Genomic DNA, 120294 nt, shown 5'->3' with positions numbered 1-120294 from the left:
ACACTACTTGCAACAGTGGGTTGCCCTAAATTATAAAACCCAGCTTTCATCCAATGCTGCATACAGCTGGTGCACACCAAAGGAAAAGGTTACAACATTCAAAACACTGATATCATATCTACATACCTCAGTACACATTCATAGAGCCAAAGGGACAGCAGGGAAATAAGCATGTCAGGAATGCCATTATAGCAGGGCAGAGAAAAGGGTTGGACAGATAGGAGTAATTCATCTGCAAATCTGCACCAGGGCCAGATACAGCTTACTGTGATTTGCTTTAGGCTTTTCTCATGTAAATTAAACATAAAATTCTACTCAGTGTGTCTGTATACTTTTGACTGTATTCAAGTATTCAACAAGCAGCTAATGGTTATGGACCTAAGCAGGTTTTTCAACTATGTTTCTAAATTACCGTGGGCCAGGAAATTCAAGACTGGTTCCGACGTTAGTAAGTTCCTTATTGTCCATCTTATAAAGGGAAAACAGAGAGGGAAAAAAACCCTATAGCCAGACAGTACACTTGAAAATACAGACTAAAGACAGCATGCTGCTTTCCAGCTACATTAAAGAAAGACTGAGCAGTCCCCAGTGACCAAAATCCAACACACCCACTTTAAACCTGACAAGGTAAGGTTTAAGGAGGTACAGTAAGCTCAATGTTCATCCATATTTTAGCTCTAAGGCCAGGTTCACAAGGTGCTAATATATTCAGTGCAAGACCAAGGCAAGCATGGCCACAGTGCACAAGCACACTTTTGTATACTTTGTCCATAAGGCATCTGCTACTGTAAGCCTCCAAGCAGTTTTATATACTGAACTGCAGCAGCAGTGTGCTTTCAAACACCAGTTGGCAGTGGCACATTGGGTTGTGAAGTCTCTAAAGTGTGATTCCACAAAAGACATTGGATGTTGCTGCTGCTTAGGAACTATTAAAAGTACTAGAACAGATGGAGAATTAAGTTTACCATTTAGCTGCCTAGTTCATGGACCGTTTTCCTTTCCCCCCACCAAACATCTTCGAAATTAAAAATTTTTATCTTTTAACTGGCCTTTCTCTTTTGTGTGGTGTTTTTAATAAGCCATTTCTTCTTTCACTTTGTGGTGTGACATCTTTGTAATATCCTGCTTTATGGTATATGGAAACTGACAGTTTTAACGTATAGTATTCTGCACTGATAATCAGATAATTAGTCACCTTAGGAACAACAACCGGTTTCTTTCTTCACAGATACACTACATTTTCAAAACTTAAAAAATTCTTAATTACAAAACTAAAAACTGTTTGGCTACCTGACTTTTTCTACCATTTATTATGTGGCTGATTTGAGGCAATCAAAAAAGCAAAATAATTCTTTTCCTGTACCATGGGGGATACTCTTAAAAGAGGTGCAGATGGCCCTAGATCTAGAGGAAACAGTCTTGCAGCAAAGAAAACCCCAAACAAACAAAAGCCTCCACCACACAGTAGAAAGGGCTTTAAGAGGGCACCTAGCTCACTCCTCCTATTTGCAGAGCAGTGGCCTAGGCAGTAATTCCCCATTTGTGTTTGTGCACAAGGTTTCTCCTGTGCTAATGCCTTTCCCTAACAGGCATCAGCACTCCATGCCCATACTTGGCAAGTGTCCCAGTGAGGGGGAGACCAAGGACCAGAGGAAGAAGAGCTGGGTAGGTTATATACTTGCAAGAATTCGTCTTGTCTTTTTTAAATTTAGTAATGCCAACTTTGGAGAGATTTCTCTCTCCTGAGCCAGTTCAAGACAGCAGACATAACAGCACTTGAGCTCTGTAGCTGGCTAAATGCAAGCACACTTCAAGATAAGGACAATTTTACAGTCCTGCTTCATTTATCAAACCTGACATGTAGTGCACATTATGATTTCCATGTAATGGTTTGACTGTAAATTTACCCTCAGCAAGATCCTTTTATATGCGTTCAAACTAATTTACCTCTTGCTGATGGAGTCCTAAGTTGTAATTTGCTTAAATGCAGAGCCTAAATTGACTAAATCAAATGCATTTGCGCAAACTCAATAAACAGAACCATTATCCACTGAAATAAGCAAGTCTCCTAAGAGCATCAAATGCTTCCTTATAGTAGAAGAGTTGGCTCAGGAGCCAACCACTACTCCATCTAATGACCATGTTTCTTCCTCTATTTCATTTAGCCAGTCTGAGGGCTCTAATTTTTTTTCCCTCTAAACGGAAGGGCAAGAGGCATACATAGCCTTATCAAGTATTACAAATAAAGCAACTAAAGCTCATTTTCCAGTGTAATGAAAAGGAACCAGTGGAGAAAGATACATTTGAATATCCCTGTTAATGCATACATTAGCTAGGCCATAGCCAACCTTAGAGACCTCAACCACCTAGCACACAGTATCCATTTGTGGAAAAGCTCATACAATTATTGTGTCAGCACGTTTTATATAGCAGTGCAGATACGTTCTGAGTCATACTGATCTGCCTTTGACTCAGTGGTTAGAAAAGAACATTGATTTGCAGTTGCAAAGCAACAATTTAAAAACTGGCATCAGTCAAGAGGGCATTCAGCCTCTTTATGAAGGATGCCCAAACCAGGATCCTTCTGAAAGGGATGGAAGAAAGACTCTGATCTACTGCACCACAAACTACCTCCAGTCTTTCACCAGTATAAATTTATTTCACTGGCTTTGCAACTTAAATGTAATGGTGGTGATCACAGTGGAAGTTGACATCTAGTACTTTACACCAGTTTAAGAAAACCTGTGTTGGATTAAAAGTATTTAAAGCTTCATGCTTATTGAGAATAATAACTAAATGGCAGGTGGTACACCCTACATACCAATGGCTGTTCTAATATGGAGAATTTTTACTGCCTGGCAGTACTGCTACACTAGATATTCTCACTAGAAGTTGCTGCTGTTGTTACGTCTTCAAGCTATGATGCAAGGAGACTTGAACAGCCAAGTTCATTCTGAGTTAAAGTTTAAACTTCGCATATCTAGTTGCCATGAAGAAAAAAAAGTCTTACCAAAATTAAAAAGACAGTAAAATATTTTTTGCTAATTTGTATAAAATACATATATAACCAGAACTGAAAGTCTTCAACTTGCAGACTAATTTTGGTAACAACTGCCAAGTTTTTAATACAAACTGGTAACAAAACATAGTATTTATTAAGTACTTGTCTTTAGGATGTTTTAGGAATATTAACTCATCCATTTTTCTATTAATAATCAGATGTCATGATCTAGGCTTACAACAAACAGCATACCCATGGCAAATCCATTAAACACAGGAAATTAAGTTACCAGTAAAAACTGCACCATTCTATTTTATTTGTTTGCCCTTTGAAACTTCTGCCTTCAGTTCCGTGTCTGCTAATTTCCATCAAAAATCAATAAGCAAGACTCTCCAGTGGTTTCCAAGATAATATGTCAAAGAATTATGCACAGATCTACCAAAGGCAGATCTTCCTCAGACATGCCTGAGTAGCTCAGATGCAGTTTCAAATAGATTGGCCTTGAACAGCAATGGTAATAATGAAGGAAGGATGTCTTGTGACAGAAAGGATTCCATGCTGTGTGGGTTCTCAGCTATCCCTAGTGCAGGTGACAAGAACATAAAAGGTCTAGGAATTACTAGTGCTTTGCACTAATTATTGCTTTTTTAACATTTCTATTAAATCCAATCTATTAAGGATTAAGGTATATCCTTCACTGGTAGTGGAAAAAATTGCAAAAAGTCAACGTTTCTTTTAAAAATTTGTGTATGGGGCCACCATTTTGTGTGATAGGTTCTCTCACAACAACTGAAATTAAAAAAAAGAGGAAAAGGACACTGCAAAGGCAGGCAGGTGAGGGAACAGGAAGTAGGGGGTAGGCAACTTTGAGTGACAGCAGAGGGGACTTCAAGAAAGTATTTCTTCAAACAGCAGCCACTGAGGGAATTATGTCTGCTGGACTGAAATTGTAGATATCTAAACACTAAAAGTAGGAAGTTTGAACACATTTTCTTGTTTGTTTACTAAGTTTACAGTTAATATTTGCTATGTCTTCTCTGCCTATAAATGGCACATAAATCAAAATCACACTACTCAGCAAGGTTCTTCCCCTTGGAAGAGTGGGAAGAGGGAGAAGAGTATTTCTGAACACTGTGAATACATTCAAGTTCCCGTGTTTAGTCCTGTTATCTTTAGTCATTTGAGACTTCTTAGAAAATGTACTACTTTTCTGTACTGAGCCTTCATTTTATTTTGTCTTTGTATGGAAATTGTAGTCCAGTAAATAGCATACTAGAATATACGCACTAGAGTAGATCCAGGATTAATCACATCTTTCACAGCCCTCAGTCTCAAAGACTTTCAATTCTGGGTATATGCAGGTTACAATTAGGATAGCTTGGGCAGTAGAGGAATTTCATGTATTAATTTGCTGTATCCTGAGGAAATAAGTGATGTAAAGAACCAGCAAAGCCATAAAGAAAGCCACAGCAGTGTTACTGCTTTAATTTCAGTGCAGGCAGAGTTTTATTGAAAGCCATCAGCAGTTGTTCCAGCCTTTATGGAAAAACAATTACCACTCTCAGAAGACCCCTGTCCAAAAGCAACTCGCCTGGAGCACAAGAGGTGCTATAGATCTAGAAACCAAAAATGAGCTGTAGTGTTCTAATCACTTTTCTACTTGAGAGTGTATGCCACTGGTATTACCTTGTCCATTAGATGCTAAAGAAAAGTGCTATGTGATCTATGACTACCTTGTGAAGCTGGAAATTGCTAAGGGTGCACATGCTGTAGCTGTGATGCATCTAACATACTCAAGTACATCTTCAAAAATCACCATCTCATCGAAGAGATGATATAGCTGGATATTTTCAGGAGGTTATTAAAACCAGGGAGGGGGGATGTGTGTGGGGGTGGGAGTGTGTACTGTTTCTTTCTTCTGGACTGCTGCCAACACTGTGATTACTATACCATCATCAGCTGCACAGGCTCTTCAAGCACATGACATCTCAAAAAGGTAACCTCATATGACATAAAAATTAAATATAACCTCACATTCCCCTCTTCAGTTGTGGGAAGACAGCTGCCAACCATGTGTCTCTAAAGAAGGCCTATATATACTGAAAACCTTCTTGCACTTGCACAGTACATGCACAGTGATGTCAGCTTAAAAAACAAAATAAATTAAATCCAATTCAACCCCTCTCTTTCCCCATGTGCCTTCCCTCAAAACCAGACATCCATGTCTACAGCAACAAACAAGAACAAACTTATTTAGCAATGGTGCATGTTCTTCATTTTTCACAGCAGTTAGACATACACACATTGTCAGCCTGCCTCTTGCTGATCTGCTTATGGTTAGTGCTATTTCAAAGTAATAAACAGAATAAATATTCATCACTCACTCCTTTGCCTTGAAGCCCATTTAATGTGACAAGGGTATGCAGTATTCAACCATTGCAGCAATACAGCTAAAATCATTCTCTTCATGGGTAATGAGTAATGCGTTAAGGAACTGGTGTTTTTTTCTAGTTGGCTTCTTTCACTGTAAGGGAAACAATATTTTGTCACATGGTCTTCAGACTGAATTTGAATGAGCTGATGAAGAACTACTGTCCCTCTAAGGCAATGATGCAATTAGAGGAAACACTATAGAATCGGAAGAGACAAATATATTGGAATTTATTCACTGATGGAAAGACTCCAGTCAGTAGCAACCATTGTATTACTGCCTTTCTAAATTGTCCTCTTGCAGTTCACTATCAGACACCCTATTCAATCCCCCTTATTTAGTTCTAAGAGCTTGTTTAAAGTAATGCCAACTGACTAAAGCGTAATTATTGCATGTACAGCCCATGTTAAAATTGTCACAGCTCTTCTTTCTCAGGAAGCGTCAGAGGCTGGATTAGGATGGAACTGTGCAGTCAAGGCACTGCATGGCTTGGGTCTTGCCCACCTGCAAGAAGTGCAGTCAGGTTTCTTCTCCCCTGACAGGGAGGTTGCAAGACCATTCTCCCTCTCTTATTAACAAAAGGCAAACATTATTTATCCCTTTCAGAAGGAGAACGTAATTTATCTTATGTCTGATATACAGAATGTAAGAATTATCTATCTGCCTCTCTCAAGTTGCTCAAACTTGGAGCAAGCGAACAGGCAAAATGCTGGCACTTCCACAAGCGCACTGCTACAAAGACGAGGCCACAACAAACAAGATGTGATTGAAACTTCATTTTGTCCCTTCCACGGATGCTCAGGACCAAACTATTGGCTTCTAGTTTGTAACTGAGTGGTACCAGTGTGAGGGGAAGAAAGGCAACAGGTCCCTCCACTGACCTGCCCTCTGGAGAGCCTGTACTGGTGCCACCACTGGCACACTTCTGTCCTTTCCCACAGGCTGCGACTCCAGAAAAGTCTCCTGGATTGATTGCTTGGAAAGCTGTCTTGCCTGGTTAGGAACTGGGGGGACATAAAGGTGGCTAGGTGTTTTGGGTGCATTAAACCTCTCTATTCCAGCATATTATGGAGAAGATTCATCTTTCAGCATCAAAACCATTGACATTTCTGCTGTTTCCACCTCCTCTGTCACAAAAGAAACACAGTGCAGCACATCTACACTGGTTTTATTCATGGATCCAAGACTGGGTAAAGCTTTTCATAAACAGCTAATGATTGTGACTGTCCCTAGATGCCCAGCTTGCAGCACAGCAAGAAGTGCAAACTAATAAACAGCAAACAAAACACAGTCATCTGAGCCCTGCTCTCCTAAAAGGCCAAGGTCCTTCTGAGGTGCCCTGTTTTGAGGACCAAGTCAGCCAACTGTAATCACAACTCACACTTTGCAAATTCAGCCAAAGTTGGAAAGATGGATTTGCTTGCCATATAACCCCACAGCAAGGTCCCCTGTTTAATTTTTCTGACGTAAATTTCTGTGCATGTCAGTTTGCATTAATATCATCATATTAGCTATATTTCTCCAATATTTCTGCAAACAGACTGCCAAAATATACTCACAAGCCCAGTGGAAGGGCTACTAATATATGTGCAGGACTGAAAGTTTTGAGCAATTCATTAGTCCTCACATGCAGTTATTTTAAGTAAAAGAGAACTAAATTATTTTCTAATGAGGAAGAAAATTGTTCTGCTTGACTAGGTAGTAACAAGCAGTGGCTTTTTTTATTGCTGCTGCTAAGAGTGATATAAATGCATTTTCAAAAAACAAGTAAGATCCATTTCTTGCAACAGCAGAAAACAAACTAGGAAGTAATCTGTAAGCAGTATCTTCTCAATGCTTCTTATATATATTTTAATACTTTTTGATCTATAAATTACTTTGAGCAAGTGAAAATAATTTTCTTTTTAATACATTGAAAATGTCATTTGAATGGCACTTAGAAGACAAAATTTCATGCCATCTATAAGTGCCTGCTATCTCATAACAGGGAGAGGAGACAAACGCTAAGTAAGAAAAAACACAGTGGTCAGACATTACTGAAATAAAACTCACTTCAGTATAATTCATATTTCTAGCTATAGAAATAGCTATGTGACACGTGAAGAAAGACAGGAACACTTTTGTGGAGCAAAAAAAGATTAAATGCTCCAGATGTACAAATAATTTGATTATACTCTTCTCCAACTGTTTCCCTACCCAATTTTTCGAAACTGCCAGATGCTACTAGAAGTCTTTATATATCGCATTTTTCATTGCTAAAATAGAATTAACACATAAAGCAGCAAATAGGGTTATCTGCTTCACTTCAGTGTTGTAGCATAAGCATACCAGATCATTAGCTGAAAGCAAGGGTTTTTATGTTCTCTATGGGTCCACACCCATAGAGAATAACAGCATCAACTTCATCGAGAAGAAAAGGCAAGCAATTTGAATGCTGTAGGACCTCCTCAATGGCTTTGACTTACAGTATGCTTTTAAATCCACTTAATATCATATCAGAAATATCCTTTACTGACACTCCTTATTTAAGATGTTTCATGGTTGATTTTCAGTCTGGTGCTCCGTGGCATCAGGTCGGAACATCCATATTAACAAAAAATCGGAACTCTACAGCTTCTCTGTTCCCTGCTGCAAGTCAGGGCATCTCAGATGCAGAACTAAAGGCTAGCACAGTTTTCATCTCTCTAAAGAAACAGCAAATCCTTGTGTGGGTGAGTTCCAAATACATGAATAGCATTTTTTTCTTACTTCCCACCTTTTCTTTTGTAAGGAGCTGAAAGGGCCATGAAAGGTACAGAGTTGGCATACATTGGCAGATATTGTATTCATGAGGGAAATTTTAAAAGTCTGAATAAATGTAGCGTGCTAACTCTTTGTATTCATTTCTAAGCAAGCTAATGTCTGGGAATCTTTGAAGAAAGAGGTTTTGGGTATCAATCTGCATTTCAGCTCTTTTTCATGACAAGAAATCTTCAATTTAATCCACCCTGAAGTGCAATTGCAGCAAGACCATGTGTTGTAGTTTTGGTTAAATGGAAAAGATTTTTAGTGAATTTTTTCATACCAACAAGTAATTTGGAGTGTGGGGAACCACCTCCACCCCTGTCTGAGCTGTACTGGGGAAAGACTGTCCCCAGCATCTCAGAACCTGATGGAAAGGTGGGTCCCTGAAGGGAAGCATCCCAAGAACTTGGGAGACAGGAAATAAAAACAGCCACAGACCAGAACTCTCGTTTCTTGGTACCTGGTTTCCTTTGCTCACTGGAGCACTGAGGGCTTTTGAAGCCTCTTGCCTGGGGACCGACCTGCCTCAGGTGCAGCTGTTTTGCTGCCTCAGCTGCAGCCATCTTTTGCATCAGATTGAGACCACTTGGCCCCAGCTGAGTCATTCTGGCACAAGGAGTCACCACCGATACCTTGGGAATTTCTCTTTCTGAAGCTGCACAAAGCAACAAAGCACTGCCACCACGTGGTCCAGGTCATCCATTGTCTCTCCATATGGTTTTGCTACGTCAGAACCCACACTACTTGGAAGCCACATTACAGTCTCAGTGGCATAGGACTCTCCTTTGGATGAAATATCCTATCAGGTTTTGTTTTAACCTAGGGGGCGGGGGGAGGGGTCATGGGTAGCTAGGTAATATTTTCTGCTATTGTTGGGGATTTTTGTTGTTGTTTCTTTCCACTTTTATTAAAATTATTATTTTTCCTTCTTCATTCAGACTCCTCATAATTTTTTACCCTGTCTGTATTGGGAAAGGGAAATAAAAGAAAAAAAAAAAAAAGAAGGTTCATCTCATCAGAGGTCTCACCTGCCAAACATGTTGCCATTAAACCAAGACACCATGTTACTGGTAGAAAGGATGTTAACGATGGCATCCTCTGTATTATTGCTGCTTGATCCAGTCTAATGATGAAAATCTGGAAAGTGTTACTAATATGCAACAAAGCTCTATACAGTGTGTATTTCATAAATCTCCCTTCTTTCATGTATATTGCTGCTATTGTCTGCAGAAGAACAGACTGATCATGTTGTTACAAGGTACTTTCTTTTTTTTTTTTTTTGAGAGCTTGAATGATTTTTCCTCTAAGTCACGCTGATAATAACAGTGCTCCACCATTCGTGGGGGAAGGGAGTTGAGAGCAAAATGTTTTTCCCTAAGCTGCAAGTCCTACAATGTACTGAGTGATATATGCCAGTTCTCTCCCTACCATAACCTTGAGAGTTTGGTAGCAAACAGCTCAAGAGCCCTACAAGGACCGCGACTGTACCTAGGTCACGTTACTCTAATGGGTCTAGTCTTCTCCTGACATCACTGCCAATATAGTTTATAAATTTCTATCAGCCTCTTGGACTGTGAGGCATCAGCAGCTCATTAGGACACAGGAACTGTCACTTTCAATCAGGCTTCATCTACAGACAGACACAGGAGGCAGCCACTGATATACCCATGGTAGGTTTAAGGATAGTGCAAAAGGCTGACAAGGGACTCATGTGTCCTCATGGATGACCCGACTCAGTAGTGCCTCTGGCAACTACAGAATGGTCCTGTTGGGAGGAAATGGAAGATTTGGCAAGGAGGCAGTAGATTTCACTCAAGAGACTTTTGCAACTGAGAATGTTAGGCCTGGAAAAGATCAGTGTGGGAAAATCCCATTTTTCACACATACTGATGTTTATCCTCTGCCTGTTTTGAGAAGTAGGATTCCTGTGCAGAGATAACACTTTCTTACAGACATTCTTGAGGCCCCTGCTGGGAGAGAGGGAGACCATAAAAGCACAGGGGAGAACACGAGCTTGAGGTAATGTGCATGTGCCATGGCTGTTGTTACCTAGAGCCCAGGAACGGCTGCCACACATGTTGTTCAGCCTGCTGCTACCTTGCAGGGTAATGTCCCTGTCTGCCAGCAAATAGTGGAATAAAACTTTCTTTCACACTGTAGCTATGGTTTGTGGCCATCTTGGTTAACCTGCATCTATCAATTCTTGCAGGCCCATACTGGCTGAGTAAGCAGAAGGAGCTCTCTTCTGAAGCTTCAACACAGCACACACAGCAGACTCTCCCATAGACTGGCCTCACTTCCACTTTTTCCTAAGTTATGGAAATTATGTATAAAGGTCTTAGTCTCCCAGGAAAAGGATTATTCCCACTGAGGCATACGTATAACACAGGAGAGTTTATAAAAACAGATGAAAAAGTATACCCACTTTCGCAGCTGTTTTAATTACCCCCAAAGCTTTTATTCAAAACCACTTCTTTCTTAGTTTTTTCTGCCAGTCTGGGTCACCCTATATGTCTGCGAGGCTCAGAGGGACCTAGAAGGACCTCTTCTCAACAGAACAAAGTACACCAACCTCCAATTTCTACATGTCTCTCTGAAGAGGCAATCTCATTCAGCTTGAAGAAAACAAGATGCAATGTCAGGCTGTCACTTTTAGCTGAACAAACCAACATTTAGACCAAACCATGTAATAAGCTAGTTTAAATTTGCCCTCATTTGCTACATCAGTGCCTTATTATTTATATAAATATTCAAATTCTGATTTTGATTGATATTGATTTCGCAGTGTTTACTTTCACTGAACGTTCCTTTCTGCCCATATAATAAAACACGGAACAGGTATGCTCCATTTTGAACTACATTTCACAGTATAAATCTTTTTCAGGTCTACAAAACTGAGACATAATCTCATTTTCTACTATGCCAAGCAAAGAAAACAAGAAACTCACTCTGCGATGCAGGCTATTCAAAGTGCACACTTCTGGACTGCAGGGTACTGATGATATTTGATCAATACAGGTGGGTGGGTTGTTTTTGATTTGCTTTTAATAGATTTTGCTAGAATGTGAACTCCAAACATGAAAAGGCAGCTTTAGAGATAAGGACAGAGAAATTTGGAAAAAGTAACCATTTAAAAATGTACTCAAGTGTCTATGTTCGGAAATTGCTTGACCAGTTAGTTTCCTGCAGCTCCCAAAGACACTCCAATGCAACACAAAACAGAAATATTTTCCATGAGCCAACTATAAAAGCAAATGAATATAAAATTTAAAGTTTTTTGGTGAAAATTTTATAGCAAATTATGCCAAATAATTTACTAAATGCAAGGAGAGAGAAACTACCCCCAAAGCTGCCATTACTATAAGTTCATTTCTACAAAGAATAATTAATTGACTACTCACCCACTGGTCTCTCACTGTTTAGGTGTCACTGTTCAGTGAGCATGAGGAATCATGCTTTTGGGGAAAACAGGAATGAACCACACACTCAGAACCAAGTTTCCAGAGTGGTATATCCAGTATACAGAAGACAGCTCATAATATACTAAATTCTCAAGAAAATCTGGCCCATAAAAGTTGGAACTGACCTTTCTGTTCCTTAATAAACTTCACTGAGACCCCAGAAACAATTAGGTTGAAAAATTCTGCTCACTTCATGTTTTCTGTTCTTCTAATAGAAGATTAGTCAGCTTTTTCTGGTTTGTTTTTTTTTTCAGAGACAGCTAGCTACACTCTAAGGACAGTCTGAAGGGGAGTAAAAGCAATTTATTCCTGGTAGAGGAGACACTAGGAATTCTGATATTAGGGTAAATTTGCAGAGATTTCTAGTTTAGAAATAGATTTAACAGTTCTCTTCGAACTTTGCGTCAAATTGCCCTCAGTCTTCTGAAATTACTGCACATCTCCCAGCTAAACCAGAGCTCTACATTAAACCAGAGGGGGGAATTAGGGGTCAATATTGGAGACCTGGCCATTACCATAACTTCCGAGAGCAGGATTTGTACCCAACTCTAAAAACTACCATTTCCTTGTTGTCATATGCCCTTGCCAGAGGGTAGACAGGCGGTGCATTAATAGGGGACCAATTAAAGTAAATGAAGCCAAAAGCAGATAAAAGCTGCACTAAAGTGAGGTGAGCCAAGGCATTCCTGGCACGGTACCACTTAAAAGTGGTACAGAAGGTCAGAGGAAAAATAAATTAGTAGCTCAAGAACAGATCATTTGTACCTATGCTGTTTCATTCAGAAATGAATGGCATTTGTGGGAAATGTGACACAGATTAAAAAAGATTTAAGAAGACTATGTAATTACAGCAGTTGTTTAACATTTCTAAGCAGGTCTTTGAATGACCATTTATTTAGGAGAATGAAGAGACAAAGCTTAAAGGTAGAGGACTGATGGTGTTTTGCAGTCTCTGAATCCACAGAATATTTGCAGCAGCTTAGCTGTGGAGACAAAACAGCTGCCCCTCTTCTTTTCACATGATGTGGCTGCCATGCCACTGGAATGCTGGAACAGCATGGATGAACTGGAAGACAACAAAAGGGATGGAAGGAGGAGAAAGAGAGAAAACAGAATCAGGTGGGAAAGAAAATAAGCTGTTTCTAAATTGGAGGGACATAAAGAAATACAACATTAGATTTCAAACAGTCCAAGCAGAGAAAATGTTGCATTCCATCAAGATTAACTCTTTTTTTTTTTTAAGTACTAATTGATAATTAAATTATGAAGAAGCAGCAGACCAATGTCAGAGCAAAACCTTGACAAGAAAGAGAACAGTCCAATGAGACTCAGTTTCTGAAATGTTGCTCTGAAGTACTCCACCAAAACACACGTGCCCTGGAGGGACACAGTCCAGGCCCTCCTGGGCACAATACTGACACTCCAAAGACACTCGCTTTTCTTAAAAAGTAGCCAGGAAACAGGTGTTCACTTCAGTCTTGCTCATTTGGTTCTTAAGCAGGAGCCCTTGGGGCAAGCTCTTGGTAGGGGGAGGGATGGTGGAAAGGTTTTCTGTGCTTTCAAATGTGACCTACAGTTCTGAATGAGAAATGAAGAGAAAGGAACGAGCGCTTCAAAACTTGCACTGGCACTCCCAATACAGACTTTAAAGGAGAAAAACCTCCACCTCTAGAGTCACCATAACTGTTTGCACAACTTGGGGAAGCAGAAGAAAACAAAAAAAAAAGTACTTTGCTAGCCATTATAAATGGTTATAAAATGCTATCCACAAAGCACAGATCTTGCCTTGGTTTACCAAAGCACATTGTGACATTAAACTGTCAGGCTGTTACGGTGCCAGAGCCCCAGACACCTTCTCTATACCTGAATTCCATGAGAGAATTAATGTGCTTTTGTGAAGTGGGAGCTACTCCAGCAAGGATCCCAACAGACTGGCAGTAAAGCCTAAAAGAAAAATAGTTAAAAGGCAAGAAAAGCAGAGCTACCCACATGTGGCAATCCAATCCTTTTGAGTAGCACAGTACAGGGAAGGTGTATAGAAGGGTCTTAGAGTTGCAGTGATGTGGCTGAAGCAAAATTTACACATATATATTTTCAGTAGTAGTAGAAGCATTTGCATTCCAAGGCAAACTTCACAGGGATCTGGACCCTCTTTAACTCCCTTTACTGTGTTCTATGTACTATAACAGTGCAAAGGAATAGGTCAACACTGCTGATCCTATAAACAATATCCAAAATGCCAATCACAGCAGCAGCCTCAAAACACATACCCTGTACACTGCAGAAGAGCGAAAAGCAGCTGAGGCACAGCTCGGAGGCAAAAAGTAACAGTGATTCCTCAAGGGCCTCAGTACTCTGCTGAGGCTGGGCTAGGCACAAAGCTTGACTCCAGGGCAACCCAACACTGTCAACACCAGCAACTTCCCTGGCTCAACTTGCCCAGGACCAAAAAATTTAGGCAGGCAGCAGCTTGTGTGTCACAGCAGCTCTGTGCCTACCCAGGTGCTAGAAACTGAGAGTCCACTTGAGGTGCTTGGATAGTGTTCTTCAGCTGAATGCTAACAACAATACACGAAGCCAACACAATTGCAGCCACTCCCACCATGAATAAGCCACAGACGCGATATGGTGAAGGAAAGGAAGAAACTGAATAGATCTGCTGGACATCACATAAAAGGAAATAATGATGGAAGTCTATCGAGAGACAAAATGTTTCCCAGATATTTGCATGACTGCCACACATGTAATTGTCCACCCTGTGGCCAAGTGACATGTGCACACAGACAAAAAAACCAATCTCTTTGACCAAGATGAGAGAAACCCGGGGATAAAAGAGATGCACTCTATAAAGATGACTAGAAGATGACTATTCATGTGCACGCACATATTCATTGATTTGATTCAGAATATTACTATGACGGGTATATTGAATACCTGGAAGCATGGAGCGATAGGCTGCAGAACAATAATAGATAAAAATTCCATACACAAGGGAGTGAGACATGCATGCACAAAGAAATAACAGATTCCCTATGAGAAACACAGGTGCCCATTGGGTGCAAGTTCTAGGCAGAGAGAAAGAATGTGGTACTAGGGACCAGCCATGAGTTCAACAGCGAGAGACATATACTGAAAGAGGCTTGGAGGTCAGAGAGGCTGCAAGCTGAACAATGAAGAATGCCAACTATCCCTATGTGTATATGCTGCATAAGATATGAAGCTACACATTTAAACACACAAATAATTGCCTTGCAAAGCAATTACTCAGAAAATGCACAAGAGGCAAAGCAATTCCTGACTTCGTTCTGAGGAATGTGCAGGATCTTGTTACAAACGCTGGAAAGATTCATTCTGCCATGCCCCTGATACACTAAGCTGCAGGAGCAGCAGTACCATCTCCTATTGCATACAACTGAATTTTCTTTAGCAAGACTAAAAAAAAAAAAAAGTAGCTTTTAAAAAAAAATAAACTCCAAAGATATAAGTCAACAGTTAAAGTGTTTACAGGTGGCAAGAACACTATAGTGAAGGCTCACTAAATTAATATTTAACATTTTGTTATTCAATCATTCTAACAAAGAACGAACTAATTCTTTGACAAAGACATATCCATCTAGGAAATATATTTAAAAAAAAAAAATCAAACCAACTCCACCCCCCCCCCCCAGATCCCCCACTGTCATATTTTATGTAAGATTATAGTGAGCAGCAAAAAGGGCTTTTGAGGAACAACCTGCTAAACAGGCATAAAAGCAGTTACTCTTTTCTCAGGAGTAGGTGGCAGGGCTATTAATTAATGCATAAATGGAGTGACCAAAGAAGAGATCACAACAGAAAAACTAAATTCTCTGCATCTATATTTCACACTGTTACATCACCTGCAACACTGTGTGCTCACAGATCAGAAGGCCAACCACATCCTGGGCTGCATCAAAAGCAGCATGCCCAGCAGGTCAAGGGAGTGATTCTGCCCCTTCACCCTGTTCTTGTGACACCCCACTTGGAGTGCTGCATCCAGCTCTAGGGTCCTCAGCATAAGAAGGACACAGACTTGTCAGAGTGAGGTCCAGAGGAGGGTCAGCAAGATAATCAAAGGGTTGGAGCCCTTACGAAGAAAGGCTGAGACAGCTGGAGTTGTTCCACCTGAAGAAGAGAAGGCTCTGGGGAGACCTTATAGCAGCCTTCCAGTACCTTAAGGGGGCTTATAAAAACAACGGAGAGGAACTCTTTACATGCACAGATACTGTGATAGGACAAGGGCTAACAGTTTTACATGGAAAGTGGGCAGGTTTAGAATAGATGTTAGGAAGAAATTCTTTACTCAGAGGGTAGTAAAGCCTGGAACAAGTTGACCAGAGAAGCTGTAGATGCCTCATCCCTGGAAGTGTTTAAGATCAGGTTGGATTGTGGTCTGAGCAACCTCGTCTAAAGAATGGTATCCCTGCCCTTGGCAGGAGGGTTGGAACTAGATGATCTTTAAGGTCCCTTCCAACTCAAGCCATTCTATGATTCTGTATTATCTCTTTAGAATTTACAGGAATAACTCCAGAGGAATTATCTCAAAATGAATTTCGGTAAAATTTTGTAATACAAAATTAACACAGAGAAAATTAATACTGGCTAGTTACCAGCACCAGATGGTCTTTACCCACAAATTAAACAGAGCTCAAGTATGACACAGCCAAATTGCTAACTGTAGTAACCCCTTACTGAAAATAACACCATTCTTTTACAAAGTCATGACTCTTGAACCTACTGGATTTTTTGAGGAAGTTTATAAGCATGTGCATAATGAAGACCCATAAAAAAAAATAAACATCACATTTCTTGATTAAGTTGCAAGGGGGAAAAAAGGAAAAAAACGGTACTCAAATGGATAAAAAAGTTTAAAACATAAGAAAGAAAAGCTAGGAACTGCCTCACTGCAGGCAGGTCATAGTGTTGCATTTGAGCTCATGCTGTTCAACATACACTTGATCTCAAAGAACTGATAAGGTAGGTTACTGATACTGAATTATTGAAGGCTTTAAAGAAACAAACTGCAGAGAGCTCCAGACAGACCTCATGATACTGGTGACCTCACGACTGACTACTGAAAAAGTGGAAGATGAAATTCAGTGTTGAGTATACAGCAGCTGAGAAAATAAGAAAAAGTCCCATACTGCATTCACAGTGATTGAACTGTCTACCACTAGAAATGAAAGATCACTGCATTAAAAACTATGAAAATGTTAACTCAGTGATTTAAAATAGCCTAAAACCCCAAACAAGTACCAGACATTATCAAGGTTGTGCTGGTTTTGGCTGCAGTAGAATTAATTTTCTTCTTAGTGCCTAGTATGGGGCTATGTTTTGGATTTGTACTGCACACAGGGTTGATGATACAGAGATGTTTTTGTTATTGCTGAGCACTGTTTACACAGAGCCAAGGCCTTTTCTACTTCTCATACTGCCGCACTGGCAAAGAAACTGGGAGTGCAATTGGAAGCTGGGAGGAGACACAGCCAGGACAGGTGACCCAAACTGACCAAAGGGATATCCCATACTATATGACATCATGCTCAGTATGTAAAGTGAGAGGAAGAAGGAAGGAGGAGGGGACATTTGGAGTGATGGTGTTTCTCTTCCCAAATAACCCTTACACGTGATGAGGCCCTGCTCTCCTGGGGAGGGCTGAACACCTGCCCGCCCATGGGAAGAAGTGAATTATATCCTTGATTTGCTTTGCTTGTGAATTATATCCTTGATTTGCTTTGCTTGTTTGTGTGGCTTTTGCTTTCCCTGTTAAACTGCCTTTATCTCAAACCATGAGTTTTCCAGCTGTTCCCCTTGGCAATTCTCTACCAGATTCTGCTGGTGGGGAAGTGAGTGGGTGGCTGCCTGGGGCTTGGCTGCTGGCTGGGGTTAAACCATGGCAAAGCTACAGAGAACAACAAAATTACTCTACCACCATACAGATCATTGCACCTCCTGGTAAGATAGGAGTGCAAAGTATGTTTCTGATTTCCTCTAATCTGAGAAGAATAACAGAGCAGAATAGGTTCAAGAAGGGCAACAAAGATGACCAGTGTTCTGCAATGGCTTCCACACACAAGACAGTCTCTTTGACCAGAGGAGGGGACAACCTGAAAGTACACCATAAATAGCATGGCAAAGGTAAACATGTAGGGTTGTTAACTCGGCAAAGTTCCTTCCAAAGGGACAACACACAGTTACGCTGTGAAACTTACTCCCATAGGATGTAGTGAATGCCATGAGTTTATAGGAGTTCAAAAGTAGTTATGAAAAACAGAGGAAGTAAACCTCATTAAACCTCATTACCTCAGTAAACCTCAGGCACATGGTGTGATTCCTGAGGCTGTCCCATGCAGGGCCAGGAGTTGGACTTTGATGATTCTAGTGAGTGCCTTCCAACTCAGGATATTCTGTGATTCTGTAATGGCTACTGAACGCAAGGACGCCACATGTAAATGACAAGCTTACTGGGAAAGCATACTAGGGAACTACAACTATGTGCTTGTTCTGTGCTTTGATACTTCCTTAAGCATCTACCATTGACTACCATCAGAAATAGGCAGGCAATAAAACTAAAGAGACCTTCAATCTAGCCAAATGCAGTTGTTCTTACTGCCTGCACATTTTGTTGAAAACTTCCAACTTTGATTCAAAGACCAGTGGTGAGAGGCTGAGATGGCAAGTCAAAGTGCATGTGTACACACAAGCTGAGATGGTAGATACAAACTTCATCAAAGCTTTCCAAGTCCAATGACATCATGCTGAAGCAGACAGTGCTAATAACTCTGTCAATTCTGCTAATGGCATGGATGAGGTCATTTCACTCCAAAAATAGGCAAACACTTCACACTCACTGAACAACGCCTGAGAAGCATCATCCTTCAACACAGCATACATGCACACTTCTAACAGCAACCACTCCCACACATATGTAGAGACTCCCTGTGCTCAGGAATCCCTTTTGGAACATCCCTTGAGAACACTAGCTCCTCTTTAAAACATATTTGTTTGGAACGGCTAAGCCTTCTGGAGTTACATAGATGAATATTATTTCTGGCCTTTTCCTCCAAACATAATGTAGATGAAGCACACTGGCACAGACAGAAACACCCTATAGGGTAGACCTCTTTTTACCAACTGCTTTCTAAAAGAGTAAGAGGGGTAAAATTACCTAAAAGTAAGGGTGGAGACAAATGAAGAATAGGCACACTAAACAGAATTGCTCACACTCAGCATGTCTTAAAGGAATTTTCAGGAAGTTATTTTGTAACCTTAAGTCTGTGTAGTCTCACCACTACACAGACTTGATACAGTGCCTAATAGGCAGACCTGAGATAGCAGTCCTGTCATCATCAGCATATCTAATTATGCAGTTTAGTTATACAACTTATGCACTAATTATTTTTTCCTAGAATCGAGTAAGTGTTTTTAGATGTTACTGTGCCACAGCCACAAGTGTATTGGGAGAAAAATATATATATTGTTCCCAGGTTTACCAATGGTGTATCACTGGTTTAGCAAGTATTTCTGTACTAGCTCAATTCCTCTTTATAATGATCCAAGAGAATTTGATATAAGCAACTTAGAAATTATTTGGAAAAAATCCAGAGCAGAATATTGCAATCCCATGTATTCTATTCATACCCCCAAAACACCCACATTGTGGTTGCATAGAAAAAAATCTAATTATGCTGAGCTTTCACAATATTTTCATTATTCCCAACAGCAACAGCATTCAAAGAGAAAAATTAGCCAATTTAAAAAGAAAAAAGAAAAAGAAAAAAACCCTCTCAAACTCACACAATTCCCATGCCTGTCCTTGAGTGCCAGTAACACTACCTACAGGAGAACATCTTCTAATTCCTGCGGCTGGGAATGTGGGTATTTCCTTCTGATTCTTCCTAGAAGACCTGTGGTGAAACAGTTCTGCATGGATGACAGAAATACATGGTCTACAGACTTGGCTGTCACATTTTCTCAACTTGGAGAGAACTGGAATAAATAAAAATCCTCTTCTCAAGTACTCCATTTCATGTTCACATACTGGCCTATCATTAACAATACTTTTAACAATAAGATTTTTATTAACCAAAAAAACCCAAAATAAGAACAGAGTAATTCTCTCACGATTCCCTCTACCACCTAGTTAAGACAAAAATGTAAGAAAAATCACCATCACCTCCCAGCAGAGATCTACAAAAAGTAAAAATACATCATCTTTGTAGAAAAAAACCTGAACAATTAAAGAAGATTTTGCATAGTATGTTTTCTGAGATACTTTTTGCAAAAACACAACTGAATTCCTAACTGTGTCAGAATTGTCTGCTCTCTCATTGCTAAACACGAGAAGAAAAATCTTTTTTTTTTCTGTTCAGAATGGTATATTAAAAGCACCAGCAGATATTTTTGCCAGTACTCCAAGATTGCACAATAAAGTTTCAGTTTTACCATAGCCCACAAAAAAAATGCTTATTTCAAGATCAAGTGTTTTAAACAAAAACAGCATTCCAGATGCGTGTCACCTGGCTGCATCCTAAGATTTTGCAGTCACAAAAGTAAAAGGATGCACTGAATGAGGCCCATAGCAGGCAGACTGGAATACTGAAGTGGGCACCTCTCAGCTCTATATTTCACAGACATGCAAAGCCTTAAAAGAGTCTCAGCACTACTTCACCTACTCAGGCTCTAGTTCCTGCTGGAAGAAACTCCATTTGCAGATGCTTAATGAGAGTTATGAATAAAGACAGCTTCTGGCAGACTGTAGCAGAGGAGGAACATCCAGAATAAGGGCTCAGAAGTTCATTTGCCTTACAATTTACAGAGCACAAGGTGGGAACATACTAGAATATAATCAAAACAACCAAATTAGGTTAGACACACTGTAAATTTCAACTAATCCAAAAATCAGAAAGCAAGATTTAAAACAAACAATTCTTCTCATGTCAGGGGGGAAAGTGAATAAGCAAGAAACCAGATTCCAGTTGCTAATCCAACACAGCTCAGGATCTGGAACCTAGACACTTCCAAGTAATTACAAAAGTAATCCCTTGTTTATTCTGGATCATTTGGAGTGTGTTGTACATCTGCATGTTGATAATCAGCAAGGGATACTCCAGTAATCCATGCAAGCTTGTGATTCTCTGCTAATGCAAAGCTTTCTATCCTCACAGTTCCACTGTGTCCAGAGATACATCAGGTACATATTGCATGTCCAGCCATAGGCATGAGAAAAACACATCAATTTAAATGCATGACTTCAGGAAGTGGAAGAGCTCTTAGTGCAGCTGACAGGATGGACGGCATGAAAGCAGACAGGAATGCATGGATGACCACTAGTATAGATGAGGTATATGTAGTTAGAGTGCTGTACAGTATCATAGAATAGTTTAGGTTGGAAAAGATCTCTAAGATCATTGAGTGAAATCCTTAACCCAGCACTGCCATGTTCACCACTAAACTCTGCTCCCAACTGCTACATGTTTTTTGAGCACTTCCAGAGATGGTGATTCTACCCCTTGCCTGGGCAGCCTGTTCCAATGCCTAAGCACTCTTTAAAGTAAAGGAATTTCTCCCGATGTCCAATCTAAACCTTCCCTGGACATTTCCCCTTGTCCTGTTGCTTGTTATCTGGGAGAAGAGACCGACCCTCACCTTCCTTCATTCATGTAATCATAGAAACTGATAAGGTCTCCCCTGGGGAGTACCAAAGGTAGTGTTTTACTACTTTTTATACTGGGGAAAAAAAGAAAAAAAAAAAAGAGTGCCAAGAGATGATCAGACAGTACATACTCCGTTTCGCGGCCCGACGGTTCAGCAAGCCCGAATTTTGCGGGGGAGGCGATCTCGCCTCGCAGCCAGGGGCGCGGGCTCGGAGCCGAGCAGAGCACGGCCCGGCACCGCCACCTGCCGCCGCCCCGCCGTGGCCAAGGGAGAAAAAACAGGGATTAAGCGCGGCTGCGGCAGGCCGGGGTCAGGCCAGGACACCGAGGTACAGCCGCCCGTGGCAGCTTCCAGGGATTTCTCCCCCCGAGGGTGGCCCTCGGACGCGGAATAGAGAGGCGCGTGCTGCAGGACTGACCCTCCGCCTCTCCCCGACAGGCAGCGAATGACACCGGACAGCAAATACATGCCCACATAATAGCCAGGTGGGAGTTTCACCTCTCTGAAGGCACAGGGAATCCCCTCGGGAAAGAAGCACAGAACTGACTGACCTGCAGGACCTGATCTAGTGACACAGCATGTGAGCAGACTGCTCACGGGAACGGAGCCAATGCATTTTCAAGAGTAACCGCATTACAGAGGCATAATGGTAACACAGAGGGCAAAGCTCATTTGGCAGAGAGGCCAAAACAGAGAGGCTGAGGCTCTCTTGCCAATGGGCATTGGCTATTGGTTTTACAGTGCCACAGGGAGAATGAGGGGTCCTTTCAGTAATCCCAAAAGGTACTATCACAGAGTGGTAATATCTGCAGGGCTTTTGAACCACCACCTCCTCCTCCGTATGATTTAGAACAGTTCTGAATCGCAACTTATATTCCCACAACAGTTTAAAACCTGCATGTGAATGCTGTCCTTTGATACTGTCTAGTTTTAGATCTGATTATTCTCCAGGATGAAGGTAATTCCCAACAGCCCTACAAGCAGAGAGAAGAGAGGTACTTCCACCCACTTCTTCACCTGTGCCAATGCCATCAGCTGCGGGTACAGCTCAGGCTGGTAAGGTGCTCAGTTAGTTGCTCAGTCCATAAGGAGGGGATGGAGATGAGTTGTACTAACCAGAAATTACAGAGAAGCTGCACCACAAAAGCCAGCCCAGGAGGACAACTGTAGCTTCAGCAACAATCACCCACGTCATGTCAGCAAAGAAAATTCAAAAAGCAGAAGGCAACACAAGCATTTCCTCAGGCCTCCAAATACCCAATGCCACTTCCCACTGGCTGGCTGCGAGCTCTGAGCACAGTCTTCCTCCACGGCCAGAGCATGTGTATGTCTCTCCCCCTTCTGTTCCGGTACCTAAATAAAAGTGGAGCTTATGCTGTCATCTTCCCATTGAACAAAGGACTCATAGTACCTAGTTTTATGAAGCTCATAGAAGCTTATTTTTTGAGACATTCCCTCCCTCCCATTCCATTTGCCAAAAATGACTGCAGTCTGCCAACAGACTCAAAAGTAATTAGAGGAAGATGCACAAAGCAGCAAGATTACCCCAGATAAATTTCCTTTGGAAACCAAGCTAAAAATTACAGCACTGTATTTATTAAAAGAGTCCCCTGTAGTCATATTCATCATTGCCATACAGATGTTCTTGGTAATATAGCAGATTTTTAAAACCAGTTTTGGACGATGATATTTGGTTTCTACAAATCAGGTTGACTTCACCCCTTGTAGCTGCAGCTCAGTCATTTATGAACACTTTTCCCGTTTGTTAAATAGGGACGATAAGTACTTACCTGCCTCAGATGTGGTCTGTGTGAAAACACAAACAGTGGTCTGAAGATCTTTAAAGCATTGCTCTACATAAAAAAATATTATTATAAATATTTCTGTAAGATTAGCAATTAGGTTCTGAATGGCAACCTTCCAAAAACAGAAGTGCATGTTTGACACAAAGGAAATCGTTCATTTAGCAATCTTTTGCCAAGTTAACTTGCTGCTGCAATTTATCTCAATACTTAGGAAAAGAGTGTATTTTACTGGACCGTTCCATTGCTTTTAAGAATGTTTGACAAAGAAATAATGGTCTGGAAAAAGTTTCAAGCAAGCCTTTCTCAAATATTTCCTTCTTTGTTGGTGGTCACTGCATAAAAGTGCATCTCCTTACCCCTGAATTCATCTCAGTCATGCCACTGCATAGTAAAAGCCCAATGGAAACTCAGCCACTGTTTCCAACACATCCAGACACATTCATCTTCCTGCTCCCTACTGCCTTCTTGATGTCTCACAGGTACACTCACAGATGCTGCTTGTTGAGTTGTGAGATAAACCTGCCATGCTGCCTCCTGCCTTGCTGCTGCTCACAGAGGGGGCAGGTGGTTGGGATGACACCTTTCTTCCTTGCATCCATGAACAGCCAGGGACATGCCTGTGCTTCACACAAGGTGGGGAAGTACAGGAAGCTACGGAAAATGAGTGCAAACTCTGCAGTCTTTGAAGTCAAACAGGAAGTGCAAGAAAGGGATCTACATCCCATACAAGCATTGTGGACCTTTCCCCTCCCTCTCCCCTCCTCCAATATACATCAGAAGATGATTTTTTGAGCACAAAACCATCCTTACGTGTTCCACCACGTTCAGGCAGCGGTAAGAGGGGCCACTGCCTGCTTCTCTGCTCCTTCCTTTCCCCCATCCCTGCTGCTCTGCAGGCACAGAGTTGTACACTTAGTGTGAAAATTATTAATCCATCAGCTGGGTGAAAAAAACCCTGTAGTACATGTTTTCCAAGTCAGCAGTCAAAAAATAATGGGCTGCCAAATTACCCCAATAAGTGACCCATGCAGCACAGTCTTTTTAATTATAAAAGATTCTTATCAACCTACCTGAATGTGATTTGGACTTCTCCCTTGTGCCTGTCCTAGTTAGAGCAGCCTAGAGCAGTTCATCACTGTGTGGGTGTAACCCAAACTGTGTATTCTACACCCTCCATGTAATTTCTCAGAAACTGTTAACAATAGACCATTTGCAGCAGCTGCCCAGAGCACACCTGGCCCTGCAGGCTATACGCAGGGTGTTAAGAGGCCTGTGAGATAGGAAGATGTTCCTGTCCTCACACCCACGGCTCACAATCACCCACTGTGGAGCTCCCCACCCTGGGGGAGATAACTGGTCATTCCTGCCTGAACCTGAGGGTATATAATCTCGGGGTCTTGGGACTTCTGATACCATTCCTTGAATCAAGAGGAGGACCAGAACCTTGACCGGACTGCAACCACCACTCTCGATCGGACTGCGATCACCACCCTCAACCAGACTGCGACCAGCACTCTCACCAACAGGTTTTTCCCTCTCCTCTTGCTCTGGACTCAGGGGGACCATGTGGGGCTCAGCACAGGGGCCAATGAACACCATTCTGTTCATGCCCTAGGGTGCTGGATTACACATCCGGGTTTTGTGGGTTAAAACCAATTGTTTGTCCATATAATTGTATTTATTATATTATTTTTATTAAATTGTAACTCTGATTTATAATCTCTTTGGAGTTGGGTTCATTTCTCCTGCTGGTTTATCTTTAAACCAGCACAGTGTCCTAATTTAATTCTTAAATTATAAAGAATTACGAGCCAGTATTTTTGATAAATGCTGAGAAGGCTGCTGTTCCCTCACATATACTCAGTAATTGTTATATTATGTATTTAGCTAAGGTGTTGTGTGATTGCACCAAAGTTCAAAACTTCTAGCTAGTTATCTCCTTTTCCAGCAGACATTCATGTTGCAGGACTCCTTCTAACTTATCAGTGTTGCTTGTCATTCACAAAGCTACAAGCTATCTACAAAGATGTAAAGTGTGAAATTAAAAAACAACCATTGCTTAGTGTTAATTGGATATGTTTCACATACAAATATAAGAATTCAAACGAGAAAAGAAGTCAGAAAAAACAACATTTAATTATAAAAGAGCTTTTTAAATTAAAAAAAAAAGATAATGGCACTAAACAAGAAACAAAGTTATTTAAAAGATCATAGCCACAGGGCAGTTACAATTTTATACTGAAACTGTACAGCTGTTCCTATCATCTGCACTTTGCTCCTGATTAAAATAACATCTAGAGTTCCAGTAACAAGTAATCTTTTACAGAACTATAATGTACTATGAAAACACGCTTCATTTTTGTATTACCTGACAAAAACCCTTATATTTATTACATTAGATTTATAAAGGTTTACCTAAGCACTGTACAGTTTTTCTACTCTACTTAGTCCTTACATTTGAAGAACAGGGAGTGTGGTTTGTTCTTTTGACAAAAGTGATTTGTCTTGATGGATTTGCCCATAGTGGCACAGCACTATAACATGCAGGAGTACCCAACTAGATGGAGCATTGAGGGCAGTACAGTCATATTAAAACAATTTTCTATTCTACTCATCCTGCTTTTCAGAATCAGTCAGTGCTTCTTTTTCATATGAAGACAGACTTTGGCTTTAAAAAAAAATAAATACTCATGCCCCCAAAATTGTTCATATGCTGTGGATAGCTAATCAGCAGATGTTTAATTTTTCTATGACCTTTCAGAGTTCTGTTTCACTGCTTGTATATGTAAGGGAGAATTCCAGTAGTTACTTTGTCAACACAGTCAGGGCCCATATCTAAAGCTCAGCAGAAAGGTCCTTTATTCCTTTAATCATCTTTGATCACGAAAAAAATGTAATTCAGTCCTTGATTGTATGTAGAATATTCCCTATGAGGTCAATATAAATTCTGTGTGTGCATTGAAAGAACACATTTAATTCCAAGGATATAATTTCACAGTAGTTATTTCAGGTAGTCAGCACGCAGGTGTAAGCACTTAAGCACAGCTGAGCTAGTTTACAAATAAATTGTAAAGCAGTACACAAGCTCGTGAGCCCAAAGTACTGCTGGGGGAGTGGGGCTCTGGAGCTCCAGGGCACAGCTCTTTGTGCTGCAACAAGCCACATCAGACTATAACTCATTATCACTAAATTCCATGGGGAGCTTTCAGTCTTTTCCTGCAAAGCGATGGATTTGCAATAGTTCTCCATTGGACTATTAATTTTGGAAGTGGTTTAGACAGCATCTATCAGCATCAGGGAAATCAGAATTCGATTTCTATCCTCATCCAGGATAGACCAGACATACAGCTGATGGTAGGTAATATCCAAAAAGCTTATGTGAACTCCACAGTAGAACCTTACACTGGTTTTGAGAGAAAGGTATGGTGTTTCCTACCTATGAAATTTAGACTACAGTTTCCTTCCACACTTATTTTATTCTTCCTGAAAGTTTTTATTGTGCTAGTAATTGAAAAGTTTTGGCAGTTCACAAAATTCAATCTATCAGATGCCCAAAAAATCTGAAACCAGTGTATGTAACATGGCTGCACATCACTACTGAAAAACCTAAAGGTCTTTCTAGTGCATGACAATATGCCAGAATGGACAATGCCAAGAGTGGTGAGCTTTAAAAATTACTCACCTTGTCAAATGATTCTTTCTTTCTTTCTTTTTCCTTTTTCTAATAATCTCAAGAGTATAATCAACCAGAATAACAATAAAATTATTTTAAAGATCTAGCAAAAAAAAAGCTGCACAGAAAGCATTTTCACAGTTGTTTTTAAATAGTTTTCATCAAACTTTAAAATTAGGACTTCCAAAGACAAAATATATTGCGTTGTAGTTGTCTCCTGTGAAATTCACACTTATTTGGGAAATTCATATGACTGGGTTTAGGTATTTTTAATACTGTACCATTCAGAAGTGCTGATAACAATTTGGTCCTCTATTGTACTAGCACTGAAAAACCGTACATGAATGGAAAAGTCTACACAGATTGTAAATCTCTAATATAAACAGGTTAAACATCTGTTTGAAAAATAAATTCTTCTGCAATAAGAACTACCAGATGGGAGGTAGATTAGTGCCATTAAAATATTTAAGGTACTTATGCTTGTTTCAAATATGAATGGAAAAACTAAGCTATCTCCAAAATTTTGCTGCAAGTAAAACTAAATATTTACTGGTTATTACTGCGGAGTTTCCATCTTTTTTTTTTTTTTTTAAACTGGATAAGGTTCTATTAATATAAATAACAGTTGAATGCTGAAAGGACACACTATCCCTTTGAAACATTCAGCCTTACAGTGTAAGTCCACAGGTTGTTTTTTTGCTGTTAGTTGTGAGCTTAGTTCTGCTTAGGTTTTATAACCCACTCAGCATTTGGGTTGAGCTGGTATAGGTCCTTCATGTAGGTATCATCATCAAGGCAGCGTTCCCCTAAAAATATAAGAGATATGTGGTTACATCAGTCCCAAAAAAGAAAGGAATCAACTTTTAAAGGTCCTGTCACTGTTTTATTTCATTTAGGTTTTCAAGGTCTCTCTGTGGTATTACACAAAGGACAATGCACCTAAAAGCTAGAAGTAATCTTATCCTGTCCATCTGCCTTGAGGAAGAAGGGGGACAGGAGGAAAAAGGAAGGAGAGTAGAGGCTGTGCCACCTCTGTGGCACATTCTAGGTCAGATTCTTCACGCAGACCATACAGATGGAAGCCCCCCTCTGTGAAGATTTAGGAAAAAAGGAGCAATGCCCTGGTCCTCTCATGGGCAAACACAAGGTTCACGTTTGCATAGAAGCCCATTAAAATTTCAAGTTCCCCTCTTTAAGTGCTAGCTTTGTGCAAGGTTTGTCCTTGCTACGAAGGTGTTACTCCCTATCCTGATCCTGCTATGCTGTTCTGCACGGTACTTGCAATAGTTTCTGTCCTAGAAGGGAAAAGTAATACACTGTTCTTGGTGCGTTACAAGCAATTAATTTATGCATAGTAGCTATGACGAAAATAGCATATGCTGATCCATCAAGATCTGCATGTTCTTCCCATTCCCCTACAGGCAAAGCATTATCTCATGCATCTGCAGCTCTACATCACAGCCCTTCTTCTACTCCACTGTGCAGACAGTTGGGGTAGATGGCCCACGTGCCAGACAGATGTTTCCGATATGTGTACTCCTGATACAGAAGGCAAGCAGAGGTGCAATGCTGCAACTGAGTTTCTCTGCCAGCTCTTCGGATTCCCTGAGCAGGGCACGCAAAAAGGCAAAACTTCCTGCTCAACAAGGCTCAGTCTCACTGATCCCTCTAGGATTTTAATACCAACCTACGTGACCTGTACCACCCACACTACTGAACTGGGTTCTCTTCTCTACACAGTGCAGCATGTTCAGGCAGTGAGAGCACAAAGATAGTGCTTTGCCACATCCCTGTCCAGCCAGTCCCAGTCACAAAGCAGTGGTAGAAGTCCTGTTCAGTACCCTGAAGCCCTACAGTGTACTGAGTACTCAAAAAATGTCTGGAGACTTCAGTGGCTCCATCTGCTAGGGGACAGGATCACAGCGCTGTGCACATTACAATTACGAGCCCAAGTGTACGGATGTGAGCGCATCACAAGCCCATTGAGTCTTCTCACTTTGGGCTTCCTCTGCATGAGTCAGTCACATCGAGCAGAGAGACACAAATGGCAAAGGTCAGGACAGCTGGTTTACTTAAGCCTGTACAGCAAGCTAAAGTCTGGAAGTTTCTCTTCTCTCAACTGAGAGTATTAATAAGGACTAGGATTTGTAAGGGTTGATTAAAGTTTAAATTGTCTGGAAGTAAACCATTCAGACAGAGAAAACATCTAAGCTTTCTAACCTATTTCATAACAAAACAAATCTGCAACTAGTCATGTATTTTCTCTAAGAGAAATACAATTTCTGTCATGTTTAAAGTAATAGTATGTTGTTTCAGTTTCACTGGAATTCTGTTACAAAATCTTTCTTTCTGCAATGATTACACTTATGTACAATAAACAAGATATTCCTCTGCTTTAAAAAACTCTTACGTCTGGGATCACAACCTGCTTTAAAAGGCATAGAAAATGTACATATATACTGGATATGCAAGAGAACATATAATACATTAATCTGGCCTCCAGCTATCTCAGTAACCTCTTTTTCACCATCTAACTTAGTAAAAACACTGAAACATATTTGTTGCAGGAAAATACAGAAGTGCTGTTTTTAATTAAATCTTTTGGTTAAGACACACACACAAAAACTTGATTTATAACAGTGATTAGGTAAAAAGGAAAAATGCTAGAAGTAGCAATTTACATACAGGATTTAAACCTGCAGAGCACAGAAGTACTGCATGGAATTTTATAACTTCAAATAAAGTTTAGCAGTCACAGTTAACAAGAAGAAAGTAAATGTAAGTCCAATCCAATACTGGTTTTTTATGGTTTTTTTTCCTGAGCATATGAAAAATACTGTGATTAGAAACTGATTCCTAATGAAAAAATCCTCTTGCATTTGTCAAAGAAAATTTCAGAACTGTGTTCAGAATTATCCTTGGCATTAACCTTGCTGATCTCCTACTTACTTACATCAAGAGAGCTGGGAATAGACAGAGCAGGAAAGACTAACTGTTGGAAAATTTTATCACTAGGTCATCTTTCTGGTTGAGCATTTTTTCCCCCAAAGGAACCTGCAAGCAGTGCTCAAATGCAGAGCACGAAGGACTGTAAGTTCACTTATTATCCCTCAATACAAAGGGATGAATAAAATGAACTTCAAGTACCTTTCTATCCAACATTTTTGTGCTTCTTCACTGTACATACATATCAGGAACATCTGTTTCAGCTGCCATCTTTCTCTGGGACAGACAATAAGCTACTACTAATATAATGATCACACCAACATCTCTGCTGCCTTCTCCACAAGGTTAACTGTCTGCTTTAGTGTCAGAGAGAACTAGGGACATGAATAAAAATGCAACCACAGTGAAGCCCATGGACAGTGTGCCAAGGAATCCTGTTCTAGCAAAATAAGTTGTTCAGAAGCCATTCTTACCAATATTTCCTCCTATTTCATAAAGGAAGACCTCTTCTTTGTTGAGTGTTTGAACGTTTCCACTGTAAGGAACAAAGCACAGTGAGTGATGATACTGCAGAAGAGCTTGTAGATCAGCCACTTAGACGTGTCTGGGAAAAATTATGCTAATTAACATCAGCAGTGTACCTGTCACAAATCATTTGTGTGTATACTTACTGATAGTCAGTGAACAAGAATACCTTGCATGCTAAGGCAAATGAATAGTCCTGCAAGTGAGTAATACACTATAGAAAAGGTAAAATAGGATAAATGTGAAGAAACTGCAGGGTTTAGAAAAGAATGTCATTTTTATCAGTGAGTAGCCTGATATTTACCCTCTGATTTTTTTTTCCACTGCTGTTGCAAAAATAAGTATTTCCCTCAAACACTCCATATTTCAGAAAAAGTCTTATGGTTGGGTGGGAGAAACCACATTCTTGCTTGTTTTAATTGTACTGCAACTAAAAGAAGTAAAAAACAGATAGTGGAAGAATAAAGTGATTATATTACAAAAGGATTCTACTGTTCTCACTGTTTAATAGTAATAATATATGCTAAGGTACAGCCAGAAAATAACTTTCTGACAAAAATGCAAACCTCAAAACAGCATTTAGGAAAAAGCAGCTTCTTATTCTCATCTAGTGCACCATACTATTGCTTTAGCTAAATAGTTATATATGATGAACATGTGTGTTTTTTATTTTTAATTAAAACTCCCCTTCTAAATGGATTGGGATGACTAAAATGCAGCTTTCCTTTTAAATCATTGCATGTGCATGACATTTGCACATTATTATACCCCAATGCCTACTATATTGCTATATATCAATGCATTATTTTACAAAATATTTACTTTCTCCTTTCCTCATCTCTTTGTTTCCTAGACTTATTTTCTTGGAGTTCCCTTCTGTCTTGTCCCCAGAAAATTACAAAACTATTCCTGACCCATCAGATTCAACTGCAATCTTTTACTAACAGCACTCATGTATTCCTTAAGGTTTCATGAGCTTTAATGACATTAGAAGCATTAAGTTAATTCCTCAAGCATGTATTTTGATGGCTACATTCAGCCAAAAAATTTATCAACTGACCAGGACTTGAAGTACTTTGAAACTTTTTTCTTGATATAATAAATGAACTTGAAACAAAACAAAAATGTGTTTATACCTTTTTTGGCTGAGAAACCTGGCTACTATATCACCGGCTTTCAGTTCTTCTGTCAGCTGTATTGCCATGGAAACTTTCGAAAGATGAGGCGCTTGCACCCGTATCACTCCCTGAGGAACATCAGTCTGCAAAGCAATAACGGTGTTGGAACAAAGCTGCTAGCAGCTGGCTTTGATGAGCTCCTCAAAATACAGTATGGAATAAGTAACTAAGTACAGTGCTCTGTACTCCACTATCTATTACACTTCACTACAAAAATATGATAACTACACAGTAATTCAGTAAATTACATCAGACCTTCAAAGCTCTTTTTAACAACGGGGAGAACTTCAGAACAAAAGAACAGTAGTGTTTAATTATTTTTCAAAGACATTATGAATAACAGTAACAAGTATGCTATATTAAGAACACACTCTGGTATGATAAGAAGCATGTGAGATTGATATGGAAAAGTCTTGCTGTAGGCATGAAAGCAGGCAACGGCCCTGCACCAACCCTCTGCTAAAACTTCCAGAAGAAACCTTTCCAGTTTCATTTAACCTGAACTTCATGCCAAAAAAAAAAAAAAAAAATCACAAAGTACTCATGGGTCAGTATACTTTAAATGATTCCTCCTTCCTCTTTGTAAATTTCATTTTTTTAAAAATAGATATTCACTACTGCAGCTTCTTCTCTCTGTTTTTTTTTCTCTAGAATATATTCAGCTAGCCAACCTGCAGGTCTGACTATATAATGGATTTGTATTTTATTTCAATCCACAAGTCCTGGATGATGAATATCAATCGTATCAGCTACAGAGAAGGAGGGCTCCAAAGAACAGTTTTTCTGTTCAAGTTGCAGGTACATGACACTTGAAGTTACAAAAGGCATAATTTATTTGTGAATAAGGTCCTAATTTCTATTCCTGGAAATCTCAAGGTAATTTTTCTATTCATATTACATTATCATTTACCCAAATGTACTCATTTTGATAGGAAAAGAAAGTAAGAGTCTCAGTACTCAAGGTTGATTATGAGAGTTCATTCTCTTCTCCCCCCCACCTCCATTTACTCAATTGCAAAGCTGAACATTTCTTCTTCCATAATCAGTGAACAACTCTGGGCACCTGTGAATCTAGAATAGCTTCTCTGAAGCCATCAGTGTTAAATGAATACAGAACAAGCATAAACGTGAGCAGAATCAGGAGGACAGCTTCCTGAGAAAGCTGAAGGCTCATTACTACACAAATGAGGAGTTATGGCAAGTAATTTTAACCAAACAATCCTTCTATATCTAGTCTTATTATTTATTGATTTTAAAATATTAGACATAACACCCATTTCTGTCTAAAGCATTAAGAAACGTCACATTGAGAATTTGCTATGTAGTAATCGTGGAATCAAAGGTTCATAAGATTGCAAGAGATCTCCATGAGACCTCCCCAAGATTTATCCCTAAATTTGTCAAATCTGTTCTTTAGGGCCTTCATTGATGGAAAAAGTGTCTCTAGTCATCTGCTAGGAAGCTAACTCTCACTTAAAAATTTTTTGCCTCTTTCCAAACTTCTGAGATCCTGGCAAAATGAAATTTTTATGGCTGAACAGACATCACAGACATCCCTAGCTGGTCTTTCACCAAACTCAGCACAGTAAATTTAAATTAGCTTTCATTTTTTATACAGATCTTTAACATTTTGTCTCAGTTGATTTTAATAGGGTTTTTCCAACTTTCAGCTGGATAACTTCTTTTTTTAATATATACAGCAGGCATATTATAAATTATTTAAAAAATAACCTGCTTTGAGTATATGAGAGAAAGACTAAAAAATGTCCACAGAGCTCTAACATTATAGTCACAGATCAAACAGAATAATTACTTTGTTTATGCAGATAAAATCATTATTAGCTCAGCTAATGAATGCATTTTGCCACTTTCACCACCCTCGTTTACAGAAGAAATCATGCCAAACTAGAGAGAGAACAGAACCAGACCATCCCCTACCCCATTCACTGTGCTAGTTGTCTGTAAAAAAACTGTGGCCTAAAACATCTAGGACCAGAATCACAGAAGGGCCTATTCTCTGCACAGCACAGCTCAAAACATCCAAGTTAGGGGCTCCACATCACAATACATAAGCCATGTACCTATTAGATGATTGACAATACACTAAAGAGTGGTCACCTACACTCGCAAGTTCCCTCTGCTGCCCCACAGGCTCTTTCAGGACGAGATTTAAAACACTGCAGCCTCTGGTCAAATTAGAAAACCTCTTAAGAAAAAACATGAAGAAGGTACATACTTAATTGATGGAAAATACTGGCCTACAATGCTTAGTCTGCAGCAGGCAGAGCAGTCACCTGGGAGGCACTCATCTTCTTTCAAACCCTTCTTGTCAGAGGGACTTGAATCTATATATCACAAAAGAACAGCATCTCCCTGGCTATAGGATCTGGGGTAGGTCTCCTCCAGATTCTCCTATTCCATTTGGCATGACACACTTAAATATTTATCAGGCTAGATGAAGAGAGAAATTAAGTGACTATGCAGTATCTTCAGTAATGATGGAATATTATATATAATTATTAAATGTGCAAATTATACCAAGCAGGAACGGGACATGAGCATTATGAAGAACAAAACTGATTTTAAAAAGGATCTTGCTACATGGGAAGCAAAGTCTGAAAAATACGCAAAACAGGTGTTCTCTTTGAGTTGCAAAATGTTGTACCTATTTTGGGACAAAAAACTGCAAAACTATGCAAAGAGAAATGATTTAGCAGGTAGCAATTTTTTTTAGTAAATAATTTGGCACTGCAGCGAGCAACAAATTTAGCAAGAGTCAGAAACTCTTTCTGTGTAAATTCAAACAGGTTATACAAACTTGTTTGTATAGAAGGGCTATAGGATACAATGGTTTTTCTAACCTGGAGCAGCTAAGTCTACTAGAATTGCATTGTGCTCTTAACATGACTGCTCATTTCTTTGGAACAATTGCAACATACAGAGGAATACAATGACAGATGGTATAAATCAGGGTAAAGCTAGTGGGTAAATTTCCAGTCCTGAGGGCATCTTTTTTTGAGCATTATGCAGCCCAGTAACACCAGAAAAAATCCCCAACACTGACTTGGAGCCATAGGTATGCACAGGTATCTCAAAATGCAATTAACCCTCACAAGCCCTCTAATATTAACCACTCTCAGCACTGTACAGAGATCTCACCTGCAGTTTGCAGTAAATGCTATTTAACCTCTGTCTTAAAGAGGGAAATGTGATTGATAGAGAGGCCTCATCAGAGATAAGATGAAATTCTATCCAAATGAGCTGCTATTAAGAATGCAGATACTGAGTTATTTATGGAGAGTATGGAAGTGACTCAAGCTCTGTCCATCTATGTTTAATCATGTGGGGTGCCACAGCAAGTGGTAGAAAATAGCAACTTTTCCTTAGCTTTTATTCAGCTGCACACAAGATAATTAGCTTTCAAAAGTTGCCAAGTTTTCACTGGAGCAGCAATTCACCCCAAGTCTGGGTGCCTCACTTGCCATCTAACAGTGAAATGCAGTTCAGGAACTGCACAGGAAAAATCACCTCAATTTTAAATTAAAGCAGTATAAATTGAAAATTGGAGTGGGGGGGAAAACCCCATAAATTCTCCTTAAAGAATGAATGTATAAAATTGTCATTCACAATGAAGCCTTATCAATTTGTTAATATGATTTTAAGAGTAATATCTTCCCAGGCACCCAAAATTACTGAATGCTTCAAATAAGCATGAAGGATTTTTGAAAAATTGTACCATTTAATTTTGAACCAAAGCCCCACAGAATTCTACAGCTTAAAGAAAATTATTGAATAGTAACTTTACATTTATATTTGAGCAAGAATGTATTACATGAGGCTTAAGTTCTAACTCTCCAGTGGATTGAAAAGGCATAATTTACTCTAAAAGACCTCAGCACTAACTCCCCAGTGGATTAAAAAGGCATATCTTAGTCTAGAAGACCAACAGTGCTGAATTACAAAAAAATCCAATATCTGAACTTGCAACAGCATTTGCCTACTTTGCTGTATTTGCTGTTATTTCTACAGTGAACACAGGATGGCAGCATTAAGTGTCATCTCATCATAACTCAACTGAACTGAATTCAAAGAATTCTCTTCTTATTACACTGAGAAAAACAAATACCAGTGTTTAATGAGCTTTATGTAAGTCTTCATTCTGCATACAGATTCCTTCATATAGACAGATATGAAAGTAAGGCAAAGTGATGCCTGGGGAATTAATTAATGTTGGACATTAAGATATGTGTCAAATATTGCATACAAAATGAGGTCAGAACACTGAAATGTAAGTCTCCAGTAAATTCTGGACATAGTTGTTCAAAGAATCTAGCTATTTACACATTCCAAAAAAAAAAAAAAAAGGTAGCATACCAGATTTGAGAGATAATATAGCATATTCATTTCCATTCTTTTTTTCTTTTTTGGCTTAAAAGCTTAAAAAAATGCCTTTATGAGCATATGACAACCCTTTTTTTCTAACAGTCTGTCATACATGCACTTGATAAGAAAGCTGTGGACTGCTCATAGCGCTGAATTTCTACCAGTGACCACAAGATGTCTCTACCTCACCAGAATCTTCACTGTGACTCCAACCCTCAAGGGGGTATTTTCATACCACCCAAATCTGATACGTGTTCATTATGTTATCAGGATACATGTATTTTGTGTTACCTGTTTGTGTATTTAAACTAACTTTGGAATAACGTATAGGCTAATAAGTTTCAAAAAACCGTAAATACTAACCCCATTGAAATCATAAATAATTTCAATGTACATGATATGTATTTTTTAAGCTTTTGATGTCAGTGGGAACAGTCCAACTAAAATCTTTCTGAACCACAGGAGAAATTAACACTATAATGCCACAGGATTTTTTTTTATTTTAAAGAATACGTGAAGTGTGTTGTGCTGAAACTTATGCCTTGAGATCACTGATGGGTCTGGCAGAAGTTAATTACCTAATGGAGAGATTCTGAACTGTAGATCATATACACTGGGGTAAGTTGGCAGTAGACACTTGGACAATAGCTGCATAAGAGGCAGTTAATCAGCTTTTTACATTTGTTTCATCCTTTGGGGTTTCTTAGGTTGGGCAGGTTGTGTGTGTTCTAGCTAAAGATTGAGACAAAGAGTTCAGTGGTTGGGGAACTTCTGTAGATGGAAGGATAATTAAAAGTTAGATTTGTTTCCAAATACTATTAAATATAGTGAAATCTAGATATTTAGTTTTTAAGTAAAAACATGATCTGCTGTGACTTTTATTGGGCAGCACGGAACCTAAACATGTACAGAGTAATACTGTCTTGTCACAACACAACTTCCTCTGCAGATACAGAACTAATATATTTTTCTTTCAGATGCTCAAATTGAAACAACCTGTGAGATACAATTTTTCAGAATAGAAATATTTTGAAAAATCTGAGAAAACAAACAAAAAACCAGTACAGTCCTCTAAATGTGTCATGTTGGTAACCCACAAACCATGAAAGCTACATTAACTTGCTATCTATTGAAATTCTCAGTTAAATAAATGTAGATATCCTCTCTGTCATATGCACTTTTTCACTATAAATTATGGTCTTATTAATAAAGTATTTCAGATGCATGCTTCCTTACATCATTAGGAGTCTTCTCCTGTTTCTCATGCTTTTCCCGGTCATATGCCATCTTTTTCAGAAGTTTCTTCATAGCTTTGTCCTTTTTCTCCTTCTTCTGTCTTTCAGTGTTTTGTTTTCTCACTTGATTAACAATAAACTTAGGAATCTAGGTGAATATAGATAGTAAGTAGGAACAGCTATGTAATTTTCTTAAGTAACTAAGCATATTAACTTAAGTATCAAAACTTTGTAAATGGACAAATTATCAGGTAGAACTCAAAAAATAGTATTTATTTCCAGTAATAATTACGGATTCAAATACTATAAAACTGTGAAATGATTTTAAAACCACTCTATTTGTGTGGAGGGTAAGAGAGATGGAATCATACAGTGTTTTTACTTTCCTCAGCCAACAAAATTTAGTTGACACTTAGTGTGCACAATGATGATAATTATTTTTTCCTCACATGCAGCAAAGGTCAAAATTGTTTCAAATTGCTAATGGACAACAAATCTTCAGCTTCTCCAGTCTATCTAAGTTAGAGCTTTGCCTGAGACCATGATACAACTTCATGTTTTATCAAAACGTGTTTTATATAATATTAAGTTTGGCCCAAAACGCAAATGAATTAAAATATTTCCTGCTAATATCTTCAAGCTCAAAAGAAGTGCCCACAACACTGTATACTGGTAGACCAAATATAAATATCTCCCAGGGACTTATTTTTGAGTTCACATACAGTACATACTGTATTAAAACTGTGACCATCAGAGCTTAACATCAGATGTAACGATTTTGTTTTGCTCCCGTAAGAGTTACCTATAAGCAAGAACCCAGCTGGATGGGGCTGATCTTTCTCTAAATCATGTATGTAATTCCATATTACTTCTTTGTTCAAATAACTTGTTTGTGAAATTCATCATTCCCCGCCCCGCCTAAAAATGTACTTACTGTCCAGAGAAGTTTTTGGTACTGAATCATAAAACGCATGACATTTGCTGTTCCAGCTGCCATAACAAACTCGCTTTGTTCAATAGTCTTTGAGCCAAACCCATGAAATGTGAAAAGGTTTGGGGCCATCACCATTGCAACATTCTTTAACGTCATTTTATTTTTGTCTCGATGATCAATTACCCTTTGGAGGAATTCAAGCAGTACCTGAAATAACAGCAGAACTTACAGCTTCAACTCTGCACATGAAAAGTGAAAAGTGCAGAACTGAACATGAACATAGAAGTGAAACGTGATGTTACGTATTTTTTGAAAAAGCTCTTAATTCCTAACACACATTAAAAACAATCAATAATATGAGTGTGTATATCTTTATTCACAGGTTTTGTTTCCTTCAAGTAATGAAGTAAAACATTCTCGTTATTATGGTAGATAACATTTTCAAAAGCAATTCATGTGACTTCGAAGCACTGCACAGTAAGATTTTTTTTCAAAACCCTTGTTGTATAGGTGCATAAGTAGTATCCCACAGATGCTTGTGAAGACATTACTGTTGGCTTTTCTTAAATTGCCAGCTGTCATGGTTATGGAAACATGGAGTGGCTAGTTCTGTAAGGTAAACAATTTGTGAGTAAAGCATTGTGAATGACAGGCAATTTTAAATTAATTCAGTTCCAGATATTTGTAACTCAGCTCAGAAGCCCTCTTGACTGTCCTCTTTACTAACTCAAAAAGAAAGTCTTGTTTGAACAGTAAGACCTAGTAGGGGGTTTTTGCCTGTAATAGATGATCTTTTGCATCCTACACAAATCCTGCATTCGTTTCTGATTGTAGCAGTTTTAATAGTAAGCGTAATCTGAAAAAAGATTATTAGCTTTGCTACAGAAGGACAAGCACAAATTGGAAGACTTCATATAATGTGCTATAAATAGCAACAGGAAGTAAATTTCTAGTCTATTGAGAGTAGAAACAAACAGCACAGAGAAAAGTGGAGAATAAAAACGAAGAGCTAAACCCACTTCATAAAAGCAAACTCACATCCATAGTATTCCGCTTATTTTTTGCATTGGAAATAATGACTGCTACTGATAAAAAAAAAGAGCAAAACTTCTAAGAGAAAAGGTTGCTCGCTGGGAGATTATTACTGCAATCTCCTGGAAAAATTTCAAGTCACATTCTTAAAAGTCATTTGGGAGGAATTAGGGTCCTAAGGGTGTTTTTTTTCTGAAGTTCTGTGAAATATATATTAAAAAAAAAGAATCACTAGTTTCAGCATTAACTTTGAACTGAAAAAATAAAAAGAATGTTAAAAAAGCAACAGTATTCATAACACTGGATTCATAAAAACAGACAAAATATTTCTGCAGGAAAATAGTATTAACAATTCTAACCTTCAGAGTGTCTCTGTTTGCTTCAGGTAGAAGGAGAACCAAAAGATTCAAAGCTTGCAGCTGCTGTTTCCTCGTTGGAAGATCTGCCAGCGAAGCACATGAACCTCAGTATTTTGAAATTGTTCTTTGTACTTTTCAAAAAGCATAAGTGGAAACCTCTTACAAAATGCTGAATGCATACACATGGCTAATTGTCACAGTATGAGAAAGGACTAGCAGACCCTGGTTTTCTGATACTCATTTCCAACTGTTCTTTTAGGATTCAGTTGCTGTCTGACTCAGCAGTCTTCTGGCAATATTTTCTAGATGCCTTGTGATTTTTTATTTTGCAATGTTACAAGAAGAAATAGTCAGCTAACGGTTCCTCCCTTTTTGAGCCTGTGCCCCAACATATGAAAAGGTATATTCGAAACTGTTTTCACAGTTTCTCTGATTGCCTTCACAGTTGCACGGTCTCCCAAGTCACAGAATGAATATTGCATGTTACAGAATAAGGCAGGCCTTCAGCGACATAAGCAGCAGCAGCTGCAATGGCAGTGGGGATAAAGCCAAGAGCAGAGAAGCTTAACACTTATCTACAGCAGTAAATGCTGTACCAAATGATGCAAGCTATAATTAAAGAAAGCTAACGTTAGTTCTGCCTTTTACCAATTGCTCAGTGGTGCATCATTCACCTAAGATGCACAATGAGTGCATCCCTACACGCCTCCACCTCCTAGAAGAGCTCCTACATTACGGCAGTGTTGAGCAGCAGGAAGCCCTAACTCTCCCATATTTGCCACTTGTGATAAACTTCCTCCTGTCATGCTTTAGAGGACATGCTCTGGCAAGTCTTCTCAGCAGACTCCTAATGAATCAGGCCATACATAAAACAAGTGAAGAAAGAGATACCTGCACTTGACATAGTTTTATTACACTATTTCAAAATTCGACAGAGCTATTCTCATGCTTCCTGCTGGGATTCCAACTGAATTGCTATTTGAAATACATTTCACCCAAATCAACTTGGGAGACACCACAAAAATAATAAAGGTCATTGAGGAAATTAAAAAACCAAACCATTACTGACTACTTTATACCATGATAAAAATTAAGGAATTGAATAAATGAGTGGCAAATGGTATAGCCATTTAAAATATCAAGTAGTGAGAACAGTGTATCTACCTGCTCTAGAAAGACGTACATTAAAAGTAAGGCTTAAATTCAGTTTCAAAACAGTATATGTCACAATGTTCCAAAAGCAATGAGAATCAACATTTTCCTAGGAAAGCAAGCAAAACTACAATTGCAAAACATTAAAATTCATTACTTAAATTGGGGGTTTCTGTCTGCTCACCTTAATAACAACTGAATTTTAGCTGCTTACATTACTTAAATTAATCAAATTGTTTAAATTATGTTGTTTAAATATTTAATTCTAACAACACTACTCAGTCACAGTATCATGAAAAACACCGATTACTGTCATAAAGATGATGTCTTCTTTCTCTTCCACCTAATCTTATTACATGTAACCAACAAGACAGGAAGACAATTTAAACAATGGGAGGCTATGAAGTACTGTGTCTGTTTTGAATCAAACCCTTTGGTTCAATGTAGAAAGTGGTTTGGATCCTGGCACCTGAGTATTTCTGGGTAAATAAAACCACACAAGCCTTCAGACAGCTGAGGAGCGAGAAGCAGAAAGCCTCTTGGCTCCAATCACTATCCAGTAAATGGAACAGTCTTCTGGAGTCATTTGCTGCCAGCATCATCTGAAAGCATTCTGTCCAGTTTTAACTTGCCACTCAGTACTGCAGAATCAACAATACACGTAACAGGACAAAGCACCAGCCCCCTACTCCCACCAACCTAAAGGCATTGAAAGGCAGCTCACAATTGAAAGCCCACAGTTTTTAAAAATATTCATCTGTCTGCCTGTCCATGGGAATTCCCTGACCCTGAGATTAGCTCAGTTGGTTAGAGCATGGTGCTAATAATGCCAAGGTCATGGGTTTGGGCCATTCACCTAAGAGTTGAACTTCATGATCCCTGTGGGTCCCTTCCAACTCAGAATATTCTGTGATTCTGTGATTCTGTGAAAGTGTCTCTTAGAAATGAGCCATGGCTCTGACTGGAGGGAAGTGAAATAGAACTTGCATGCCTGTGTTGACGGGGAAGTTAATGTGTGTGGGTTCTGACTCCTGATTCATTATCACCAAGCCAGTCTCCTTCAATTACAGCTGGTATGTTTGCTGTCTTTGTGACCAGTTGGCAAGGAGGACATTTACACTGGAACTTGCTGACCTCATGGGACCATGGATGATCAGCAGTTCTGACTCTTCTGCTTTAACTTCTCCCATTGTAAACAGATAAAAGACCATAAACAGTATAAATTATAATTTGTTACATTTTCTGCAGAACTACTTATCTTTGCTGTGGTTTTCTTTTGAAGCAAACACTATTTATAAACTGATACTGTCATACACAATTTCCTTACAACCCTTCTACACCTCCTAACGACTACCAGAAACATCAGAAAGTGGCAATGTGTTTTCATTTTATCTGTTAACTACTAAAATAGTCGTTACATGAAAAATGTTGTTTGTACATTAGTAAAAATATGGCCAGTCTTTTCTCAGGAGAACTCACATTGTTGTTATTCAATTTGTTTCTCAGTTTCACATATTATTAGTGAAAATACTGCTACAGCATAGAGGCACTTATTTTGCACAGGTACTAATTCTTTCAGCCGAGACAGAAAGGACACTACTCACTCTGTACATCTTGGAAAGCTTTGAGATATTCTACAGTGAGAAGTGGCTGAGGCAGTTCACGGATGAAGAGTTTTAAAAGACTTGCTGCATCATGCTGCTTTACATTTTCCCAGTTGAAAGTCCCTTCATAAAATTTTGCTTCCAGTTCTTGGCAAAGAGCCTGAAAGGCAGTAGATACAGAGAGCACCAGTAACACTCGGTTGCTGGAAGTCACGCATCACACATGCAGCAATGCTTTCCATACTTTGAAACAGGGGGGAAAAAGGACATCTGACATATCACTTAACTCAAGCTGCAACTGATCTTTTGCTACAAAAAGATAAATTGGGGATTAGAAGTACTGCAAGCAAACATGTAGCAATAGGCAGCAGTCAAATCATATAGGAAGAATCTCAAGGGCCTGCCTCAGGGCCATATGGAATATACAATAAGAAACAGATAACACACTCAGGCACGTAAGGGTCATGACTTCCTCTCCCCTCAAATATTAAGACACGTCTGATATATACAGCAGTTCTGAAACTACTACCAAAAGTATTGCTGTAATGTATGCACGGACATTTTCATAGAAAAAAATATGGCAATTACCTGTGTTGGCACACAGTTTCCTATCAAAATACACAGTAAGGTGAGGCTGGTTCTCTTTTTAAAACATAGGGAAAAGATGTGACTCAATAGCTGGGGGTCTTGCCATCTATAGGGAACTCCATTTTACTGGGCACATACAGCTTTGCCTAGCACTGCACGTGTCAAATGTGCCCTCTATGGAAGGGGGCTGTACTGCAAATCACAAGGTTATGCAGCAGAATAAATAGTACTGAAAGTCTCAGTGGTACATCCTAACAGTTGGGAAAGGGTGTAATACTGTTGGCAGCAGACATTACCATATACCTGCCCTGCTCCCATGGCAGTGCTACAACTGGGCTTGCTTACAAATGGGAACACGTTTGCAAAGACCAAGTCCTTCTTCGTCTATTGCTAGGCATTAGTCCAGGCCTCACATCTACTTCATTTATTTCCTAGACTGGCAGAGTGGGAAGTAGCCTCCATATAGGGCCAGTGGCCCTGAGGCACCTCTCACAGGTCACTCCCTTCTAGACTCAGTTACTCTGGACAGAAAAGGAGGACAGAGACATTGGCTTGTTTTGTAAAGTATGTGCTATGGAAAAATATGGCCATAATTATTAATCTGGAAAAGAAGGGCACACTGGAGAGATGATACCAGATACATTTTTAAGATACCATTCTTATTAAATTTAACTTTGTCAAAATGGAAAAAAGATCTATTTCCAAAGAAAATGTGGACACTTAGATTGATATTAAAAGTTGGATGTTCTCAAGTGTCCTTAAGAGAGATCTCCTGTCTTCACTGACTATGTTGGGGGTTCAAAGGTGCAATGATTGTAACTCAGATGTCTAAAGTCAAGTGGGTATGATTTCCTGATCACCAAAAAAAGCAAGCTTTAGAAACAGAGATGAAAATTCTCCCCTGAGGCTCATCAGCTCCTCCATCCACATTCAGACCAAATCACTGCAGCAAATTCAGTATTAAACATACAGATAAAAAGCATTGTTTTATATGAGAGGCTAGAGTGGAAATTTCAGTTGTGTCCTAGTGATCCAATGCTTAGATTTTGAAGTAAATGTATTTAGCTACGGGTATAACCAATGCATCTTTTAATAATAACTCTAAAATCTATAGAACATAATAGTAAAATATTTTTTCTGTGTCTTTGTATAAAACTACATAATGAGGAAAATACTTTCTTTTTCCAGTTTAAGAAAACAAAGAAAAAATCAGTCTTTAGTTATCTTAAAATTTTCTATTTGGATAAGTAAAAGAACTTAACATATTTCCTAACAAAACAATTGCTTGATTTAAAGAAGTGATTAAAAAAACTAATGAAAGCCAAATAGTGAATGATCCTCTCACTGGGAAATCATATTAAGTTAATAAAATCAAAGAATAAACAAATAAACAATTAAATAAAGAAAATCACTCAGAAATCATTCCAGTTTGTGGAACTGATTAGAAGTGGAAAATAAAGAACAGAGGAAAACTGAAAAAAAATTAGTATCTTAGTTACTGGTAAATAAAGAAAACCAATTTCCATAACATTCCCTTCTTTTAGTTGTTTCTAATGAACCGGCTGCTGGACCAAGTTTTACACAACAGAGGCTGGCAGACGTCTTTGGACAGCTGAATCCACTTAAATGGTCCTTTCTCTTTAGAATTTAAGGCCAGTTCAGACCGTCTTTTTAACACATTGACTCTTGGCAAGAATCATACTGTGTACTTAGTTTCCTGCGTTAAGGCAAATACAGGGGAAGAGTCTGCATGTAATTGGCACTCACTCTGCAAGTGTCGGTGTGCACAGACGTGCCTAACACTTAGTGCCATGGTCTAGTAACCAGGGTGGTAGTGGATCAAGGGTTGGACTTGATGATCTCAGAGGTCCCTTCCAATCCAGCTGATTCTATGAATCTATGACTGCACTTGGTGAGCCGAGTAGTTATATTGCTGTTCATAAAAACAAATGTGAGAGTTCTTCAGTGCGTGCTGCCTCCCTTGCCCTATAACAAAGGTTAAGTCTAGCTACTAAAATAGGCTCAAAATGCCAGAGAAAATCTTCCTCCTGGGATAGAAAGACTGTGTAGGAACTGTTCATATGATTAAGCTGGTTCAGGGAAAAAGCAAAGGGTTGAAAAGCTCATGCCAAGAATTAATGATATTTTGGCACAATTGAATTCAAAATGCAGCTTGAACTCTCCTCCAATTTTGGACACCAGTCTTTTCCCTAAGACTACAGTGGATGAAACCATCAGCTCTCTGGCTAATATAACTCAGTTTTCTTTGTAAAGAGATTTCGCTTTCTATTTTTGAAGATTTTCATAACAATGTGAAATTAGAATATATTTGTATGACAAAATAAAATCAGAAAATACGGATACATTTTGGGGGATATTAAGAATCTGTGCAATGTTTTACCTTTACTCTTGTTGCAACTCCTGGTATTCTAAGAAGTCCTTCTGTTTCCAGAGTTGTCTCTTCTATCTGGGCAATCAGCTGTCAAACACAAACCAAACTGCATGAACAAAGATGCCAGTTAAAAATTACTGGAAGACAGTTCTGACATATTGGAGCCTTTATGCTTGTATCTCCGTATGCATACGTGTATGCATGCATTTGTGCACACAGATGTGTAACAAGTGGAGGAACAAACAGTTTGTAAATGGATTACAGTTGTTATAAAAGAAAACTTTAATATGGTTCTTACCTTTTTTATGAGAACTACTGAAGAAGAGTTTGTCTATTTTATTAAAAGAAAACTGTATGCTTTTTACCCCCTTCAAGTGTTCTCTGAAGACAGAAGAATTTTTTCCAAAAATTACCTTCAAAATCAAATCCCAATTACTACACTTGTAAAAAGTCTCCAAATCAAAGCAACATTAGAGATGCAGTATTAGTTTTCTCACAAATACTCTTCTTCAGGACTTTACCAGAGAAGAACTAAGAACTTCTAGGCTTTAAAGAAATCTCCGATTTGCAAATTCTGATGTTCTAACAAACTCAACAGTTTGCAATCCCACACATGGCTAATTTGCAGAAATTCTGTAAAAGTACTTCAAACAGGTACCATAAATTCTTTTTCTCTAAAAGATATTCCTAGAAGCATTCACTGGAGGATGGATTTAAGAGTATACAAAACAAATCTGTAAATGTCAAAAGCTGATGACATCATTTTAGCACAAATAGTTCTTACGATGTTTAACTAGGGCAGTGCCTTTGTTACATGCCTTCCTGTGCCAGCTCTTGAATAAGAAAAATTATGCAACACAGTTGTGCTTTCTCCCTTTACAGAAATTAAAGGGGGTTTACCTACCACCGTATTTATGAAACAGATAAATGCCATAAAAAAGATCAGACAGAAAAAACTACAAAGTTCCAAAATAGCACTAGTAGTGTCACGCTGGTGTATTTTCCAGGGTTAAAAAAAAAGTGCTAACTGGCCCTATCCAACTCTCACTGTATCTGGCTTGCACCAGATCAGTGGCTGCCACTCTCATGTGTTGAACACGAAGACGCTTTGGGCGTTTTGTGATTTGCCATCATTACAATATCTGGGGGAGGCAAGGTCTGGTGGCATTACTGGTGACCACAACTCCTTCACACACAGTGACAAGCCTCCCCTTGGTCAAGAGGTGGCTGCTGGCAACCACCAGCCTCCTGCCTATGGGAAATCTCCTCTTCACCTCTATCAGGGCTGCTTTGCATGGCTTCATTAGCAGGCCAGAGACCTGAATTGCTGTCAGCAGAAACTTCTGACAGAGATACACAGATTGCTATTATCCTCAGATTTTCCAGTCAGAAACCCCCTAGGTTAAATTATGTCATTATTTTTAACTGAAATTCCTCAATTAAATAAAAATTCAGTGTGTTTTTGTTTTTAATGAAGCAGCACTCCTATTATCTTGCTTTGTTTCATTTTAGTGATAAACAAGGTACATTTAAAAAGCAGAATGCACAAAAATGTTCTTTCTTGCACTTTATATAAATCCCCCATTCTTGGAAAGCGTGTGCTGTATAGAACAGGCAGAAGAAATGGGAAACTTTTTTATTTTTATATTCTCATTTAAAGTAAAACTGTATTCCAAATGACATCTGCAGCTTGCAAAACAAATCACATCTATAAGTGATTAATGTTTATGTAGAATTTTCTTCCTGCAGAACTATGCTTATGACAGTGCTAGGATAGCACCGTGATCAATCACTTTTTTCAATTTGATTTCTTATTTTCTAGATAGCCTCTTTTCCAGAAATGTATTTTTATGATCCTGAGGAAGTAATTTCTGGCATACACAGCGGTAGTTTTCAGAGAACGATGCAAAACTACTTTGAGTTTTCTGTTTCTCAAAAAATAACAAGTACATCCACAAACATACTGAAACATTAATGAGATAGCACAGAGTTTCTGTCAGTGTTAGGACAGGTCCACACACTGTGGTCTCTTTTCTTCTCATGAAATGAGACCTGCTGTGCATGGGCAGTAAATCCAGGGTCTCCATTATCTTTCCCTTTATCTTCCCCATTACTACGAGGTGATCCGGGCCAAAGCATACCCCCATGTACTAAGGCAACAAGTCTTCTGGAAAAGGACTGCTGTCACCACCAGAGGCAGTTATCCAGCATGATTCCCACTCCCATAACATCCGTCTTGTGGTCCAAATAATTTCTGAAAGGAGAAAACCACTTCCTAGAAATACAGGTTCAGCCTAGGGGACTGAGAATTTCTACAGAATTTCAAGTATTTCCTCTGGGAAACAAAACAAAACAAAACAAACAAACAAAACAAAAACAAAACAAAAAAATAAGAAAAAAAAAGAAGGAGGCAGCCTTACTGATGATGGAAGCTACACAACCTTTATGAAATGGAATTTGGCTGAAGCAGGTTCCTACACTGATTTTTATTTTTTACAGGCTTATTAGTAAACTTGACTAAATCATGAAGATCAGTTGTAATAAAAAATTAAATTTATTACTTTGACTCAAAATATGTCTGATACAAAGAAAAGTATCACATTTACTGAATTAGTAAGTAAAGTTGCAAATAAAAGTTACAATAACTTTGATAGATTAGAGTATTATACTGAAAACTGCTACAGGAAGCAAATAAATCCAGGACAAAAGGTTATGTTTGTCATCTGCAGGCATGTAACAAGTTGACTTGTTCATGCCTATTTACCTTTTGAAAAATCAGTGGAATCTTGGTTCCTGGAACCTTCTTCTGATCCTGTTCCAGTAAAATTGACAGTGGGACACCAAACAAGCCAGAGTCTGAAGCATAAAGCAAAAAAAATGGAGATATTATCCACATCTGTTCCAGTACATGTGATAATGGCATAAACCCATATTTCTGAAGCAATAAGTCTATTCAATACATTCAGAGCTATTGACCTTTTGTTCAAAGTGTTTTAATGTCTTTGTCAATCAAGTTACTACACAAAGAATTCTGGCTAAAAGGATTCATTCAACTCTTTCTCGGGAGTCTTCTGTTTTGACTTCAAATTGCCATCCACACATTCTGCAGCACATTGAAACAAACTGCATAAATGAACCATCTGCGTGGTTCTGGTTTGCAGAACGGGTGTGATGATGACCCTGCAATGCAGATCTTCATTACTCTGTGCAAGTTATTATAGTTAAGATGCAAATGGAAAGAGTAAAACATCCAGAACTTGGCTACTAAAATGAGACAAATATAATTATCACTCAGAGTTACTCTGAGCACTTCGCTCTATGATAGTTTGGAAACAGGAGCTTTTCAACTCCCATGTTCTTGAATTATACAAGATAACCAACTCACCAAAGGTTTGTTTTATTGTTTTTGTGGTTTTTTTTAAAAAAGCAAAAGTACAGTTAATTCTTGGTTAGAAAATAGCCTTTACAATAGTGCTAAGGCAATGCAAATTAAAAATAAAAAAAAAAAAGAAGAAATCTAGTGCCAGTTAATCTAGCCCTGATGCAAAACCACCCTTATTCTTCAAGTAAATGGGACTCTCATCTATTTATGACCCAGAAGTAAATGACTATTAAAAGAGAGCTATACTAGTAATAACTAACCCAAAGTCTGCTGACATAGAATTTCTCTGTCAGAAGTACTGATAATTGCTGTATGTGCAATTTTTCTGAAACCGCATATAACACTACATGTAGTTAAAAACTGCTGCTTGGTATCATACCATGCCAATATTGAACATAGAACAGCTGCAATTACTAAAAAAAATTGTCAGCCCTTGAAGAAATGTGATATACATCAAAGAAAGATCAGTTTCAATGCCAAATCAAAAAGTTCTTGTATCTCTGTGAGCATAAAAAGTCTACCTATAAAATACAATAGACTCATACATACAGTCAATATTCATACCCCATAGCTTTATTATCTTGAAGACCTTGTCAATAATAAAAGTAAAAAACGAACTACAGAAGGTCAATAGAAAGGCAGGGCTGGGAACAGCACAGCATTCCCCAAAAGAACTATATTCTCATCATCTTTTACATAGTCAGCACTGAGGGGAACAGCCAACAGACCCACCACTGTATGAATCAATTGGTCCAAGAACACTTCAAGGGTGATGAGGTGACGGTCAGGTAGAGCAATAAGGCACTGAAGACAGTATATTGCAAAAGCAGATTTGCTTGGGAGAAAAAGTGACAGATCATTGTCTATTTCCTACACATTTCCATGAGTCTAGCCCACCTTTTTTAACTTTTAAAAAAGTTTTCAATCAATTCAACATTACATGAATTCCTGCCATTCAGATAATAATGAAATTCAACCAATAAATTCTGTATGAAGAAGCAGTTAAAATCAAGACCCAAAATACATGAGAAGAAAGTGTTTTGTGTCTGATTATTAATGACACCACAAGCTGTCTTCTTCAAGAAAATGCATTTAAGGGATAAAGTTCTTGTAGATGTTTCTGTGTATGCCTTTTGCACTTAAAAAGCTATTTTCTACTATTGTGAAGAGTGTATTCTGAAGAATCCACTGTACCTTGCTGTATATCTCAATGCTCTCTGTTGCTTTCAATTATTTAAAGTGAGCTATTGCACTATCACATTCACAGAACCTTGACAACAGAGTTATGGTCAAAGGAGGCTTGTGATTAACTGGTAACACATTTTGAGCTCTTGTAAAGCATTTAGCAGAAGCCAAAAATACGAAAACAAAACAAAGCACTGAAAACCTCTAGCATCTTGAAATTAGTTTCCATGTTTTCTGTGTTCCCAAGAAAAGCACTGTGATTATACATATGCTCCAATCGCTTGCAGAGCAAAATGAGATGTGTTGCAGCTGTTGCTGATGCAGAGTTGCATCCTCTGCTACAGATTAAATCTTCCATTTACTATGATGCCATCCTGCATAAAAGCTGCATTATAGCCTAATACTGGTTGGGCAAGGCCTACATGACACAGGAAAGTTTGCCAGACAGAACAAGAAAGTAGGTGACAAAGGCTCCCAGCATCTCCCACTAAGGGCAATGAAAGCAAAAGTCAGGTAGACTCACAGAATGACAGAATTATTTGGATTGGAAAAGACATTTAAGACCACTGAGTTCAACCATGAAAGTAGTCCAGTACCTACCTTCAGGAAAGCTGGAAAAGAATACACATGAAGAGCACATTCCCAAAGAGCTCTTCGGGAATAAATCAGCACATATAAATTTCTGTGAGGCAATTCTTGCTGCAGAGCATGCTACTATGATACTTACCCTTTTCACTCCCTAGCCTATCTGCTTGGTGATTGACTTGAGTTTTAACTTTAGACAATAAACAAGGGTGCAGTAGCTGGAGAGACTGTGTCAGTAAACTTGTTTAGAGTGTGCCTTGAATTAAGATGCAAAATCAAATGCTGCTCAGGACCTATATTACATTCATATACTAAATAAAAATTCTGTGATTCTCTGAACTGGGTGCATTTGTTTTGTGCGATTAAAACAGATGCATTTTGTTCAGAACACAAAACACTGACTCACCTTTGGTTTTGATTTTTACAGCTTTTTGTTGCTTGAATTCTGTCCCAAGTATGTCATAGAGAGCAGTTAATTCAATCAGTGCTAAAGAATAGACTTTCTTCATATCCTGAGGGGCCAGGTCACCAATCTTTGTGGTACCTGTTTTGTCCTTCGGCAGTCTGAAATTCTAAAAGCAGAGATTTGCAGCAGGGTGAATAATCCAAGTCATGACAAATTACTTAGCTCAAAGGCTATGCTTCCTTCAGGGCACAACCTTTCATCATGAAGCCTCCTGTTACAGACTAAATCACAGGAGAATCCCTCAAACAGGTTGAAAAGCAGATGATCTTAAAATGATAGGAAGATTCAGGTTCCTGGTGACTTCTGGGGGTCATCTAATTCAACTGCCTGCTCAAAGCAAGGCTAAATTCAAAGTCTGATTGGGTTGTTTGTTGTGCTGTTCAAATGAATTTTGAAAACTCCCAAAAACCCCTGTGGGTACCTGTTTCACTGTTAAATGCTCTCATGGGGACTTTCTTTACTTTGCAAAACAAAATTTCTCCGCTAGTCACTCGTGCCCATTACCTCTTGTCCTTTTACCTGGCACGCTCAAGGAAAAGTCTGGCCTTGTTGTGCCACCTACCCACTCCTCCAAATTCTGCATCCTTTTCCAATTTATAGTGGTGGAAATGTCTGTCCATGAACAATGCATGTAAAATTGGAAGAGAAATCCCCCTTGCACTTATGCACACAAAATAAAATATTTGGCTACCATATAAATAATAATAAAAGGGTTCTCTTCTTAGGGAAGGGGGATACTTAATTACAGCTCGTTTCTACTGTGCTAAATGCTCAGAGGCTCCAGTCAGAGATCAGTATAAGGAATTTAGTTGAAAAGGTGAGGGAGAGGGAATTCCCAGCTCACTGAGCTTTCTAACTCCATCTCTCACCAGCAGGCTTCTAAGTAAGACTCTTGCCTGTTCCTGACATTAGCAGTGCACATGACTCAGAGCAGGAAGGCTGACAAGACTTTCTTCCATTTGGAAAGATATATTCTACTCCAGAATTATTTTTGCATCCTGTACAAACCCAGCAATAGCACAGAGGATTGGTGGTTATGGCACATGACTACAAGGGCAGATATCCAAATATAAACACAATTTACAAATGGCAGATATGTAGCTGTTTCCCACCTTGAGCTTTCAATGACTTGCACAAACATGTCTGTTTAAAAATAGCTGCCAATGACAAAGTGCAACCAATAAATACAAACTGTAGAATTTAATAGGTAACTCCCTTCATTTTCTTATAATTTTGCCGCTCCTTTTATCACTAAGAAATCCTATAGCCATGTCTTTGACCAATCCTGCACAAGCCTAGCTAGAAGTAGAGCTAATGTATGTATTATGCATATATACATATACACAGAAGTTAGAGTAGAGCTTTCATCTCCTTGTTATAGGCTGCATTACAGAAACATGACTCAAACACTTTAGAATCCATTTGTAAGTATCCATTAGTGTCTGGTTTATAATGTTTAAACTAGTATACATTGGGTAATTACTACCTGAAGAACTGCACATGTCCTTATCTAAATTAAGTGTTTGAAGAACAGTGAAACATTACTTCACAAACTATGTTTACTCAGAGGTGTTTGCATACAATGTTAGGGAAAAAAAAACAAACAACAAAACAAACCAGAGGATTTTCACACCAGTCAGTAGTTTACAGGTTATAACTACATGTTCATGAACTGCATGTTTATGAACTGTTAGGCAGGGAGAGATCCTCAGAGATTTCTGAGGATCAACAACAAAATCCCTTAGAGGATTTTCTTTTGTATTTATATGGATTCATTCAGAAAGAGCCAGATTTTATTAACAGTTCGAACTAATCCTTAATTTCCTGCCATTCAATTTCCTAGACCATTCTGTTCTTCATTTTCATCTCTCGCCTACCTGCACTGGATAACTGCACAAGGTTTCCAGTCATCCACCAACCCTTTTTAATTGACAACAGAGCTTTTTATTACAGAGATAAAGGATCTCCCCACAGATATCAGGAAAAAGGGCTGTAAACAAATGAAGTAAGGACACAGTTTGTGTACAACTACCACTAAGCCATTTACTCCAGCTTAATATTACCAGTTCATCACTGCTTAGATATAGAGTGAATTTTGTTATACAAGGATATAAATAGGCATCAAAGTAGTTATTTCCATGTTATTGAGAATACTATTTCCAAAAAATTAGTTATCTTGAGAAGCTCTATCTCCACAAAGCTAAATATGGCAAAATTCTTTTAAATCTATTTCACTCACTATCAGATAAATTTCAGGCAAGCAGTACCTCTAATAAAAACTAAGAGGAAAAAATAGGAAACACCTACCGGGAGAAGAGTGTCACCCCCTACACCCTTGCACATATTGCCTACTGAGCTGTCTTTGAGATTAGCTGCCTGTTCTGCAAATGATATCTCCAAATTGATGTCAGTGTCCGAAGATGGTATGACTTCAAGCATGCTCTTCTGTTCATCTGTTCCGAGACTGAAGTTTGGACCTGAAAACACCATAAAAAAATCCTAAAAATCAACGGCAGCACCAGCGAGTACCATTCAGTGCATAACAGTAAGTTTTAAGTAGAAGTAAATGCTGTGTAAGGGGTGGACTTTCTGTTTGCAAATTTGCTGTTTTCTGCAATTCTTATGTCAGTTGAAAATTTAGCTTCTGACAAGGGTTCAGCTTCTGTAGGTTTTCTTCAATAATTTTGCCAAGGCATGGGGTTTTCTCCTATTTATCCATTAGGAAAAGATAGAGCAATCCACTTCAAACAAACATCAGACTCCCAGAATCTTGCAGAGCCAAAGAGCTTTGACTTCAGACACTTTCTTGCCATCAAACACTTTCCAGCCTCAAAGACTGTAACATCCCGCAACCAAATCAGCAAATATTTCTGCTCTTAAAATTTCAAAAGCAAAAGAGAATGTGTCCTCTATGACCCAAAGCATTAACATCTGGGAACAACAGGGATTACACAGATCATATATATTTGTTCCGTTATTCCTGTCCTCACCTCAGACCGAGAAGTCTAGATTCTTCAAAACTGTTTGGGCGTGTTTCCATGATACAGGGAAGGACTAAGTACACAACAATGGCCTTACTTCTTTTTCTTTGTTCCTTAAAGAAAATACTAGATAAACTTAGAACATTTTTGTTAAAAAAAAAAATAAAGAAGGAACAAAAGGGAGAGGCAGTTCTGCTTTTAGAAAAAGAAGTTGCCCAATTTCACAGTAAATCAACCGTTGCTTTTCAGTTTGAAGTTAAAATATATCATGAAAGAAGCAAGAAGAAAATTATATTGTAAATAACACTGTTTAATACAAAGTATCAAAGACAATTTAGCCTAAGAAACATTTCCAAATTTTGCCTGTTGTGTGTGTTACTCATTACTTGCTTTTTCCAGAGTGGCTTCTGCTCACTTTCCATAGATCCCAAATTACCTAGGGCATAGGCTAAAGATTAAGCTGATCCTGAAACTAGAGCTGTTCCTTTTGGTACAGAGATACATGAGTCCTCAGTAAGCAAACACATCCGAGGCCAAATTCATCTTTAACTCCAATCTTTGGCCTCCCTGTGTGTATCCCTATATATCATGTAAAATGTTTAATGCATCTGAACTGAATGAAAACAGTTCCCCATCCCCCCAAGACTTTTGTCATGCTAATGCGGCCTATACGTGACCTACATACTTCCTACCAGCCTAGGAGGGATCTGGTGTTAACAAACAAAAACGCAGTAGCTCCTATTTCAGTACTCTGGTCATACCAAGGTGCTGTGTAAAGCAGATGTCTTGGTAATGCTGTGCACATTTTAGAGGTCTGGAAATGCTGCTGTTGTGGGGAGTTTCCTCTTGGCTGTATAGCCTTGCTCCTATTGTTGTGCATTCCTTAACTAAGCAGCATCTGTAAAGAGGAAGTAGCTTTGATGTTCTGCCAATCTGCCAACTACATGCAGTATTTCATGTGAGAAATGTAAATGTGATACATAAAATGTAAATACTGTCTATGAGGATGTGGAAACCATATTTTACATGAGTTTCGTACCCTTTCCTTGGTTCACAGAGCTATTTTAAGTTCACATAAAATGATGGGAATTCTTGAGAAAAAAAACAAGGAAACATCACAAGTGTCAACTTTGCTATTTCCTAGTTTTGCTAGAGAATCTAGAGTATACCCCAATGGAGCTATGCTGATAGATCTTAATTTATGATTGGAAAGGTAGAGCAACTTTTTTTTGACTGACAAAGCATTTCTCTAAAATGCCAGTTCATAGATGATTATAAATAGAAAATGAAAAACTTTTTAACATTTCACTGACACTATCACTTTGGCTATAGGTTCCTTGCTTATCATGTAAAATGAAAAGCAAAAATAAACCCTTTAATTAAAAAACACAACCACATTTCAGTCTTTTTCCCTATCAAGAAGCAAACATCACTGCTCTTTACCCTCATATTACACATGGTACACACAATTCTTTCATCCATTTTCTAGACTGTTATGCTTTGAAATTGCCCTTATACAAAGGTTTTTATCTATCATTCTTCCCTCGGAGCTAATCCTCTGTTCAGAAAGACAACTGCAGTCTCACAGTAAACTGATTTTTGCTGCTACCCTATTTAAGATAATGAATATTTGACTTTTTATCTGTTTTATTCTTTCTTTTTTATTTCTTGAGAGGTCTCAACCAACACAGTCATTTTTCTTTTGTATCTGTTGAACATATTGCTAGCTTTGCAGGCCTTTAGTGAGTGTCATGGATTGTTAAATTGATAATGTCTTTTAAGAGCTTAACACATGATTCTGAATTTTCTTTTTGTTTCCTGTAGACATACTCCATACCTATACGAAACAAAGGTACTTAAAGCCCGTAAGTGAGCATCCTTCCAAAAAAACTCAGATATCCAGCTACCAAAAAAAAAAAAAAAAATCTAAGGAGCTCATTAAACTGTTCTGTTTGAGCAGGATTTGGCAGAAAAGAATAAAAATGTAACGGTTTTGTATTATTCTATGAGTTTGCATACACTATTTGGTCAAGAAACAAGATGTGTCAGTTTGGTAAGAAAGGAGAAGTGAACACAGGTTCACACAGCTCAAGTATGCTCTACAGGCAAACAACTAACATCGTCAGTTTGGCAGAAGCACTTGGGAATGCAGCACTCAAATATCAAATTAGGAACAGTCATCACCTTTGGAGTATGGCCAGAAAGATTGTTTGCCATAGCAGTTTTAAGACATCTCAATTTAAGCTTTTTTAATAATGTCTGAGATGATGTTCACGTTTTTTTAGGTAAAACTAGGACTACTTCTCTGTCAAAGAGGTTTTCCATTCTAAAATAACATCTTTGGATTTGGATTTCACAAATATTTAGTACCTCTGAAATATCAGGCACTGCTTAGCTTTTGCCTTAAATTCATTCACTGTTTGTATAACACTGATTTGCTCATCATTCTGGAGGAAAGATCACAGCACAGCACTGAAACAGGTGCAGTGCTTTTAACACCACCAAACTTCCATGGTTTGACTGCAAATTGAACTGATTTTTCCTTTCTGCTCCAATCCTGGGAGCAGAGCCCATTTCAGCATGTTGACAAATGCAGAAGTGTATCAGGATGTAAGCAGGCTGCATTTGCCATCCGCATCACAATCTGTGCTGAGAAGAGCTAGCATATGGGATTTGCCTTTCAGAACTTCCCATTTCTGAAGGGTTCATCAGGGCCACTGGGAAAAAAAGAACCAGATGTGATAAAAACTCTGTAATAATTGCTTGGTAATTTTCCAGCTCTGAATCCTGCAGTGAAGTTTATTGACACAAGCACCAGGCATCTTCCTTCCCTTGTGCTGAACCAGCTGTCTGGCAGTCCTCCCAATTTTTTACTATTCTGACTGAAGTGAGGTTTGCTGAGAAGGAAGGAAGGAAATACACACTTCTGAAAACACACAGTATTGGTGCTATTCAGGACTGGTTTATATTAATCTCTCCCACTTCAACTTCCATGCATATCCTGTATTGTCCATTGCTGTTTTCCCGAGTCTAATCCTAAAGTAAAAATTTTTCCAAAATACTAATGATCAGTATTCTAGATCTGGAACAGAATTTTATTTGGTGGCTTAATTACAGATAACTAACTTGCAGTAGGGAACTTGATCTGCCTGCTCTAACTGGCTATAGGGTTCAGTCTAAAACCTATGTGCTATCCAGCCCCCCAGAACAGAAAACCCCAACATATAAACAAAGCAGAATAACAATGCAGTATCTTAAAGTTTAAATGGCTGCCAGTAAATGTCCTGATCCTTACAGTGGTAAGTATGTTGGTATAACAGACATAGTGCAACCTCTATTTTGAAGAAACCTAAGATGATGCAGGACAGCCACCTTTTCATTACTGGATCTGAAGAGCAGCAGAAAGCTCTATCAAAGTCTTTCATCAAAATTCACACTCTCAAAACAGAAACTACAGAATCAGCTAAGGCCTTCTGTGATGCTTTATCCTGGCAGTGAGATGAAGGGGTCTTCCATGGGTACTGCACCCTTCTTGCGTGATCTACACGCCATTGAACACAATCCAGTCCTACACACAGGGAATGGTTATTTCCTTTCCAATTTCCTTAAGAAGGTAAGCAACCATTTTTCTTCTATCCCAAAATTTTCTTTTAATTTGAACTGCAGATATATAGCCAGTTCTCACTGTTTTTTCATGTTTATAGTCCATTTAGGTTTATTGTCTCGTATGCACAGATGAGCTTACGTACAGTATACCAGAGATAGACCAGAAGAGAGAAATTAAGGATCAGGAATGATTTAAGCATAAACTGTGAGAGGAGACTTCTCTCAGATAGCTCAATTATAAGATGATCCCTGGTAATAAACCAGGTTTCTCATATGGCTCAAAGGATACTATCTACAGCCACGCTTAAAATTTTACACCCCAACAATGCAGTTCAGAACAGGTTCCTCATTAGAATTTAATTTTAGTTTGCTGAAAAGTTAATTGAAATATGGACCCATGTAGTAGCTTGTGTAGTTGAATGCCTACAAAAAAAAAAAAAGGAAAAAAAATAAAGTCATTTGGCATTACCTTTTGTTCCGTCATGTGTTTCATTTTTGTTTTCACTTGTTCTCACAGTTGAGGGTTCACTTCCATCACAGACCTAAGAAAGGAACAATAAATATGCATGCCTATAAAAACCAAATGTATGCTTGTAGAAACTCCTTTGACCTTGTGCGGGATTAAACCACACCCTCCTGCAATACAGGAGTATGCAGAAAGTGTTTCAACAGAAAACCCTCTGCCAAAGTCCAAGGGGATCTGAAATCTAGGTAATTAAAACAGAAGTAGTTAAGTCAATTTATCCCCTTCCTAGAAGGCTAAGTGGGTGAAAGACTTAATTTTCCAGACAAAGAATAAGAAAATGCAGTCTTTGACCTGAAGCCATAGTTTGCACCGGAAAGGATATAGAAAGGGAATCCAGAGGAGACATTTTGACTGACTTAACATTTTGACTTCACTGACTGATTCCAAATTCCTTTCTCTTGCAAAATCTTAGTCACCTCCCCTACAGAGCAATCTCATCCCTTTTGCAGGGCAGCCTGACATTATTATCTGTGCTTTCAGCTTTGATTTTCAACAGCAAAGCCAGGACACTGCGAAGAGACTTAAAAACGGTAAAGGATTTGAACCATCCTCTTCTTTCTAAAATGCAGACCTTGCCAGTCTCAAGATGTGTCAGATTCCATGAACTGGATGACTCCTACTATAGGCAAAAATATTTCAGAACATGTAGAAAATCTATGCCCATATATATGGGTATACATATACCCATACACATTTTTACCCCTGCATTATTTTTACTGTGTTTTTGGCAACTCAAATTAACAATGAATGTTTAGCACTCTAGATTTCTAATTGTATTTTACTCAAGCAATTTATAACTCCATACTTACTGAGAAAAAAAATTCAAGTTTTAAAGATTTCTTCTGCCGGCATGATCTGTATATTCACTTCTTTTTTTCTTTTTTTTTTTCTTTAACTGGGGATTCTGAGAGGAGGAAAAAGATAGCGCTCCTGCCCCAAAAATTATTGCTGTTTCATAAAGCAGCAGAAGTAGACTGGGAAGCTGTCAAGGTACCAAAAGCCTGGCTTCTCTTTGGGAATATGGCAGGAAATTTAGGAGAGACATCAACACAGTTGTTGTGTTGATGCAAAACATCAACACTATTGTTTTACCTTTCCTCCTGCTTTCCTCCAGATGAAGGGAGGTTACAGGATTTTTGGAGGCTATTGTTAAACTGGAATGACTTCATACAGCTGCAGATGGCTTCAGTCCTCTTTTGTTACATAAAAAGCTTTCTAACGATGGAAAAGTAACAAAGTAGGGAGGCAAGTTACCTAGGGAGGTTGTAAAAGCTACTTCACTTTCTGTGACAGTTTAGATGAATAACCACAAGCAACGATTTCTGAGTAATTATCTTGCGTTGGAGAAAGGAATGCAGCACAGGTTTGAGGACCTACACTTGTTTTACTTTATTTCTGTTAAGGAAACAGGTTTAGAAGGATTTTTTTTCCATTATTTCTGAATTTAAGAAATTTTTTAACCTTCTGTGTTATGCTTCTTATATGGCTATAATCATTTGTCTGTTTGCATTACTTCTCACTGATGTCTTCAATATCAAAACATGAAGTTTAAGAGACACAGAAGTCTACTGAACACTGTGACGTAGGATTTTCAAACATTACAGTGTGTAGCTTAAATACAGGAACATGAGTATTTATTGTGCTTTACTGAAATAACATCCTTGAAAGAGAAATTATACTGCCTAAAGCTATATGATATTTTACCTAAATTGCTCTGCTATTAGATCGTGTAATTACAAATCAGATCCTGGAAAGCTTTTATGGAGTTAATATCCCTTCTGTAATCACAAGCATGGCAAAAGAATGAAAGCGAAGCTGTGCCTCTGGAACACACATTTGAGCTTACAAACTCCCCCCACTACATTTCACTGCGACTGAGTTTGAAAGGAGCTGATGAAGGAGAAGATGTTGTTGAGGGAAAGAGGAAGTTAAATCTCCTCAAAATTCCCCGTGCTTTCCACCACCACTACCACTGCACTGAATGGCACCGTCAGCAGTGACAACAAGGGACAGAGCTGAGGTCAGGTAAACTTGCCATGCATATCCATCAGGATGAAGATCTCAGTGCTCTGTGGGAGCAGACAGGACTTATACCCTTCTCCACAGAAAAGGAATTCTCCATTTCTCTCCTTTCCCTTTCCTACATATGGGAGAGGAACTCTGTTCAACATTCCACGAGAGGAGACTGGGACCTTTCAGAGCAACTTCCCATACACAGTTTAACAACACACAAAGGCCCTGCAAGTTAGTACGGGGTTTAAGCCCTCAGGTGATAAGCATAAAGACCTAGCCAAAACTGAGGAGGTTAGGTTGATGTCTCTTTTTTTCTTTATTTTTAAAAAAACAAACAAACAAACAAAAAAACACACCCACAAAAAAAAACAGGAAACGAGCACCCCTAAGTAAGAGCTACCACCACCCAAAAGTAACAGTGGGCTTTTGGTAGCTCTTTGGGTGATTGTTGTCATGAGTTTTGCATCTACATGAACGTTAATTCAGATTAATGTCTTGACCATGGACTGGTTGTTTTATTCATCACCTTTAAGCAACACGAGGCCAATATACATACTTCTTTCTACTTACTAAAATCACTTAATGCAATGTCAACTCTGGAAGAACACCATTCCTGTAAATTTAGTCAAAAATTCCCTTGGAAATCAGCGAAAAATCTTCTGGAAATATCCCTTTTGTGTGTCATTCTCCTCTCCTCCCACCCCTGCCTGTTCCTCTTCTCTCTGCCAGAATCAAACAAAACAACAGACAGGAACTTACTTTTCCCTTTGAGTCATTTTGTAGCCTGAAGATATCTCTGACATCAGGAATCTGGTGCTGTTTGTTTTTTTTCCTCAGTGTTTGTGTGACAGTCTCTACTCGCTTTTCCACTGCTGCTCTCTGGGTTCGGGTCAGTGTGGATAGAAACACCATGCTTTCCTGGGAGTCACCAGAGCTGTCTCCAAACAGATTTGACAGACCTGCCTCCTTCAGCCATTCTTCTTCTAGTTCTCCCTCTGAGCAAGTCAAAGGGAAAAAGGCAAAAAAATTGGCTTTCGAGTACTGCCAAGCACACTGGATGTTAATGACATGATAGAGTTAATACAATCCCAGGGAAATACTATCATGACTTGGAAAAAAGCTATTGTTTCTGAAGAGCTTCAAAAGATTTAATACATGATATCAAAGCTTTTAAAATAGTTAATCCAATACAGATTGCTATGTGGCAATCTTCATAATAATCTACAGCATTTCTATTAAATCATATACCATTTTATAAATGTACCTAGATATAAATTTGTATGGGGAAGTCTGAAAGACTCTGATCATCACTGCCTCATTGATTTTCAGTTCAATATTCAATCTTTTTTGCTCCCTTACTGACATGGTTCTGCCCACTTTTCTTGACACATTAATCCTACAGCCCTCCACTAGCTCAATTTAATGAAGGACAAACTAGGCTACAGGAGTCACCTTAATGCTATTTTTTCATCAATTCTTATGACATGGTCTCCAGCCTGCTGACAGCCCACAAAACAATTTTTGCTTTAGTCTTATAGCTGATAAGGTATCCTTTATTGACAGATCACTGCACAAGAAAGATGAGAAAGCTATTGAATACTGTTACTGATGGCAAAACTTCTGATTCTGAAACCCATATCTCTCTAATGATATTTTCTTTAAAACCCTAAGTTCTGTCTGTAGCAGCTGAGGTTGTGTTGAATGCCAGCAACCCTCTCAAATGTTCAAGCAACATTTCCATTTATCAGATATCTAAAAATACTCCAAATCTGGCATGTCTACTTCACCACTGACTGCAGTTTCCCACTGTGCCCAGTGCACATTCAAGTGGGCACCTGAATATTAACAGCATTCAGAAAACAGACAACAGATTTTAAGTATGGATTTTGCTATGGCTGGGCAACCAAATCCTGAACCTCTGACAAAACTCAGATTTTAACAGGGCTGGAAAGAAGGGCTACACCCATTCTTCAGAGCAGGTGCGAGCAAGGTATATCTCATCTGTCCCCTGCCTTGCCTTTGCATGGCCGTGTTTCAAGCACACACCCCCCACCTTGGCAGGCCCAGCATCCAGGTGCAGCATCCCACACATTCAAGGAGTACTTGTATCCAAGCAAGGTGCTGCACATTAGGCAAGGTGCAGGGCATAGCAACATATGCTTGAGCTTATAACTCAACTGTGCTGACTCACCTGGGCTTCGTGCCAGAGTCAGCTGCAGTAACTAAGGGGAAGAAGGCTATGTTAAAAAAAAAAAAAAAGGAAATGGGGTGTAGAGCCTAAAGGCACAGCCACACCAGTGAGCTGGGGTAATAGAAGAGGCTCATGCACTGCAGAACAATGGGCTCTGCTTCTCTGGAGAAAGCCTCCCAGCTCTGTCAGGTGCCCTGCTCCCTGGGCACAAGGGCTGGGAGCCTTGCTGCTTTCTCCAGGGGCCACGTTGTTACACTCTTCAGAGTACTTGTAAATAGCAGCGCCATTTCAAAATGCTTAAGGAGGTAGAAGTGCAAATCCCTTTGAAAGCTCACGGAGCACATTCTTCTCACTCATGTGGAGGCCATATCAAAATGCAAAATTCACCATTTTAATTTACTGAGACTGTAAGTCTCTTGTAAGAATGGGAGAGAGACAGATACTGCTCTGTTAAAAAGTAATTTTTGAGAGAAGACTGGAATTAAGGACATTACTCCTCTTTTGTCAGAGACAAAAAAAAAAAGAAAAAAGAAACTGCCCAACCTCTAAGATCATGACCTAAGGAGTGGCCCATAATTGATGCTTCTGAGAAACAAAATAATACAACTGAACAACCACAACAGTTACAAGCGTAGAAAGTTACTCACTAAACTTAAACTGGTTAATCATTGGCTTGTCTTCTAAAGCCTGGGGTTTCTATCCACAATAGCTACAATAACGAACAACATACACAAAGAGTGAAAGAGTGAGTTAGTTTAACAGTAAACTGCAAATAAAGCTTCAATTGTTGTGATTCGCAAGAACAGGCACCTTTCTGATATTCTGCAAATACCATTCAAAGGAAAATCATCCTTTTACTTATGTCCAAAAAAACTCTTTCAGAGCACTGCCTGTTTCTGGTGATATGCATCAGAGGCAACAGAGTTTTCAAAGTGGATATTCAGGAAGGTGACCTCTTTTTTATGATTTGTGTTTAGTGGGTGCCATCTCTTGAAATAAGACTTGAAGAGAAATTCCTAAATCAGCAAACTGATGATCATTCACAGGAATGGATTTCGTTACCATCTGGCTCTTTCACTACAAGTGCTACTCCTTCCTCATGGTTATTTCCTCTGGTTTCATGGATGTTTTCAAGTTCTTTCCAGTAGTCCTCCATAGATAGTTCATCCAAGGAGTCCTGGGATCCCGAGCGGTCAAACGATGCTCCATCGGGGATCTTCTTGGAATGGTCATGGTTCATTGTATACTGGCCAGATCGACGGCTATAAACAAACCCCAAAGCAATTCTTGGTTAGCATCTTAAGATACAAGATATATTAACATCTGTGAAGGCAACTGATGATGAATTGTGTGAAAGTATCAAAGCAAACCACTATCAACAAGCAAACCAAGATATCAACAATTACTTTTAATATCTGGAATATATTTTTAATTTAATATTTCTGCTACATGTATCTTCCAATCCAGAATGACAGAGCAGTCAGTCTTAAAAAGGAAATAATGAATCCAAGGTCTAGTAATCCTGGTTACCAAACCTTTAATTCAACTCACAACAGTCAGTTCCACAAGCCTTATGGTACATATCTTCCTATCACTGCTTAAAAAATTTTTGAAAAGTGTTTTTCTGCCTCAGTAAAATCTTATAGCTTAACAGTACAATTACTGTTTTCCTTTGTTATTCTGCCTTTATTTTTTATTAATATTTACTCTGGTATCTATGACCTTAATTACAGCTGAGAAAGGACAATGTAGAATTACTGCAATTACAGTTTCTCAAGTAAACTGGCAAGTCCAAATGTTTAATAAGGGCCACAGAAACTATTTGTTTCCATCTGGCTGCCTCTTTGACTGGAACTTTACCATTTTTATAGTTTGGTGTTACTAGTTTCTGATTCACTCCACAAATGTATATTGCTAAGGCTTCCAAAAGGAATCTTGCATCTTAAGTGTAGCTGCAACTAGAAAAAAAGAAACCAATAAGCTGATACCTCCAGGTCTCATCTTGACCGCATTAAGTCACTGGCAAAAATGACCACTGACCTAGTAGGGAATTCATCTTAAAAAGGGCAAAGGTTTTAATGATATCACTGAAATTACAGGTCATCCTTACAGTCAAGTATACCAAATCAAAAGCCACAAACTGATCCAACGTATCAGTGCATTACATGAGTAGCAACTTGATTTAAGTCTGAAGTTGGTTCTACTTATAGTAGAGGTCAGATTGAACATGATGATCTCCAGTGATCTTTTTCTAAACTAAGTTACTCTACTATTGTAACTGGTTCTTCCTTGTATTAAATTCTTCCTTGTATTAAAAGATAGTAAGCTCTTAGTATTTCAGGAAGAGCCTCAGAGTCTTTTATGTCTGAATTTATCTCCATATTCTAAAAAAGAAGGCATGGTTTGGGTTTTAATAATAAGTATCACTTATTCCAAGAGAAAAACATATCAAAGATCAAGCATTGTGGATTTATCAGAGTGTAACCGCAGTAAATTAAGTCCTACCATCCCATTTGGCTGACTTGGCGAGTTCATATAGTATTAAAACAAAAGTCTCTCGTCCTTGCATTTTATCTCAGGACAACTGACGCTTGTTAGCTGCTCCTAAGTAAAAAAAGCCAAGCCTTTCTCTCTGAAGATAAGCCCCTTGTGTCTCCAAGTCACAAATCCTTTCACACCACACATGCTCGATTCTCTGATAAGAAATCCTGACCATATGGACTTTGCTTTTAAAGGTAAAAAGCCTTATGGAAGGACACTGAGTTTCCACCTGCCCTGCCTCTTTGCTCCAAGTGCAAGTTAATAAATGACAATTAATTACCAAGATAATATGCGCCTTAACACCATTCCTTAACCTGCCTTTACTTGAAAGCCCAGTGGAAAAAAAAAACATAAAGGAGTGTTTAGCTTCTGCATTAATGGCAATAACACCACCATGATAGTAGTACATGTTACCCAATAAATACAATATCTCTACCTCAGTTCTTTAACCTCTCCTGACAGGTGTGTACCACGCATGACATGTGCTGCTCGTGAATCCAACACTAATCAGTGCAGAAAGATGTTCATGGAGACACAGCAGAAGCGTCCCCACCAGGCAACACGAGCGCTGAGTGTGGCCAAAGCAGGTCAGACTTCCCAGCCCTTGCCCAGGCCTCCTACCTTCTTCAGCTGGAGGTGCTCAGAGCAGACTGGGTCTCTCTCACAGACTCTGGACACTTGAACTGCTGCCTAAGGGAGGTGAGATTTCAGTTTATTGTCACTTAGTTTAACCCTCTGGAGCTGCAAGGCAACTCTTGCGTGACCTTTGGAACAACCTGCTCTCACTGACCCACCTCAGCTGAAATTTAACTATCATAGCACACAATGCAAAAAATAAAACTAACAGAGTGGATAAGTTAAAAGCATGCAATTTGGGGGATTCTGGCAGGCTGAGCTGGGATACACCGCAGCATGTCGTGGGCTCTGCGCCTTGCTGAGAGGGCAGAGCTCCTCTGATCCCTCTTTAAAAGCTAGCTTGTCACCTTCCCCAGACTAAGTCCTGTTTCTGAGAAAAGAAGCCTGTGTCCCAAAATTCACAGCTGACACTCACAAAGAGCACTCAAGACCATTTTCAGGGTCCTACCAGCATTTGCTGTACATCACAAACACTGCATTAACTCTCAGAGACAGCGCCCTGCCCTTCAGTCTCTGGTCACAGGGTCACAGGTCTGCTCTACTCCACCAAAGGTAAGAGGCTTCTCTTGTCAGGCTCCTCCCAGCCTGACCTTTCCATCCGCCATTAACGAACCAATACAGGAACTCTCAGCTGTAGGCGGGCAGTAACGCCACTTCTTGTCATGAGAGCCCTCAGAGACAGAAGGACATGAATGACCAAAGGATCCTGACAAGAAATATTCACACAAAACCTCCACCACTCTGCTGTGAATCTTCAAGTCTCTCCTTCAGCGTGTTGTTTTACGCCCATTCTCAGCTGCCAACCCCAACCCCAGCAGCGTTTGGGCTCCTCAGGAGCCAAGTGACACACCACTCCTGCTCCACTCACGAATTCCTTGATTCCTTGTCTTCTCTCATCAGACTCAGTCAATCCCTATCACCAGTTAGGTTTTGGACTGCAAACCCTTTCAAAGCCATCTGCACTGGTCCACAGCCACACTTCATATTTTTGTGGGCTAGGACAGAGAGAGGCTCTGGTTGAGAGAAAACAACAGCTAAAGCTCTAGCTCTCAGAGCACATCAGATCTTATTTTCACTTCACTTGGTTCAAGGTTTCTTGCCTTGCATACTCCACCAGAGAAAGACACCGGTGAAGCAGTATTTGGTGCATAATCTGCACAGCAGTGGCTCCTGGCATCTTCATCTCTGTCTCTACTATGAATTCCTTCCTGTGCACAAAGAGGCAGAAACAAAACAGACCTTTTGAGGATAATGAAGACAGTCTTGATACCATAGGCTTGGTGTAGATGAGAAAACAAAAATAATTTTAAAAATTCACAGCATATGGAAAAATAGGTTGCCAATTAAGATTTTTATTTTTAGATATCTGTTGACAACAGCAAGAACATGGGGTTTCTGCTGTGACCTTCCACTAAATTCAATCCTTCTCCAAACTTATGCTCAGTAAGCACTAATTGCATATTACACAATAAAAATGCACAGGTGGAAGCACGTTAAAGCCAGGAAGAACAGAAAGGAACAAGGGAAAAGCAATCACTCTTAGTAATAATATTATAAGGAATCTGGACAAGAGATATATTTTTAAAAATAATTAATCCACATTTATAGATTAATAAAAAAATTTTTTGAAGAATTTCAAATGCCTCATGTTACAAGCTTTAAAGTTTTGTAGAAGACTGCTATCCAAAAAACTATCAGTAGGAAATAAATATAGCTCATTACAAAAAACCCTATTACTACAGTTGCAGGTTACTTCTCCAGTACATTGTTATCAAGCATCCAGTTTGTCTATTTAAAATGTGAAAAAAGCAGCTGCTTTTCACAAGTATCTTAAAGGAGATCTCTTTTCTTCATACAGAAAATGTAGGGTACTGCAATGTAAGGTACTGCTAACACATACAGTCACTTGAAGTAATTTTCAAGTGTTTCAGACTACTAAACAGTAAGTTTACTCACCAGCAGTTTCTTTCCCCGCAGAAAACTCATATTTCCATTACGGTCTTCACTTGTAACACTCTCAAACTCTATTAAAATTTTATTAACATCTATTCCCAATCATTAGTAAATAGTTTACTCTTCAAATAGCTTTAGAGGGAGCAGTGCAACACTCTCACTTGCAAATGACACGGTTAGTTCTGACCTCTCATACTCAGACACATGCCCTTCACAGCCAATGAGACTTTTGCCTATTTATCTCAGTACAAAACTGAGCCCCCAGGTATAAAACTTCTTCTTCAATATAGTTATTGCAGTTTCTCACCAGACTTAATCTTCTTGTCCCACCCACCAGACATGCATTTATTTATTAGAAACATCAAGGATGTGAGAGAAACACTCCAGCTCTTCCAGAGGGGGGCCATTAAAAACAATTCTTGTAATGAACACCATTCATTACACTTACAAGGAAAGAAACCAGATTTGGGTTATTTCACTAAGTACTGATATGCTTCACATTGTGTCAAGGAATTAAGGGAGAAGAACTGTGCGCAAATGTTTTCTTCAGCATTTACTTTTGTGACCAACTGTGTCCCTTCTCAGCCTCTAAGTAAATATGACTCCTTACATTAATCACTATTTTACACCGTAACAAAAATGCTGGTTTTTTCAGGCTCTGTTAACCTGATTTTGATTTCAACAATAGTTGTTTTATAATAGTTCAGTTGTCATTATTCCTAATTTTCTTTCCTGTGAAGTCTAAATCTCCCTGTCTTTTTCAGTGCCTTTTTAGCAGTTCATAACTGATATTTGTCATGTGTAAACTACAACAGTTAGAGATTAATCAGTTAGTAAAGTGCACTTCCACTCTCATTTCAGATGAATTCACTTTGCAGAAAGCTAATTTTGCCCTTACTTCCATTCTTCTCACTTAAGAATTAAGGACCATGTTGTGTTCTAAAACAATGAGCGATGAGAAAAAATATAATATTTGTCATTTTTGTAGTGCTAGGTAATAATTTTGGACCTTTCTACAGCACTATACAAACACTGTAATTGTATATTATAATTATACTGTAATTTTATGGTATTCTTATATTCTATACATACGGGTATGCATAGAGATAAAGAAATACTAAATGCAAGGGCATTTATGGTCATAAAAACTAAGGAATATAAATACAGTGTTGAGTCAAACATAAAAGATTAACACTGCTGAAAGAGATGTGCAGTTCCTCTAGCAGGATTATTGCAGAAGAGCACATTGACTCTAGAAAAGGACAAAGTCCAGCTATTAAATACTGTATGAGCTAAAGCAAAAAGACACCAGTTTCTATAATCTGTTATCTTCTTCTTTTAAAACAAATGCAACAATGGATGAAACGCATGTGAAATGGAGGAGTGGGAAACACCTTTTCAGCCTACAATTTAGGAATTTCTGTACAGGGTCCTTTTTTCTACCCATTTTTGGCAAATCTTGGAATACAAAATTCAGGCCTGGATCTTTCCTGTATAAAAACTTTCACACCTATAAAAAGTGTCATAAGTGCAACAAGGGAAGAGACCATCTGCTTAATTACTGGGTCTATCTTCAATTCAGATTAAACTCTTTGGTGCTAAACAAATATGGTCCTTTTTCCACAGCTGCCAAACAAAATGTATGTGAGTTTTAAACATTGTCTTTAATTCAATGTTCTACAAGACTAAGAGTTCTCCAAACATTCGCATCAGCTGATTTCCAACACTGAGAACAGTACAGAAAATGCATTGCATCAGCAAGTGTGCTGGGTTTGGGGTAGAGTTAATTTTCTTCGCAGTGGCTAGTATGAGGCTGTGTTCTGGATTTGTGCTGAACACAGGACTGAGAATATAGAAATGGTTCTGTTATTGATATTTTGTTATTTTTATTTTGGTTATGGCCTTTTCTGCTTTTCATACTGCTACAGTGACGAGGATGGGTAGATGGGAAGTTGGAAGGAGACACAGCCAGGACAGCCAACCCCAACTGACCCATGAAATATCCATGATACATGGAATATTCCATACCATGAAATCATGTTCAGTATATAAAGAGGGGAAAGAAGGAAGAAGTGGGGGATGTTTGGAGTGATAGTGTTTTTCTTCCCAAACCCTTCCCAACCCTTACTTGTGATGGAGCTCTGCTCTCCTGGAGATGGCTGAACACCTGCTTGTTCATGGGAAGCAGTGAATTAATTTCTTGTTTTGCTTTGCTTGCATGCACAGCTTTTTCTTTCCCCATTTAACTGTCTTAATCTCAACCCATGAGTTTTCTAGCCTTTACCCTTCTGATTCTCTCTCCCATGATGCCGGTGGGGAGTGGTTGTGTGATAATACTTGTTTGGGGTTAAACCACAACAGTAAGTGAGATAATTACTTGTCAAACTGAACTATTACACATCGTTAAACTGTACATTGAAAATATAATGTTTGGCCTTAGAGGCTTCTTTAAATCCTAGCTATTAACCATTGCTATTGGAATTCCTGTACAGTCAATGTCTTGAGCACTGCTGCCCCTTCGGATGCACTCTACAGTTCTCTAATAAACTAGCACTTTACTTCCAGAGTTATATAAAATGACAAAAATACATCTGACTATAGCTGCACTACAGCAGCAACTTCTGAAATGCCTATGCAAAGGGAGTCATTGCTCCCAAAGCTAGTCTAAGTTTGGTCATTTACATAAAAGCTATTAGCAATATTATTGCAGCCATACCTCAGGTGATACTGAGGCTCATTGATTCTGGGCACGATACCAACACGTGGTTAGATGTGTTAATCTGATAAACAAGACTGTGAGAAGAGGGAAAAAAGGGGTGGGTACTTGGCTCAGGGAGGTGAAGCATGTTGTTCAAGCTCATGGTGTAAATCAGTGACAGAAACAAGAATAATTCTCAGATCTCTGCAGTCTTTCACCACTGGACCACTGAGTGTTAAAGCTTGAGATCTGACCCCATAGCATACTGCAAGGCAGATAAAAGGAAGCTCTGCTGTTGAGGGTTTGTGATAGGCTCCAGCACTGGGGCCATAGAGTAGCACTCTCAAAGCAGAATTATCGTGTTGACATAGGAGTTACAAATACAGTAATCTGTGTAAGTAATTTTAAGTTTGTACAAAGGCTAGCTAGATTGAAACAACCAAAAAATGCCTATGAGTACAGTGGCTCATTTGGAAAACTATTTACCAACCAATCACATCAATGAGATGTTGTGCTCTCAAATATAAATACAGGACCTCCTAAGTCCTTTTTAATCAAAACAACTAAACAGACAAGAAGAGGGAAACCGTGTGGTCTCCTGTCCCACTTCTCCTCCTGAATGCTGAGCTACAAGAAGTGTGGGAATAAGTAAAGCTACGAAACCCAAAGCTCCCCCCATTCCTCCCCTTCTTTCAAGAAGCCAAGCAGCACCGCAAGGTGCAAAAACTTCTTAACTGAATAAATCAAGAAAGCTCTAATCTAATGGCTACAGCAGTTGCCTGGCTTCAGCTTCCCATTCCTGGCTGGGACACTGGCCTGGGAAGGGATTGCCAGACCTTCCTATAGCTGTGGTGTCTACCAGAAGGGCATCCTGATTTTTCACGGTTTCTAGGCAAAGCTGTATCCCAAAGATAATGCAAGGCCTTGATTCTAAGGCTGTGTTAAATCAGGAATTTTTATTACCAAATCACTTATACTAATAGTTTCAACCTGATGTTTGAGAAATTTTTGTCACACCACCCCTTCACACAATATCCAAGATTTTGCAGTGAAGTTTTGATCATTTTTCAAAGTCTCCTGTTAAAAAAAAAAAAATCAAATTGGAATTGATATGCCCATCAAAGCAGGCCGTCTTAAAATAACTGAATTTTGCATAAAATCAGAGAGTAGTGACACTACCTAAATGAAGATAAATTAATTTTTTTAAATGGAAACATCTTCAACTTTTACAAGGCTTAACATATTAAAAAGATTCTTTCTATTTCACTGATAGTTAAATCCTCCCATCAAACAAAAGCCAGTATCACAACCTTTCATAAGCAGCATGTAATCCTTGAGCAATACAAAGATACAAGTCTGGACATTTAGTATCCAGAACAATGCAAAAATATTTCTCACTCCTTTCAAAGAGCTTCATAACTTTCAGAAGACATTAGAGAACCTTCAGTGTGGGCTTGTATTGCTGCTTTTCATTCTAGCTCCTAAAACCTGTCACTCATTGCAACAACTGAACCCTCTGTTTTCTACCTTTTGTGTCATTTACTCCTTCCATGACTGCAAACCCTCCTGCAACTCAACCTTTTCAAGACAATCATACAGGACATGTAAAGGTAACAGTAAAGATGTAACACAATTTCCGGTATTTTTGGTGAACCGACACTTAGCACTCCTTCTCTCCATAATTAAATTGTTTTATTTTGGCTACTCTCTGACCTTATGGAACATTCTGAACATCAACTGCAATCAAACTTGCCCAAATCCCCATTAAGCTCCAACAAAAAGCCAGAGAAGTAGAAACTGAGGCAAAGTTCTGTTCTCTTTCCAAAGAGTACAAAGTGATTGCAGAGAGGGTATAAAACAGTACTCACTTTCTAAATGAGCACAAAAAAGGCTGAGCAAAGAGAATCAGGTCTCTTAGGAATTTTTTTAAAATTCCATCAGCTGCTGCTAATACCTGCTCAAAACTGCTCTGAAGATTAACAAAAAAAACCCCAAACAATGAAACAAACAAAGAAAAGCCAAAAAAACCTCCCCAAACTAAACAAAGCAAAACAAAACAAAAAACCCAACAAACGAAACAACAACTAAAAAGACAACAGAGAAAACCAAAACCCAACAAAACAAAACAAAAAAACCCCAGAAACCACAAGTGACATTTTAAATCCCTCCATAAATAACAAGCAGAAAACAGGCCAAAGTTAAGGTTGCCAGACTATAAGAAGTATATATATACACTGTACTGCTTCCAGCCACATACTCAATATTATTTATATGAGATTTTTTCTACTTTACTGCACATTCCTGATTTTGCAACCCTAGCCTGTCACTAAAGAAAACAGGAAGGAAATTGTGGCAATGACACAGGCTATTACACTTAATATTCTAATCCACTATACCAGAAATGGAAGATTCCAGATATGATGCCAAAACTAAATCTGCCTGAACTATATGCAGCACTTCTAAGAAGATTAAAATATTTCATGACATTTCCTTTAGTAGGACCTCATGTTCCTACACAACCATTTAGACTCTACCTATTTTCTATTTCTGGTTAGATACTTTATAATTATGGTACACTGACATATACACACCCTATCTTAAATGAGGATATAGATCATTGGCCCTCCGTGTATAATTGATGATGTGAAATGATTTATTATCAAAAGAGGCATTAGAACTGTAACATATACATATATGAACGGTTGCCAAAAGAGTTATTTGATAGGCCATCCCAGGCTGTTTCAGGAAAAACATGACCTTGTTCCACTCCACACAAAGTGAGAAAGAATTCAGGATTGACAACTGCAGCCATAAAGCTCATCCACCACAAAATGATTACAGCAGTTGTGTTTCCTCATTTGTGGGGGGACTGCTGCATTCCAGCATCCAAGCTGTTCGACTCAATGCATGCTTTTAGCTTTACTCTCCAACCACAGAATACAAAAGCCTGCTTATTTCTTTTAGTAAAAGGTAAGTCTCATGGACTCAGATTTGGAAGTTTTTTAGAACTCCAAAACATCACAACAAAACATATTATCAGACTTGCAATAAAATTATCACAATTTAGCTAAACTTTCATACCATTTGAATGAAGAGTCTCAAAGGCTTTGAATTCACAATGTTATTTTTTTGCCCATATGCATCAATTGCTGTTCAAAATCTAACACTCCAGAAAGAGAAACAGCTATTCCTGAGAGAGCAAAATCCACCAGAGGAGAAAACAAGGGGACAAGGGAATGTGGGTGGCCTGTACAGGTAAAATCACAAGAGTGGCAACATATCAGGAACAGGTTTGCAAATTGTGCAGACCTTTGGAAGAACCGGAAAAGCTTACAGAACCTAAAGTCCCACTGAACAAAAAACACAAGTCAATTTCCAAACTCCAGTATGGTCAAGCCTAATTTGTTTAAAGCTATAGTTTAAAAAAAAATGCCTACAGCTAGGAAAATAAGGAAAGGAAGGGCCTCACTTGAATCTCCTTTGTCACTTTTTTGGCTCTGTCCCATGATCAGTCGATCAACCTTTCTCATTGCTTCCAAATGCCTCCTACATCACCTGGCTTCACATGGGCACAGATGTTTTCCTTTGCAGTTTTGATTCTTTCATTCTCTACTTCATATCAGTGACAAAAGTCTATGGGAAACATGTTTTCTGTAAGCACCCTCATGCTACTTATTGGGAAAATACTCAAGCATACAATACCCATTTTAAAAGTACACTTTTTTTGTAATCTTCTAAGAGAACCACTGGAACTAATCTTCTCCCAAAGAAGAGAATAAAGCCTGTCTGAGATCACTTCAGGCTCCACAAATATCAAAGAGAATAAACCAGGAAGTGAAACAGATACAGTATTTGTAATTCCATTATTGAGAGGCATAGAGAGGAAAGATTTAAATAATTTATTTTTCTTTTCACACTGGAAAAAATAAGCATGGCAACAAAGCCCGATTTAACTATCCTGGCAAATACCAAGACCATCTAGTAAAGTATAGTTACAGCCATGAAATGATACTCAAGTCACTTTTGTGTCTTTAAAAGCAATTAGCTCTCTAAAATCATTAGTTCTTACCATGCTAAAGGACCTATTAGTTAGACCTATAACCCTGTTACTTGCAAAAATAAGGCTTACAGCACAATTCAGTAATTTTGTTTATGCTTGAAGGAAACTGGCACACATTCATAGTCAGTTTACTACAATATAATCCTTACACTCAGAATAAATTGTAAATGAATTTGTATGAGCATTCCCAAACAGCAGGCAAGGAAATCCATGCAGGAATCTAAAGACATTTTGTAAGGAAATGTTTTTATTGTCCAAACAAACCACCAACAAATTCTCAGTAAGACAGAGCAGATAAAAGTAATCTCACAGAAGCTGGACAAGAAAGGGAGAGGCAAAAACAAAAAGGGTTGAGAAGGTGGTAAGAGGAAATGTTCAAGATTGGTCAGAAAGTTAAATCTGCTACTAGTAAAATGAGAAAAAAAGAAATAGAAGACCAAAAGAGCTCTTACTAACTCTAACTTAAATTACACTCATCAAAGAGGATGCAGACAAGGACTGCAAGAATTCTGGGATTTCAATATTAAATACCGGTACTAAATAAAAAGAAAAAAAAAAGCCCTTTTTTAGATTTATAAATTATCTAGTTGATAATTCTTCATAGAAATTATTTAGGAATATCCTTTGTTTTCTTTCCTAACCAACACCCCTTTCTTTACTAGCATTTTACAAACATGAGAGATACCAGTTTCTAAGTTAACATATAGGTGCCCCCTGTGGTTTTTCAGCTGATAACATTCCCTAAGATTATTTTTCTAAAAAAAAATACCACTCTATTTTGAAAGATATCAATCAGTTATATAAAACATATTGCCTTTTTTAAATTATTGCATCACTAATGTCAGCCATAACTCTTACTCTGCGTTCCGAAACAAAACACTTGAGTGGAGGGTTAACTGCCAGCAAAAAATGCAAGTAAAAACAATATCATTTTTACTCAAAAGCCTTTTAACTTTCCCTGTGTATCTAGAGGTTATATCCCCAGCTTCAACTTTAAACATATTCCTTTGTGTAAACAGGGTAAAAATAGCACTTACTTGTAACACTAAGTAGCTATGATTACAGATCCCAGTAATAATCAAGGAAAATTAAATACAATGCTTTGCATGTAACAGAAAGCCTGAAATAAGGCACAATCCATATGCAGATGCTTCTATAAATACAAATGCATATTTTCTCTTGCCATATGTACATAAACAGTGTACAGAAGAGCAAGAGCAATGTTAACGCACTCTTGAGTATTGCTATCTGTGATTTTTAGTTACAGGACCAAATTCCTCATGCTAGACAGCTGTACTTCCCATTATGAGACACATCTACAAATGAATACCATATGTTCTTATAGAGTATAATATGTACACAGGGAAATAAAAAACAGTTGCCGCATGCAATATTAAGTCATATATGAAAACTCTCATTTCAATTAAATCAAAAATATCATATTATGACAGTATTCCAGGCCTGCAATTCGGGGGGAAGGGGCAGGGCACGGGTGAGTGGAGGAACAAAAGGCAGTCTGAATGGGTCTGACCTCGGTGTAGAGAGCAGAGACATTTGTAGATAGCAAAGGGAAACAGATGTGAGGCAAACTAGGGCAGAAGCTGCATGGTGCCCCACCCAGCTTTCCAGCTGCTCTACCTGCCCACTCTGCCCTCATGCCACTTCACCATGCTGGGCAGGATTCCACTGACTTTCCAGCTCTGAAGTGCTCTCTAATACACACTAAAAATTAGGGAACCAGTACATAGTGTAACTGCTGGGGAGGCAATGAAGGGACTGAACATCTCTGGGCCCGAGTTAGGTGACAAATACACCCTCTGAGGTCAGGCAGGGTGACACAGTTAAGACCCTTCCTACCAGAGTTATTAAAGTAAACTCCTTTTTAATATTGTCTGCAGTGAAAATGCACACTTGCAACCTTAAAAGTTTACTTGGATACAAGAAATATTTGATTATATAAGCACCCAGTTCCATCTCAGAGGATAAAGAATAATTCCTTTGCCAAAATAAGGCACCTGGACGAAGTCTTGCATTTATAAAGAACTAAAAAAGTGCTGACAGACTGGCACAGAACTGGAATCACACATTTGTCAGCATGAAAAGGGTTTAAAACATATAATGAAAGTCAACATAGCAATAGCAACTGATGTAGAAACTCTGTAACAGGAAATTTACAACACATTTTAACATAAAGATGAAAAGGAGACTTTCAAAGAAGAACAAATGTCCATATACTTAAATAATTCTATTTTCTCAATTCTCAGTTCTCTAAATGCAAAACCAGTGTGTGTACTTTATAGCTTCTGCCCTCCTTGTCGAGTGTTTTCACCAGAGGTGCTCAAATCTTCTTCATCTTTGAAAGTCAGGGAGGTACAATGACAAATTTAGGGATATTTTCATGGACTGGGCCCTCTAAGAACGGATCTAATTTTCCCTTTTTTGCTGTTTCATGACACCCTACTTGGAACTAAATCCATTAAAATTGTTTGTGCAATGCTCTCTCAGAATAAATATGACTTTTTATTACCAAGTGTATATATATGCTATCATTTTAAACAATGAGGTAATACACTGAAGCTGTCTCTTCCCCAGTAGTGCCCAAGTAGTGCTCTTTGGCTCCAATTCCTCTGTTCGCACAAGCTTCACACCAGTGCAACCTCAGAGTGTCCCATGGGGATGCCCCCAGGCAAAACACCTCCAGGCCAGCCCACCTTGCAAGAGGCCAACACTACCCTCTGAGCATTCTTCTCAGAGCAGCCTAAATCCACACCCCAAAACAATCATGTGCCAGACCCTGGGATCTCCCCATCCTTGCTGGCAGACCCCTCCAAGACAGCACAAGCAGTAAGGCAGCCAGCCCATTGTACATTCAGTCCAATTCATGGAATGGTATCTCTTTACTAAGACAGACTAAATGGGAAATTGCTACCAGGACTACCAGATGATCATGTGATAACATTAAGCAGCTAAATGCACAACTGAATCATTTCACCAGCCCAATGCAAAAGACAACTCTCTGAGGCCACAGCAGAGAATAATTCTTTATTCAGGAATAGCGATGGGTCTACATCCATGAAAACGGCATCAGCATCTCACATCACCTCAGCACTACACCTCCAGCCATCAGACAGGCTTTCTTCCACTTTCTTCCACCAGCAGTCATTCAAAGTAATACAGTCACCCTTTGAATCGTTAAGCCACTTCCCACAAAATATTGCTCATTAATCAGGACACAGCAGAAGACTTGGATTCCCAGAACTCTACAGAGGACTTGGAATGACCCTTAGCTTTCCCTTAATCCTATTTAATCCCCAAATTCATTAGGTATTCTAATGTACCCTATCACAAGGTATTCTTTAGTGAACCAGACTGTCCAGAGTCACATCTATGCAGTAGTTATCCACATAGGAGCCTGCCATAACTGGATATGCCAGACACCTTGCCCTTCTTCCAAACTATTAAGCCAGAGAATCAGAGGCCAACAGAGCTCAGTGTACCTAGCTGAAGGAACATGCAAGATCCCTTGCTCATATCTCCTTACCTTTAACAATTTCCTCTCCTTACCTTTAACAATTTCCTCAGTGTTACAAAGAGCTCACTTGGATAACAAGCAGGCAAACTCCCACTTGTCTAGCAGCAGCAGCTTACTGACAAACATGCAAAGCAAGTGCTCTGAGAAGGCTAAACCCGTGGCATGAGGGATCCTTCACAATGGAAAAATACAAAGCAATATCCTCTTCTGCTCATAAGGTCACGAGCTTCCTCCTTAAGAAACTAAATGTATATGTATCTCCTTTTAGCAGCCTGGCACAGCTGACAGTCCCATGACAACTCACTGTAGCTGTACTCTCACATCCTCAGATGGCAAGCAGCTAGAAGCAGACTTGATGACACATGGACTCACAGTGCTTGAAAACCATTTTGGTGATGGTGGACGTCCTGAGGTAAAATTGTCAAGCTGCTCTTTGATCCTGGTGGACAACTGTCAGTAGGGGATACATTGTATTCTGGGGATCAGGAGGAAGGCTTGGGAAACTTACACTCTGACCTCCACAGCTGGTGAAGTCAGCTAGGAAGCAGCTTACATATCAGTAAGCTTCTTCTCTTGAAGATAACATGGCACTTTGGGAGTTATTTTAAGTAATTTCCCTGTTTAAAGTACTAACAATGGCTTCTTGTGACAGTAGCAGGTTGAAATGGGACAAAGAATCATCTCTGGCTAGCTCACAATAAGCCCCACGACCACAGTAAAAGTTAACAACAAAAATCAAAGCTTTAAAATACTACAATTCCCTCACTGGTTACAGTACAAAAAGCATTGATCCTACTTGTAAAAGCATTTTATGATTTTAGGGTATCTTTCCCTGAACAGTTTTGATTTTCCACCTTGAGTAAAAAAAAATCTAACTTCATACTAATATTTTGACTCAGATAAATTTCATCAGTCTTCAGAAGAATCATGTTATAAATTAGAATACAGGTAAGTGACTAAAATTTCTTAACACCAGACAGAAAATCATTCAGTAATGTTACAAAGAATATACTGGTATAAATGTATCATTCAATTAAAAAATGAGTAATGTATCCAAAAAAAAAAAAAAGGGTAAGTACAAAACATGTTCAGCAATGAACTGGATCTCACTTAGCAACTTCTTCAAAATCATGCAATCAAAACTGAATTTATGCCTAATCCAAATGTCAGAGAGATTAAGTACATACATATATTTAAAATTAAGAGAAATTATAACAACGTAAACTGAGGTCTGTGTTTACTGAGATCTATATAAAATAGTTCTCCAAATGGACAGTGAGCCACGTTAATGTCTTCCTTACACCCCCTAAAACAGGATGACAAAGCTTTCTTAAATAACCTTTTCAAAAACTCAAGCAAGGCCCAAAAACCAAAACACCGTAACACATCACATAACTTTTAATATCATACATCTTCATAAGCTGTTTTCTAATTTGAAGTCCAAAGTGCCAAATACCAGGTTTCACAGCATGAAGCTAATCATTTCCCATAAACTTTCATAAGCAGCTCCTACTTAACAGGAGAAAAGATTCTGTTTTAGTTTGTTCTTTTATGTACCACCCACAGTAAGAAGTTGTAGCAAATACAGTCTCTTTCTTAGCTTTCACCTCAAAGGAGAACAAGTACCACAGTGTAAATACCCTTCTCAGAAAAGAGAAGGTAGGCAGAATTTGGGCCGCTGGACAGATGCTTGGACATCTTCATTAATACATAATATTATCAACTACTTATATTCATAAAGTGTCTTATATATTTTTTTACTCTTAAACTAAAAAATATTACTAAAACGAAAAGTTAATTGTGTTTCCTACAGGAAATCATATGAGTTGTTCTGATTATACTGCTCATTTCCAATACTGTTTTCATGTACTGCCTTGGGCACAAGGAAACCAAAGCAATCTCTCTGGTGCAAAGTTCAGAGCAAAGAAAGGTGTGTTTAAACAAGGCATAAATCAGCAAGCTTTTAAGAGCTTATCAATGGACGACCAACCATAATTTAGAAACTGCACTTTAATTAACCTCATTAAAGTATAAGGGAATCCAAGCTGGGCTTTTGTTTCTTTTGGTGAGGCAGGCTGCATGGTGACACATGAGGGGAAGGCAGCTTATCAGCAGTTCTGTAAGAGGAGTTCAGGTGTTCCCTGCTGTGCAGTGTACCTGGATCCTAAGGATCTCTCACATCACAGCCTGTCTTTTGCAGGTAGAGGCCATGCACATGACTGAATCACTGAATGGTATGAGTCAGGACTAAACAAGCTGGAGATGAAGCTTATAGTAGCTTCAGAGTGGTTATCAAAGGACAAGCTGTACCTGAACTGACTAAAAACCTGTCAGTACAAAGTTAAGCCATTAAATGTCTTTTTAACAAAACTGAATCAATGGAGCTAAATGATACCAAATAAGCCTCTCACAGGATGTGGCCATAGCCACTACTAGGATTCATAAAAATGAGTTAACTTGTCAAATCACAGCCCCATAATGACTACATTAACCTGGCACAGATGTAGGCTGCTGCCAGAGGGTTCTGTCAAATCTCCCTTCACTGTGTGTTTCCTTCACTCCTCTTATACCAACACCACCACTAATGCAGTAACTTGCTGAGCTCAGTTATGGAACTAATCTGCCTGAAAACAACACTTGAAAAAAATACTGCTTTCAGCTGGATTTTTTTTTTTAATCCAGCTCAGTCTACTTCAGTAGCCTGGAAATGCCAATGCCTGGGCAAGAAAAACATTAGGAAGGTGTGAGAGATGAAAAGAAACTCTACTTTCAGTGGTGTTCCTCACTCTTTTCAGCTTACATTTATCTCAGCCTAGTAGGGCCATGACCTGCACCCATTGTCACTTGCACATCAAAACCTCTGCTGGTTTGGAACACGCCTTAGGAGACACTCTGAGAGGAATAAAAAAGTTTCATGAAATATTGTCTCTTTTCAACAGAACAAGAAGATATTCCTCAAGTCTACCTGAAATACAGGCTTCTCGTGAGCAGATATACAGCCAAGCCACCAGAATGAGTTTAGTGGGACATTAAAGCCCATGCCTGGAAATGTTACAATGATGAGAATGACCATTCCCACAACGATAACACCATTACTAGTGTTTCCTTATCTAGTTGTGGCAAAGGCAAGCAGGATGTGAGGCTCCAGAAGCTACACTACAGAGCTGTTAGATCTCTCATCCTCTTAGCAACTGCTGAGAAAGAAAACATCTTCCACTGGCCTGTGGTAACCATAGCTCTGGTCTCCTACTGTGACCAGACAGTGAGTCACAGCTGTGTGTGTGACAGCACCAATAGGGCTTCCTCACTGTTCAGCAGCCAAAGCTTCTGGTTACTGCTCCAAGCCTCTTGCTTTGTATTTGGGATCATGGACTCATAACTACAGCTATAACCACAATTATTATATGAATTCCTGGGCTACTACAAGCCTATAAGAACTTTCTGCTTTATATGTGCAGCTAAAATCTAATCTTGCACTTTCTTAAACTGGGGCAAAGCTCCCTGTTTCCTCTGGATACAGTATACTCCTGGACCTTGCTGTTGCATTTTATTAAAGGCAGAGAATTTCTGATAAAGATGATACTTCATCAGTGGCCTTGAGACCCACCACTCTTCTGACAATTACATATAAATCTGCTAAAAACAATCAACTGATTAAAAATACTGAAAATTAAGCAATGTACTTTACTAAGCACATATTGCTAAACATTGACCAAAGAATTCTCACACCCATCCTAAGTATTTTCCTGTTTTTCAAACAGGGATGCAAAGTCAAAATATCTGACTTCCTAAAGCCAGAGTAAAAGCTGCATAGGTGGTTTAGGGACTGCTGAACTGGAAGAAGGAGTTGGAGGAGTGGGAAATTGAAGATTTGTACTTATGCTAAATCAAGCAAAACAAGCCAACTGTTCTGCTGCATTTTGGCACTGAGTGTATGATAAAGTATTTATTTATTTGTTGAAAACAATGCTATTCCTACTTTGGTGCTTTCTCATTTTTTCAACCATTTTTCTAATTACGATAAAAACATTCACATTTGCTCCTCCTCAAATACTTCACCTCAAACAGTTTTAAGTCCTCCAAGCATACTGGAGGCACTGAAGACGAAACATTTTAACACATTTTTATGATTATCTTTTGGCCTAAGAAGCCTCCCTAGGAAAGAAGGTTGTTGTAGAAAGATGACGGATCACCATCATGGTTAGGCTTCGTGAACGAAGATTTGGGGCAATTTGGGTACACCTTTGGGGGCAGGCGTGTGCCTTTGTCTCTTGATCTTTGTGTGACCGCATTGGAAGAAGATGCCCATTGGCCGCGGTTAACCAACCAGGTGGAGGGTGGAGATGAGCTTTGGTAAGGCCACCTTTTCTAGGCCCCTCTCCGAGTGGAGCAAGCAGTGCTCTCCTTGGAAAAGGCTGCTTGGTCATTCAGGGTGCTGCCCCAAGAGACTGTCATCTCCAGGGTCAGTCTCTAGCGACCAATGTCCTGAACCGCCTGCATGCAGGGTTGGGTCTGCGGCTTCCAGTGCACCTTTCACCTGCCGTTTCGACCCTCACCCATCGCTGCAGGGCTTTGCAAATGTGGGTAAAGCCTTCGAGCCTGTGCAATGGATTTTTTCAGTTCCGCATTATGCGCGGAACTGAACCCACCCTTTAATCCTAAGGTTCATCTGCCAGGGCCGAGCGAGCTTGGACGGTGGCAGCAAGGTCCTCAGGACGTAGGTTTGATTAGAGTGACCTCTTAGATGGATGGCCTTACAGGGCTAAACGAGCTCCATCTCCCTGGGTTTGGAATTAGAATTGTCCTTCTCCTAGGATGGCTGCCAGAAGGCTAACGAGCTCATCCTGCCCATGGACATATTATATCTGACCCTTCGGTTTTGACCTGTGTGGCATGGGAGACCCTACCGAAGGCATGTACCATCACCAGCATAGCTCACAACCACATATGGGTACACAGGCTTCTTTCCCACTAAAACGGTTAGGGCAAGCCTTTCACCCCCTACTTTTCTGCCACCCATCTATACTCAATCCCAGGGAAATACCCAGGAACATCCCTTTGTCCTGATCACCCTTTCAGGATGCAATAAATAAATCCAAAACAAACCGAACCTGGGCAGTAGCCGCAGGTGAGCCAAAAACAAACCATTTCGGTCCCCACACCCACCTGGGGCTCGGGTGCCTCCCATGGCCCCAGCCCGGCCAAAACCCCCCAACCCTCCAGAAGAACCCACTATCCACCCTGATCTTATCCTCCCCCCACCGTGTTACCACAGATCTTCCCTCACACTGCGACACTCCATACAGGACTGCCCCACCCACCCTCCCGCCGGTCTGAGGACCCCCATGGCCCGCCCGACACCCCTCCCCTCCCCCAAACCAGACCGGCAAACCTCTGTGCACTCGGAAGCTCTCCCTCTCCTCTCCCATGAGGGCACAATCCTCGCCTGCCACGTGGCCAGCGAGGGCAGCATGGCCCCGTGAGGTCCAGAAAGATGACAGATAAAGTACATGAAATAATCAAGAAAGCCTTTCTAGGCTAACAGGACTGGGATGCTGTATCAGGAAGGGCAAGGAACAGTCACAGAACAAGAGGGAATTTTGATCAGCTTACCCTCACAGGAAGGTGTGTTACCAGGTAAGTAATTATTTCTGTGCATGCTTTTACTCTGCTGTAATACAAGAGATCTAGAATGAAACAATAACCAAAGAATAAGTTCATAACATCAGGTTTCTTGGGAATGCAGGAGTGCTCTCCCATATGCTGCTCAGGATATCATCAAAAATACACCTCAGAAAATGATGTCTAAAATTGTACTTATGAAATAAAGCAAGCCTGTCTATTTTTTACACATCCAAATACTAAAACCCAAACCCTGTGGGGTTTTTTTCTATTTATTTTGCTATAAATATTTAAATTCCCTGCCTGAACATGATTATTTTGAGATCACAACTCCAAGGCAAAGGTGAGTTCACTGCAAAACCAGCAGCCCTCACAAAACAGACTGTTGGCGCATTGCAAGTACTCAAAACTTATAAGCAGGGAATTTTTCTTTCCCTGGCTAAGTAGATTTACTGAGGAGTCTGGATTGACAGTCAGTGACCCATGGGCAGCAGGAATCTGCAATCCTGCTCATAGCAGTAACCTTGTTGTTATCACTTGCTGTAAATTATGGCCTCCGTTCAGCAGTAGCATTTCAGAAACAAAAAAATGAAGGTGCACATTTAGTAACTTTAGTGAAAAAAGCACTAACAATAGAGAAAAGTGCTGGCACTGCAAATGTTACACAAACACGTGTGAGTAACCTTTTAAAACACAGTTTTTATCTCCAGCTTCACTAGTAATAGTTACGAAACAAGAGTAAAATATTGACAATAATAATAGTTTACAACCCTTTTAATCAAGGGCCAATATCAGCAGACTGAAAATGCCATTAGTCTTACTGAAAAACAAGTTCAACAATTCTGCTTATCAAAGAAAAGTAACTTAAAGAAGCAATTAAAAACTATTTGTTTGATGCCACACTTAGAGCGAATGCCGGAGTTCAGATTTACACAGCTCCTCTGGCACGTTGCTCATCAGAAGTTCAGTTCCATTCCAGTTTTATATAAAGTCTACAGGCTTACAACAGCACAACTAGTAATATACTGTATTATGCTCTGTTATCATCTAGATTTGTACACACTCAAGCAAAAAAGGGAAAGCCCATAATTAAAATATTCAAAAAGCCTCTAAGTTTCACATTCTTTATAGCTAGACAAGCATGACACCTCCTTCTCTGTATGTCATTAAAATAAAAAAGAAAGCCTATATACAGGAAGCCCTGATTTTCCTATTTTCTGCTATGTAGCTCTACTGATTCACCAGTTATTCTCATTTTGTATCTATTTAAGGGCCTGACCCGGAGTAGAACTTAATAGACTGTTGGCACTGATAGCAAAGGACATTAAATCAAATCTACACCCATGACACAGAATAATCTAAGTCACCTAGTGAACTGGGCTTGTTCAAATTATGTTGTTTCATCATACTGACAGATGGTAAATGGATGTCCAAGCACAAGAAACAGAGATCATGTCTACACAATGAAGACTGCACTGCAAAAGCTTCAGCAGATTTAGGCCTTAGAAAAGGCATGCAACTCAAAGGGAGTTCTAGATTCATAGAAAAACAAGATGGCATTACTGCAATATATACAATGGGCTAAGGTGGTAATTATCAGCAAGGAAGTGATTTTACCTGTGTTGGTGACACTCATGAGACTGACACTGAAGCACTGCATGTAATTCAGGCTGGGGGTTGAAGGAGAAGAAAAGTAGCAGGACAAGTGTAAAGACAGATGCTGAAAATGATGAAGAAAAGTGTCACAAAAAGGATTTTCAGATGGAAGAAACAAAGGCTCAAACAGAATTATTTGTTCCACCTACCAAGATAAAAGTGAGCAGCAAGTAGGTAACAATAGGTAACAGGCACTAGGAGGGCTTTTTAATTGAGTAGAAAGATATAGCAAGAACTGAAGGCAGGAATAAGATAAATTCATAGAAGAAATAAGGTACAAACTGGGGAATGGGGAACCCCATGAAATGGGAATCCAGAATGAAGGAAGCAGGAAATGTTGAGATATCACATCTTGCTGACAGTAGATCAAGTTACTGGGATTAATACACTGGTATCTAAGCAACACATTAAGGGTCTGCTGTATACCACATATTTATCCATGCATGAAGTACAAAAGACACAAAAGCTATTCTAAATAAAGCAGTTTAGCGACTTGTTGCCTGTCAGCTCTATCTGAGGATGTTGGTAAGCATCAGACAATAAACACTGCTAAAATAAGCAGGCAAACCCAAGGCAGAAAAGATTTTTCTAATGCATTCAGATAAAGATTGTGCTCATGTAAAACCTGTAGCAGATAAAAAGACTGCTATGATTTCGTAAAGTCAACTGTAGTGGGATAGATCTTTGCTTTGCAGACAGATCTTTCTGGTTTTGTAGAGGCAAAGCGACACATGGAAGGTACTGTGTTGAGCCATCCATACTGGCATCATGAAAGGTTACAGGGGTTAGGAACAACAATTGCTGTGATGACGCAGGGGACCTGAAATCCGTGCTGTACTAGCAGATTGCAAATGCTCCACCAACTTAAGGCAGTTGTGAGTAATCAGCTTGTGAGTTCACTGCTTGTACACTGAGCATTATATGTACCCCTCACAGTGCTTTAGTCCTTCATACTGGATTTCTCTGGTTTTTAATTCCAAGAGTGAGTCACTCATAGAAAAAGAGGGGGAAATGAACGAGAATTTTTCTTTCTGAAATAATGGAGATGGAAAATGCCCTTGAAAAAAGGCATGATTTCATGCTTACTACTAGATTTCTTCTTGGTTTAAGATGCAAACTATCAAGACTTCAGAGATTAAACTGAGCAAACATTTGAACAATGAATGAGGTAGATTATTCTGGTAAGGAAAGAATAAACTCCACTTATATGTCTGATTTGTAATGTCTGTTATGAGCAGTGTTTGAAAAAATCATATATTGTGGGCAATTCACAGCAGAAGTCTGTCATTTTTCCAGGCTCAAAGGACATCTATCACCTGGTTTCTTACTCAGGGAGATCAAAAAGTGAGTCAGGGATTTAGACCACAACTGTCTGTAGAAAACACCAAGTATTTTATGCCCCTCACTTGTCAGCCATACCCAAAGTAAATACAGACGCTACCACTACTAAATCTGTAAAGCTCATATTTACAAAGATATATAAAAATAATTTTTTTTTTTATGCAGACTTACACAGTATCCCACAAAAGGGCATTTCTTTACAACAAAACCCAGCTAAGACTGCCTGGTTTCACTGCCACACAAATCCAAGCTTCAGATGGTTTCTCCCAGAGAGAGGCGAATTCAGTAATGAAGTTGGACGGTGAAGTTCAGGAGCTGCAGGTCCTGCCTAGCAGGTGTCACTCAAAAGAGGAGACCTAGGGTGGCAGCAATCTTCTCTCTTACAGTGTCCGTAATGGTTACAAAACTCTTTCTAGAACCGGTCTGGGGTTCCATCTCAGGGAAACTCAAATTATGGTTCTCATTTTGCAAGTGAGTACCAGTAAACCAAACGCAAGATTTAAATAAGGCAAAGATGGGAGAGCGCATATAATTGCAGAGCCTCTGAGGAGGAGTAGCCATGTCCTAGGCTCTATGACACACTGGAGTTTTTCTTAACAAGTCATCAGCAAAACAAAGATTCACAGGCCCTTTGGAAGCATATGAAGTTAAACAGGCACTGGCTTGCAAAGCTTCAAAACTCAAACTGGTGTTCCAATGTAAGTTAATACAGTGCACTGAAGTGGCAGCAAAAGCGCACATGCTGGCTGGTGGTGAGTAAGCACAGTGACTCATTGGAAACAGAGATACAGGGCAGCTGTCACACGACAATCTAGTGCAGCACATGAGAAAACACAAAAATAGCAGCATCCCAGATATGACAGAGGTATGGAGAGAAAATCAAGTCAACCTCCAGCGGCCAACACATTCAAAATCATTTATCTATTACTCAGTTTGCATTTTAGGCTTGGCTCTTGAAAATGCTGTGTAGCAGAAGTTTATTTGCCTCATGCACATTCACCTGTAGTTTTGCACATTATTTGCCTCATGCACATTCACCTATTCCCTATGCCTTGAATACTCCAGGATTGGTCTTAGTCTTACAATCACATTCAAAAAAAAATTTTTACATACATTTATATTTGCATATACAAACACATTTGCTCACTCTTCAGGTCAGAAAATAGTCCTACAGAAGACGCTCTGGATGGCATTTCATTGCCTAAGGGTAAGCCCATGCAGCCACATGAGAAAACTGTTGTTACCTGAAACGTCTATATGTAGCTGGCAAATATGATACAGGACCTGGGGTCCTTTCTGCCAGAGTAGAAGAAGTAAAACTCCCCAGAAACCTAAATGGCATTGGAAACCTACGCATAAGGGTTTGGATTTCATATGTATGAGGGTGACATACCTACAGGCAGTCATTGAAACAGGGTATTGGACCGAAACCTATCTGATTCACTCTTACTTTCCACAGCCCATATAACAACAAATGGTTCCATGGGAAGACCAAGAAGGATTTATTTAAAAGTTTGTGCATGGATATTAGAAAGAAAAAGAGATTAGTCCAAAATGCAAATAGCATGACAACCAATAAGGCATTAGTGTATCTAACAGGTTAAAACTGGGAAGTGAGGAAACTTAGGCAATATGGACAAGAGAGCAACTGAAATTGAATTTGATACTGGGTATTCTGCCTTTTTGATTTCTCTGAGAAAGCTCTTAAGATAAATACTTAGGTATACCACAGAAATCATCCACAATCAAGATCTTCCCTTTGGCAAAGGCAACAGCTCTGATGCCATCTTATGTATCACCACTGTTAAGGTAATCCTAAATGGACAAACTTGGAAGTAGTCACATTGAGACTGTTCTAGATTTTAGCCTACTGAACCAATGGTAAGCTAAGCCTTTCCAAAAAGTAAATATTTCACAGACTTATTGAGCCTTTAAAGCCCCAAAAAACCAGAAGAGACAAGTAGTTCAACAATCTATTAGATCAGTAAAATTTTGAAGTCTTATGAAACAAGATTGCTCATATGCCTGAAGGAAAAAAAATGGATAGGAAGACCAGCCCTTTCCTAGGATGTCACTTTGTTTGGAGCACAACCAATGTATCACTTTTTCCAGCATGTACCAGGCCCATGTTTCCCCAACCCTCCAAAGACAAAGCAATTTCTAACATGTACTGTTTTGAATGCCCATGAAAATAATAATTCAACATAGTGTCTCTAATAATCTTTCCAAAAGGGCTGCTTCATTATAGCTGGCACTATATTACATTGGCTTCCTAATGTTCTGACTCCTCTTAAAAATTGCAGAGTTTTCAAATTAGCAGAGAGATACTAACCTAGATATTGAAAGTTGCTCTCATTTTGTTATTTTTTAAAAAGGCAAAATAAGCTCAATTTGACATCAGTAATAAAATACAGAATCTGGACTGCAGAACTGGTGCACTTACACACTGTGAAGAGCAAAATGGAAGAACTTATTTCCACAATATGTTTCAGAATGATACGGGCTTGGACATTATTATTATCATGCATCTCTGCACATCTTAGGAATGCTGATGAAGAAGGAAAGGAGTTAGAATAACGGGGCGTGGGGGGGTGAGAAATCCCACAAATATGTTACAAGGTTTCAGGAAAGTTTTGTTTGTTTGTTTTTAGAAAGACCAAAAAGTTACAAGTGGTCATTCTCCTCCCTCTCTGCTCTCATGAAAATATTTGCAATTTCTCTCTCTTCAGAAATGAGAAGACACTGAGGATGCAAGGCAGTAGGGAGCAGATCAACCAGGACCACAGAGTTGAGATCTTGGTTAACGAAAACAAGAGACACAGACCTAAGGTCCAAATTTAGAGGGGCAAGTGGCACAGTAGAAAGGTAGAGAGGTGTCCTTTAGGATTTTAGTTTAATGAACTAAGTGGCAAATGTGCATGGCCTGGAAAACTGTAATACTGCTGTGATAGAACTCAGGCAAACTAATTGTGGGAATCCTCTGTTCTGCACAGCTTAAACAGGCACATTTGTTTGCTATAATTACAGAAATGAAACCACTTTTCACATTTATTTCCCCATCCCTTAATACCAAAACAGAAAATTGTGAAGGATCACTATTACTTGCACTGCAATATCTCAGTTTACCCAGGAGGCTGTCCCCAGAAGCAGCTGCAGAGGAGTGGGAATCTCATGAGAATGCTGCTCCTAATAGCGTGGCATGAGCACAGGAAATAAGTTTCTAAGACACAGAGAGGCCCCCAGGACTGTACTCATGCACCCAGGGCCTCTAGGGGCTAAGAGTCTGACAGCTTAGAACCATATATTCAGGCAGCTACATGTCAAAAGGGGGAACCAATCATAACAGTCTACAGATACACAGATCTTTACTCAGAAGTTATCCCAAGGAGCAAGGAAAGTGTTTTTTATCTTATTCCCCCTCCAAGGGGATTTTGAGGAGAGTTATGGGAGGTAAAAAACACCACAAACAATAACTGAGTTTGCGTACTTCGTAATTTCTTACAAAAAAGTTCATATTTTACATTCGGTAGGAAACAACTAGGTTTGCAGTGCCCTCATAGATGTAGCTAAGACGACATCAGAATTAAAGTGGTGTTGATAAATAGCATTAGTTATGGAAAAGGAAGCACCTCAATGAAAAGAGAGGTATATCTTTGTGGTTCTAACACGGAGTAGGCAGTATTTCTCAGTTCAGTCCTTGCTTCTGTTGCGGACTCTTGGTGTGACAGATCATGTTGCATCAGTTATCTTTTGTCCAGAGTGACCTGCTGTACTTCCTTCTATCTTCTTTTAACCAGACCATAATCCCTTTGATCACACACACTCTTCCTATGGACATATGGAAACACTTCAATACCAGTTTCAATACCTTCCCAGTTTCAGCTGACTTCTCAGTCCCATCTTTATCAATGGGACCTTTGTTGACAGTTTTCAGCAAGGAAAAGGCAAGACTGAATGGGCCACAAAAATAAAACTCAGCAGTATCTCTGGTCATTACTATGGAAAAGCCAGCAGTGCCTTCTGCCTCTACCAAACACATGCTGTGAAGCACTAGGAGGTCCTCAGCCTTCAAGTGTGTGAAACTGGCTTCTTGCCCATTATCAGTTTCAATGGTAAATGCTTTAAAAAGTTTATCTCGTCCTTAACCTGCACCTTCGTCCCGCTTATCACATTAAAAAAAAATAATAACGACGCAAATCAGTAAAGCGCAAAGAGGTTATACGAAAATCTATGCACTGCATCCCACCCATAGCCTGATCCCAAAGACTGTGGGGTCCAGCCCCCCGAGGGCCCGGGGCAGCGTTCACCGCTGCAAGACTCTCCACACTCCGAGCCTAAACCCGCACCGACCAGGAACAGTTTGGGTTTCGCACCGACAACGCACTCGGGCGGCCACGGGGCTCTTCTCATCTACCAACACCTTAACAACAGCCTGCAGCTGCTGTTTGCACTCGGCTCTCGGCAGACCAGCAAAATACCTGGGGTTTCCACGATGTGCAGAGCTTAGTACAGAGAGGGGTGGAAAGGAAGAGGAAAAAAAAAGGAAAATCCGTTTGGGAGGCTCCGGGACAGGGCGCAGAAATGAGGAAACCCCTTAGCCCCCGGGCTCGGAGAAAACACCTTCTCCCGCGTAGCAGCTTTCCGCGGAGCCGGCTCCGCTCCTCCTCCGTGGCGGACGCGCAGCTGGAGCCGCCCCCGCACCTGCCACCGCCGCGCCGGGCTCCCCGCAACCCCACTCACCCGCCGGGGGCATCGCCTCCTCCGCCGCTGGGGTGGTAGGCGGTGAGGACCACGCCGCGGGAGCTGGACCGCCAGCTCATGGCGTACGCCGTCGCATCCCTTCTGGAGATCCCGAGGCGGAGAGGGGCGGCTCGGCCCCGGCCCGGCGCAGCCCAGCCTCCAGCCGACGGCGCAGCGGGGCAGGGCCGGGTGACGGCAGCGCTTCCTGCGGCCCGGCGGGGCCGTGCCCCTCCTCCCGGCTCGGGCACTCGGGCGCTTCAAGGGCCAGGGCAGCCCGGGCGGCGGCGGCACCGAGCGGCTGCCGGGGGCTGTGCCCGGAGCGCCCCGGCCGCTTTAGAGCTCCGTGCGCTTCCACACACAGCGGGGTGCGGGAAACCGGCGTTCTCCGGGCAGGGTCCAGTCTGCTTGAAGGCATCGTGAAGTCCGACAATTAAAGAAAAGTCGCTGCCCTTTCAGCCCCGGGTCAGCTGGCCAAGCCGTAGGTACTGCGTGCCACGGGCGAACTGCTGCACTCCAAGGCTGCAGTGTGGCAAAGGCAGCACGGTGATAAGAAAAACAAAGAATGTGTTCAGGGTGTGCTATGTACATTATCCATTTCACTGAATCCCAACATTATTCTGTGAGTGGTTTAACTTTTCATACACAAAAAGTAGGGTTTGGGGTTTTTGTTTTTGTTTTTTTTTTTAGATTACAAGCTATGGTTATAAAAATCACAGCAGGTGATTTCGTCACACAAGAACACAGGTGACTGAGCTGCCTCAGAGCTATTGGGCCTTAAACCAGCTGCCATTAGCTCCAACCAGCACGCTCTACCATGCCACACTCTACCAACCAGCAACAGTCAGAGTAGGGCAATGTTGGGTCGAACTTCTTGGTGGGCACAACCTCCTCTGCGCCTTTGGCACAGACTCTGATGAGATGGGGCTCACTGCCTTGGTATTAGTTTTGAATTGGGAGGCAAGACCTGTAATACGACACTCAAACTTGTTTGTTTTTTTTTCCATGGCAACATGTAAATGTACACAAACTATTTAGGTTTGTAATCTGTGCTCTAGTTCACAAAAGCATATGTTTTGTCTGAATTGGTCTGTTCTATAAGTGAATGGATCAACTTCAATATGAGTGTAACTTGCAGTGTTTACCTTTCCCTTTTAAAACAACCAAATCATGCAACTCCTTTGCTTGCAATTAAACATCTGCAAAGTTCAGTGCTGGGCTATGTGAGGTGTTCCGGAGCACGCAAGCATCAAGTTCTGAACCTTCACTTATTTAAAACTTGTACACCTAAATCGGAAAGCTGCACGCAAGCAGTGGATGGATGATACAGCTTTCTGTGCAGCTGTTCTCCAGCACAGAGCTGCCAAGAAGGAGCAGCACAGAAATCTCATCCTACGGCTACTGTGAAGTTCGCTCCAGCAGAGAAGCAAATAGGCAGAACTTCCCGTCATGTCTGAGCAAGATCAGATACTTACAGCTGGTGACTTTACAGGGCTCATATTCAGACTAACTGAACTGTGACATTGATTTAAATGGATAAGCAGCATCCAATAGGTTTCTTAAAAGGGTGGCCTTCTACATAGTGCCGAACAGGGAGTCCCGATTTCTTTAAAAAGGGCAAAGTTGTTACGAAATTTTGAGAAGAGTCCCAGGAAAGCACAGGAAAATTGTCTGCATGTACCTACATTTTCACAAAAACAAGGACATGAAACCACAGCAAAACTTAGCACTGTGAAAAGATTTCCCTGTACTCCCACTGCAAAGGTACTGCACTCTCTCCACATCTCAGGCTGTGTCCAAAAGGCAAAAATTAGCCTAACTTTTCACATAAGCATACAAACAAGACTCCTCAGTTTTCACTGCTCACTTTAGAAATACATTAGCATGAGATGAGAAAACATCATATTAATGTATGTCAGCACTCCTATGCTGGTGCACTTGGCTCTTTCTTTAAATGCACATGTGGTTAATTGTTAAACAGCATATGCAGAATGCAAAGTTATTTTCTGAAGGATCCAACTTTTTTCTTTTAAACTAAACCAGAAAAACTAAAAATTAAAATACCAGTCGTTAGGACACGGCCATGTCTAAAACTTCAGCTAATTGGTTGAATGCCAAATACCCCACTTAGTTATAAAACTTCCTTTAAAAAAATAGCTAAAATATAACAGAAATAAAAATAAAACATTTAAAGCATTCCATATTTAATGAGTGCTTTCCAAAGCCCTTTGCCCAAACTAAATATATATTAGGTGTTATAAGAACAAAAATGTAAACTTTTTTTTTTGATAAGCATCTTAAAACACATCATAATTAAGGCATACTATAACATGCTTCACCACTGCCGTAAAAAGAAGAATGCAGTAACAAGATGTAGTCAATGCAGCATTATTAGGTGCTGCTCAAAAGACAATTTTGCTGCAAATGGAGACGGGGAAGAATCTGTCTTGTTTGGGGTGGGGGGAGGTTAAGAATGGCAAAACCCAGAACGAGTTTGTACCAGTCAACTGGAGCGCAAGGAGTAAGAAAGCCTAAGAAAGCTTTTGTGAGTATATCACAAGGAGAGTGGGTAAAGAACTGGAAAGAAAAAATGTTCTATTAATAAATGAAAATAGGGATTAAATTACTGATAAAACGGCCAGAGATACTGATTCCCTCCTTATATGTGTCTATATTATGACACGCTTCAAACATAGAAGTGGATTTAGGAGCTTACCTCTAGACACAATTTTTCTATACTATGTCTGACAACTTGATAGGCTCAAACTCAGTCCTGTTATGACACCACAACACCAGTATAGTTTTCTTTCATTAAATTATTCCCAATTTACAGTAGAGCCATATAAACAGTTTTGACCTACAGATATATTATTGCTGTAAACTCACAAAAATATCACTCATCTCTTTCACTGGTATAAACAGTCATTAATTCCTGAGTTTGCAGTTAATATTTGTGTTCTTAATAAGGCACAGGCGTGCTTATTTGGAAAGTAAGGTTGTTCACAGAGAAGAGAAAGCTTCGGGGAGACCTGATTGAGGCCTTCCAGAACCTTAAGGGGGCTTATAAAAATGAGGGAGAGACACTTTTTATACAGGTAGATAGTGACAGGAAAAGGGGAAATGGTTTTAGAGGGAAAGTGGGCAGGTTTAGCTTAGATGTTAGGAAGAAATCCTTTACTCAGAGAGTGGTAAAGCACTGGAAAAGCTTGCCCAGGGAAGTTGTAGATGCCCCATCCCTGCAAGTGCTCAAGGCCAAGTTGAATGGGGGCCCTGACCAACATGATCTAGTGAGTGGCATCCCTGCCCACGGCAGAAGAGTTGGAATCTTTAGGGTCACTTCCAACCAAACTATTCTATGATTCTATAATCAACTAGATAAGAATGCACCATTTGAGGCATTTACATTTATGTGATAAAAGGAGGACATCATTGAGAAAGGAGATTGCAAATCAGTCTACCTTGCTACAGAATCCAAGACTCCTTCAAAGAGTTTAAATATTTAGATTAAGATATCATGCAGTGCCTTTACACTCAATATAATCAGTCACTAAAGCCAAGCAGATCACGTAGGGTTCTCATGCTTAGTGCTCTCTTCACAAAGCAATTGCTAAAAAGATGACTTCTCAGCAGTGCCATCCTTCATCACTGCTTTGTGGGGTTTGAATATGCACGTGTTCAACACATGCTTTTGAGTCTTCACTGCAGAACGATTTATTTTCCTTTTTAAAATTTTCCCAAATAAAAAAATAAATCACATTTATTTTCGTATTTTTTATAAATATATGAGTGTACATTTTCTAAATGCTTAGGGTGATTTTTCACATTCCATGTTCCTAATATGTTAATTATCAGCAGGCAAAAATGCAACCCATGGAGAAGAATTGGCTTGAGGAAATAGTAACGGGTCAGCTGACAAATTTGAATTCACAGGCTGACTTCAATGGCAGTAGATGGATTTATTCCTGCTGAGGTCCAGAAATCCCTCTGGAACCAATGCTAGAGTGTTTAGACAACCAGTGCAGTGCTGCAGTAAAAGAAAACCTGAACTTTTAAGGTGTATTTTTAACGCAGGAGAGTATCAACCTTTTCCTTGCATTATTTATTCTAACATTTGTTCAGCTGGATTTTAAACTGAGCAGAAAATGTCTCATCAGCTCACTCGTCTAACTCACACTGAAATAAAACGCAGCACTGCCCTTGTCCAAATTATGTTTCCAGGGTTCCAGCCAGTAGGCAGAAAAGACTTGCAGTGGAAAGTTGTTTGTATACCATAAGATGAAATCTAACCCTTATTAAGCTTCACACTTCATGTATTGCTGCTCTCCACTACCTAAAGAACCACATATGTGAAGAGTGTTCTGCAGCTGTTAAAAACCAATACTATGAATAATATAAAAATGTATATTACGGGTTACTTTACTCTTGGATGTCTACAGCCATACAACTAATTTTACTCCACTGAAAGTCTGTGAAAGAAATGCACTTTTAGAGGGTAAAATCCTCTGCCTTATGTTAGACCTCCATTTTAGCACATAAAGATGAATCATGTTCCAGGATTGCCCATCTGTCTGATAAGTTACACCTTTAATGCTTTTATGTTGACCTTCAAAATATGGAAGACACAGTGTTCAGTTACAATGTGCACCATATGACATAAACAATGTGGAGCAGTCAGTATTTCAAATGTACAGTACTGATATGTAGAAGGTGTTTCAGATCAGCTATCCCTGAATAGCAAAAGTAGGGATGAAGTCACACGTGTACACAGAAAGCTGGTAACATATTTGCTAGCCAGCACATGGTGAACATTTCTTATGGCCTGATCCCACAAGCTAATGTGTAACCCATATTCAAATTTTCATAGCATTTTTTTTTTTTATGAAAAAGGATGTCCAGTATTATAAGGTAGCAGTTCCATACATGGGGGAATTTAGCAAGCAAGACACAGTTGTCACTGAAGCAACTGCAAAGATACCGGCAAATGTAAGAGAAGTGATACCTTCCCAGCTTTCTGAGTTTTCACCTTCTTCCTCACTGCCCTCCACACACATATTTAAAGAGCTGATTTGTTTCCCATAGCGAAAAAAAAAAAAAGAGCAGAAGAAAAGGGAGTAACACTTAGGTTGTTCACTTTTCTTGCGAGTTGCTCTAAAATGTATCTGGTGCACTCTGGTGGCTGCTTCGGTAATTCTTAATTCGATGACTTTGCAAAAGGTGAAACAGTAACTACCAGTGCTGGTTTTGAGATTAACCATATGAAAACGAATGAGTTCATGAATTTAATCTAATTTATCCAGTTTGGTTTTTCTTGAATGCATCCTCTGGAGAAATTCAGATCTCGTCCATTGCAGCCCATCTGCTTACCTTATGTAAATCACAGCACAGGAGCTGAGTGGTGGAAGTTCTCATCTCATTTGCTTTATGATTTTCTCATGGTCAGACAGCTGCTGAATTTTACCCAGAGAGGTATATCTGTTTTTGTAGCGGTAATTTATCCACACTTATTTGTAGTGTGACCTTGTATAAACCCTCACATCAATTCTTGCTTCCCTTTCCCCATCCATACTAAGAGGGTTAACAATATCTAGCTATTTATAAGGATTATTCACCATATGTTCAATTACACTGAAAGGTACCAAAAAATGCAGCACATAATTTTCTGCTACATCACTATGTTTACTTTTATTTGGTGTGTGATTTAATAGGGATAAAATGTCACGGATTTCTGTATCCATTAGCCCACAGAACAGATGATAAATCTAGTACACTTTGCAGTACCTCCACATGAGGTATAGAACTTTTGCAGAAAACTTAATACCACAACTGATGTTTCATGCCACTTTTGGAAAGGGAAAAGTCAGTACGAATGTTGGGAACTACAGGGTTTTCACTGATAACTCTGAATGCCACTTTTCTCTTAAGCTAGTTTTGATACAATTTTGATTTTATAAACCATAACTTCATACATGCCACTAATTATGAAAATACAATTGTATTTTCAGAATGTAATGACCTTGGCCCTGCTTAATTCTCCCAAAGTGTTACCTAGATGTGGTACACACTGAATGTATTCACTGCAGAGGCAGACATAACACTGCTAGCATATGAAAATGAAGAGAAAATAAAAAATGTGGAGCATGGTATCTCATATTCCTGTTGAATCCTGTTTTACATTTATACAAGGCAGCTCTATAACTCTTCAAAAAGAGTTTTTCTGGGTTAAACACACTACATGCTTTTGGTTTTCTTTCAGAGGGAGATCTTCCATCCTCCTGACTCTGTGCATCTGTTCCAATTTGAACTGATCTTTCCTGAGCATGAGGACCCTGAACTCTGTAGAGCAACTAGGACCTTGTATGACAGCACAGATACTTTCCTGACTATATTACACAGTATTGTGGAAAACACTAGCTCTTCTCATGGCTGCTTCTCACATCGGTGCTTCTAGTCCCTTCTGTGACTGATCTGAACGTAATGCATTGTCTGATCCAGTTTGAGCAGAACCACTGAATGGCTTGTACACCAAAGCACACAGAGGAAGCCCCTTCTGAAATGTCTTCTGAGATACTATGCTTCTGAGTGGTAGGGAGCATTCACTTTGTTGTTGTGAGGCTACTTTCATGAAGGCCAAAAACCCTGGGTTTGTCTCTTGGACGAGAACAACAACATCCAACAACACCAAGACCACTGAAGAGGCAGGAGCGGAGAAGACTCCTGTAGCTCACAACTCCACAGCTCCACTTCTCCTTTAGGTCAGGAAGTAGACCCCTGTATTCAGTATTTGGGGTGTAACAGTGGATGAACTGAGAAGCTGAAGTTTCATCAAGCAGGACAGAGAGGGTGCTAGCAAGTGCAGAGAACACACTTGAAAATAAATGTATGATTTGCTGCTTTAAAAGACAGGCTGTATCTATCGCTCAGGTTCACAGTCCATGTCAGTTACCACCACCCCCCACTTTAGATCAGGTTTGAGTAGGAGCTGGGAGAGTGATTTCAGTCTACATCTGGTTGGGAGGTTGAAATCATGCTTCCTCCCACACACGTTAACTAAGTCAGTCTGCACATTGATTCTTCCTCTACCCTTCTAATTTTGCTGTTGCCTGCAGATTCGATCACAGCTGAATTTGTAGCACAAAAACATTTGGTGAAGTAAAACACAGAGCAGCAACAAAGGAGAAGAGTTTAGTCAGTCAGAAAAGCTCACGACAATTGCGACGCAATCCTAAGCTGAGCAAGCCAGAGCTATCCAGAAATGTCACTATGCGCTGAGAAGAAATGCTTCAGAACAAAGAAAGGAACAACTGAGTCATGGGCTTTGAGAAAGAAAACCACTTCTCTATAAGGGTTGAAGATCACCCAGTAAAACACAAAGCAAAATATTCTTAGTTCTTTCTTACTGAGAAAAATATTCATTTTGCATCATCTTTCATCCCAAAAAAATCGTAGAAAAATGTTTCTTTCTCTCATATTTTACACAATTCAATCAAATTCAGCCACCCTTAATACGGAACATTTCAAGCTGTCAGTGTTATTTTTGCTATTTTGAATTGAAACAATCTTTTGAATTCAACATGAATTTTAAAAATGGTTCACATCAACTCATAACTGCATTTTCCAGAAATTTAACTAAAATCCAAAAGAAGGGTACCATACTTTGACTACACCTGAGATCCTAACTATGGTTTGAGATATACCATATTAATGGGACAATAACTCTTTAACATGTTTGCAAGTGTCAGAGACAAATCAGAAAGAAGGAACAGAAGTTCCCACATTCTTGCTTGCCTCACCTATTTCATTAACTTACCAGGCTTGTTTCTGTTACACTTGCATTCTGTAAAAAATCATCAACAGACACAACCAATTTTTTTTTTACATCTTTTCTATAAGATAGCTTTGACAATGACATTTAGCACATGCAATTTTGAAAAAATTGAATATAAGTATATGATATTTGGAAGCTATTTTTCAATAGCATTATTGTAACAAGGACTGGCCAAATTTTGAACCAAGAAATTTATAAATATAAACTGTAAGAAAAAAAAATAGATTGTTCCTGATTGTACTTCTGATGTTTTTATTTACTCTTCAGAGGTATTCAAAAGTAACTGTTATGAATAACAACTACAAGGAGAATTAACATGAATACTTGTGCTAAAATTTGTACAAGAAACAAATATTTGAGGTTTTGTTTCTTTGTGATTGAAAGCCAGTGAAAAAGCTGAAAAAAATACCAGTCATACAGCAAGAAAAATAACACCTTACAGTACTATTATTGCTGTTCTATAATACCCTGTACCAAGAAATAACTATAAAGTTCATAAGTATTTATAGGCTGATGCATAGCCACACACACAAGTCACAAAGAATTTTAAAGAAAGCAACAAATTTGTAGCCTGTAAGGCCTCAGTCCTCTAGGGTTACATTTGTGACATTCACAAATGACTAAATTTAATAAATTGTGTGTTGCAGCTAATTTGCTCATCTTTTATTGCAAAGAAATTGTGATAGACAGGTTTGTAGAGCAAGGTTCAGACAGAGCTGCAGAAATACAAGGCAAGAATATACTACCACTGCTGTGTATCTTGGAAGCAATTGCTAGTGTTAGGGAATGCTAAACTTTAACATTTAGCCACATCAGGATATCATCTGTGTAGTTTCTGCAGGAAAAACATAACATTTGCAGTTCACCTGGAAGATATTCACCCCCAAAAAAATTGTATTTATGTTATAGTGGGTAGATTTATTTTGATTTACTATATCTTACTATTTAATAACTCACGTTATGTACAATACTGTTCACCATATGTCAAGAAATTAAAAAAAAAGAGAGAGAGAGAAGCTGAAGTATCTTTTAAACAAGCACGCATATGTGGAAAAGCAGTGCAAATGTACGTAAATGTAAACATATCCATAACATAAATACTACAAGGGCATCTACAATCAAGTCTCCTGAAATTTCAATCTATCAAATACAATCATAGGTTCACTGGGAGACATTAATAGAGTCTCAAACAAAATCAGAACAGTAGTGCACGACACAAAACCATCTGTGGAAGTGGGGTGGTTTGCAAAGGAGGATGCACACATGTACACTGAGACAAAGATGAGTATCCAGGGAATGGTTCCAAGCCATATGGCTGCCACAGGGAAGTTGGGGTCAGAGTGAGCAGTCACAACGTGCAGCTGCATTGGTGTTTGGTCTTTGATGAGGAGCCATCTGCAGCCCTTGGCTGCCCTTGGTTACATCTTGGCACTTGAAAATCAATAGAAACAGTGGAACTAACTTGCATCAGTGGAAGCATTCATCCTTCTCAGGGACAGAAAGCTATTCCCAGGATCAGGGAACACTATCCCTTATACATTTTCATAGTATCACAGAATCATGGAATATGCTGAATTGGAAAGGACACATCAGGATCATCGAGTCCAACTCCTGGCCCTGTGCAGGACACCCCAAGAATCACACCATGTGCCTGAGAGCATTATCCAAGCACTTCTTGGACTCAGACAGTCTTGGTGCTGAGACCACTTCCCTGGGGAGACTGTTCGAGTGTTCAACCACCCTCTGGGTGAAAAACCTTTTCATGATATCCAGCCTAAATGTCCCCTGACTCAGCTCCATGCCATTTCCTTGGATCCTATCACTAGTCGTGAGAGTGAAAGGATCTGTACCTGCCCCTCTGCTTCCCCTTGTGAGGATGCTGAAGACTTCAATGCAGTCTCCCCTCAATCTCCTCTTCTCCAGGCTGAACAGACCAAGTGCCCTCAGCCGCTCCTCATACGGCTTCCTCTCAAGGCCCTTCACCATCTTCATTGCCCTCCTTTGGACACTCTCTAACAGCTTACTGTCTTTTTTATATTGTGGTACCAAAAACTGCACACATTACTCAAGGTGAGGCCACATCAGTGAAGAGCAGAGTGGGACAATCACCTCCTATGAGCAACACATTTTCACTAAATAATAAACACACATTGACAGAAGGCACTATAATCTGGTCACTAATATTTCCATCTCAGAGTTTAGCTGAGTCCATCCATCTCTTATCTTAGGACAATTTAAAATATCATAGAACCATCAGCATCTCTTTTGTATCGTTTCTTGACCATAAAAAAGTGCTGCATTATGTTATATACTGTGAACTCTCGTGTAGGAGAGACAGACAGAAGAGGCAAAGAGCTGAGGACTGCATTTTGCTTTAACGAAGGGTAACGTTTTTGAAGGGGCGCATCGTTTCCAGACAACCTATCCTCTCTTTGTCAGTAATTAAGCATTTTAACAATCCTGGTATAGTATATCAGCTGCATAAACCTTTGGTTTCACCACTTTTTCCAGGCACATTTTCTACCATCTTTAAAACTGAGATACAAGGAATAAGCACTTTCAGTAATTCAAGTTTTTCACAAATTCTCATTGAGAAGAGACTCATCCAGTATGAGAGTAGGCATGACAGTGAAAATTGTTGGAAAATATTACAAAGAAGATAACTCTGATACCATAAACTCTGCTGCTCTTGAGGGAATTGAGCATCTAATTATTTTAACTTTGTTTTGGAACTTCTTTAAGAAGTACATGAGGGGATAATCATCTGTAGGAGCTTTCATCACCTGCTGGCTGATGTACAAAAGCTTCAATTACACACAAGTACCTCCACTCCTGGAGACTTTACAATTTTCCCTGAACTATAACACTGTTATTATAAATATCATAAAATCACACTTCTATTAGCTTAGGTGGTTAGGGACAATCAAGCAGTAGTCACACGAAAATTACATTATTTGTGTTTTGCTTCTTTCTGTGTTATGACATATAATCTGGATTTAAGAGCTAAAACTGCAAGGTGAAGGACAAATCACAAACACGGTAAAAACAGCACACAGGCCACAAACAAACATGCCTCAACTATTATACAAATGTTACTTCTCCCTCATTGCCTGCAGATACAGGTATATAACGATCAGCACTCCGAATTTTCTAATTGCCTAATTGGCATTACCACAGATTGTCTGAGATACTATTTTTATGGCAACAGAGATTATAGATATTGATAAATAGATAAAAGGCAAATTGATAAATTATATGGAAAATGCCTACATTGTAAAACAAGAAATTATCAGATTTCCATAGCTGAGATCATCAGTGCTTGTGAAGAAGGTAGCCTTACTTTATCAAAGGGTGAAAAAAACTTGGGAAATGGGGTTATAAATGACAGGGCAGTAGAATACTGCAGCTTTTCTACTGCCAGAGAACATGAAGCAAAATGGTGATGCCACAAGAGTCAGACATTAGGCCTCTCCTGATTTTCCAGGACTAATATTTCAGCCACTAGTTCCTGTCCTATAAACTCAGCATCAGCTGCAACACTTTGGCTCTTTCATGCTTGTCTCTGAGGGGATACAGGAGAGAAAGGAACCAGGTTGGCTCCTACCAAGACTTCAGTCCCTTGGCTTTGCTGCTGGCCTGTTGCTGCTGGAGCTGGATGGTCCACCAGCCTGTTATCAGGCTTGTAAATTCTCTTCTGAGGAATAAATAAATAAATTCACAAGTGAATTGTCTGCTCTCTGGGGTTTGGATTCACAAAAGATTTGCAATATTTAAACATATAAATTTTTTTTTCCCCGTGGCTTGTTTCTTTTGGTCTTATTTTTTCATTGGGTATAGGACAACTAATATTTTCTTATTCTGCATTTTTTGCTTAGATCACCATTTATTTCAACATCATTCTTAGCACTATATAGGTCTTTTGAGAAATAGCACTAAGGTAAAAGATTAGACTACCCTTTCCTTTGGGTAAAAAAAAAAACTGACGGGAGGAGGGAACAGCAATGTGAAATTTCACAAGGATTCAAGTTACTCCCCCCAAGGCTCCCACCAAAATGATGGGATTACCATGTGTCAGCTCCCTCTCCCTTTCACATTCAGAATAGCATTTACAGTTCAGGCTTGGTACTTGTCAACAGTACCCAAGTTTTGAGCACTTCCCAAAAGAATTAGAGGAATTACGGAATGGAGGCTTTCTCACGGTGGCCTTCTACACTTTAATTTTGCCAGTTGACTCTTGCAGCATGCGTAAAGAAAAAACACCTTAGTGTAGATAAATTTTATCAATATAGAACTACTTGTAACATTTAACACCTGTTCAGGTATTTAGGTGGCTGTATCAGTATGAAGTGATTTTCTATTGCAGCCAGAGTAGGGCTTTTACTAGTAGAGCTATCATTTCTAAACACCCCTTTTCTCACTGAAATAGGCAGGTTTTCAAGAGTGCAAAAGCCCAAAAAGCACTTGCAAATAATGGGAAAATTAATCTTCAGCCATTGAACCTCCAGATATCTATTAGTTTTAGTTTTACCAAAGCAACAGCACAAACACCACATGTCTCTACACTGGTTTTGGGCATCCTGGCCACGAATAAAAAGTTAAGGGGAGAAAGCTGCATGCCCACCAAAATCATTCTTTTTTTCTTTTCTTAGCCTGTTAGTGTCTTCCCTTCAGTTGCTTTGGAGCATCACTAAGAATTAAGACAAAATTGCTGTAAAAGATTATTGTTATTCTAAGAGCAGATGCTCATAGGAGCAGTTTTTAAACTGAAGATTTTGCTTTTTCCTAGCACCAGTGTCAGTTATGTATTTGTGGAAGCATCGGTTTACTATCTATCCAAAATGCATTTCATTACAGTAATCACAGGAAGATATTTTCACAAAGAATCAGCACAATGTATAATGTGTGCTGTAATGTTATGGAGAAATATATATTACAATATATAACCATAATAGTCTTAAATGTCTTAAGTGCTGCCTGAAGTACTACTGCATGGGCAAAACTGCAATGTTTTTCCCCTTGAAGCAGGTACATCGTTTTTTAGCTGCCAACAAGCTGTGAAAGAGTAATAACTGTAGGATGTTGCCATGTTTCAAGTACACTGCTTTAATCAGTAGAATTCCCTAGTTTTACCCGTTCAGTTTAGAATATTGTAACTATTTTAGTCAACCTAATTTCTCATTCTTTTGACTGCACATAAGTACTTAGATGAAAAGCATAGCTAGTATTTTAAAATAAAGCTTCATCACAGTTGCTTTCCAAGGACCCAGTATGTGTACTGTATTTTGTATTATTCATATTTAGGGACTGAAAGTACAAAAGTGTTGTAATAGATGATAATGTTTCATTCTTAAATTATTGGCATACTGCAAAGTACAGAAGAATACTGGGAATATACTTACAAATCTACCAATAGCATTTACTATATTATTCTTGGTGTATGTCAGAAAGACTTTTAAGCCATAAAAGTACACGGCAAACTCTTTTGGCAAAACACATTTTTACTGAAGTAAACAATGAGCATTAATATAGAATAAGTATTTGCCTAAATTGTACAGTCAGATCAGGTTTCCTGTTAAGAGGCTGATTGTCCCAAACATCCAGTCAAAATACAATGAAAGCCGTGTTTATGTTTAAAAAAAATTCAGATTTAAACTATATTAAATACCATTTCTAATTCATGGCCCAGTTGAATATGCCTTGCTCATATAAGTAATCCTAGTGATTTGACTGCCAGCTACGAAAATTATAGGATCAATTAAAAAACCTTCAAAAATGAAAAAGCCACCACAAAAAAAACAAAGACAGCAGGGAAGGTGGTTTATAGATGAAGGCAGGGACCTAAATTACCAAGACACAAACATCAAAGTGGAAAAAAAAGAGTAATTTCAATGGATTGTTCACTGTCTCTTCCAGTACCAGCACTAGGGGGAATTAACTATAACTACAATGAAAAAACTGATTCAGAACAAAATGCAAGGTGTGGCATTTCACATAAAGTGTCATTACACAGCGCTATTGCTTGCCACAGGATGCTGGTGAAGCTAAAAGCTTACACAAGCTCTCGGCAAGACCGAACATGTTCTCAGAAAAGATAGCCATGGACTGTTACTAAACACACAGAAAGAACATCTGGCTCAGGAATTGCCTGGTTACATCTGGTTGCAAGCTGGTGAAAGCATTGGGAATATCATCCCTTCTGTAAAACTCTTGTATGGTAGGATACTACGTAGATGAACTTTTCATCCAAACCAATAGAGCTACTAGTCTGTTTAAACAGACCATAATTAAAATAATTCTGGTTCCTTGTAACAATGGAAGCAGTGTAAATCCATATGAATGACAAAAAATAGAAATAATGATTCAGTATATAGGACACTAGGAAAAATATTTTTATATTCTATAATTTTATCATGCGGCACTATTTTAAAAATTAACTTTTTTAAAAAGTAACACATCCTGTTTACATTATGATTGAATTTCTTGAACTTACTTTCTGAGGATACGATTTTCTGATTAGATTTAAAAACATCATCTTTTATGGAAATCTGGATCACATTTAGCATGCAGTCACAAATAATTCTCAGGAACTCAGTCCTAAACATCGATCTTGTGATGTACAGGTTGCCCGGCTCCTGCTTTGCAGAAATGAAGCAATTCTTCAATTCTAACCCCTGTAGCTGAAACATTTTAAACACAGAGTAACACCGACAGTGTACTTATCTGCAGAACACAGGCCCCTTTCTAAATTGCAAGCCAAGTTTTTAGCTCATAGTGGATGTTTGGTGTTATCTTAATTCAGTGAATTATGTATTCGTAAAATAAACATGCATTTAAATTTTAATGGTGCATTTTAGTCAGTGAAACTGTTGCATTTATGCCCTGATTGGAAACGTAAATATCAAAAATGTCGATGGACAAACAGAAAGACATTCTCTGCATCACTCCAACTTTTTGAGTGACATCTGGAGTTAAAGAATTAAAACTGTGAAATACATTTTGCAATAGCAAAAGGTAAAAATAATAAGAATACTTCTGGATTGGAATATTCTCTAAGAAAAGATCTGTTCTCACCGTAAAATGTCAGTATATATTATCAGCTCCTATGTCCTTCAAAAAATCACATGCCTTCAAAAAATTACATTCACAGACTATCTTGCTGATTGTTTGGTTTTGGTGTTACATCTGAGTCAGTAGGGCTGAAACCTAAGAATGAATTTTAAACTGTATTTACTTCAGACTAAACCAAGGTAGATGGTGCAAATAAAAGAAATCCCCTTGAGAATACTCACAAGAACTCATCTGTTTTAAGATGGTATTAAATACAGTTTACACAACGAATCTTTAATATAAGCAGAGAACTCTGTATTTTGTTTCCTTTCATTTCATTCCTAAACACTTGATCACTATTCATACATTCCGCAGTGTCATGAAAATACCTGCAATATTTTATTTCATCTATTAGGGCTTGCAGTTTTTTATTTTGCCCCAACTATTTGTATTTGCATGCAAAGTCTCATTACTGGAAGCAGCTAATACAAAGGAGAACTGCAAAATCAAATGATTTGCTACGTTAACAATCTCAGCATGAATCTTGCTAATACAAGAGTATGTTCAAAGATCCTTTGAATTACAAATTAGTATTGCACAAATTCCAGAGCATGATTCTAGAAGTGAATGAGAAGCTCAGTCTCTGCATAGCCAGTTCATGGTGTGTTCCAGCCTGTGGAACCATCAACCTCAAACATGAAGGAATTTTGGTTTTCATAGTGCTTATCTACTAGGAAGAGTAGACAGCAGAGTAGGACCATTTTAACTTTCCGTCCTGCTATTAGGAATATTTTGTGTTTTGCAAAATAGACAGAAGGTTTGTTTTCACTTCCCTCAACAGCTATTGGGCTAGTGTAGATGGATTTTGGGAGACCTTGGCCATAAGCCCATTTTTCACAGAAGCTGGGAGCTCTGCTGCTGGAAGTTCAGAGCTGACTGACTATTTCTGCCATCAATAATCAGGATTTTTGATAATAATGGATCAGAGCGCAATAGTTCCCAAGCTGACACTGACATATTCCTTTCCCCCTTTCCTATGTATTAGCGAGATTTGTAACCTTAGGATGATCTACAGCACACATACACAGTGCTGGACAATGGTGGGTGCAAACCCAGCGCTGTCTGTAGCCTTCATTGTTCTTGTAAATACTGACATCTGCATTTTCTGTTCAAAGGACTTCACTTGAAATTATAATAAAGTTTATAATCTTGAAAGGTACAGAATTATTTGCCTGATTTTCAACATGACCCGTTTTTAACTCCCCTTTATCCATGTCTGCATTTCACTGTGCCCCCAAACTAAAGTCAGAAAACATACATGAAGAGGGATATGGGATCTTCAGACTAAATTCTCCTACTTCACGACCAACAGTGGTCACTCTTCTGTGCATCACCAACTCAAAAGGAGACTTTTGTTAAAAAAATAAAAATGCTCAGTCATCTGTTTCAAGGAATACTTTTTCATTTAGGAAGCTATTACTTTATTTCCAATACCAGATGTATTCAATATATGTGCATATACCAGTAGCCATCAGTCAAAGCAGCATCTATAATGGGACTATGATCCAACAGTGTTCAGATTCTCATGGATGAGTTTTGGAACTCCAAGATTCATCTAAGTACCCCAACAATTTGAAGTTCAGGGAATAGTTGAGGCAAACATATTTTTGTGTCCTGAAAGTAGCAGCTGTCAGGAAATACAGAAATATCAACCTGATATCCAGTTTGAAGGCAGGACCCTCCAGCTCCAGTGGCTTCAAAAGATTCTGCAAACTCTGTGCTTGGCCTTCTGCCAAGAGTGGTGATTACAAAGTCTCATGACATGCAATGCTTACTCTTTTTTTTTTTATATGCCCCAAATGCCTGTTTTTTTCCTCATGACAACTTTTGGATCCTGCTGTTCCATACAGCATGTTCCTAACTACAGAACTAAAAATAAAGTGCTGGTGCAGAACAATGTCTGATGGTTCTTTGGGTACTTACTAAAGCAGATGCCAAAAATAAACAAAACTATACTATATTTAATACATGGATACATTTAAAAGGCTTTTATTATGATACAATATGCATATTTACTAAAACATAAATTGGAACGACTGAGCTTGTAATGGTGCAAGTAACAATCTACCACCATCTTTTTCCATCAGATTAAGGAGGAAACAGCTGTTGTCAGATGGCAGCATGATGCCAATAGTTGAACAGGAAGGATTACAGCATTCAAGTCATCTTAATCCTAGCGCATAAGCATTAATAGAGGGTTTTCTTTCACTGCAAGTGGCTAATGTAGCTAAGCTCTGACACTGGCCTGAACTTCTCACTTACCTAAGCAAACTCTGTGCTGTTGTTAGCAGCACAGTAGATGAAGTAATATTTCCTTCAGCAAAAATGTCATGAAGGATTTACAAATCTGATGTAAATACTTAAATTGACAACATCATAAAGGCCAGAGCATTAAAATGGTATCTCTGCATTAGCTCTAAAGACACCTTGAAAAAAACCATAACATCCTGTACTACACTTAAATCTATTATAAACAGCTTATTATGATTTCCTATTTATCAAATTGAACTGGACATTATACTCTGCTGTGTGAGAGATCTCAATGGAAATTGCCAAGGGCAAAGAGCGCAGGGGGAGTCAGTAAATACCAGGCAGTTCATTGCATGGAAACTGCTTTTGCTTAGGAGCAGAAGCACAGTCCTGAGAGACTAAGACACTTCAAAATGGCATTTACTTAAATATCCCTGTTCTGTCCTAATTTCATGTCTGTCTTAACCCATAACACTGAAGATCTTTGTTGATCTCGTTTGTAGCAAGTATGTGTACACGTGCATGCATTCTTAATTCTTATTTAAATTAATCTTAAAAACATCTTCTTATATCATTACTGCATTGAACAAAGACATGTTTTAATGTAATGTTCTTTTAGGATTATCATTTGTATTTTGCTGAGTTTCATTGCTATTATTAATATTACAATAGCAGCAGCTTTTTAAAATTCCTTCAATTTTGTTTCTGTCAGCTTTTATTGACCATACTGGGTATATCACTTACCAGAAAGCCAAATGCCACAGTGGGGAACAAAAGCTTAGGACAAATTTGCTGTTGCAGGTAGTTCAAAGGATTATCATACAGCCCAATCCTTCAACTTTATTAGAAAATGATCCCTTAACTGAATTAACTATCCAAGTAGGTTTTTATCCAAATTAAGTTTCTATCTTAAGTTTGTCTAGGGGCAGATGGTAGCCTTTAAAGATTATCGGAGATATAAACCATTCTATCTCATATATGTAATTATAAATCAATACCATGTCCCTAATTTGCAAAGAATATGTGTTTTCCTCTGGCTATAGAATCTTTTGTCTCATTATGCTCGGGTCTAATAGCATTTACTGTCATAATAGCAGAATGTAGTGTTTATTTAAGATGTTAATCTGTTGCTAGTACTGGCCACCAAATGTGGGGCCATATGTTTCTCTACCGTGAAGAACAGAGAGGACCAAAATTGCTTTTACAGAATTATAAATTCCTACAGGAAAAATACATGGGTGATCAGTTCTCCTCTTTCACCTAGCCTTTGCTGTAGCGATGCCACACCAGTGATGTCCAGGAGTGAAAGTCCTACATCTCACCTCTGTGGTAAAGACTCAGTCATCTGAGATAGATCAATACTAGTTCTAAAGATCATTTCTCTCCTAGTTGTCAGATGTTATCACAATTGTAATTGTCTTTCTGCATTTGTACATTCATCTGCACATCTGAGCAACCTGGACTGTAACGGACATCTCTACCCAGAGGAGTTTGGCTTTTCTATGAGAGAGGCTCAAAGACACTCCTTTCCTCACAGAGGAAAGGGTAAGGTTAGTGAGGTAAAAAATAACACACATTACTTTCTTTCTAGACAGTTAATTTCTTATTCACAGCAATCAGAAACCCTAATGAGTGCTGGAATTCTGTTATTCCTTAACAGCTGTTAAATGTGTATCACATAACAGCCTTCAGAAGAAAAAAATGATTCTCCTGGTCCAAGACAAAGAGGACATAAAACATACTGCTGCAACAGCATTAATCTTGTTTACAATTCTTATTAAAAGTGGTCTAGCCCTCTTTACACTGAATATTATTTGCACTTACAATCTTTGTTCACTTTTTGTATCCAATCAAAAGTATTACAGAAGTTTTTTCAAAGTACTAATGTACTACACTCTTATGATAGCTGAGTGTCATCTCTCCTTGCTGTCATTTGAATAAGTGTAATCTTCCAGCAAGTATCCCAACTCTCAACTGAAGCAGTTCCCTTTCAGATGAGTGATCATCTGAACCATTTAACTAGTTCAAAGTCACACTTTGGCAAAGCATGAACTGAACCACTACTTCACTTTCCTGCATGATGAGACCATGTCTTATTACAAATTTTGATGGGATCTAATGAACCCACTTAGCACAATTCTTCATAGACACTTAAGGCTTTTTTCATATTAGGTCCATCGTAATAAATTGTATATTGGAATTTCAGAATCTTATTTCAAACAATAAATATTCCTATAAATGCACTAGTCAATAGTGATTTTTTGATAATCAAGGACTGTAAAACCACTCCACCTCCTCCTAACTTTATGTGGCAAAATATTTGACAAGAATAATAGTTCTGATTCTGTAGTTCCTCTGTCAGTTGTATTATTTAATGAAATTACTGTTTTCTGCTTGATTTAATAGTGAGTACATACTGTTGCAGTTTTTTTAAACTTTGCATTTGACTCTCATAAACGCACTGCTGAATGTTGATTTCTGGAATTTGTAATTTCTGTGCCAAAAACACATGTTCTAGCAGTCTGTGTTCCTTTGCAGAAGTTGACATTTTTTCACAAATGTTTCTTTTGTCACATTCATTCAGCTATGCTCCATTTTTATAATTAGTATTTTTAAGAAGTTGGATGTGACTACCGGTTCTTAACATAAAGTAAAATCTGACAATTCAATGCTAGATAAGGAACAATAATTTTATATATATATTCTTCTTTTACATGGTAAAATTAAGGTTTTATTGAAATTTCTGCCTTTTTTTGACTCCTGCCTTTACAAGTTAAGTATTGGATGCAGCACTATACACCAAGCTGTTAGTACGGTTCTTGGATTTGGCGTTTCCATATCCATCTCCTTCACCCAGCTGCCCTATACAGCTGCAATGAAAATCATATACAAACAATGCTGAGGATGTGTCCCAGGCTGCTTTAATGTTTCCTTGCAGGTTCTGACACTCAGATTCAATAATATATAATCCATCTCCAGAAATCTGGGGTTTGGAGAAAAATTTAAAATTGGATACTGTTATAGAATGGACTATAGGGGTTGGTTTGCATAGGGGAAGGGATCCTCTCATTTTTGCGAGAGGAAATGTTAATTCCAGAGAAAGAGAATGAAGGTAAAGATATGTGTAAGCAAGGGGAAGTAGGTCTGGTTCTCAATACTTGGTTTAAATCCCCAGAACATTTGGTTTTGCCTCAGGAATTATGATAAAGTCCACGATGTCAGTGCATGCCCTTGTCCCCAGTAAGAGGAGATCCACCACTCCACCACCTACAAACATTCCAACTTTGAAAACAGTATTAAACAAACAGAATTAAACAAAATAAGAAAAAATATCTTTGGCCAGGCTTGACTGGCCATAAGGAAGAAACAAACAAATTTTTAACTCCATAAATAGTATTTGTCTTGTCTTTATTTTTGGGAGGACATGAAGTATAAGGATTTCTGCTCTTAAAACTGCTAAATTTATCGAATGCCTATGACTACTTCATTTCTGCTGGACATCTTTGTGTTCAGCTTGCCTCCAAATGTCATACTTGACACTTATTTTTTTCTTGCATTCTGCTTTTCAGTCTGGGTGGATATTTTTAATGTCACTGTCGTTGACATGCATTTCTTTTCTCTCACTATTTGTTACTATGCTCCATGGGAACAATATTTTTTACAACTGCAACTATATACTGGGTTTTTTTCACAAAGTCACCAAGTTCTTGCCATAACATTGCTTGATTTACATATCAGTAATTCTGAAAAATGTCTTGATTTCTAATTATTCCATCTGACAACCATTCAAATTCCCACAGCTCAGCAGGACACATAGCGGTTAAGAGCTGTTCTGGGTTGCTGGCTTCTAGTAAGCACATTCTTAAATGTGCCTGCCTGTATTTTTTTCTTGAGTTGATTTTCTGTTGCTTTTCACTGTACTTCAAACTCCTGAATTAAATCTCTGACCTCTGAAATCTTACTTTATACAGCAATGTTTGTTATTTTGATCTTTGTGGTGCAAAAAGAAAAATTATTAAAGTGATACAGCCCTTCTCTCTGAGCTGATGGACTGTGATGCCACACTGTTTGGGTTTTTTTGGCAAGAGATGATGAAGGAACTTTTGAAAACACAAAGAAGGAATGACGCTGAAAAAAATTTATATATATTACATGATAGAAATCAAGTATCCAATGATTCTATTGATCAGTGTTGCAGGGGGGAAAAAAAAGATAATATCAGGGTTTTCAATTACTTACTGCAGTCACTTTTGCTGAGAGGATATGTCAGGAAGGATTGAAAGAAGTAAGCACCTGAGCAGAAAGGGTGAGGGAATGAAGGTGTAAGTGGATGCCACACATACTCTTGTTGTACTCCCTACTCCCTAACAGAATGAGGAAAACAACTACACAGTTATTGAATCATCTTCCTTCCAGTGTTAGAAAAGCCACCACATGGTCTACCCTGGCAATGTCTGGTTTGACAGGTAGTACCAGAAAGAGAAAACACTGTCTGAGAAATAACCACCATACAGCCTTCTCCTCGGTGGCAAGAGTCACCCACCACCTCCAAACAGTACAAGTGTCTCTCTTCCCTTCTATCGCATCTGGCAAGCCTGGTGAAAAAAAGAAGTGGTGAGTGTCCCAGGTCATGTTTCTTGGGCTCTGATAATTCCTTTGTGTGGTTTCCAGGAGGTATCACATGGAGCACAGTGGTGAGAAATTAAATGATAAATGATAACAAAATATTAGTGATGGCCTTCTTTAGTCAAAGATCTAGTCAAGTTCAATTGAGGGAAAACTGCTGGATCGGCACTCTTGAGATTTTTTTTGTCATTTATCACAGATTGATCAGAAAGTGGTTTAAGCTGTTTCACAGCAGTGATGAACAAATATTCTTTTTTTGAGACAAATATGCTGATAGAGGATGGTGACTTCTTTGCAGAGCTGACATACAATCATTTAGTAATCCCTTTTAGTCAAAATGACATGAATTGACAGCTAACAGCATTTTGCTGAGTGCATGCTTTTTTTGTAGCTGACACTTTTAAAAAAAAATAAGTGTTCAAGCTTACATATAAATGATTTCCAAGTGTAAGACCTTGAGTTCTCTGTCCCACAGCCTCGCCACAGGCTTCTCAGATGTTCAGTATGCTCTGAGGAAAAGGAGTTGGCAGCTCCATAAAAAGAACTAAGAACTATGCAGCATCTTTGATTGAAAAAATAAATGGATTTATCTAAACACTATATAAAGTGTGAGCAAAAAGTCTACAAGAAAAGAAGGGGGTTGGGGGGAGGGAGAGCAGGGGATGAGTCAAAAAGTATGGGGACAAAATGAGAATTGCCAAAAGTCCTGAGTCCTGACAGTTGACAGGACACTTAGCAATACAAACTGAATTATGTATACTATTCTTTGACAGTATAGAGAAAAAGAAAAGTTAATTGGCAGTGAAGTTGCTGCACAGTAAGAATGGAGTTGAGATAAAAGACAATGTTGGCATGGCCACGTCAAACCTTTCTGACTCAATATTCCGTCAGGATAATGACAGAAAAAGCCAGACAACTATGAAAATCTGTGGATAATACTGAATTTCATTCAAGATGGAAGCAAAGTTTTTAAGGTTTGGTAAAATTAAGGCAGGTAGAATAGATAATCTTCTGCCCTAGATATTGAAACAATTCCCCTAAGAATTCAGTGGTGAATAATTACAAAAGTCTATCAGTTCAAGTGATGCCACATTACCAGAGAATGTCAATATAACAAATATAATTTAGAAAGAGAAAAACTGAAAAACTGGCGACTTTACAGCAGTTACTCTGAGCTTGATAGTGTGCAAGTCTTTTTTCAAGAAGTTCAAAGGAAAGGACATTTTGAGACACAGAGGTGAATGGAAACCTGGGATAAAATACAAGACATTATTTACCTTTACCAAAATAAATACAGATTTTGATAATAAAATAACTTGTATTAAGGATGGGGGGGGCTGCAGCAGATATATCCTATATGGTCTTCAGTATTGCAATTGATACTGTAACACATAAGGAACATAACTATATACACGGTAAACAGGAGATTAGGAACAGTGGAAGTTTGTAAACTGGGGAAAGGTTTTTCTGAAAAGACACAGCAATATATTACACTGAAAAGCAAACTGATGAATTGGGAGAGTCTTCCTATTAAAATTTCTCAAGGTTTCCTCTTACTAATGATCTTTTTATTTAACATTTTCATTCATAACTTTGGCACAGAAAGAAGCACGTGAAATTTACTCACAGAATGAAATTAGGGATATCAATTTAGAGAAAATCCAGGATATTATACAGGAAAAAACAGATTAATAAGGGGACTGGAAAAATAAAAATTATACACAAATACATGCATTTAATAGACTTAATAACTAGATTTTATGCTACAAGCCAGGGGACTCATCAGTTTTAAATGAATACTAATCGGTCATAAGACAACCATCAAACACACTGTTGTACAGCAATAAAAAAGGTATATTCAGTTCTATGTATATCCAGCTATATTGGACTTGATAGCAGACTTTTAATATAATCACGAACATTGATCAGACATTAATTAAAATCATAGTGTCACTTCCAATCACTCAAAATCAAGAAAGGTGGTCAAACATGGACAATCACATGGGAAAGAGCAGAATCTACTCAGCATGAGAAGCTAACAAGCAACAATAAAACTGCTGTTTGTGAGTTCTCACAAACACAGCTATCATGGGTGGGAAAATCAATTTCACTTAATGGACAATGTCAATGGAAAAGAAATATGTAGAAACTTTCCACTGGCAACTGTAGGTAGAAAATTAGAAATCCATTTCTAAATATCAAAAGGAACAAGGTTCTAGCACACCCAATAAGAAGGACAAAAGCCTAATCTTTAGAAAAAGCTCAGTATGTTCATGACATGGATAAAAGATGGTAACCTTTTTATAAGCTTTTTATATCTCTCAGAGAGATAGAAAGTTCTTTTCAACCTGGCATCCTTCTGTGCTGTATTCCTACACTAAGGCATAAGAAACAACAGAGAGTGGCTACGTTAGATATCAAAAAAATCATATGTTAAAGACACATTAAGCTTCTAAAAAAATTAATTCAAGAACTTCAGAAGTCAACAACATCACTTCAGGCCTATTGTGTCCTTATATGATAATTATTTTAATCTATAATTTTACAAATGAAAAATCATCATGTACAAGTATACCTTTGGCTTGAGGGGTGGAGGAGGGGTTGGTAAGAATAAAAGACCAGTCAGTGGTCCATGCAGACCATTCATATGCCAGTGCAAGAGCATAAAGAGCCATAAAATAACACCTGTGCTCTATAACCTCACCTGCAGCACTCAGCAGAACCCTGTATCCTTTATTTGACTATCAGACATGACCACACCGGTACCAAGCCCCCATTCAGCTGGACTCAGAAATCATGGTAGTTTGTTCCCTGGGACGCTCTAAGAGGGACATGAAACTCCTGAAAAACAAGTTTCACAGGGAAACACGTTGCCCAAGTATGGTAGCCAGGGATGCTGAACCAAGAGGTTCAGACTGTGTGCTTTTGTAACAGCAACAGCAGCAGCTTCAACCTTTACTGGACCTCTAAACAGGTATTCCTTTCTCTGCTTCTTCATCCTCTCAGGAGAGAGGCTGAGAAAAGACGCTCCTTCCTCCAGCTAACCATGCACAGCCACATGCTGAGGTGTTGGAGTAGCCGCAGTACAGTGTCTTGTCCAAAATTTTTGAAACTAGACTCCTTTGAGAAAAATGCACTAGGCCAGTTAGAAACATTCCTCAGGCAGGATTCAGTCCATCAGCCACATCTTAAACCATGCAGATACAAAGCATGGATTTTAAAGAAGCGGACAGTTAAGTTCAGGCACATACCAAAGCTACACAACCTCAGTAAGATCTCTTGGTTAAGTGTAAAGATGTTGGAATCAGAGCAATGAAGTAAGATGTAACTGACAGTACAAGAAGAAGTTTTTTTAATTTGCTGGACAACTTTTTAAAGATATAAAAATTTCACATACAAAAGCAGGAACCTCAAGACAGCTCCAAAATAGCCTTAGTAGTTGCTGATTCAACTAAAAATCTTGTTACATTTTACGTGACCACTTTCAGAGTCAGGTTATAAAAACTAATAGTTAATTGATAAAAATATTGAACTTCCAAAAAGGCACTTCAAGCCTGGGACTGCACTTTTCCACCTCTGTAGCTTAAACATTTGAATTTCCTAAAATGAAGAACTACCACAACCTGCTTCAGTTTGAATTTCTGCAATACAATTTACTGAGCAAATCTCGTTGGTAGCACTGAACGTTCACTCTCCTTGTGAAAGTCTTACATTCATAAGTCTTTGTCTTTGGTTTGCTTGTGTTGCCCAGTGTTGTCATTGGGAACTGCTCTATCTGCTGCCATCTCCTTTGTTTGTTGTTCTCAAGAATCGCTGCTCATCTCATTTTTTTGTACACTGCTCTGCTTTCACTTGCTGCACAACCTTCATTTATATAGAGATAATTACATAAAGTATATTTATAGGAAAACATCTCGCCTTGCTGAGAACCTAATTTAGTATTTTTACAATCAGCTTCTTGGCTGATCCATTCCCATTCAGTGAGCCTGCTTTTGTCTGACTGAAACTAATCAGAAGTTTACGACTCAGCTGAATGGGACTTAAATGGGCACAGAATCATCCTTCATGAGGGTTAATTAATTGAGGTAAGTATAAGAGACCAAGTACTGCTACACGATTTCTTCTAGCATTATGAGTATTGTGTTTCAATGTATTTACTTCTGATTTTCAGAAAGGGCACTTTTTAGAATAGTTGTATAGTGCCCAAGCTTTTAGTATTATCCTGTAGCTTCAGGATCCTATGTTTTGCAAGGTGTCAAATCCAAAGACAGATTGCTATGATGTCCACATTTCCGCTAACTGTGCAAGTCCTAAAGTGATTTGAATTAATTATCTGCTTCTCAGTAAGTACTGAATTAAGGGCATACTTACTATTCTCTTAGGATCTGATTATAGTAATTGTTTGGGCTGCCCAGTGTACTATTTTACTGGCACAGTCTAATCTTGTCACAAAATGTATTCTTAGAAATTTATTAAGTAGAGGTTTTAATGTTTAAATATATTTTTCTTATTATATATCAGCACAGTATTTATTCACTTAACCGTGGCATAACCTTAAAATCCAATTCATGGACCAGGCCTCAATGGTTAAGAATTTACACGGAATACAAAAGTGACAAATGACCCTTCGGATTTCTGTGTAGAAAAAGTCATAATGCTGCTGATAAGCATTTTTCCCAGCACACCAGCTACCAAACTATTCTTAACTCAGTCTGACAGCTTACTTTTTGGGGTTCCTTGCTCTTAATTGGTTTTTAACAACTTCCATTCTCATTAATAGTAAAAAAAATATTATTGCATGACTAGCCAGAATCCTAATAAAATGGCTTAATCAGAAATCACAGTATTTCAGGAATATGTCAGACAATTTCATATGTATGCCCTCTTTTCTACATCACTGTTTTCTGAATTCATTTTTATATTGCTGGTCACTTGCTAAGGGAGGCAAATAATAAGCACTTGGTAATGCCTAACAGTAATTGTTCATGCCTGACTGACATTAATTGAAACATCCACTCCCTATCTGTCACGATTTTGTGATGTGAATGGACAAAAGTGTTAGGTGAATTTGCTAAAATCAATCTGCACTTTAAGCCTACAGACTCACTAAAGATGACAGAGTACCCTTCTCTGAGCTGTTCCGTGTGCAAATATGCCCACTTGCTGATGTGTACTGGTTCCAGGGAACAACTGTTGCTCATTTATGTCCTGTCAAATACTGCCACTATTTACCACTCCAGCAAAACTCAGTGAAGTAGCTATCCCCTTATTTAGCATTGAAAAATGGAATTTTATCCTAACTCATGTTCATTCAGGTCTAATAAATTCCAGTCCTTCAGATGTTGCATTCACTGAGTCCCTTTTCAGCCACACCTCCAATGGCTCTACTTCTCCTATAAAAGCAAATTGATGGGCTTTTTAACATCTCCCCTAATTTTATTGACTTCTTTCACCCAGTACTAAACTACTCAAATTCCCCCTTCAAAAAGGCACTAACCATATATTTATTAAACTTCCAGATATGTTCTTCACGCTTTCTCAATCTCTTGATGCTCATGCAGCACAGGAAGAGCTTAAGTTTATTGAACTTGTTAGCCTCTCTGCATCTTTTCTCATGATACCTACAAAACACTTGACAGTGATCAGGTTGCTGCTGGTTAAAGAACACAACTTTACTGCTTTGCCACTTTCATCCAGCTTTATGCATTAAGCAGTTTCCTAATTCCTGTTATATTATTAAGTCTCTTTGAGGCTGAGATTGCCTTTTAGTCTGATGTTTAAAAAGCAAATAGAGTCATCAACCTCTTCTTCAAAAACAGCAGTAATGTGCTGCTAAACAAATAACCACTGTTCAGAGGAGGGCAAGAAAAGAGAGGCAGGAGTAAGAAATTGGCAGAGATTTTTCCTTCTTGACTTCCTTCTCTATTTTCTCAGCAAAGGAATGCAGCATAAAACTGCACAAATTTATAAAATTAGAGTTGTGATTTTGGTTAGACTTGCAGAATAGGTTAAACGGCAGTTAAACATCCTATTGAAAAAAACAGGTTAAAAACTGGTGACATTACATACTTCTCTCATGTAATTCATGTCAAAGTACTATTATCTTAATAATTGTTTAAAAAACCCCCAGAAAACTAGAGACTGCAGGTATTCTAGGACTTGAGTTGTAAATCATGCCAATAGAAAGTTACAGTACAATTGATTGCCCTTTTTTCCACTCTCTGGCTAACTTGGAAAAAATTAGGTAATTAAATCAGCTCCCAGAGCTGGTATGCCTTACGTGAGGATGCTGCACCAAAATATCACTGCTTTCACAAATTAAATTTCTGGCTCAGTGCATGCTCCCCTCGATCAACTGTTTTGATGCACATAAAGTGTTCATATACATAAGGAAAACTGTGATTCAACAAAATACAAGTGGAACATCACCAGGACTGCATACTTTTTTGCCTTCTCTCCATTCAATTAAAAAATAGTTGTATTTATCGGCTAAATGCTACTTAGAATGTATGATACTGGGAAAAACGGATGACAGAAGCCGCATTAAAAAAAAAAAAATATGCAATTTGTCTACTCCATGCTATTATAATTACGCTACACAAGTACTTTAGAGACACCAACTTTCCAAACTATAAACTAATAACGGGTATTTTCCACAGACACGCCTTGTTCTCCTGTTGTGCCGCAGTACGCGCTTCTGGGAGCGGCTGGGAAGGGTCCGGGCAGGAGAGCGGCCGGCGGGTCAGGCACCGACGGGAGCGGACACGCTCAACCCGCGGCGACACCCCCGCCGCTGCCACTGCCACTCGCTCCCGCACCGCGCCGCGGTTTCCCTCCCGATGTCTTCGGCACAGCCCAGGTGTCGCACCCGGCGGGAGGAGCAGCGCGGTGGCCGCGCTCGCCCGCCCTTACCTCAGGTGCAAGTAGTGCACCAGCTTCGTCACCACGGTCACCATCTTCCCGAGTCACCTTCCCCGCCACTGCCTCGGGCGCGGGAGGGACACACGACGAGCAGAGAAACGCTTCCCAGAGGCTCCTCGCTGCCGCTTCACCCTCCTCAGCACCCTTGGCCGACAGCAGCTCTGCCCCTCGGCCGTCCCCTGCCCGCCCCGCCCGGCCAGAAGGCGGGGCTGCCCCCCATCCCCCGACCGCCCGCGCCGGCGGGGTCGCGCCCGGCGCGGCGAGGTCTGGCAAATGAGCGGGCTGAGGGGCTGCGGGGCCCGGGATGGCTCGGCCGCGTCCCCGGTGCCCCTTTGCGGGGGAAGAGCGCCGGGAGTCCCGCCGCGGGCGGCCCAGCCCCGCTCCGCTCGCTGCCGTCGGGGCGCCCCCCGCCCCTTCCCCTGCGCTCCTCTCTGCGCCGGCGGCGGGGCCGCCCTGGCAGGAATGGGGTCGGGCCGAGGGGTAGGGGTCGGGGAGCGCGAGGGGGAGTACAAGAGGGGAGGTGAGGTGTGAAGTGCCCCGCGGGAGTGGGAAGCCGGTCCCGTCCCGGCGTATGGTACGGCTGAGACCTGCACGGTGCCTCTCAAACACTGCTCGGTGGGGAAGAGTTAAACGAGGGGCAAGGGGAATGAGTGTTGGTCTGGGCAGCCTGCCTCGCAGTACCAAACTGATGTCTGC

At 39.1% G+C, this 120294-nt stretch overlaps 1 protein-coding gene across 4 annotated transcripts; it reads right to left on the bottom strand.

The window, feature by feature from the left end:
- Positions 1-25274: 25274 nt before the first annotated feature.
- ARHGAP18 (Rho GTPase activating protein 18) lies at positions 25275-119720 on the bottom strand. 4 transcript variants are annotated; one of them, XM_032683234.1, is made up of 15 exons: positions 119590-119720; positions 63156-63355; positions 60662-60897; positions 57833-57905; positions 53084-53253; positions 50717-50882; positions 47923-48014; positions 45168-45245; positions 42179-42338; positions 39423-39505; positions 38032-38238; positions 37099-37245; positions 31438-31562; positions 30250-30311; positions 25275-27636 (listed from the first exon to the last, which is right to left on the bottom strand). In XM_032683234.1, the coding sequence occupies exons 1-15, from the start codon at positions 119631-119633 to the stop codon at positions 27545-27547; spliced, it is 1935 nt and encodes a 644-aa protein (XP_032539125.1). In that variant the 5' UTR covers positions 119634-119720; the 3' UTR covers positions 25275-27544. The 4 variants fall into 4 exon arrangements, with proteins under 4 accessions (XP_032539125.1, XP_032539124.1, XP_032539123.1 ...); XM_032683233.1 differs by lacking the exon at positions 119590-119720 and adding an exon at positions 90873-91088; XM_032683232.1 differs by lacking the exon at positions 119590-119720 and adding an exon at positions 64718-64814.
- Between the last annotated feature and the right edge of the window lie 574 nt (positions 119721-120294).

Source organism: Chiroxiphia lanceolata, chromosome 3, assembly GCF_009829145.1.
Source record: "Chiroxiphia lanceolata isolate bChiLan1 chromosome 3, bChiLan1.pri, whole genome shotgun sequence".
In the NCBI taxonomy this organism is placed as follows: Eukaryota; Metazoa; Chordata; class Aves; order Passeriformes; family Pipridae; genus Chiroxiphia; species Chiroxiphia lanceolata.
This window is presented reverse-complemented; position numbering and strand designations above follow the sequence as displayed.

What these genes read in the sequence shown, in the direction of transcription:
- ARHGAP18 (XM_032683232.1), bottom strand. Translation starts at nt 64,809, where the DNA reads ATGGTCAGGATTTCTTATCAGAGAATCGAGCATGTGTGGTGTGAAAGG. An exon ending in ACCAAAAACTTCTCTGGACA is followed by an intron (nt 37,246 to 38,031) that starts GTAAGTACATTT and finishes ATATTCACCTAG; the next exon opens with ATTCCTAAGTTTATTGTTAA. An exon ending in AGGAGAAGACTCCTAATGAT is followed by an intron (nt 31,563 to 37,098) that starts GTAAGGAAGCAT and finishes ATTGCTTTGCAG; the next exon opens with ACTGATGTTCCTCAGGGAGT.